The 114,633-nt window shown below is 32.4% G+C and overlaps 10 protein-coding genes across 14 annotated transcripts in view; 4 read left to right on the top strand and 6 right to left on the bottom strand.

The window, feature by feature from the left end:
• Positions 1–6,099, top strand: part of LOC123893763 (protein NRT1/ PTR FAMILY 5.4-like) — an 8,171-nt gene extending 2,072 nt beyond the window's left edge. Inside the window, exons 3-5 of the mRNA XM_045943561.1 lie at positions 264–506; positions 4,041–4,345; positions 5,031–6,099. Coding sequence (XP_045799517.1) covers positions 264–506; positions 4,041–4,345; positions 5,031–5,910 — 1,428 coding nt within the window. The 3' untranslated portion in view covers positions 5,911–6,099. The remainder of the gene's footprint in view (positions 1–263; positions 507–4,040; positions 4,346–5,030) is intronic.
• Positions 6,100–20,129: 14,030 nt separating this feature from the next.
• On the bottom strand, positions 20,130–22,717 carry LOC123893764. The gene is made up of 2 exons (XM_045943562.1): positions 21,634–22,717; positions 20,130–21,140 (listed from the first exon to the last, which is right to left on the bottom strand). Exons 1-2 carry the CDS (start codon positions 22,559–22,561, stop codon positions 20,380–20,382), a joined length of 1,689 nt encoding a protein of 562 aa, XP_045799518.1. The 5' UTR covers positions 22,562–22,717; the 3' UTR covers positions 20,130–20,379.
• A 10,181-nt stretch (positions 22,718–32,898) lies between these two features.
• On the bottom strand, positions 32,899–34,449 carry LOC123893765 (cellulose synthase-like protein B4). Its single transcript, XM_045943563.1, has 2 exons — positions 34,144–34,449; positions 32,899–33,349 (listed from the first exon to the last, which is right to left on the bottom strand). Exons 1-2 carry the CDS (start codon positions 34,398–34,400, stop codon positions 32,914–32,916), a joined length of 693 nt encoding a protein of 230 aa, XP_045799519.1. The 5' UTR covers positions 34,401–34,449; the 3' UTR covers positions 32,899–32,913.
• A 15,516-nt stretch (positions 34,450–49,965) lies between these two features.
• LOC123893768 (two-component response regulator ORR9-like) lies at positions 49,966–51,905 on the top strand. Its single transcript, XM_045943565.1, has 5 exons — positions 49,966–50,343; positions 50,659–50,735; positions 50,831–50,908; positions 51,351–51,421; positions 51,578–51,905. Exons 1-5 carry the CDS (start codon positions 50,241–50,243, stop codon positions 51,702–51,704), a joined length of 456 nt encoding a protein of 151 aa, XP_045799521.1. The 5' UTR covers positions 49,966–50,240; the 3' UTR covers positions 51,705–51,905.
• Positions 51,906–52,032: 127 nt separating this feature from the next.
• Positions 52,033–61,612, bottom strand: LOC123893766 (putative disease resistance RPP13-like protein 1). The gene is made up of 3 exons (XM_045943564.1): positions 52,780–61,612; positions 52,565–52,643; positions 52,033–52,419 (listed from the first exon to the last, which is right to left on the bottom strand). The coding sequence occupies exon 1, from the start codon at positions 61,515–61,517 to the stop codon at positions 57,783–57,785; it is 3,735 nt and encodes a 1,244-aa protein (XP_045799520.1). The 5' UTR covers positions 61,518–61,612; the 3' UTR covers positions 52,033–52,419; positions 52,565–52,643; positions 52,780–57,782.
• On the bottom strand, positions 52,837–55,161 carry LOC123896001 (putative disease resistance protein At3g14460). The gene has a single exon (XM_045946461.1). It carries the CDS (start codon positions 55,159–55,161, stop codon positions 52,837–52,839), a length of 2,325 nt encoding a protein of 774 aa, XP_045802417.1.
• LOC123896002 (putative disease resistance RPP13-like protein 1) lies at positions 55,311–56,552 on the bottom strand. Its single transcript, XM_045946462.1, has one exon. The coding sequence runs from the start codon at positions 56,550–56,552 to the stop codon at positions 55,311–55,313; it is 1,242 nt and encodes a 413-aa protein (XP_045802418.1).
• A 3,867-nt stretch (positions 61,613–65,479) lies between the features above and the next one.
• Positions 65,480–80,297, bottom strand: LOC123893769 (flowering time control protein FY). Of its 2 annotated transcripts, none has more exons than XM_045943566.1 (18): positions 79,855–80,297; positions 78,384–78,475; positions 78,212–78,280; positions 77,661–77,765; positions 75,703–75,798; positions 75,536–75,618; positions 75,337–75,408; positions 75,156–75,253; positions 74,725–74,784; positions 74,576–74,636; positions 74,413–74,500; positions 72,617–72,680; positions 71,055–71,133; positions 69,885–69,974; positions 68,448–68,533; positions 67,238–67,731; positions 66,430–66,657; positions 65,480–65,785 (listed from the first exon to the last, which is right to left on the bottom strand). In XM_045943566.1, exons 1-18 carry the CDS (start codon positions 80,129–80,131, stop codon positions 65,717–65,719), a joined length of 2,211 nt encoding a protein of 736 aa, XP_045799522.1. In that variant the 5' UTR covers positions 80,132–80,297; the 3' UTR covers positions 65,480–65,716. The 2 variants fall into 2 exon arrangements, with proteins under 2 accessions (XP_045799522.1, XP_045799523.1); XM_045943567.1 differs by lacking the exon at positions 79,855–80,297 and adding an exon at positions 78,988–79,330.
• Positions 80,298–88,419: 8,122 nt separating this feature from the next.
• Positions 88,420–90,980, top strand: LOC123893770 (12-oxophytodienoate reductase 1-like). Of its 4 annotated transcripts, none has more exons than XR_006803542.1 (5): positions 88,420–89,055; positions 89,183–89,283; positions 89,776–89,920; positions 90,430–90,579; positions 90,767–90,980. XR_006803542.1 is itself a non-coding variant. In XM_045943568.1 (5 exons), exons 1-4 carry the CDS (start codon positions 89,017–89,019, stop codon positions 90,445–90,447), a joined length of 300 nt encoding a protein of 99 aa, XP_045799524.1. In that variant the 5' UTR covers positions 88,420–89,016; the 3' UTR covers positions 90,448–90,579; positions 90,767–90,980. The 4 variants fall into 4 exon arrangements, 2 of the variants coding, with proteins under 2 accessions (XP_045799524.1, XP_045799526.1); XR_006803543.1 differs by having other exon boundaries at positions 89,183–89,230; XM_045943568.1 differs by having other exon boundaries at positions 89,183–89,280.
• Positions 90,981–94,382: 3,402 nt separating this feature from the next.
• On the top strand, positions 94,383–95,984 carry LOC123896003 (GATA zinc finger domain-containing protein 7-like). The gene has a single exon (XM_045946463.1). The coding sequence runs from the start codon at positions 94,383–94,385 to the stop codon at positions 95,982–95,984; it is 1,602 nt and encodes a 533-aa protein (XP_045802419.1).
• The last annotated feature ends 18,649 nt before the right edge of the window (positions 95,985–114,633 follow it).

Consider the following 114,633-nt stretch of genomic DNA (forward strand, 5'->3'; position numbering starts at 1 on the left):
GTGAATCATTTCTTTATTTCTTGTGAGTACTTTTCACACACACAAAACAATTGAAGCATCTCAATTCACACATGATTCCAATATTCCATTTCACTGTGTATTATTTGTCGTCATTATAACATAAACCCATGCATTATTCCAATTTATTATTCATGTAATACAAAACATTACTTTTTTTTTGGTCAAGATACAAAACATTACTTTAACTTATGGTTGATGAATAAGAATCTAACATACGTTCTCATGTCACATTAAAAAAACAGGGCATGGTTTTCTTGACACTTTCAGTGTCAGCACTTAGACATAAAACACTTTTCTTCATTGCACTTTATGTGCTTTCCATTGGTGAAGGAGGCCACAAACCTTGTGTTCAAACTTTCGCCGCCGATCAATTTGACGATGATACGCCGGAAGAGAAGGATGCTAAGGGTTCATTTTTCAATTGGTGGTACTTAGGCGTTGTTGCTGGTTCAACTGCTGCTGTGTTTATTCCAGTATATCTTCAGGTAATTACTATAATTGAATTTCCTAGACCAAAAAAAAAAATACTAATTGAATTTCTATTATTAAGCATCTAATTTATTTTTAATTAGTATATTCATATTTAATTTTTGTTAGCTTAGGAGATAATGAATTTTAAATTAATAAATAGTAAATATAGTATTAAAAAGTAATTTAAAAAAAAAATGAGATTATTTCAACACAGTGAATATATTTTTTTTGTTGTCTTAGATATTAGATAAAGTGGTAATCCACTGAAATTAAACTCACATAATTGTGAGATCCCGGGTTCGAACCCGAGTCAAGACGTCGGGCCTAACAATTTTGGCATTTTTTGCCAGTTAAGCTAGGAGTTATGAGACAACACAGTGAAAAATTTAATTTCTTTGAAATTGTAGATTATTTTAGATATCAGATTATAATTTTAAGGATTTAATTTATATAAATCGTTAGTATAAATATTTCTTTTACATTTTCAATCAATTATAATCATTTGATTATTAAAAATTAATTGGTTTTAATCAAGTCCAACGACTTGATTAAAGTAACCTCGAGCAAAAGAAAATCCAATTGGATGTTAATTACTCTATCCGTTTCAAATTACTTGTCGTTTTAGAAAAAAAATATTTGTTTCAAATTACTTGTTGTTTTGATAATTTAAGATTATATTTTGTCTATTATACCCTCATGTAAATTCCAAATATTTAAGAGTAGTTGTTGAAACCGTAATAGATTTAATATATATTTGGAAAACTAAAGTTTTTTTTGGTACATAACATATTAATTTTTTTTTGTACATAACATATTAAATTTATTGGAAAGAGAAAATGTGTGAAAAAAAAAGAAATTTATTGGTGAATTAAAATAAGGGTATAATAGGAAAATAAGGTGCAAAAATACATTTTCTTAATTTCTTATTTTTTTTTTCTAAAACGACAAGTAATTTGAAACGAAGGGAGTAACATAAATATTGGTTAAAATAAAAGTTCAATGTAGACATAAATATTGGTGAAATAAGAGAAGGGGGAACTTGGTGAAATAAGAGAAGGGAGAAACACATGTGATCAATGTTTTAAAACCCGGACCGGTGATCGACCCGGTCAAAGTATTGGGTCACTGGGTCACTGTCGGACCGGTGGGTCACTGGTCGGACCGCATAACTACTAACCCGGTATATAAAAAAACTTTGTCTATCATAACTATAAAATTTAATAAAAGTTGTTTTATAAAAAAATTAATAAAAATTAATATATTAAAAAAACACAGTAACAAAAGAAATGAAATTAATATATTTTATCAATATATATATGTATATATATTATATGTGTCGTAAAAAAAAATATGTGAGATGAAATTCTTAAAAAAAGAAAGGGAAAAAAAAAAGATTTAGGTGGTACAAATATCATAATCATGTTTTTTAAATATACTATTAAATATATATCATTGTTATGCTTTCTAATCATATAAGTTGGTTTGGCCTAGTGGTAAGGTGAACATGCCTATGTACATAGCATGTTGTGTGTTTGAATCCCATCAGGGAAATTTTGAAATTTTTTATGAGATTTTCATTCTACTCTAAAACCGGTTCGGTTCAGTAACGGCTAGACCGGTTTACCGGTTGAACCACAGAACCGGCCGGTTCTATCCGGTTTTTATGATTTGTTTGCAGAACCGGTTCTGCATATTGATCAGCCCGCTAATACCACCGGTTCCCGGCCGGACCGGCCGGTCCGGTTTTTAAAACTATGCATGTGATGCAGAACTTAGTAAGAGAAGGGAGAACTTGGGGAAAGAAGAAATAATAGAGCTGCGTGCGTTTTTCTCTTTCTCAGCATGATTTTTTTTTTTTTTTTTAATATTGGAAAAGTTATTAGCGGTTAAAGCCGCCTTTAATTATAGATCAGAATTTTACTGGCGGCTTAGACTGCCGTTAAATTCAATGTTTTTACTTGTTTTAGGGAGATGTAGTTATTGGCGGTTTGGGCCGCCAACAATTTTTTTTGAGGGTTTTTTTTCACTTACTGGGGACTTAAACCGCTAGTAAGTTATTGAGGGCCAAAACCGTCAATAAATGATATTTGGATCCGTTGGTAAATTGAAGTATTCTTGTAGTGCAGCTTGGTAGAAATCATAAGAAGCTAAAAACAATATATAAAATCCAAGAGCGTTTAAATGAAATAACACGTGTCTCTTCTAACTTACCTTAGGTTCTGGATTCGATTTTTAATTCGGACATCGGTATTTTTAAAACTTTTTTGAAGAGTTGAAAATATCCAATTTACGCCAAAATTTAAAAGCAATAATATATAAAAAATGTTGTATCACGCAAAAACAATTAGTAGTAGTGTTAGGCATAGTGAAATATGATACTTATCTTACAAGGATATTTTAGAGATCACATGTATTTCTTTTTCTAGTGAAATCAATTTCACCAAAATGGGAACATATTCCTAGTAGATCTGTCTTTTCAAAGTGTACACCATCTAATGGGAAACATTAAGTGAATGGAATTGTTCACAAAAGGTAAGAGAAGTGGAGGTTGATTTTCAAATATCATAATACAATTATACAGAAGGATAAAAATAAATATAAATTTGGTTTTATTATGGTATAGAATCTTATATTCTTATCATCTAATAATACATTAGGCATTGCTGTTTTATTTTGGGTCCCTATGTTTTCCCCCTCTTATTTGGCTGTCCTCTTCCTATTTTTATTTTTTTAAAATTTACATTGAGATTGCATTATTTATTAACGTGACATTTAACTCTCATCGACATTGTATATATCGTCAAAGTATACCAAAAATTTGGAATTCAAATTAGAAATTTCATTTGCTTTCACATATACGAGTTGATTTTTGGCGTTTTTAGTATTTAATTTTAAAGAAAAATCACAATGTCTATGAGAGATTGCTAAGTATGGCTCATAGACAGAGAAGGTGGGCGCGAGTTTAGGAATATATACACTAACATTAAAAATGCTAATTTCTTCAAGTAATAATACAAAAGTACAACAACTTTGTAGTCGCACACGTTGACACATTTTACAGATTGTGTAAACAAACAACCACATTCACTGTTTGTGGTTTTTATTTTTCTATTAATCTTTTGTTATTGGCTATTGTTCTAACAAAGTTGGATGTCACGTTTATAAATGATGATTCTCAGAGTAAAATTAGAGAAAAATAGGGAAAAAGACTACGAAATGAAAAAAAAAAAAAACATAAGAAGGCTAAATCTTTCAAAATATAGTGGGGCCAAAATCGGACTGCCACAATACTCAGGAGCCAAAAATACAATTAAGCATAGCGATTATATAATGCTAAGGAATAACTTCTAACAAAGAAGTGTATCTTAAAAATAAAGAGTAGCATTTTTGTTTTACAAAACTTTGTATTCCTTCATGGTATAACCAAAACATCACACATACACATATATGATTCTAATTCTATTTTTGACCAAATATATTATGATTCTAATTCTAATAAATGATTGTACTAACAATGCATATTTGAATATATGTGGAAAAAAAAATAGGACAATGTTGGGTGGGGAGTGGGGTTAGGAGTATTGGCAGGAGTGTTGGCAATGGCATTGGGACTTTTCTTATTGGGAATCAAAAGGTACAGAAAAGAAGGCCCTACAGGTAGCCCATTTACAAGACTGGCCCAAGTTTTTGTTGCTGCATTTTCCAAGTGGCGCGTGCAAGACACGCTCCTTCATAGTAACAATTTTTGCTATAGTGAAGAAGACAAAGTTGAGCCTCACCATCATCATCATCATCATCATCATCTTCATGTTCAACCTAAATATCACACTTTGCTACATACTCGTCAATATAGGTGGGTAACACTTTCTAATTTGAATTTTATTATTCTTTGTTGATATATTTTTTTCATGTGAGTCACTGTCTATGTGTACTTTTATTTGCTGATGTGATATGTGAGACACTATACATGTTGATTTGGTCAAAATCAGTGAGGATCAATCTTTTGTAAAATGGGCTATAGTTAGGGGTCAAAAGTGTTATTATGAAAGTTAAGGGGATAAAATTGCAACTTTATAAAAATTAGTGGGTCAAAAGTGTAATTTAACCTTAAATTTGTTATACTTTTAGAAATTGATATTGAGGACTCGTAGTCTAATGCTCTCCCTCTAGTTAAGGAGTAAGAATTCACATTTAGGATGATGTGGTCCGTTCGATCTTAAAAGTTAGATTTTATTTTATAATTTAAAATACCGGCAATAATTCTGGACGGTCCGATTAAATGTCGGACGTCAATAATTTTAGGTTCAACTTGTTATACATAGAAAAAGAAGAAGAAAAGTCATGCGTTAATTAATTTGTTACTATAGGCCAATGGGGTGGGTCATTGTTGGAATTGATACCAACAATATACTATTGTGGATTTAGATTTTTTGTTTCCCCTAATATTCATGGTTGATATTTTCTAGTTTTTACAACCATATACTTAAATAAAAATCTTGTGACAAAATAAATAGGATTATATGACTATTTTCCAACAGATTTTTGGACAAAGCAGCAATAATAGATGAAGTTGATGTCTCAAACAAAGCAAGAAATCCATGGAGATTATGTTCAGTGACTCAAGTTGAAGAAGTGAAGTTAGTTCTTCGCTTAATTCCTATTTGGCTAAGTTGTTTAATGTTCACTGTTGTCCAAGCTCAAGGACACACATATTTCACTAAGCAAGGTGGCACACTAATCCATACCATAGGACCAAAATTTCAATTCCCTCCGGCGTCACTTCAAGGGTTAGTCGGAGTCACGATCCTTTTTGTCGTTCCAATATACGACCGAGTTTTCGTGCCACTCGCTAGAAAATTCACAGGACACCCGAATGGGATAACCGTGTTGCAAAGAATCGGGGTTGGTTTATTTTTGTCAATACTCACAATGGTTGTTTCGGCTATCGTAGAAACCAAAAGGGTTAATGTTGCTAAAAATCACGGTCTAATAGACGATCCAAGTGCAATACTACCGATGTATATTTGGTGGTTACTTCCTCAATATATGATCACCGGCGTTTCTGACGCATTTACTATCGTTGGACTACAAGAATTGTTCTACGATCAAATGCCGGAGGGGTTGAGAAGTTTGGGAGCCGCGGCGTATATAAGTATAGTAGGAGTTGGAAGCTTTGTCAGTAACATTATAATAGTTATTGTTGAGGCCATTAGTTCAAAAGCTGGTGAGAAATGGTTGGGAGATAATATCAATAGGGCACACCTTGATGATTATTTTTGGGTTATGGCTGTGTTAAGTGCTGTTAATTTAGGTGTTTATGTGTGGCTTGCAAAGTGTTATGAGTATAAAAAGGTTGATGTGGATGAAAGAAGTAACCAAGAGGGTTCTAGCTTCAATAGATATCGTTCTGGAGTGTAACACAAGGCAAGAAAAAACTATTGTCATAGCTTATTCTACTACAATTTCCAAATTAGTATATAGTTCTAGATGTGTTGTATAAGAACAATAAATTTATAAGCTAGTTACATATTCGTGTTATTTCTTTCTTTTTTCTGTTAAGAAAATGATTGTTTTTGTATTTCTGATTTCAAAAAGTTTTGCGCAAAACTCACAAACTGATTAAGAAGAGAGGTAATGCGGGTTCAAACTCGCATCTCAGTATTCAAATGTTCCCGCAGCGTTTAACTATCTAAGCTGCACTTACAAATGACTACGAAAATGTTGTTACTTAAGAAGTTTTGGTTTCAAATTAGAGCATAGTCACATGATTCGCTGCAATGTGTGTTAACCGCGTACCAATTCGCGAGTACCGGGTCGCGGTACTTTTACGAATCTGTTCATGCAAATTCGCGAGAACCAAAGTAAAGTACCGACAATATGTATACCCTCACATATCGAATACTTTGAGGGGTTGCGTACCGTGTATTAGACCCTGTGCCACATACCGAAATGAATTGCAAACCAAGTAACTATGAATTAGAGTAAATATATTAGTCATCGACAAAATATACAAAGACCTATGTGGTCCGTAAGAAATAGAAATTTATTGGTCCTTAAGAATCAACTGTAATGTCTCTAAAACTTATTCTAAAAAGGACTGATTTGACAAAAATTCTAGATTCTTTAAGGATAAAATTGGTATTAACAAAGACAACATATGTGAATGTGAGAACCTCTGCAAATCAAATACGGCTACCAAAAACTAGGTTACTCCATGTTGTATGCTCAACATCAAGAAAAGAACCCTATTCATTTGTTGGAATTGTCACTATCAAAGTTTTGTTCCATTCCAAAACTTTCTGCAACAATGTTATCATAAAGTTGGTAGCATTTCCAGAATGATCTCTAAACTTTACTGTCACACAAGAATTAGAGTCTCTAAAATTATGCAGCCAATGCATAGAATTGAAATCCTAGTTAGAACAATAAATTCTTCGGACCACATCACGTATACGACCGCAATATTGCAGTTGATGCAGTGATTGCAATAACAAAATTCACATCGCAACACTGCAATGATCGCAATGCAGCATACAGTGGATGCAAGGCCACAACCGACCACAACAGACTATATAGTGGTCACAATAATGTGTTTCTATCATTACCTATCGAGAGGGGGCTGGAACCACTTGATGTCAAAATTGATCCCCGAACCAGATTAGGCAATCCAGTAGGCCGAATACTGGTGGTGAAAACCAGAAGAAAAAAAAATCACAACATTGCAATGAACTCAAATTCACAATACAGTAGATGCAACGGTTATATCAGGCCACAACCGACCACAACGGACTATATAGTGGTCACATAAATTTTGTTTCTAACTTTTTATCTACAGGGTATTTTAAAGGATTTGCGATATTTAGAATCAATAGCCATAATTCTAGACGATTGTATATATACATGTTCAAGCGAGAAACATTGAACATGAAAAAAGGAGAAAGCAAAGCATAACAATAGCATGGTAAAATATGATGCATAATGCATTCATTCAACAAGAAATTAACTAAAGATGTCCCAAAAAGGTAACAAAATATTTGACCATATATTATATACATCCAAACAAAACATTAGTGCATCCATCAATTCCCCTAAGCTTCAAAACAAAACATTAATGCATCCTTCAATCCCTCCCTAAGGTTCAAAACAAAACATTTTCTGACCAGCTAAAAGCATTGATTTCTTCTTGTCTAAGTTTCCTCATCTTCCTCTTCATCAACAATCATTCCATCCATCTTTCTCAAGAAAAAAACAATCATTCCATCCCTAACAACTTTATACTTATCAACCTTAGAAACATCAACATTAGGAGCTATAATACGAATCTGAGAAATTGCATTTTCGAAACCATCCCTATACTGTTCAGCGAAACCTCGTTGATAGTCAACAACATCATCCTCCAATTTTTTCTTTAGTTGAGTCCAACCATGAGACTCAGCTTTGTACTTTGCAGCCAAATCATTCTTCTCTTTTTTCAACTTGGAATAAGCATTGGCCAACTTCTCTTTTTCAGCAGCTAACTCTTTCTCTAAGTTAGCTACTTTATTCTTTAAAGTTTCGATGCTAACATCCTTTTTAATAATCGCGGACTCAAGATGTCGCACCATTGCAGTAGTCCTTAGATTATGACTAGTTAGTGCCTTGCAAATACCAATATCTCCAGTTCTAGCAAATTTAGCTTCGTCAGCACGGCGCAATATATGCTCGTCTACAATCTCAGATCGATCATTGGACAAATTCCATAAGGAGTCCTTGGGACCTTCATTAAATTCCCTTAGATGTTTCGCCCACAAGGTCAGATTGGTAGGAGCCTTAGAAGTGGGAGCAAAGGCAATAGAAACAGTTTGAAGTGGAATAGCCGCAGGTATGTTCTTGTTACATAACTCTTTGACAACATTAGCAGTCACATGGCTAATGCCCTCTTTCTTGGATGACTCTAGGAGCTCCTCCATCTTCTTCTTCGACATTTTTGGTGCCATGCTACCTATTAAAACAAAGTAGAACTTGTGAGTAAGATGAAGTGATTAATTAAAGTGGTCGATATATAACTTATATTAAAATTGTGAATCACCATAGAAGCTACCACACAAGAATGAATCATTATTTCGATTCTCCAAATTGTAAGGGATCAACCAATTTAGTTTAATTTCAGAGACTAAATTATGACCAAAGCAGCCGACGGTTCCAAACCGTATAGTAAATAAGTACTCGTTCGAATGCACGAACGAAAGCCCAACTGTTAGGATGAAGCTGAGTCGGAGAAACATTCAACCAGTTCAATACCTAGCACTCGAATCTCGATAAGGGAAGTTTCATTCCTAGTCTTGTAAAAAAAGTTTCATAGAAATAACAAAAGTCTAAACTTTCATTTTTTTTCTTTGCTAAAACAAACACGTTCTGAATCCACACAGAAATCAAACAGAACATGTTTTTCTGTTGCTGTTTCTCCAACAAGTTTGTTCTTCAAATGTTCTATGGATTTTGCCGAAAAATATTCAGATTTGTATTTGAATACCTCAGTTAGGTTTTAAATTGCGGACCGCATCACCTGATGCGGCCGCAATATTGCCGATGCGGTAGGCACTGCAACCGCATCGGACCGCAATTGCGGTGTGAACTCAAATCACACGTGATGCCGCAACGCAACCGCAACGCAACAGCATTTCACCGCAACACAACGGAGTTTTGACTGCAACGGCCGCAACGGTTCAATCCAATATTCCTTTTCGTAAAAATTCAGAGAATCTCACCTTTATTTTTTCCTCTATGTCCTTTCATTTTAGAGTTTCTGTCTTCTTATGTCTCGATGACTTAAAAATGAATTAAAATTTATATAGAATTATAAGTAAAAGATATATAAGGAATTACAATAATTATAGTATTTTTTCTATGTTTGTGCGGATAAAAAATTATTTCACGCCGCAACGGCCGCAATTGCATCGCAGTGTCCGCATTAGCCGCAATCGCAATACCTGCAACCGCAACCGCATCCCCGCTCAGGTTTCATTCATTGATACTCAGTTTCACCATGCAAAACTTGTTCTGTTTTGTTACGAAGATAAAATTTTGCTACAGAGCCAAAACCCAAATCATAGATAGAATTTTTACACTCAGTGGAAAGATTAATGCAAATGGAGTTTTCAGTTTTCACTATCAGACAACATAACCACTTCTTCATCAGTCATTGTATTTTTTTCGTTGTCCATTACAGAAATAACTCTAAGATTAAGATTGATTATAAAGTGAAGATAAAAGTGAATGGTAAATTGTGCATAACTGCATATGAAGGAAGGTTAAGAGATATGAACTTACAGGAAGGAGAAGTGAAGCAAGTTTTGAAAGCAGCAAGCAAGGAAGAGAGAGAGAGAGAGAGAGAGAGAGAGAGAGTATGAAATGACAATATGAAGAGACTGATATGAAAAAGTGAAAGATATTGCTATGAACTAAAGATGATGTCATTAAACTGTGGCGTGAAGATTAGATGATTATAGAAATGTGAGATGAATTCAAAATGCAATTTATGATTGCTAAGAATTTCACCAAGTGGTTTTTGTAATTAATTTAGATCCGACTCCTAATTTTAAGATGGATTTTGTTTGGCTAGCTTATAACTTATAGCTGATGATTGATAGTTTATAGCTGATGGTTGATAATCTAATTGAAATGTTTGCTAAAATTAGCGGGTCAATTAACTGATAGATGTAAAATGACATAAAATAACGTCTTTAATTCTATAAAATTTATATCAAATTAATAATATTTAAGATACTTTAGAATTTTAATAATTTAATTAAGTATTTTAAATTTATTAATTTAATAAATATATCTTTCATATGTTATTATTAAATTAATTTTTATATGCTTTTTATCAAAAAAAAAAAAAATTTATATGCTGAGTTTTGAATTAAGTTTATATACTTTATAAAAAATATTCAGTTTATATACTTTATAAAAAATAAAAATAAGCTACCTATAAATTGATTAAAATAGAAAATAAGCGTTAGTCCCATGAACTTAGCTCAGTTGGCAGGAACATCGTACTATATGTGCAGGAGCTGGGGTTCGAACCCCGGACACTCCACTATTTTACCATTAAGGTGGATTTTCTAGTCATTAGACTACTTGACAAAAAAAAGCACTAGATTTTTCATCATCTCAATATTATATGGATAAGATAACAAGGTTAAATTATATTAAGCTACTTATTATAGGTGTGAATCGTGATATAGCAGCAACCAATATATTTACCTATTTTATTTTAAATTATAATGATGATAAATTATAAAGGATAAATGTAGAATTTCGTTAAAATAAGGGTAAAATTGGAAGAAAAATGATAAGCTATAAGCTTATAAGCTACTTGAAATAAAATTTGAAAAATAAGTTATAAGTCAGTAAAATAAGTTAGAAGCTCGTGATGAAAAGACTGTTAGGGTTCGTTTGGCTCAGCTTTTTTTAGAGCTTATGTAATTTTTATATATTATTATAAGTTTGTCAAGGTAGTTTATGATAAAATAGCTTATAAAATTATAATTTTCACTAGTGTGAACTTATAAAATAATATAAAACCTAATTTATAAAATAAGTTATAAGTCAGTAAAATAAGTTAGAAGCTCATGATGAAAAGACTGTTAGGGTTCGTTTGGCTCAGCTTTTTTTAGAGCTTATGTAATTTTTATATATTATTATAAGTTTGTCAAGGTAGTTTATGATAAAATAGCTTATAAAATTATAATTTTCACTAGTGTGAACTTATAAAATAATATAAAACCTAATTTATATTGCATAAGCTGTTTGCATAAGCTCTACAAAAGCTGGGCCAAACGAGCCCTTACCAAATAGGTCTTTTAGCTTATAAGCTATAAGACATAAGCCATAAGTCAGTTTTTTTAGTCTTGCCAAAAAGACCCATGGTATTAGAGCCTCTCATCGATTCGCTAGGTCGTCTACTATCAGGTTTCTGATCGGACTATCAACCATTTATATCCGCGCAGTAAGCCCAACAGTGTCGGACACAAAGCTAATTTTATAGGGTTGAGTTAAGTCCAAGTCTCAATTATAAGAATGAGATTGAACCAAATTACTTCGGTGATGATGTTTGTTCATAGAAGATTTTGGTATGGCGAAGATAAGTTCACAATGTGACGACATACGATGGAGAATCCCTTATAACTGCCTCCGCAGAGTATGACATGGAGCGCGGGGAGTCATTGAGATCAATCTAACGATCCAAGAATGCTTGCGGAACAAATTTGTTGTGGCAAGAGTATGCAAGTATCCCTTGTGCTGCAGAAATAACACTTAGTCCTCCGTAGGGAGCGACGACGTAATGGATTGGACATTCAATAGATGGGCTGTTAATATGGGCTTTGGCCTTGTCCGATCCGTAAGGAATCCATTTTTTTTTTTAGAATTTCTTTTGGCGCCCCTGTGCTTCTCCCGTCCCCAGCTGGCCTACTCGTTTTAAATTTTATCATCCTGCTACTTAAGTAACTTACGCTATAAAAATATTGGTGAAATTTTAAAAATGTTGTCTGCTACTTAAGTAGCGGACCGGTCGATGGTCAGATCTTATGTCTTAGTCAAAGGCCTGCCAAATTGTCAATTTTTTATTGGCCGCTTGTGCGGTCATGTCATAGCTCTAGCCAATGGGGAGCCTTAAAAAATTCTATAAAACCCTGCCCCTCTTCTCTTTTCTTCACTTCCCCGGCTAAATGGTTTGTCGTTGACTACTCATACTGTAACACCCCGAACTAACTACCCTTAAAAGACGTGATCTTAAAAACTTTTTAAAGATAAGTAGCCGGAGCGCTACTGAAAAACATTTTCAAAACGATCGTGCACATGACACGAAACGTCGCAGCGGAAAACATAACATAAAGGATTTTCAAAGCAATGAACAAAATAGTTCAAAAGATAATTCATCTACATAAAACATAAGTTAAGATGTTCGCATCGATATACGAAGGAATACAAACGATCCCCGACTCGATGTTACAAAATACCAGAGCACTAATATACATCACAACCAAACTAACTTAACAAAACTATACAAAGGTAGCCTACACTAGCTCCTCACCAAAAGTGCTCCACACCAAAACGATCTACAGCTAAAGCTCGATCGAAACCTCGACCTGAATACCTGAACCCCCAAAGGTCCAGCACATAACAATTAGGTAGAGAGTTAGTAAACATAATCACATACATACGAATATAGAAACGCACCTATATTCAACCTATCACGTAATACTAACTCACACACATGCCTCGATAAGCAATACACCAGATAACACATACTCACAAATACACAACCAGATAGTTTCACGTCGTTTCGGACAACACAAAGAACTCACATAACACATAACACATAATTGCACATTTACTCAAATGCGACTAATGCCAAGCATTCAATGTCATGCCAACCTAGACACGACTAATGCATGTGGTACCATCTTCTTTATCAAGGAACTTACCATTGATATTCTTCTTTATTGGACAAGTCCAATATCCTTCTTTATCAGACAAGTCTGATATCCCTAAGTAATGCATGAATTTATGAATGTCATGCATTTACCAAACATATGATAATCACTTAGCACGAAGCTACTTCTCATTACATGGATAACATAATCCATTAAACTTCTTTATCAGACAAACTGATATTCTTCTTTATCGGACAACCCGATATACAAAAATACATATACTTCTTTGACATTTTATATAAATGCCATCACACAACACAATTATTAAACATATAATAATTCCAAACCAAAACGAAACCAAATACATGGATACACACACTTTACAAACATTAACAAAAATTGCTGTCACAGAGCTGTTCGCTAAGCGAAGACGTAGCGAACCCGTAGCGAACTTATTCGCTAAGCGAAGCTCAGTTCGCTGTAGCGAACTACATCAGAGGATTACAGGTACATGGCGAACAGGTAGCGAACTTGTAGCGAACATGTTCGCTGTAGCGAACAGGTAGCGAACCACACCAGAAAATATCTGTTCTTGAGTTTCTAAGGCGGTTTAACATTGAATCCACTCAAAAATCCATCTAGACATGTTATAAATTCTTATAAACAGCTAATTCAAGCATATATGGTATCAAGGAACATTAATCATCCCTTCCAAACATCCAAATACATCAAACAATCAAAATCATGTCAATTTCTTGCAAAATAAGCAAAGTTGCATAAACATGCAAAACCATCATCAAACATATACATATTCCCTCCTAGATGTTCATTAAGCATACTAAGATGAAAAGACATGTTTATGATAAAGAAACTTCACCCAAACCCCAAAGAAATTGGATGAGAGAGTTTAGGAATGGAGGCTAGACACCTCCCCTCTCTTGGATCACCCAAGCTTATGCTTAACCACTCTCACCTTGAATTGAATGATGATTCTTGGCCTCTAAATCTCTTCTCCTTGCTCGTGTTCTTCTTCTTGCTCTCCTAGGGTTTGCTCTTGGCTCTAAGCTTACAAACTCTAACTTCTCATGAAAAATGAATTGTGATACTATTCCTTAGTTTGACTTGGTACTTATACCACTCTCTATTGTCATGAACCAAGCCCAATGGCTTAGGCCCATTAAGCCCTATCACACGCCCCAAGCCCACTAACACGACAAAGGTTTCGCTCACAAACTTATGTTCGCGATAAATAATTATAGGTCGCGTAAATAAATATTTAACACTAACCCAAAATATAAGCAAATATATAAAATATCGATTTACTAAAAATCGGGTCGTTACAACTCTACCCCCCTTAAAAGAATTTCGCCCTCGAAATTACCTAAGAGATAAAGCGGAGAACGAACCCTCAACGCGGCATCTTCGGTTTCTTGCATACCGGACTCTTGTGACCTTCCTCGCCACAATTGAAACAAAACACTTTCACCCGACAAGCATCGGCCTTGTGCCCAAACCGTCCACAACTGAAACACTTGTCGCTTTTCCTCGGGCAATCATATGACATATGACCCCGCTCTCCACATTTGTAACAACTTCCACTTCCTTGCTTCTTCTTTCCACTTCCATTGCCCTTGTTCTCATACGGCTTACCACGATCCAAACCTTTTCCTTTCCTATCATTCAGAGCCTTATAGTAGTTGGTCTTAGCTTTGCTATCTTCATCACAAATCCTTGCCTTGGTCATAAGGGTCGGAAAATCCCTGATTTCAGAAAATCCAATCAAAAGCTTGATATCCGGACGAAGTCCACTCTCAAACTTGACACACTTATCCTCTTCGGCTTCCACCGTGTTGTAGTGTGGACTAAACACACACAAAGCTTCAAACTTAGCCGTATACTCGGCGACTGATAAATTTCCTTGCTTGAGCTCCATGAACTCGATCACTTTCTTATTCTTCACATCAGCCGGAAAGTACTTCCTTAAAAATTCCCTTTTGAAAGTTTCCCAAACGATAGCAACACCGTCCACTCCTATCCTGAGTCTCACATTCCTCCACCAAACGATTGCCTCCTCTCTAAGGGCATAAGTTCCCAAAGTAGTCTTGTTCTCCTCAGAACAACCCATTGCTTCAAAGATGATCTCAACCTCATCTAACCACTTGATAGCTCCCTCCGGGTTATAGCCTCCGGTAAACAGAGTTGGTTTATGCGACATAAACCTTTCCAATCTTTTCTCACTATCCCTTCCCGGGTCATTATCCCTTACCACCAATGTAGTCAAAGCAGCCAAAGCTTGTGCAATCTGAGCGTTGGTCCTAGCAGCAGCCATGATTCCTGAACGAATCACAACTCGACGTTAGAATGTATTAACAGTGTACCCAACACATGCTTCATACAAGAGAAAGAAAATCCTAATGGCTCACATGAACCGACCTGCTCTGATACCACTATTGTAACACCCCGAACTAACTACCCTTAAAAGACGTGATCTTAAAAACTTTTTAAAGATAAGTAGCCGGAGCGCTACTGAAAAACATTTTCAAAACGATCGTGCACATGACACGAAACGTCGCAGCGGAAAACATAACATAAAGGATTTTCAAAGCAATGAACAAAATAGTTCAAAAGATAATTCATCTACATAAAACATAAGTTAAGATGTTCGCATCGATATACGAAGGAATACAAACGATCCCCGACTCGATGTTACAAAATACCAGAGCACTAATATACATCACAACCAAACTAACTTAACAAAACTATACAAAGGTAGCCTACACTAGCTCCTCACCAAAAGTGCTCCACACCAAAACGATCTACAGCTAAAGCTCGATCGAAACCTCGACCTGAATACCTGAACCCCCAAAGGTCCAGCACATAACAATTAGGTAGAGAGTTAGTAAACATAATCACATACATACGAATATAGAAACGCACCTATATTCAACCTATCACGTAATACTAACTCACACACATGCCTCGATAAGCAATACACCAGATAACACATACTCACAAATACACAACCAGATAGTTTCACGTCGTTTCGGACAACACAAAGAACTCACATAACACATAACACATAATTGCACATTTACTCAAATGCGACTAATGCCAAGCATTCAATGTCATGCCAACCTAGACACGACTAATGCATGTGGTACCATCTTCTTTATCAAGGAACTTACCATTGATATTCTTCTTTATTGGACAAGTCCAATATCCTTCTTTATCAGACAAGTCTGATATCCCTAAGTAATGCATGAATTTATGAATGTCATGCATTTACCAAACATATGATAATCACTTAGCACGAAGCTACTTCTCATTACATGGATAACATAATCCATTAAACTTCTTTATCAGACAAACTGATATTCTTCTTTATCGGACAACCCGATATACAAAAATACATATACTTCTTTGACATTTTATATAAATGCCATCACACAACACAATTATTAAACATATAATAATTCCAAACCAAAACGAAACCAAATACATGGATACACACACTTTACAAACATTAACAAAAATTGCTGTCACAGAGCTGTTCGCTAAGCGAAGACGTAGCGAACCCGTAGCGAACTTATTCGCTAAGCGAAGCTCAGTTCGCTGTAGCGAACTACATCAGAGGATTACAGGTACATGGCGAACAGGTAGCGAACTTGTAGTGAACATGTTCGCTGTAGCGAACAGGTAGCGAACCACACCAGAAAATATCTGTTCTTGAGTTTCTAAGGCGGTTTAACATTGAATCCACTCAAAAATCCATCTAGACATGTTATAAATTCTTATAAACAGCTAATTCAAGCATATATGGTATCAAGGAACATTAATCATCCCTTCCAAACATCCAAATACATCAAACAATCAAAATCATGTCAATTTCTTGCAAAATAAGCAAAGTTGCATAAACATGCAAAACCATCATCAAACATATACATATTCCCTCCTAGATGTTCATTAAGCATACTAAGATGAAAAGACATGTTTATGATAAAGAAACTTCACCCAAACCCCAAAGAAATTGGATGAGAGAGTTTAGGAATGGAGGCTAGACACCTCCCCTCTCTTGGATCACCCAAGCTTATGCTTAACCACTCTCACCTTGAATTGAATGATGATTCTTGGCCTCTAAATCTCTTCTCCTTGCTCGTGTTCTTCTTCTTGCTCTCCTAGGGTTTGCTCTTGGCTCTAAGCTTACAAACTCTAACTTCTCATGAAAAATGAATTGTGATACTATTCCTTAGTTTGACTTGGTACTTATACCACTCTCTATTGTCATGAACCAAGCCCAATGGCTTAGGCCCATTAAGCCCTATCACACGCCCCAAGCCCACTAACACGACAAAGGTTTCGCTCACAAACTTATGTTCGCGATAAATAATTATAGGTCGCGTAAATAAATATTTAACACTAACCCAAAATATAAGCAAATATATAAAATATCGATTTACTAAAAATCGGGTCGTTACACATACTGTTCTCACCGGTGTTGTTTAGTCATCATCGTCGGAAACAATATTGTAACCGATGAGGTACATTTGTTGCCAAATTGAGAACATTATGACTAATCGAAACAAGTTCTACCAAGCTAAAAACTAGAGCTTGCCAAGTGAGACTTTTCCGTACACAAATGAGATTGTTTTATGCTGTCAAACTGGTAGGTGGAAGTAGCTAAGTGGCTGTGTGTAGGACCAAAAATAAAACCTATAGAGAATGCTGAGAGGGACTCTGATAAACGTTGGCAGGTGGAACATTCCCATCTTTTATGTATAATGTGTAATGTTTAATTTCTCTCGGAAGAAGATTACATTCATTCCCAAATTTATTTCAATGTATTTTTTATTTTTTTTATTTTGAGCTGCCTTTCGTGTTATCATTTTCGTATCCTATCACAGACTGGTCCGCTACTTAAGTAGAGGACGACACCATAACAAAAATAAAAAAACGCAAGTTGTTACGATAAAGAAATATTCGATAAAAGCAACCACATATTACATTGGTAATGAAGACCGTAAATGCATAAATTTAACAAGAAGACTAAAGATAAGATAAATTAACTACTTCAACTTCATTCTATTCAGGTTCAACCAACCAATTCGCGTTTCATCGAAGGTGCTCGGACGGATCAAGCTTGAACATATAGCTTGAACGAATCTAACCAACATAGCGTCTAGCTCAATTGGTCCCTTTTATACTGAGACAAAATAGAGACCATTGTTCTCACATCGTTGTCGTTTTGAATTTTCATGTTAGTGAACAAGACGGTTCCGTATGAGCAGACTGATAGATGGCAATACTCGACATCGGTCACCCTTCTCGCATCGCCGAAGTGGAGACGGCCGTTGATTTGGCTCAGCTAGTGCTTCAGATCAGTCAGTGTAACATCAATGTGGATCCTGAAAAGATTCGATTTTCTGTGGTTGTAGTAGCCTGCAGCTAGGCAGGCGTTCTTTTGCAGTTCGAAAATCTCCATTTTATGAGTTATGAATAAATGAAAAATGAAACAAAACATCCACTATTTATATAGATACTGGTGCATTTTGGACCACTGAATCCTGTACTAATTTAGTACGCTACGTAAGTAGCGGAGTTTTGCACATGTTGTAGTTCATTACTTAAGTAGCGGACCTGAATGGTGGTCAATTTTTTGGGTCTTTGGTAACAATTAATGGATGGTCACAACGGCTATTACTTTGATTCAACCAATGAAATTAAAAAAAAATCTATAAAGTGTTTTTTTTCCTCGTTATTTCCGGCATAAACCTCTGCATAGTCCGTCGTCGGTTAGTTATAACGTTCTCATCTATGTTCTTTGGAATATAAAATCAAATATTAAATACATATTTTGATATTGGTAATGCATACATTTGATATGATATCTGAGGGAATCAAAATCCTCTTAATTGTTTTCTTCATTTTTGTCGTTACTAAAGTTTTGAAAATATAAATATAACAATGTGATATTTGGTTGACTTACCCAAAAATTTAATATATAGTATTATAAAACTCCGCAAAACTATAGTAATAGAGAGAAAAATGAAGAGAAAAAATGAGAGGAATATCCTATGGAAACATGGCAAATTTTTAACTCCCCATTGCATAGAAATTAGGTAGAGTGACAAGTTGACACCAATCATAACAATCTATTTTTCATCCATTATTTATCTCATAAAAATATGTAGTTTATAATACTAGTATGTTAAAATAGTATAATTGCATAAACACCCACTAAATTTTAGGACACTTGTCTGAGTCTTCCAATACTTATCGAACGAGTGTCATATAAGTGTCAGACACCGACATATGTCCGACACCGCGACACGCTTAGTCCTAGAGGCGTCCGTGCTTCACCTACTTCTTATTTTTATGATATAAGCAAAAAAGAAACAATCATACAAAAATCAAACAGGCCACAAGATTATTAAGCCAATCTAAGAACATGACCCTGGTTTAGTCACCCCTTTGCCAACAAACCAAAGTCAAGACAATGACTTAACTTTATTAAAAACCTCTCTGCATCAAAAATGCTTTCCCTTCAAATACAACTGCTAGCCACAAAACCCAAACCAACTGAAAGACAAAGCAAATGCTTCAATCTCCTCCATGATTTCCTTTGAAGATACCTCGAACCTAATAAAATGATCCACACAACTATCCTCAATGACATAAAAGCATAAGATGATCAACTTTCATCAGTTTGACAACAGAAAACACAAGATTTTCCCGAGTAAATATCAATAACACATCTCAATTTTAAAATATCCACCGTTACAATTCTCCTCTGAAGCATCCTCCAATCAAAGACCAAATTTTTTTTGTCGGCGCAACAAACTTCCAGAGCAGTTTTAGCGCCTTTTGAAGGTCTCTCGACACTTGATCCTGCAAACAACGATTCAAAAGAATACTATAACCAGATTTAACAGTGCGCCCTAACACTGGATTATCTTTCGACGCCCATTTGTCTTTAACATCAACCGATGGAGCAACCGAGGCCAAAACATAGTTTAACTCGAGAATAGTCATAAAATCATTCTTTTTGTTTATGAATAAGTAATCAGAGGGAGTACTTCAAAAGTGAAACACTACTATATAGTGGTCACATTAAATTGTGTTTCTAATATCACAACGGACTAAGCAGAATCAACAGCCATAATTCAAGACAACTGTATATACACATGTTGATTAAGTGAGAAACATTGAACAAGAAAAGAGGAGAAATCAAAGCATAACAATTGCAAGGTAAAATGATGCATTCATTCAACAAGAAATTAACTAAAGATGTCCGAAAAAAGTAACAAAATATTTGACCATATTATACATCCAAACAAAGCATTAGTGCATCCATCAATCCCTCCCTAAGCTTCAAAACAAAACATTAATGCATCTTTCAATAGTTTAATCCCTCCGTAAGCTTCAAAACAAAACATTTTCCAACCTACTAAAAGCATTGATTTTTTCTTGTCTAAGTTTCCTCATCTTCCTCTTCATCAACAATCATCCCATCCCTAACAACTTTATACTTATCAACCTTAGAAACATCAACATTAGGAGCTATAATACGAATCTGAGAAATGGCATTTTCGAAACCATCCCTATACTGTTCAGCAAAACCTCGTTGATAGTCAACAACATCATCCTCCAATTTTTTCTTCAGTTGAGTCCAACCATGAGACTCAGCTTTGTACTTTGCAGCCAAATCATTCTTCTCTTTTTTCAACTTTGAATAAGCAGTGGCCAACTTCTCTTTTTCAGCAGCTAACTCTTTCTCTAAGTTAGCTACTTTATTCTTTAAAGTCTCGATGCTAACATCCTTTTTAATAATCGCAGACTCAAGATGTCGCACCATTGCAATAGTCCTTAGATTATGACTAGTTAGTGCTTTGCAAATACCAATATCTCCAGCTCTAGCAAATTTGGCTTCGTCAGCACGGCGTATTATATGCTCGTCTACAATCTCAGATCGATCAATGGACAAATTCCATAAGGAGTCCTCGGGACCTTCATTAAACTCCCTTAGATGTTTCGCCCACAAGGTCGGATTGGTAGGAGCCTTAGAAGTGGAAGCAAAGGCAACAGAAACAGTTTGAAGTGGGATAGCCTCAGGTATGTTCTTATTACATAACTCTTTGACAACATTAGCAGTCACATGGCTAATGCCCTCTTTCTTGGATGATTCTAGGAGCTCCTCCATCTGTTTTTTGGACATTTTTGGTGCCATGCTACCTATTAAGACAAAGTACGTAGTACTTGTGAGTAAGATGAAGTGATTAATCAAATCGTTCGATATATAACTTATCTTAAAATAGTCAATCACCATTTTGATTTTCCATTCAGAATGTTAGTCCAATCAAGAAAAAAAACTACTGAATTGACTGAAATTCTTTAGTTTTACTTTTAGGGACTAAATTGCCACTACTTCAAAATTTACGAGAGTAAATTATTCTATTCTTTATCAAAACATGCATCATCAATAAAAAATTTTAGTACTTGCGAGTAAAATGAATCAACTAATCAAAGCATTCAACATAGAAGTTACCATAAAAGAATGAATCATCATTTTGATTCTCAAATATTGTAAGGGATCAACCAATTTAGTCTCTAAATCGAACAATATCAGTCCATTCCGAACTGAGAGTCTTTAATTTCAGAGACTAAATTTTCACTACTATTTCACAAATTTCATAGACTAAATTATTCGACTTAAAAACTAACTTACTTAAGTAAGCATCCATAGCATTAGGATCATTTTGAGCAGCCAATATTTTAACCGTGCTTAACATAGGTAACATCTTCAAAAATTGAACGATACAAAACTCACGACGAGGAAGCCTAGTTTCATCAACCTCTTTAATAGGTTGAGGATCATGAGACCAATACAAAGGAAACAATGGCTTACCATCCTCACTATTCAATAGAAAACAAGGTTCCCCCGGAACAGCCCAAATTTTAAAGAACCTAGTTTTAAATCCCTTATAAGATTGATCAAAGCTCTCCAACAATTTTCGACCCGGAATACCACTTACCGAAACCCACCCAACTTGTTTTCCAATCCTCAACTGAAAAAAACAGAAAAACAAAGCAGCAGACGGTTCTAAATCGTAGTAAATAAGTACACGTTCGAATGCACGAACGAAAGCCCAACTATTAGGATGAAGCTGAGACGGAGATACATTCAACCAGTTCAATACCTCGCACTCGAATCTCGATAAAGGAAGTTTCATTCCTAGTCTTGTAAAAAATGTTTCATAGAAATAACAAAAGTCTAAACTTTCATTTTTTTCTTTGCTAAAACAAACACGTTCTGAATCCACACAGAAATCAAACAGAACATGTTTTTCTGTTGCTGTTTCTCCAACAAGTTTGTTCTTCAAATGTTCTATGGATTTTGCCGAACAATATTCAGATTTGTATTTGAATACCTCAGGTTTCACCCATTGATACTCAGTTTCACCATGCAAAACTTGTTCTATTTTGTTACGAAGATAAAACTTGGCTACAGAGCCAAAACCCAAATCATAGATAGAATTTTTAGACTCAGTGGAGAGATTAATGCAAATGGAGTTTTCACTATCAGACAACATAACCACTTCTTCAGTATCTTCTTCTTCTTCTTCCTCAGTCACTATATATTTTTCTTTGTCCATGGTTTTACAGAAATAACTCTAAGATTAAAGATAGATTACAAAGTGAAAATAAAAGTGAATGGTAAATTGTGCATAACTGCATATGAAGGAAGGTGAAAAGATATGAACTTACGGGAATGAGAAGTGAAGCAAGTTTTGAAAGCAGCACGGAAGAGAGAGTGAGTGAGTGTATGAAATGACAATTTGAAGAGACTGATATGAAAAAGTGAAAAATATTGCTATGAACTAAAGATGATGTCATGAAGCTGTGGCGTGATGATTATAATTTATATGGTTCTAGAAATGTGAGATAAATTCAAAATACAACCATCAGGATTCAGGATCCTTGGCTTAGAATTAGAGTTACAATTTACTATTGAGTCTATGGGACTTCTTTAACACATCCCCTCAAGCTCAACACTATTGAGCTTGGTGAGTGGATATAAACGGTGGGTGGCCCGATTCCGGAAACCTGATAACAGGTGGCCCAACGGATCCTGGAGAGGCTCTGATACCATCTTAGAATTGAGTATTAGGCCTAACTAATCCTTACAAAACCGGCTTGTAAGGTGAATATTGCCTCTACTATATAAACACTTATTCAGGTCATCTCGCAACCGATGCGGGACTTCTTTAACAACTTGACATTTTTTTTTATTTAAAAAATACGTCCAATCCAACTTTTTTATGTGTTAAGTGTCGATAACTCGATAATTGGATTTTCTGCTGCAATTACAGCTTTCAGCCGTTCGATTAAATTAACGGTTGAGATCATTTTACTGTATGATTTGACTGTGTAATCTTGACCATCCGATCTCAATTCAACGGTTGATATGGATTACCGCGTGGAACTGTGTGGAATCACTACTGTAGGCAATCATGATCCGTTAACTAGGGGGTTTGGATTTAACACAACTATTTTAAGGATTTGGATCATCTCCAATTTTCTCTCATGTTTTCTTAAATCAAGGGTTGATTTTCTCCCATTTTTATTTTTTGTAATTTATCAACCCTTAGATTAAGAAAAAGCAGAGAAAACACGATTTGGATACTCAGCTCCTGCTGCATCATCCTAGCTCTGTAATTAATCTATGACGCTGAGTCCATATTAATACAAACAGTTCCGCCGCATGTAGTTTTAATTTTCTAAAATATTAAAGTTTCTGACTTTAAATTTAAACCGTCTGATCTCAATCAAATAACCCTGATTTTGCTGACTGCATGCAGTCATGGTCTTTGAATGCACTCGATCTGCATCCGTTATTAAGCCATTAGAGCATCATTATCAGTCATATTGAGACTGTGTCTACTGCAGAAGATTAGGCGACGCAACTGCAGTACCTGATGCTTCTAATATTGATTTTCAAGATTTCTTATGTAGAAGATTTCATGTTCGTGATAAGCAAATTCATCGTCACCTTCAACAAAACTTGGTAGAACATATATGGGAACGTTTTGGGCCTGAAAATAACCATAATTGAAAATTATTTTAAATCTATATTTTTCATGTATTTTGTGCTAGTAATTTATTTTAAAGTTTATGAATTTGTTTTAATGTATTTCCTTATAAATTATTAGTATTATGTATTGTGTTATTTAATATATTTTAATATATTTTTAATTTACTTGGATTCATTTTAAATATATCCCCATCTTCTTTTTAATGTATTTTTATATATTATTTGAATTATTTTGATTAAATGATACATTATTCAAATATTAACGTAAAATATAAATATGAGATATAATGGGGTCATGTGAGACCCATTTTAGAGTTTTTAGTGAGTTGTATGAATATTTAGAAAATGTAGTTGGGTTGTTTATATAATTAGGAAATGTGAAATAATATAAAAGAATAAGTGGGATCTATTTAAAGAATGAATATTGAGTTCTTGGATAATGATGCTCTTAGATTCATAAAAACAAAAAAAAAAACTGATAAACTGATAGTGGGTGGCAACTGGTAAGACAACAATGAAGTTAGGAACAACAACATTGTCTTTGAGAAAACAAGGTAAGATCCCGATAGCATTGTTACCTTGTTTTCCATATTTGCCAGAGATAGAATCAACATCAACACAATAGCATCAAATAAATCTCAATATTTAATCTAATAATCTATACAAATTGAAGAGAACAAAAAATCCAATGTTACATAATCCCAAACAACACGATCAATCGCAAAATACGAAGAGGGGAACAATAAAATCATCACCATAAACCCAAAAATCATGTAACGATAAACATGGCCTTCTCCGTTTATATAAAACAAAATATGACTACTTGTATAGTAATTGTTCGATAAAAAATGTGGCCAATATTTTTTTACTGCGTAGTAGTTACTGGCTTACAACAGTAGATCCAGGTCTATTAGCTCGTGTACAGAGAAAGAGATCTATTGATCTGAAATTTGGTCAGAAACTATGAACAACAGACACTAACACGAATACAGGCATATCATCACAGCTAATATAAAAAAAGGACACCGACACATCTATATGATTATAAAATATCTAAATTGAAAATCAAAATGTATATATGTGAATCTAAGTTTAGTAAGTTATATTGTATTTTATCTTTATTTATCCGTCTATTATTGAAAATTATCAATATTTTTGTTTCGACACATCTTTAACCATTGTGAATATGTCTCATATGGTAACAATCTTATAACTTATAAGTTAAAAGATCTATTTGAGAACATTTTTTCATCATGATCTTATAACTTATTTTACTAGCATATATCTTATTTTCTAGACGCTATTTCAAATAGTTTTTGAGCTTATAAATTATAATTTTTTCTTCCATTTTTACCCTTATTATTTTAAATAGACCCCACTTTTATCATTTATGAATTATTTAAATTTAAATAGAATAATTATATTTTAAATGCTTACAATACAAATCATCACATTCTATCCAAAAAAAATTAATGAGAGTAAATTACACTATTCTCTCTTGAAAGATGCTTAAATTACATTTTAGGTTAAAATATACATTCGTCTCCACTCTTATACAAAATATATTAGAAAAAATCAAGGTTGTTAAAACCGGACCGGATCGGACCGGTCAGACCGTGAACAGGACACCAATCCGGTCCGGTTAAGCATGAAAACCGGGGAGCACACGAACCAGCAAAAAACCGGGAGAACCGGCGCCGAACCGGAAAAAACTAGTGAACCAGCGGCCGGGTCGGGCGTTTGGACGGTTCTGCTTTTTTTAAATAAATTTTTTTTTTTGGAAGAGATTAAGAAGTTAAAACTTAAAACCTATTAGTTTTCTGGTTCATTTTCAACTATGCAGCAAGGATATATGTAGATTAAGATGGTGAAATATCCATTTTGTTGAATCTTCATGTTGAAATTTTAAGATCTAGATTGAATTAGAAACAAAATTGCATAACTAATACTAAGATTGGAAGAAAGAAAAAAAAAAGGGAAATTCATTTTGATGTTTATGTTTTCTTAGAATCCTTAGGCAAGAGAATAAAGGAAGAAAGAAATAAGATAAAAAAAATGGAGAAGAAGAAGAGACTCTGAAAGAGATAATTTGAAGATGAAAAATTTAGGGGAGGTGGCTGCTGGCTTCTTGTCATCATTTGCTTACCATTGATAGTTATTTAGGGTTTAAAAGATGGATTGAGCTTTATAAAAAGAGAAGCCCATGATAAATTTTTTTTTACTCAACCCATGATAACATTTTCTTTATTCTAAAATACTAGAATATTATCTCTTATTTTTAATTATTAACTCTTAATATAAAAATACTTCATGAACATTTTCTTTTTAACATTTATGTGTTGATAACTTATTATAGTGTAATAAAATATATTTTACCTTTTTTTTTTGACAACTTATTTTACCTTTTAAATGTGTGAAACTATTGACTAATTATTTATATATTTTTATTTATATATTAATTAAAATATATTTTTAATTATAAACGGTCCGACCCGGTTTAAACCTGGTCCGACCAATTGAACCTTGAACCGATGAGCTCACCGGTTCGATGACCGGTCCGGTTCTGATTACCTTGGAAAAAATTACACTCTCCTCCTTTGAAAGAACTTTAATTTCATTGCCCTCTCCCTTAAATTATAAAACCTACATTTCCCTTTTTATTTTTTGAACCAAACAAACATAATGCATTTCATTAATTATCAAAAGTTCAATACATGAAGGAATAATCTCATATCTATGGAAACTAGTCCAAAAAAAATTTCAAACACATTTCCCTATTTTAATAAAGGCTTAATTGCATATTTGGTCCATTAGATTTAAAAAGTTTCAAGTTAGTCATTTTGGTCAAATTTTTGTTTATATCGTCTACGGGACTAATAGATTAATGAGGGTGCCATGCTATGAAACTCAGATACGTGACACTATACCGAGACAACAATATGGGAAAATTTTCAAAATTCTCGATTACGATACAACCAATATACATTATTTAAAAATTAAATTTAAAATATATATATATATATATATATATATATATATATATATATATATATATATATATATATATATATATATATATATATATGCACAATATATAAACATAACTAAAATCGATAATGATAAAAAATTAACATTCAAATTACTCAAAATGAGCAAACAAGTGACAAATACATTCCTTCAAAAAAAAAAAAGTGACAAATACATATCTTAAGTTAAGTACTACCCAAAAAGAACAATTAGTACTATCACAAAAAAAATATCAGTACTACCCAAAAAAGACATAGTTTGTTATTCACAAGGAACATCATATTCTAACATTCACTACTTAGAAAAAACACGAATAATATCAGTCTCCTCTCCTCCGTTTCCTTTACAAGGGCGGAGCTGCACATGGGTTGGGCTAGGCAGGGCCATGGCCCGCCCTCAAATTTCAAATTTTTTCATGGGGTATCCTATTTAGCGGCGGTTTTGATAATAGGTACGGCGTTTTCAAACCTCCGCTAAACTTTCTGTGTATTTTACTAAAACTCGCCACTACTCTTTCGTTTGCAGGGGTTATAAAGCTCCTGTTTTCCAAACCCTCGTAAACGTGTTCTGCTGTTTTTTTTTTCCTATTCGTAATAATTCAAATGTCCTTTTAAAATTACTTTTTTAAGCATCCCTTCTAATACGTTCTATTATTTAATAATGTATTAATGTTTTAAAATGTGATATTTATTTTGTCAAAGCATTCAAATATTATTATTTTTTCAGAAAAAAGTACTTAAATTTTTTATTTAAAATAGAGTTTTAGTATATAAAAATTCATATTTACTCTATCTTTTGTTAAAAAATTATAAGGTTTTTTGAGAGAGATTCATATAATATTACAATCATAAATACAAGAACTAATTAAAAAGTATGAAGTTTACACATGAATTTACTTTAAAATAGGACAAATGTCGTTATGAAAAACATTTGGAAAGACCAAAACTTGCTGAAATTTTTTAAAGAGATTAAAATTGAAATATAGTATATATTAACACATGTTTAGTAAAAAATTAAAAATATTAACACATGTATTTCAAATATTTATAGTTCAAATATCAAATGTGATAAGCGTATTAGAGAAGTATCCGACACGTATCGGTTATACGATACTTCGCCATTTTTAGAGTATCGTTGCTTCATAGGTGCCATGTGAAAGTTTTATTAGACGAAATTAACTCAAAATTTAATGGAAAGTTAGACAAATTTAACTCAAAGTTTATAGAAAAGTACAACTATGTTGAAATCAAAACTTAAGGGACAATTTCAAAACTTTTTAAAAGTAAAGGATGAAATTAAAACCTAAAATAAACGTAAAACATCAAATATGCAATTAAACCTTTAATAAAACTTCATTTTAATATACTAAAAATTCTAATTCAAATATTATTATTATTATTATCATTTACAATCATCATTACATATAATGTTATATAAATTACGAAACTAGCTATATAAAATAAAATACAAATTTCAAATAAAATTACTAAACTCGATTAAAAATTTATTATATATTAAATTTATGTTCTAAAATAATAAAAATTTTAAAGAAAGAAAATTTTATTTCTTCAATGATGACTTAAAGTTTTCTGACATAAAATAGTGTAATCAATATATATAATCTATATATATAATTCCTAGATAGTTCTCCTAACCCTAATCCAATTAAACCAATCAAATTGTTTCATTTAGCCATGTCATCCATTTAAATCCAATTAAATTACTATACAATGCCACATCATTTCTACTTATATTATTATTATTATTATTATTATTATATAAGATAACCCACTTCACTCATTGCGATGAGAACCCCATCTTAATCACTATGATCGCAAGTCTTACTAATATCCAACTTGAGAGCTATACTTCACCCATTATTCCCCAAGTTTTGGATTTCATTAAATGTAAAATCTTAATCACAGTCATAGCATTATTAAGTAGAATTAAAAATAAAACGTGCCCTATGAGCTTAACTTAATGTTTTCTTTTCGGGCCCCCCGTGTTTCTTTTATACTCCCAAATATTCCAATTTTGCCCTTGATAAAAACTTCGGTTCGCAGAAACCGAATTTTTTATAGTACAAATTCAGAGTAAAATTCGGTTTTTATAAACCGAAATTTGTTTTCAAGGCAAAAAAAAACTTCGGTTTCTATAAACTGAAGTTTTTTGCAAGGGCAAAATTGGAAATTTATGGGATATAAAAGAAACACGGGGGGCCCGAAGAGAAAACATCGCTTAACTTAGCTGGTAGAGACATCGCATTATTGGCATTATATATGCATGAGCCGATGTTGGAACCCCAGACACTCTACTTATTCACTTTTAAGGTGAAATTTATAGTCACTAAGCTACTTGACCAAATAAATAAATAAATAAATAAATGTACATTGATATTTTTTTTGGTGCCTATAAAAGTTATTGAAAAATAGAAAATAAAATATATTCATAATAAATGTGAAAACAATAAAAATATTTAATTATTTAATTTATTGAAATAAGTTGTGATAAAATTAAATTATACATAAATTTTTATACTTAAATAATATAACAAAAAAATAAATTAATCTTAAAATGCTGTGATAAATTTGGGGGAAAATGTCCAAGTAGCGTATATAGTTTGTTGAAACTTGAAAGATATTTATGATAGATAGAAAGAATAAGATATCTTTTTTAATAAATGTAGAAGATAATCAATAACAAATATTTGTTGATATTTATACTAAAATAACTTTGAGAATAAAAAATATGATTCGGTTGGTTGATTTTATCTCTATAATCTAGGAATTAAATTGTAGATTAGGCTTGTTGAATTGTTGGTTTTTATCTCTATGATGAACATAAGCAATTATATATTTAAGATCAATTCAAAAAGATAACTTTTAAAAAGATAAGTAAAATACTTTAAAATGATAAATATGAAGGAAAAAAAGATAACCGAGGAAAAGATAACCTAGCAAGATTGGGTAAGTAAAATATAATATTAGAATTCCTAAAATATATATATATATATATATATATATATATATATATATATATATATATATATATATATATATATATATATATATATATATATATATATATATATATATATATATATATATATATATATATATATATAGGGGAGGGATCAAATTACACCGGTGTAATATTTGAGTAATGTTACACCGCTCAATAACGCTTTAACGAATACAAATTTTACAAAATTCACCGTTGGATTGAAAGCTTATATCGTATAGATCATCTATGTTGAATTGTATAAAAATCTAAAATTGTTTGATATGTTATTGAGATAGATCAAGATTAACGGTATTCAATAAAAACACATAAACCATTAATCTTCATCGGTCTCAATAACATATCAAACGATTTTAGATTTTTGTAAAATTCAACATGGATGATCTATATGATATAAGCTTTCAATCCAACGGTGGATTTTATAAAATTTGTATTCGTTATAGCGTTATTGAGCGGTGTAACATTACTCAAATGTTACACCGGTGTAATTTGATCCCTCCCCATATATATATATATATATATATATATATATATATATATATATATATATATATATATATATATATATATATATACTAGTCCCACACCCGTGCGATACACGGGTATTATGCGGTATTTTATATTGTAATGTTGAAAAATCATCCGTATAAATTGAAACAATAAGTATTATGAAAAGGACAAAACTTATCTACAGTTCCTTACCTCCTGTTTTTACTGTTCCCTAATCATAACACGACACCTGCTTTTTTTCTTTATTTTAATAATAAATAAATTACACCACTGTTTAAATGCGTTAGTTTTTCTGTTATGTTTCACACCGCCTTTGCAAATTAACACGACACACCATAAGAAGACAATTGCTATGGCATGGAGGACAACCTCCTGAGGCATAACAGATTGAAGAAAATATGAAACTATCCATAGGGAAAAATCCAAACTTGTTTTGGAATGTTATTATAGAAATATAGAATATAGAATGAAACAAAATTGTTATCCTTGATCAACCTCTGTTTCTTATCCTCCCTTATTTTATATAAGGTTTGTTCTTGTTGAGTTTACACACCCTCACAACACATGCTTTCCTTTCTTCCTGCGTGATACAGCCTGCACAATAGTTTTGTGAAATCCAATGCAAGGTGAGCACCGACATGACCATTGGAAAGATGAAGTAAGCATTGACCAGAGAAGGGGATTTGGAAAGGTAATTTTGTAACACTTTTGATGGATTGGAAACGATAAAAAAACGTGGGTGACGGCTGCGATGTGGTGCTGGTTGGAAAACGGATTGTGCGTGATAACAGGGGAAACGTCAAAAAATTTACGCCGTTAAGTTTATTAAGATGATGTGGATGAAGTAGTACATGTGTCATGTTTTGATTAGAAAACAGTAAAAACAGGAGGTAAGGAACTTTATATAAGTTTTCTCCTTATGAAAATTATAATAATAACATCAACAACAACAAAATAATAATAATAAAAAAAGTGATGTAAATATAAGATAGATATTAAATATGTGTTTATACATTTCGAAAAGATTACAATAGATCTTATTGCATCTACCAAAATAAGTTGGTAATCCATAAATTGTCATGTCGCTATGAAAACGATTTGTGGTCATACTCATACATTGTGCATTTGATTCTTAATTGGACATTATAATTCAATATATAGTATAAAAGATTAATTAGTGCGTATAATTTAGTAAAACCTATTATTATTAGTTGAGTGGGTGTATAATGAAAAGTCATAGGTATATAAATGTATGCATATGAAAAAGTGTATAGAGATGACAATGATGTAAGTAGAAGTGATGTGACATTATTGGGTGGTTTAATTAGATATAAGTGACTGGCGTGGATTAGAGTTAGATTAGTGGTTGCACAACTATCTAGGAATTATATATATATATATATAGATAGATGTTTATACATTTAAAAAACTTATTTATACATCACATTTGAAGTTACTTTGGTATCTTCTTCATTAACATTGATTAACAATATCTTTAACTCATTCCTTAAAATAACTATGGAAATGATAACATATAATTGACCATGGAAAATAATCGATGTTGAAAGATAAGTTTTTATTTATATTATAAATCTCATTGGAGGATTCTGAGTTAGATAAACTACTTCATTATCTCTTACCAAAAAACTACTGTATTATCGAATTTGACATTTATATTAATTTGAAACTTATTGGAGCAAAGATAAACCAACTTAACTCATACTCAAATACCTCTTCAAAAAAACTCATACTCAAATATCGAATATGATAAAAATCATACAGGGCATAACAACCATTAGTCAAATTTATTTTACTAATTTTGTTTATAATTTTGTTTATCAAATGGATAAATTGGTCAATAATTTGGAATTCTTGATATGAACTGCACACACATATCAATCGTATAGATCGATGAACGATAATTTATAATTTTTATGGTGCACTATAAAGAAAAGAAGAAATGACTTAGAAATATTTTATTGGAAATTGGAGTCATACAAGTATGAATCTCATTTTATTTTTTTGGTCAAGTAGACTAGTGACTAGAAATTCCACCCCTAAAGATGGATAAGTGGAATGATCGGAGTTCGAACCCCAATCCCCTGCATATTTAATGCAATGTCCCTACTAATTGAGCTAAGCTCACGGGACTGAATTTCATGTTCTATTTCTACTTCAAAAGTATATTTATTTATTTATAGAGAAATTCATGTCACTTGATGAAGGAAAACAATCATTGAAAATTTTTCTGTCATGTTAATCCGAAACAATATTTACGATTCACTCATATTGACAAAAGGTTGCAAAATTAAACTAAGAAACACTTTTATTTTAAATTTAAATAACCATTACATTTTAAGTATATTTTAGAAATTCACCGACAAAATTGAAATTCTGGTGACTCTTCTCTGAAAAAATTGAAATGAGTGTTCTGAAAATCAAAATTAGCATAATTAATAGTACCTTCATTCTTAACCAATCTTGATAAAATTCTGGTGACTCTTCTCTGTTGCTAACAAGATTCTCATCAGAGAAATACCTAAAAGGTGCTCTAATTTGCACATTGTATTTCTTACAAAAAGGTACCCAAACCTTGGCAAATTTAGAGGCTTCAACAATGGCATAAAATGTGAGAGGGGAACAACCATCATCAGAAACATAGCAAGCTAATTTATTAACTGGATAATCAAGTGCCAACAGAGACAACACTGTGTTCACAGTGATGATTGGTGGTTCAAGAACAGGATCTGCTGTTGTCACAAACAAATCCAATGGTGGAAGCTCGTCTTCCCTATTAATGAAAAAAATGGTTAAATATGTTTTTATTAGGAATTTTTTAAGTTTAGTCTTTAATTTTTGTAGTATGTTTAACCTCTACACAAATTCTCTACCTGCAATTTTTAGTCTGGCTGAAATTTTCTACGCAATGTTTGAATATATTTCATAGACATGTTTATCACTTTATAAAATGTTTATTTACTCTGTCAAAAAAAAAAAATATTTACTAAAATTTAGAATTTTTAAACTTGGAATAAATTAAGCTATGACTTTTTTGAAAATAAAAAATTCAAGATAAAAGTAACGACATTATCAACAAAAACAAATGATAAAAATAACATCGGACATAGAAACCAATTATTGAAAAATGATAAAAATAACATCGTACATATCTATTAAAAAATAATACTACTATTCAGTAATTATGAGTTTTTTAAAGATGATAATCTATTTTGTGTTTGTTTATCATAATGAATTATTTTTTCAAGAAAAAAAAAACAGTTATCACTTATCAAGAATAATTTTCTAAAAAAGCTATTAAAAACAATTTTTAATTTTTCTCGGATTGTCATTTTTAAAAATGCAATAGATTAATAAAAACAATTAAAAGAGATTTAAAAAATAATATTTTGTCCGAAATGTCCAGTTCAAATGTAAATGTCGATATTTTCAAATTGAACATTTTGACTGAGTTTCAACCAGAACCTCATAATTGTGTGCGTATTTCAGTGATGTTTGTCATTTTGTTGGTAGAAATTTTTTTATAAAAAACTTTAACATACAGTAATCGAAGGCATAACAATATACCTGAGCAAGAGACGGTCTAGGTGGGTTATGGTATATGCTGGATTCCATTTGAGGTTCATGGTGAGAATCCAAGTGAAGGTAAACCATGACTCACAAAACAGAGCAACAAAACAGGGGAATGTATAAATGTTGCTATAGAAAATACGGTAACCAAGAAGCAAGATAAGGAAGAGCAAAGTGATTGAATCCACCACTCTTGAAAATGTATACTTTACCAAAATTTTGTCATAGAGAGGGAGAGGATTTTGATTGGTCATGTTGAACTAAAATAGAGCAAACAGGGGAATGAGTGTGTCTCTTTATTATGACCAATGTGCTTTTGTGCTATGTTTTATGGGAAACGGATAACCTGTGGTAACGCAGTTACAGTATCAGCCGGCTGATTATAATGAACGGTTTAGATTATTTTGATGCATGCGATTGTAAACTATCTGATGTGAAATCAATGGATGAGAATAATTACCGTGTTCTTTTATCACATCAACAAATCATGGTCATGTTTTATGCGGTTGAAACTAAGCCATACATTTATAATAAGAAAAAACTTGAATTCCAATATAGATTCTCATAAAATAACTTAATTACTATTTGAGTAAACTAGACCCTTACCCGTGCGATGCACGGATGTGATGCGATTGTTTTTATTTTACAATTGCATAAAACTGAAACATTAAATATTTTCAAAATAATAATAAAATAGAGAATCCGATATTCAAAAGATTTACTTTCTAAGGAGAAGAGACGTGGCATTGTAAGTGACCTGATGTGGTTAAATGAAAAAATATTATTGGTTTAAGGATTATGGTTTACTTTACATGGGTAACAGAATAACTATCTAAAATATATATATATATATATATATATATATATATATATATATATATATATATATATATATATATATATATATATATATATATATATATATATATATATATATATATATATAGGAGTAATAGGATATATCTCCGCACAACATATAAATCTATTTCAAAACACACAAAGGATCGGATGAAAAGAGATGTGGCAAAATCTAAGTCACACAATTGACATATAAATAGTGACAGAATTAGAAAAACTCAAATAAAACAAATAAAATTAAAGGGTACATACCTTTTAAAAATATTCCAAAGGGATATGTGTGAAGAGCATCAACCTCACAGTTCAGTTCTTTTGAGTAAGAGATGATGACCCAAAGCCTAAAATCAAAAATTATAAAAATAAGAATATCATTAAAAAAAAATGAACAAATAAAAAAGTAAAGTAAACGAAAGTAAAACAACTATTACATAATTCAATTAAAAATAAGGTATATATTATTTAATTTGTATCATAATAGAATATGAATACACATATACAGTAGCACTTAACTAAACCTATAAATGATGTGCAACACAAAAGTTGAATGTATGATGTGCAACAAACAAAAAATGTCAAATTCTCTTAATTTTATTTGTTATGCAAAAAAGTTAATTTTTGCAAAAAATAAAATAACTACAACAAATCATGGTTTTAGAAAATAACATAAGTATTTATACCCGATGTACAAAATATGAAGAGGCAAGATAATGGAAAGAGAAATTGCACATATAAGACATGAAAAAATCTATTCTCACATTCAACCGAAAAAATAAATGGTAATCTTTTTAAGCACATGATTGAGCATCAGGGGACGAAAATATTTGTTTCTAACATTCGTAATGGTTAGTTAGGAAAATATGAATGATACAAATTAAAACAATTGTAACCTATATATTAAAATATTGGTAGAAGACTCCAATGGATGAAAATTGAATGGTGACTTAAGAGATGAAAAATATATTACCGGGAGTTACAAAGTTAATTAATGTGTATTTTTATATTCTTTTTTTTTTTGATAATAATGTATTTTTATATTCTCCTTATTATAATATAGTATGCAAAAGTTATTATATTCGCCAAAAAAATTAAAGGCTAAGTAAAAGCTTGAGTGAGTGTATATTAAAAAGTCATAAGTATATAAATGTAGAATATGAAAAGTATAGAGATGACAATAATAATAATAATAATAATAATAATAATAATAATAATAATAATAATAATAATATAAGTAGAAATGATGTGGCATTGTATAGTAATTTAATTGGATTTAAATGGATGACATGGCTAAATGAAACAATTTGATTGGTTTAATTGGATTAGGGTTAGGAGAACTATCTAGGAATTATATATAATAATAATAATAATAATAATAATATAAGTAGAAATGATGTGGCATTGTATAGTAATTTAATTGGATTTAAATGGATGACATGGCTAAATGAAACAATTTGATTGGTTTAATTGGATTAGGGTTAGGAGAACTATCTAGGAATTATATATTATATATTATATATATAGATAATTCCTAGATAGTTCTCCTAACCCTAATCCAATTAAACCAATCAAATTGTTTCATTTAGCCATGTCATCCATTTAAATCCAATTAAATTACTATACAATGCCACATCATTTCTACTTATATTATTATTATTATTATTATTATTATTATTATTATTATTATTATTATTATTATTATTGTCATCTCTATACTTTTCATATTCTACATTTATATACTTATGACTTTTTAATATACACTCACTCAAGCTTTTACTTAGCCTTTAATTTTTTTGGCGAATATAATAACTTTTGCATACTATATTATAATAAGGAGAATATAAAAATACATTATTATCAAAAAAAAAAAGAATATAAAAATACACATTAATTAACTTTGTAACTCCCGGTAATATATTTTTCATCTCTTAAGTCACCATTCAATTTTCATCCATTGGAGTCTTCTACCAATATTTTAATATATAGGTTACAATTGTTTTAATTTGTATCATTCATATTTTCCTAACTAACCATTACGAATGTTAGAAACAAATATTTTCGTCCCCTGATGCTCAATCATGTGCTTAAAAAGATTACCATTTATTTTTTCGGTTGAATGTGAGAATAGATTTTTTCATGTCTTATATGTGCAATTTCTCTTTCCATTATCTTGCCTCTTCATATTTTGTACATCGGGTATAAATACTTATGTTATTTTCTAAAACCATGATTTGTTGTAGTTATTTTATTTTTTGCAAAAATTAACTTTTTTGCATAACAAATAAAATTAAGAGAATTTGACATTTTTTGTTTGTTGCACATCATACATTCAACTTTTGTGTTGCACATCATTTATAGGTTTAGTTAAGTGCTACTGTATATGTGTATTCATATTCTATTATGATACAAATTAAATAATATATACCTTATTTTTAATTGAATTATGTAATAGTTGTTTTACTTTCGTTTACTTTACTTTTTTATTTGTTCATTTTTTTTTAATGATATTCTTATTTTTATAATTTTTGATTTTAGGCTTTGGGTCATCATCTCTTACTCAAAAGAACTGAACTGTGAGGTTGATGCTCTTCACACATATCCCTTTGGAATATTTTTAAAAGGTATGTACCCTTTAATTTTATTTGTTTTATTTGAGTTTTTCTAATTCTGTCACTATTTATATGTCAATTGTGTGACTTAGATTTTGCCACATCTCTTTTCATCCGATCCTTTGTGTGTTTTGAAATAGATTTATATGTTGTGCGGAGATATATCCTATTACTCCTATATATATATATATATATATATATATATATATATATATATATATATATATATATATATATATATTTTAGATAGTTATTCTGTTACCCATGTAAAGTAAACCATAATCCTTAAACCAATAATATTTTTTCATTTAACCACATCAGGTCACTTACAATGCCACGTCTCTTCTCCTTAGAAAGTAAATCTTTTGAATATCGGATTCTCTATTTTATTATTATTTTGAAAATATTTAATGTTTCAGTTTTATGCAATTGTAAAATAAAAACAATCGCATCACATCCGTGCATCGCACGGGTAAGGGTCTAGTTTACTCAAATAGTAATTAAGTTTTTTTAATTTTTTTTTTTTTAAAAAGAAGCCGTGGATCAAACCCAAAACCTCATGCATTCCGCCCAAACCCCTCACCATTAAACTATATCTAATGACTTAAAAAATAATTATGTTTTATATGCTTAGAATACTATCTTAAATATTAATTTGATGAATTCTTTTTATTATAAATTAAGAATACTTTTTTTATATTTGATGACAGTCAATTATATGATGTTTTTAATAGTAGGGTAGTTTTAATAGCAATTGAAGACCAAAAGCAAGCAAATACTTGGAAAAATGAAGTTATTTGGCCCAGAAGCAAGAAAAGTGAAAAAAACATCAAAAAATGGCAAAAACGTCAAAAACAACGCGAGTCATCGTGCCCACGATGAGAAGCAGTGTGACACGATGAAAGGCGGTGAAGAAAAACAGAAAATCTTGAGTAAATCTTAATCGTGCCACGATATGATCCATCGTGGCCACGATGGGACGATTTTGAACGTCATCGTGGCTATGATGCATACGATGGGTGCACAGAAAAAGCTCAAATTCAGCTGAAAAACTATAAATAGAGCCCTCCTCATTCACAATTATTCATTAAGAAATATTGAGAGCTATTCAATATTCACTCTCGAGATAGGAGAACTCTAAGGAGGAGGCAATGAGGGCCAAGGAACTTCAAGGCCAATAAGGTTCTTTTCTTTTATTGTCTTTGTAATTTATTTTTTCTAGGTTAGGTCGAGTAGATGAACACCCATATGAATGTTTGAGACATGTAATTATGGTTCGAGAAAGTTTATATTCGATTGTTATTGAGTTATTTTCTATAATTGTCTTGTTTTAATTCTTCATTCTTAATATTGATCACATTATGAACCTAGAGGAAATTAACTGATCCCATGACAACAGAATTAATAGGCCGGACTAAAAAGACAATTCTTTGTACCAACTATGAGACCATTAAATTCGGTATATGAGGTAGGGGCAGGATTAAGAATCACACGTAGTTAAATTATGCAATGAATAAGTTAACCAAGCGGACGGAGAAGACTTGTTAAATACTGAACTTCTAAAGGTTAGGACGTACTCTACGAGGCTGAACTCATTAAATGTAATGATATGAGATAACGAAGGTTAAACCTATCGAAGCATTGATTAGTCCTAAGTCATGTTGCAATAGAAATAAGAATAGTAACACTATGCTTATTTTAATGGAAATTAATCCGGTAGACTATAACTAGTAATGAAGAAAAGTATAATGTCATTTACCAAGCAGGAGTAAGGGAGGGATTCGAAACACTTAACCACCCCGTGTGGCCACACACACACCCATTTTATCATTATTGCTCTTTGCTTTCTTGTCCTTTACTTTATTGTTATTTACTTTTAAACCAAACCCTTTCAAACGAACAAAGTGAATGCAAATCACTTTTACTTTCTAAATTCTTAAGCGAAACTATTAATTTTAGCACAATCCTTGCGAAGAACGATAACTTATCACTTTATTACTTGGTTGCGATTTTGTGTACTTATAGAGCCACCATCAATATTATTTCACATTTTCAATTTCGCTGAGTATATGTACTAAGGCTGTAAAATAGTTTCACGCAATCATCCAAAAAGATGGCAACAAGTTATCATGTCATACAACTAATTTCAAAATGACTCTATGATTTTGCAGTATAAGATATGCATCAAATATCAATGTAATTTCAAAGGGGAATTGTGAATGCTGATTCCCAATTATGTAGTCTTTGGTTGTGGTTTCCCTTATCTCATCTTTTCTTTTTATGTGAGAGCTCTTAAGGTGTGGTGTGGTGTGGTGTGATGAACTAGTTGAGAATACAAGGTGTTTCGCAACAATGCTCTCCCTCATACTCTTGCCTTTAGTGGTCTACAAGTTCGTTTCTTGAAGATTAAAAAAATCTTTAAAATAATTTGGTTAACTCCAATTTGGAGTATATATATAGAAATGATTGAGTATATATATAATCAGAAAACTTTTGAAGTGGATCATGTGATTTGTATAACATCCAACTTCAGGTGTGGTGGTGGTTTAAAGTAAAATTTAAGGTATTTGATTGTAGTTTTTATATGTGGTATTTGAACACTAGTTTGTTTAAGGGCTATATGATATGCTTATCTTTTGACACAGTGGTTTTGTTTGATGTTTTTTTCTCTCATTGTATTTTGACTTTACTTAACACCTCTTATTGTGCAGAGTTAGCATTCTCTCAATTTCTTATTCTTTTCATTTTCATCCATTATTATGTAGTTTTGGAAGTATAAATACAAAAATATGACATTAAATAAGTCCAAATATTTTTTGTACACCTCAAAATATTTAAAAACTTTGTTAATAAAAAAAATTAAAATTAAAGAATAAGAAATGAAAAGGATGCCAACTCCATTGTCCACATGTTGTGCTAATGTAGAGTGTTATTTTTTATTTTATTAATATAATTGGTTCCTTCTAAAAATAGGAGTACTATCAAATTCACGTACACGTGTACCATCTAACATCCAACGATTTAAATTGAATTTGCATGTATAACGAGGACTACTACAATACTATAAATTAAGGACACAAAAATGGATCAGTTACAAATTTTTTGTCACTTTGTCGGTGTGCCCATCACTCCAAAATAAAAAAAAAAATTGTTATATAATAAGCACCCAATTCTACACACATTCTCATCTCATCTCACATTATTCTTCTTTCTATTGCTGTTTTTTTTTTCCTTTCTATTGCAGCTTGAGGAACTTCTTCTCTTTGGTTCATGTGATGTTGCAATTGTGATCCGTATTAGTGTATCATTCATTTCACACCTCAATATTCATTAATTCTACTTTGATAATTTGGAGCATAAATGTTTTTTCAGAGGGTCATTATATATACTATACTGGATTATTTTTGTCTTTTTACTTTTGCAATATTTTTGCTTATTTTCTTGTTTGAATATATAAGAAAATATCATATGATATCTTCACCATTGACATTCTTTCTATATCATTTATATATTTGATGTATTAATATATAGGTCTATACATTAATTTTTAATTTAAAAAATCTTAAATTTATACCGTTTTTTCTCTTTCTTTTTATTTGTTTAGTTGAGAAGTTTATACTCCCTCTAATTTTAAATATAAGTAAAAAAATTATATTTATGCAAGGAAATGTAATGAAAAATATATAAGCAAAAAATTACTTTCTAAATTTATTGAATATGAATATAGTTTATAATATGGATCAGATTTATTATTACTCTATAAATTTGAAATCAGAGGGAGTACATTTTTTTTTTCTTTTTAATTTTTTAGTGTATATATGGAAGAGACATATATTTTGAAAGAATTTAATTTTTATGTCACTTTAGAAGCGGTTATTATAAATTAAATTTCTATAGTAAACAAATGAAAATTATTATTATTATTTTTTTTTACATAAAATGAAAATTGTAGTTTAATGGCCTCTATGTGCAACTTTGTATACCCCATAATTAATTAAATTGGAAATATTTGAGCTGGGATTTTTTGATACACTAGCACGGATCACTGTTGTGGACCACATCAAAAATAATTGCAGCGTATACATTGAAATTGTGGACATTGGTGAGTTTACGTTAATTAGAAATAATATTTTGATGGCAGATGGTGGTCCACCGTAACCGTTAATCTTGATAGGTCTCAATAACATATCAAATAATTTTTAATTTTTCTAAAAAAATTTATGGATGATTTATCAGATATAAACTTTCATTCCAACAGTGAATTTTGTGAAATTCGTATTCGTTATAACGTTATTTTGTGAAATTCGGCGATTCGTTATAACGTTATTTTGTGAAATTTGTATTCGTTATAACGTTATTTTGTGAAATTCGTATTCGTTATAATTTCTGGAGGAGTGAATCTTTGGAGAGATACTATCTTTACAAGATACGACCCGTTATCTCCTTCCCCCCATCTTTCTGATGGGGTGTCTATAAAGGTTAGTAATGGACGCATGATTTCCTTCTGGTTTTATCTTTGGGCGGGGGAAACCCTTCTAAAGAATTAGTTTAAAAGGCTTTTTCAAGTTTCGGCCCAAAATTCTAGTACAGTGAGGAAGATGAGTAAATAGGCCGAAGGCCAATGAGTTTGAGATTTAAGGTGGAGAAGATATCTTTTTGTCTGGGAGTTTCACCTCTTGGACAGTCTCCTTGGTATTCTGAATGGTTATTACATCTCCGGTACAGAGTATACTTGATGTTGGAGGCATGACCAAAGTGGTTTCTTCTCAGTTAAGTTGGCTTATTTGGTTCTCCGTCAATCCATAGTTGACAAGGTGTTAATCTCTGAAGAGGAAACATGTCTGCTTCCAAAAGTGTGGAAAGCTTGGGCCCTATTTATAGTGGCATTGTTGTCTTGACAGCTTCTTCGGGATATGTTGTTGACTCGTAATAATCTCTGGCGGCAGAGTGTTATTTCGGATGCAGGTGTCTCTATGTGTGCTCTTTGCAGTTTAGCGTATGTGTCAGCTGATCAATTGTTTGTATCTTGTACCCAAATTTCATCTGTTTGTTGAATATAGTGTCTATTTTTTTTTTATAATTATATTGTTACGTGAACCTGTATTTCTACTCATATAATAATATGTGTGTCTACTTTTTTTTTTTATCACTATGCGAACCTATATTTGTCAATGGAAATTTGAAAGGGGTAAAGGGGAAAGTGAAAAATCTCAAGAGAGTATTATACTTAAAGGCGGAGATAATAATAATTTTTGTGGGGACTTATATATATATATATAATAATAATAATTTGTACACATAAATTATTTATTTTTAGGATTAAAATATTGATCTCCTGAAAACATTTGACTGTCGTGTTTCTAGTAAATTATGGTTGTATATGATAGTTTTGGTTAGACATCGGTTGTGCATTGTCACAGAAAACAAGTTAAGAATACAATATCCATTTGATTTAGGTGACTTACACATGGTCTATTTGGAAACACCATAATCATGTAGTTTTTGGTTAAATATGATTTGGTACCTATAGATTTTCAGAATTTTCATTTTAGTTTTTGAAGTTTCTCCCGTCAAGATTTTTAGTCCCTATTTTTCATTCAACTCGTGCATATCATTCGAAATTTTAAATGTTATTCCCTCGTGTTTAGTACATTATATGAATCTCTCTTACAAAAGTTTAAATTTTTTTAACAAGAGATGAATTAAATATGAATTTTTTAATTTTTTGCACATAAAAATTCATAAATAATTCATCTTATGTTAAAAAAATCTAAATTTTTATCGGAGATGTTCTTATAATATTATAAACATGAATATAAAAAATCATTCAAAAATATGAAAGTATACAATAGTTTGATTAAAAGTATGGACTAAAAACCTTGACGGAAAAAACTTCAGCGACTAAAAAGTGTGAAAAAAATTTTCAGGGACTAAAACGAAAATTCTGGAAAACTATAGGGACAAAAAACGTATTTAACCATTTTTTTTGTCAAGTAGCCTAGTAGCTAGAGTCTCGCACATTTAATGTGGAGAAATGTGGAATCCGGGGTTCGAACCCCCGACCACTCCAATAATGTCCCTGGTAGCTACCATTTGAGCTACAGCTACGGTGGTGAGCCTTGGGGCAGATGGTTCGGGGAGCATGTTGTGAAGAGGGTTGGGGATGTGTTAGATACTTTCTTCTGGACAGATCCCTGAGTGGATGAGTCTCCTTTGTGTGAGCGGTTTTGGGCGTCTATTTGATTTGGCTGAGACCAAACGTTGTACGGTGGCTGAGATGTTCTCGTTAGGGTGGGGGTGGAAGGGGAGGCTTGGGTGTGGCGGAGACAGTTGAGGGTGTGGGAGGAGGAGATGCAGGGAGAGTCTTAGTCGTTACTTTCAAACATTTCCCTGCAGGCACATTCTTCAGACAAGTGGCAGTGGCAGCCAGACCCTGATACAGGTTACACTGTCCGGGGAGCCTACCAGCTCTTGACGGCTCATGTTTCGGTTACTCTGGATGTTGTGGAGAATCTCATTTGGCACACTCAGGTACCTTTGAAGGTCTCCATCTTTGCGTGATGCTTATTGCGTGACAGGTTTCCCACAAAAGCAAATATGTCACTCGTGGCATAGTTTCTACAGCAGCTCCTTATTGTGTTATTGGATGTGGGGAGGTCGAGACGTCCCGTCACTTGTTCATCTCTTGCATTACCTTTGGCTCTCTTTGGACGCTAGTTCGCTCGTGAATTGACATTCCTTTAGTGGGTTCCACTTCTATACGGGATCACTTTGTTCAGTTCACATATTAAGCAGGTAGTTCTCGAGCGCGCCGATCGTTTTTGTAGCTCATTTGGCTTGTTTGCACTTGGGTAGTGTGGACGGAAAGAAATCACAGATTGTTTAGAGGCTCAACAAGTACTCCTCATCAAATGCTGGACAAGATCAAACTGTTTTCCTATAGGTGGTTGACGACGATTGTTACTTTAGTCTCAAACTACCATAGTTGGTGGTCTAGTCCTTTGCTATGTTTGGGCCTTGTATGATTGTTTGTATTTCTTTCGGTGACTATTTGTAAACTTTGATAGTCTATCTTGGCACATCATGTGCTGAGACGGCTGTTTTATTTGTTAATATATATATATATATATATATATATATATATATATATATATATATATATATATATATATATATATATATAGGGGGCTGCTAATTTAGACCCAGTTGGGTCTAAATTAGCAAGGTGCACCTTTTGAGTTGGACAAAAATACCCATTTTTTAATTTTTTGGAAGAATAGAGCAACAGGGGCATTTCTGTAATTTTACGCAACAGTACACGCACCCCCCACTTCTTTTTCCCCCCCCAGGACACGTGGCAGCGTGTTAGTGGCCAGAAGCAGCGCGCGTGCATCACACGCACCGACAGCCGCGCGTGGTAGTTGCTTGATGACGCGGAGAGAGAAATTCCTGAAAAAGGCAGGCCACGTGTCATGATCTGATTGGCTGCGTTAATTTTTTTCCATTTTATACTTTAAACTCGATTATTTCGTCGTAAATTAATTTTTTATTTTTTAATTTTTATACCAAAATTCATAATTTTTTTTTCTCTACAAATAGAGACTTGGTTTGTTTGATTTGGACACCGAAAAAAAAACGCAATTTTTCACTACTTTAAACTCGATTATTTCGTCGTAAATTAATTTTTTATTTTTTATTTTTTATACCAAAATTCATAATTTTTTTTTCTCTACAAATAGAGACTTGGTTCGTTTGATTTGGACACAGAAAAAAAAAACCCAATTTTTCACTACCTTAATCTCATCAAATAACTAATAATCAACTTACTGAAACCATTTTACCAGCAAAATGGTTTCAGTTTACAACTCTCTGAAACCATTCTACCAGATAAATGGTTTCAGAAGCAAACACAATTAATAAATTACTCACTGAAACCATTCTACCAGTAAAATGGTTTCAGAATACAACTATGTGCAATCATTCTACAAGCTAAATGTTTTCAGAAGCAAATAACTAATAATCAACTTACTGAAACCATTTTACCAGGAAAACGGTTTCAGATTACAACTCTCTGAAACCATTCTACCAGATAAATGGTTTCAGAAGCAAACACAATTAATAAATTACTCACTGAAACCATTCTACCAGTAAAATGGTTTCAGAATACAACTATGTGCAACCATTCTACAAGCTAAATGGTTTCAGAAGCAAATAACTAATAATCAACTTACTGAAACCATTCTACCAGCAAAATGGTTTCAGATTACAACTCTCTGAAACCATTCTACCAGATAAATGGTTTCAGAAGCAAACACAATTAATAAATTACTCACTGAAACCATTCTACCAGTAAAATGGTTTCAGAATACAACTATGTGCAACCATTCTACAAGCTAAATGGTTTCAGAAGCAAATAACTAGTAATCAACTTACTGAAACCATTCTACCAGCAAAATGGTTTCAGATTACAACTCTCTGAAACCATTCTACCATATAAATGGTTTCAGAAGGATTTCGGTGTCCAAATCAAACGAACCAAGTCTCTATTTGTAGGAAAAAAAAAATTATGAATTTTGGTATAAAAAATAAAAAATAAAAAATTAATTTACGACGAAATAATCGAGTTTAAAGTAGTGAAAAATTGCGTTTTTTTTTCGGTGTCCAAATCAAACGAACCAAGTCTCTATTTGTAGAGAAAAAAAAATTATGAATTTTGGTATAAAAAATAAAAAATTAATTTACGACGAAATAATCGAGTTTAAAGTAGTGAAAAATTGCGTTTTTTTTTCGGTGTCCAAATCAAACGTACCAAGTCTCTATTTGTAGAGAAAAAAAAATTATGAATTTTGGTATAAAAAATAAAAAATAAAAAATTAATTTACGACGAAATAATCGAGTTTAAAGTATAAAATGAAAAAAATCACGCAGACCCATTCATATGCTGACACGTGGCTGCCTTTTTCAAAAGCAAAATTTTCTCTCTCCAGCATATAATCTAGTGTGGCGCAGACAAGATGATCTGATAGATCAGGATGATCTGGGCTGTCTGATTGATCAGACAGTCTTAATGAGATCACATCTTGGCTGTCTGATGGAAATCAACGGTCTGTAACCATGGTCCTTCCGTACGCGCGCGACACTGGATCCACGTCTATTAATTGTTTAAGAAGGTGGGGCGCGTGGTGTTATTTTTTTTTTTATGTAAAATTACAGAAATGCCCCTGTTGCTCTATTCTTTCAAAAATTAAAAGAATGGGTATTTTGGTCCAACTCAAAAGGTGCACCTTGCTAACTTAGACCTAACTAGGGTCTAAGTTAGAAAACCCCATATATATATATCATTTTGGCTTAAAAGACTTTTGTTATTATTCAATCTTAGTATTTTTTGTGCTTTGATTGAGTTGTATTAATATACATTCATTTTGACCTCTTAAAGAAAAATTATAATTGCTTGGCCACGGGACTAAGCATAATTCAAATTCAAAAAACCAATAATCTTGTACAGCATATTTAATTGTAACTAAGTTTCGTCAATTTTAGTTAAAGTTCTAGCTCAAAGTAACCACTAAAACAATATATGAAAAAAAAGTATTACTACAAAAAATGAAACAAAGAAAGAAATTATATTCACTACAAATATGACAATTTAAAAAAAGGAAAAAGAATAAATATTTAAATATGCATATTTGGTGGGAAGGTGTAGTGAAATCCTAAATTTGACCCAATCATGCATCTTAGGTCATTTAATCAAAGATTGGACAACTATTTAAGATGAAAAAAAATCAAATATATATAAAGTTGAAATTTGAATCGTCCGAACTTAATCGGATAATCTGAGATACATGTTCGTCGCAGATTAAGGATTCTTTAACAATAATAAAAAATCAAAAACAGGAAGTTAAGGATTTCTTAACAATAATAATAATAAAAAATCAAAATCTGATTTGATCAAAATTATCTTCATGTCAAAGGTCAAACGTGTAAATAAAATACAAGAATGGCTAAGTGCAAAGCACTAAGCAAGTCATGCACATGCATGAATGTAAATGAGATTTTTTGTGTCTTAAAAAAAAAATACCCTTTAGTCCTAATGAAAAGACAAATAAGGTGAAAAGAGAATCCTATATAATATATAGGTCACCTAATATAAAAAAAAAAATTTGTCAAATATATTAAAAAAATAATACCAAACCTATATTAAAAAAATGGTCAAATATATTAAAATAATAATAACACACCTATTATCAAAAGGGTCAAATATATTAAAATCTTTTATATTATAAGCTTGTATACACAAGCAAACCTTAAACCCTAATTTGTTTTCTCTGTTTTCCCTCCATTTTATCATGCAATTTTTATTAAAAAATAATACAATTTTATCTCAACTATGATTCGAACCCGCAACCCTTCGGTGCAAGGCAATATTTACAACCACTATGGCAAGTATACCAATTGTGATTAAAATTATGTGCAATAATTGATAAGCACCATCAATTTTAAAAGTATATCATATCAAAATTATTGTTGACTATATTATTCATCACGAAATATTTTTATGTCTTTCGTGATCAATGATTTTTTTCTACCGGATCATAAATTTAGAGAATAATTATCATGTGAGATTTGGAAAGTTAGTATCACGTGTGATTTATAAAGTTATATATATATTCTCATACTATAACACCTTCAACAATATTGAAATATATGGAAAAAAAGCATCTTTCACATTTCAATGTCTCATGTAATGCTTATATCACTTTTTAAATTATTTATTATGCAATTTATTAAATTGTAGTTTTTTTAAATTGGAAAAAGAATTTTGTCAAAAAAAATAATAATGGAAAAAGAATTGATATTTTTTATAAATACCCTTTATTTTTACGTTAATGTATCCAAACATAAATCAATTTTGTTTAACTCACTTTTAACCAAAATCAAATCTATCAAACTCAATTCTGCTAAATCAATTATTTTGGCAATACAACCAAACACAATCATAGTCATGTCACTAATCACATTCATTAATTTGATTTTAACATTGAAGATTTAATATTAACCGATGATCAATTGATACAATATGCACTAGCAGATATTGAGATGATGTTGCGTAGTTGTGTGAAGAGTTTAAAAGATTATCCTCCAATGCCTAGAGCAGACACATCATTAGTTCCTGATATACAAAATAGTTTAATACACGACGAATTGAATTATAACAAACAATCATTAGCTGAGGAACATGTTAGATTGATGTCAACTATGACTTCAGAACAACGTAAAGTATATGACACAATCATGACAAAAGTTAACGAAAACAAACCTGTTGTGTTTTTTCTTTATGATTATGGCGGTAGAGGGAAGACATTTATCTGGAGGGCCGTGTCAGCCGCATTACGCTCAAAAGGTGAGATAGTTTTAACAGTTGTCTCAAGTGGGATCGCTACATTGCTTATACCAGGCGGTAGAACAACACATTCGAGGTTTTGTATTCCTCTAAATGTTGACGAGTTTTCAACATGTACCATAGTTCCTAAAAGCTCTTTGGCGCTATTAATACAAAAAGCAAAGCTCATTATATGTGATAAAGCGCCAATGATGCACAAACACTATTTCGAAGCTGTTGATCGAACTTTAAAAGATATTCTCAAGTCTGTTGATAAAAAAAAATAAACATATTCCCTTCGGTGGAAAAGTTGTTGTTTTTGACAGAGATTTTAGACAAATTCTACCAGTAATACCCAAAGGTACAAGGCGAGAAGTTATTCATGCTACTATTAATTCTTCGGTTCTTTGAAATTTTTGTGAAGTTTTAACATTGAGTAAAAACATGAGGCTTCTCGGTGGTGCTTCGAGTGCAGACGTTGAACAAAGAAGATTATTTTCTGAAAGGGTTTTGGGTGTTGGCGGTGGAGAAATTGGAGATGACAACGACGATGATTTAGAACTTGACATTCCATCAGATTTATTGATTCCAAATTCTGGTGAAGAAAAAACATATTTGAGTTATGATACTCCATTCACATGGTCAGTTGTATGTTGCAATTCAAGAGTTACTTATAGAAAAGGATTAAAAATATTGATCATCGATGACGACGGTGAAGATACGACTAAGACTTCAAATGTGGTCTATAAGGAAGTCTTCCATAATATAACATAATTTTCTTTGTATGAATATTTATTCAAAATTATTGTTGAACTATCGTTTAATGTTACTCAACTTTTTTTATATACCTTACATTATTGGAATTATCATATCTTATTTAATCATTATATATCTTACAGGTAATCAGACCCGTACACCGCACGGGTCGATGTTCTAGTATTAGAATAACAATAATTAACATGTCTAATTTAAAAATTTGGTAAAACAACACCACCTTCTTTGCTTATTCTTCAATTCAAAAATCAACTTTGAAGATCCTTCAGATTCTGTATGAAATCTGTAGGATACTGCTTTCCAAACTGTCAAATATCATATCAAGATTATGTATCTTTTTTATCATTATAGCCTCTCATTTAAAATGTCACATTTTGATTTTGATTCATTACAATTATACTCCTCTTACTTTATAATCTCTTATTTCGTTCATCATTTTATCTCATTTCATTGTCTTGAAAAATATAATCTTTCAAGAAATGGGTATGGCTAAAGATAATCAATTCCATGTTTTGGCTGTTGATGATAGTATCATTGATAGAATGTTGATTGAGAGACTCCTCAAAACTTCTTCTTTTCAAGGTAATTTTCTTTCTTTTATTTTTTAATTAAGATTTATTTTTTACATTGTAATGAGAGTAAATATATGTGAGCATGTTAGTGTAGTCGGTATAGGTGTTGGCGGAGCGTACTTCTGATACTTTTGTATTTTGTTTTGAACTTTGTCTTGTTCTTAATGCGTTTTATATATATATATATATATATACTAGCTATTCAAAAAAAAAAAAAGAAGAGTGTAGTCAATATAATATTTTGTTGAAGGTATAAATTTTTTATTACAAAGATTGATTCATGATGATGATTTTTTATTTTTGTTATATTATAATGAAATTGCAGTTACAGCAGTGGATTCTGCTACTAAGGCTTTGAAATTTCTTGGTTTGGTTGAGGATGTTGCTTCAGAAATTCATCAGGTTTATTTTCTTATAAATTACATAATAATTATATGGATTAAAACTTTTATATTGGATAATTTTGTGTTAATATTTTGATTCAATTATGTATGCAGGATGTAGATGTAAATCTGATCATAACAGATTATTGTATGCCAGGGATGACTGGCTATGATCTGCTCAGAAAAGTCAAGGTAGGTTTTCTTGGTACAATTTTTTACAAGAATTTTTTAAATTGCTTTTGTTATTATTTTTTTTATTAGTCTATTTTCGATTTCATTAAATTTTGCCACAATTTTGTGCTACTTTTTGAAATTTGAATGCATAAAAAATATTTGGTGAAGTTATTTTGGTTTTCTATTTAGGAAACAATTTGAAAAATAGGATCTTATTTCTTAAATACATGTGATTTGAATTTTTAAACAGGACATTTAAAAAATAAAAAAAAAAAGAGAATCACCTATGATTATTGATATTTGGGATATTTCCAAAACTTTCATATGACTAAACTCAAACCAAAATTGTTCATCCTTTTCAAAAAATAAAATCATTCATAGACATCATCATCTTTCTCTATAGATTTGTATATTCTCTAATTAGATATTAAAACTAATAATAAAATTCATTGATGTTCAGGAATCCAAATCTTTCAAAGACATACCGGTCGTGATAATGTCCTCGGAGAATGTTCCATCTAGAATAAACAGGTGAGAAAATTGTCTTTATAGTTGCGAGCAGAAGATATCATGAAAATGACTATAACTTCATTTTAAATTAATTATTTTAAAAGTGCAAAGCCTCGCATATTATGAACTATATTTCGAATTTGACTTGACCTAATTACTTGTTTGTAATTGTATTAGATGTTTGGAAGAGGGAGCTGAAGAATTCTTTCTGAAACCAGTTCAACAATCGGATGTAAACAAGTTGAAGCCTCATTTGCTGAAATCAAGAGTTAAGGAAGAGCAAGAACAACCTATTAATAACTAAAGCAAGGATATGGAAGAAACTCATTCACCAATCACTAGATAAAACTAGCTAGGCCAAAATTTAATTAGCATTTAAATTTGATAAAACATAGGTAGTGCCTAGAACATGGAAAAAGGGATAAGCATTAGAAGTTCCTAATGTAGATAGCTTAGAAAGAATCTCATTCGATTTCGATGGATTATTAACAACTCATTTTGACAATGTTTTACTTTCGTTGAGCCTTGTCTTTTAATCTTTGTTTTTAAGACGTACACAAATTCATAACGTAGATAAATACAATATGCAAATTTTGAATTTTCAAATGTTATGTACAATGGTGAATTGAATTCACGAATGTGTGCACGAATTTAATTCATATAATGTTTGTCATTTTGTAAAGAGGAGTGTTATATAGTGCGAAGACTTGTCTTGTGAAGTGATCACCAAAATGTGAAACTTTCTATAGTAATGCAGAACTTTTTGGTATACCAGAAGACTAGGATAACCTTATTCATGGCATCTACTCTGCATCTCATGGTGCATTCAAGAACTTTAAAAGACTTTCGATATGAATTTGGTCACTTTTAAATCAAAGTCGCAAGCTCATGACTCTCTATACTTCCATGGCCAGAACATATTAGCTTCACCACTATAATTTGGTTACTACAATTGCAGTTGCAGATGCTTAACTTTAAGAACGTTACATTGGATAATGAATTATCTCCTACAAAACAATCTGAAAATGCTGTATTAACACAGTATTTTATTAACAACAATTTTAATTTTGAGACTATTAATTATCAAACCATACAGTCAAATAATTAAATGCGAATAATGGACAGCGAAAAAAAGAAGTCAAGATAATATGAAGCATTGTTTACCTTGAGGAAATTGAATAAACCTCACACATGCATCTTTTAAATCTATCAAAAGCAATGTCTTCTGGTCGCGCTGCTACCACTGCATAAGAAAACTTAGATGTATTGTTGTGAGAAAAAGAGGGTACAAATTCAAGTAAACACTATGCTAATCTAAAGTATACTATGATGATGAATTTGAAATTCAAAGATACTATGTATGTGCCTAGAGTAGGTACCTGGATAAAAACCGGGCAATATGAGAATTGGGGCATGCTTCGTTTAGAAGTAGAAGATCAAGTTATTATGTCGCCATCGATCATCACACTTTGAATGTGAGAAATCTTCGCCCAATCTTCACCTTCAGGTTTCTTACATCGTTGTTTGAGTGACCGGCAATGCCTAATTTCTAGAGTTGAAATGGATTTAGGTAGACCCTCCACTGGTAAGCATTGGAGAATGGGGCAGTCAGCAAGATGCACTTCTTCAAGAGAGGAGAGGTGGCTTATACCTTTGTTGTTAAGTTTTTTAAGATTCGGAAAACCATAGATATACAATGAAGTAAGAGAGAGGGGAAGCAACCCTTGATCAGGAAAAGACTCGACATCCACATTTTCAATGTACAGACTTTTTAGAGAAGTGTTGATTCCCAAAGCCCATTTCAATGAGGCAATAAGAAATTTGGAGCATCCGATGAGACGCATGCGTTTTAGGCTCAATGGCAAACCTCCATTAGAAAATGACTCCAGTTGTGGACAGTTTGTTATAGTAAGGTCAGTAAGAGATGGAAATAGAGTATGCATGAATTCGGGCAATGATTTTAAAGTCTCCAATTTGCAAAGATCAAAATGCTTAAGACAAGGTGCAGAGAATCCTCCCTTGGGAAATGATACAAATTTAGGACACTCCGTAATTGTCAATCGTGTAAGGCTATGGTCATGCTCAAGCTCATGTGAAATCATTTCAAGATTACTACAGTTTCGCAATTTGAGCGACTGTAGTTTTGGGAAGAAATCCAGCTGAAGGGTATGTAGAGAGTCACAACTACTAGAGATAGACAAAAATATAAGGAAATTGTTGGAACAATCTAGGGGAATGTTCATAGTTGGGCAATCCTCAATTACCAATGATTCAAGAGAGGTGTGTGATAAGGTGTGCCCAACCCATTCAAGCAATGATCCTTCCATGCATCTTCCACCAATCTTGAGAATTCTCAGAGTATATGGGTGATAATCAAATTGAAGTTTTCCACAATTATTTAGATGTAATTGATGAATGGATGGAGCCAATAAAACAGAAGCCAATAGCTGTTTGCAATTAGAAATTTCAAGCGTCCTTAAACGAGGAAGTTGCTCAGGCAAACACTCTTTTAGATTTGGACAATTTTTTATAGAGAGCTCTTGGAGACACGGAAAAGCACCGGTCACGATATTACAATCCCATTCTTCCCATCGCTTCATATTCTCAAATATTATGGTTTGCAAGGATGCAAATGGAATAATTGGCGAAGAAGACTTACTCTTATTCCCATAAAAATCACTACCAATCACCACTATCCCAGATAGCCCTATAATCCGCAGCTCCTTGAGAGATGGCAAAATTCCAAGTGGAGGTAATAAAACACAATTTTCACAATTACTCAACTTTAAGGACACCACATTGAACAATGAATTATCTCCAAACCAATCTGGAAACCGTGTACCACCATAGCTTCGTATTGACAACTCCTTCAAGTGATTGGAAGGTTGCAGCTTCTCAAGCACTTCTCTTTCTTTCTCTGAATCGTCACTGTTTGCATTCCATTCTAACTCTAGCTTCAGAAGGTGCACTTTATTTTTCAAATTTGCTGCCAATGCATCAGCAGGATTGATAATGTTTTGCACCTTTGAAATTGATAGCGCGCCATGAAGATTGAGTTCTCCTAGTTGTTGTATATTGGCCTCACAACCTTTGTCCACATAAAACGAACTCAGTACTTGAAGATTCTTTAGTTTTCCCACATCCATCGGCATATTTCTCACTTTAGTTCCACTAAAATCAAGATAGCGCAACTTAGTGAGTTTATATAAATTCAAGGGTAACTCTTCCAAATACCGACAATTCTTTAACTTCAGTATTTGTAAGTTATAGAGAGAACACACTGAATCAGGTAGCGTTGTTATGTAAGTACCAGAAAGGTCTAAATAACGTAGATGCTTGAGATTTCCTATGGTGCCAGGCAACTCATTCTCAAAAGAACAACCAGACAATGACAAGACACGACAAAACTTAAACTTTGAGAACAACTCGTGCATTAATATGCTAGACATCCAACTATTCCATGTAATACCATATGGTGTCATGCTTAATGGTAGGAATGTTCGTAATCTACTAGCATTATGCAAGGTCTCAAATATTTTGGAAGCTTTACGTGGATTTCTTAAAAATGAAATATGGCGAGTCATTTTCAATACATTATGTGATTCCTCATCTTTGAATGTGAAGCAAAACTCCCTGCTTACATATTTTGCCAAATCATTGAGAACATCATGCATGACAAAATGTATTTTATGTTCCCTTGATTGCTGGAAAAATGACCTGGAATATAGATCATTGAAGTATTGTTCACCAACTTCTTCCATACTTATATTCTGTCGAGGGCATTGCAGAAAATTCTCACTCATCCATAATAAAATTAAGTGCTCCTTTTGAAACACATAATTTTTAGGGAATAAAGCACAATAAGCAAAACATCTCTTCAAATGAGAAGGAAGGTGATAATAACTCAATATTAAAGCGGGGATGATGTTGCTCTCCTCTTCTGGTAAGTCCCATATCTCACTACCCAATATACTTCCCATTCCACCAAAGATGGTTTTGTGTATAAGAGACTTCCCATTGTTTTCAAGGATAGAGGCAATCCGTGACACTTCTTAAGTATCCTTTTAGCAATATCCTTAAAGTCAGGATTCATCTGAGGATTTTCATCTAGGAAGGCATGTTTGCAAAACAACTTCCAACAATGTTCTTCTTCTAATTCCTTTAGCCGGTGTATTTTAGTTGACCGTGTGGTTGAGGCAACTTTTAGACTTCTGGTAGTAACAAGAATTTTGCTTCCCGGAGCCCCATAATTAAAAGGAGTCTGCAAAGCTTCCCATTGGTCACGTTTTTCGTTCCAAAGGTCATCCAAAACAAGAAGAAATCTTTTCCCAGACAGTGTTTCCTTCAGCTTTACTTGAAGCAAATCTAGGACTTTGGTATTATTTCTTGTTCCAGTGATTGCCTCAACAATTACTCTTGTTATCGCTAAAACATCAAATTCTTCTGAAACACAGACCCAAGCTTTGATATCGAATGTATCCTCCATCTTTGGATCATTGTATAGATGTTGAGCAAGTGTAGTCTTACCTATCCCTCCCATGCCAACAATAGAAACTATTGAAAGCTGATGATTAACATTATCAGCATCAGATATCAGCCAATCACAGATAACCTCCTTGTCAACATCTCTACCATAAATAACCGAGTCAACCGGCAAAGATGTTGATGGCAGTTTTTTATACACTTGGTTACAACTAGTACTAGCCTCTTTTAGACCTAGTATATCCTTTTTGCTTGCAAGATATTCTAGGTTTTCAATGACTTCTTGCATCTTTGATTCAATTTCCTTGTCAAATGAATTGGAAGAAGCGGTGAAAAAGTTCCATACCTTTCCAGTATTGGACTCAGGTTCAGCTTCCAAGTTGCATCTGAAATCTTCAATGTCAATTTCATCTAACAGATCTTCTGCTTCAAACACAGCATCTTTGACAGCATCAAGCCATGCTTTCACGTGTCGATTTCTGATCTGCTTTAATTCTGCATCATCGACCACAACATTGATGGACAGAAGCGTGATGTTGAGTTTCTTCAAAATCTTTTCATCGAGTTTTTTTCTTCGAAAGTAGGACCCGATTTCAACAGAAGCCAATTTTTCAAATGTGACTTGAAGGAAAGCAGAAAGAAGAGCACCGCCAACAAGTTCAACCGCCATGGCACAAAATGAAAGGGAGACCAAAAAGAAATCAAAGAAAGAATAGCAAATGCAAAGTGAAGTTTACTCAATGAATAGAGAATGGGTCCTATAGGCTAGTATGTTATTGAAAGAGCATGAATTCAACAAGGATTTCTGGAATCAATATAATTTATGCAAGTGGATTAACATAATCGATAGTTTAATCAAATGTAGTTTTTGGTCAATGAATGAGGTTATTGACTTAATTTAATAATCAATAAATAAATCAAACGAATGCTTCCAAGCAAATTAACTCAACTTGCATTTCCTTGTTTTGTTTACTCATTTGTCAATAATAAAGTGACAGCACATTTGATGTTCCGTTTTGATCTTGAAACATCATTTCCCATTATAATATACAAGACAGAAGAAATATTGCATAAACATATCATTATCATTACCATAATATTTTGTTACACTTAACTTCAATTTCTAACTTAATTGGCAAATTAGCAAAATTGTTAGGCCGGATATACATGGTGTCGCAAGTTTGAATTCAGAATCTTCCATTTTTGTGAGTTTTTTGTGGTATTCAACATTCTGCCGGAAATAAAAACATTTGTGTCGCATTGTTTTCACTTGCATCAGGAGCACTAAAGCACCCATCTTGCATCCTCCCTTGATAATGGCCTCATTATGCATATCAGTGTACAAATTTTATAACATTGAAGCCGGAAACTTCACATGGATATACTCAAACAACTTAAGAGGTTCATAAGAGTATGCTTTAGAACATTGGCCAACCAAAGCTTACAAGAGACATGGAAACAAATTCAACCTTGATCATTGGAAGTTAAATAGCTAACTAGATAGAGGAACACTTCAAATTAGTGTTGTCAAATAGCTGCTGTATTAGAGCAACATTACTATAATGTAGTGGAATTTGAACCAATCATTATTGTTCGGTGTGATACGTTATCTATTATAAATTGTTGTCAAATAAAGGCTACCGCCGCGCTATAACATTGTGGCAGCGAAATTTGAACAAAACACTATTCTACACGGTAAACACTTGACAACACTGCTTCAAATAAAAACAACCATAGTATAGGGATGACTGTATAAATCAATATTTCAAAAGATCCAAAATAAGCTTTCAATTTAAAACATGTATATGTGAGTATCGGAGTATGTGTGTTCCAGTGTAGGTACCTCATCATATGGCAGAGAATAGGCGCACTGGTGATTGCCTCATTTAGAATATGAACTTCAAGTTATTATGTCACTGTCAATTATTATGCATTGAATGTCACAAATCTTCTCCCAATCTTTTCCATTTGGTTTCCGAAACCGGTGTTTGAGCAAGGGACAATTTCCCCAAATCTGCAGAGTTGAAATGGACTTTGGCAGACCTTCCTCTGGTAAGCATTCGAGTAACGGGCAGCTAGAAAGATACAATCTTGTAAGAGAAGAGAGATGGCAGAGACCAAAGTGATTGAGTTTTTTAAGATTCGGACACCAAGTGATGGATAGAGAACTAAGAGAATGTGGAAGCAACCCTTGATCAGGAAAAAACTCCACGTCCACTTCTCCAATATACAAAGTAAATAGAGAGGTAGCTGCTGCCAATGCGCATTTCATTGATGCCAAAAGTTTGGAACAATTGCGAAGATACAACTGTTTTAAATTTGATGGCAAACCTCCGTCAGATAACAACTCGAGTTGCGGACAATCTTTCACAATTAGAAAATGCATAGATGGAAGGAGAATGTGCATGCATTCAGGCAATGATTTCAAGTTCTCTAATTTAAAAAATTGGCAATGTACAAGTTCAGGTGCATTGAATCCTCCTCTTGGAAATGACACAAATTTAGGACAATTGGAAATTTGCAAAAGTTTGAGATTGTGAGTTTTCTCTTGTGAAATCATCTCAAGATTATTACAGTCTCTAAATTGAAGCTCCTTGAGTTTTGGGAACAAATCAAGAGGAAATGTAGTTAGAGAGTCGCAACTACTCCAGATGAACAATCCTACAAGGAAATTGTAGCAACAATATATCGGAATATTCATATTCGGGCAACCAACAATTTTCATTCTTTCAAGAGAAATATTGGATATGATAGCCTCAATCCTGTCAAGTAGTGATGCTTCCATGCAGGATCCACCAATCTTGAGAATTTTCAAAGTAGATGGGTGATAATCAAATTGCAGATTTCCACAATCATTTAGATGTAATTCATGAATGAATGGCGTCCTAGGAACAGACGCAACAAGCTGTTGACAATGAGAAATTTCTAGCATCGTTAAACTAAGAAGTTTCTCTGGCAAATAGTCTCTTAGATTTGGACAATATTTTATAGAAAGGTTTCGAAGATATGGAAAAGCATTTTCCGCGGTTTTGCATTCCCATTCTTCCCATTCCGGCATATCCTCAAATTGCAAAGTTTCCAAAGATGGAAATGGAACAGTTGAAGAGTTACTTCCATAAAACTCGGTGCCAATAACCACCAAACCATAGAGCCCTATAATGCATAGTTTCTTGAGAGAAGGTAAAATTCCAAGTGGAGGCAACACGAGACATTTTTCACAGTTACTCAACTTCAAGGACACTAGATTAGACAGTGAATTATCTCCAAACCAATCTGGAAATCTTGTTCCACCATAACTCCTGATTGACAACTCCTTCAAGTGTTTTGAAGGTTGTAGGTTCTCGAGCACTTCTCTTACTTGCTGTGAGTTTTCGTTGTTTGCATTCCATTCTAACTCTAGCTTCACAAGGTGGATTTTATCTTTCAAGTTTGATGCCGATGCATCAAAGGGATTAACAGCATTCTGCAACTCTGAAATTGATAGTGATCCGTGAAGATTGAGTTCACCTAACTGTTGAATATTGGTGTCACAGTCGCTACTTTTTCCTACACAGAATGAATTCAACACTTGAAGGTTCTTCAATTTTCCAAAATGAATTGGCATATTCCTCACACCGGTTCCACTAAAATCAAGATAACACAAATTAGTGAGTTTATGAAAATTCAAAGGCAGCTCCTTCAAAAATCGGCAATTCTTCAACTTCAGTATTTGCAGGTTAAAGAGAAAACATATTGAATCAGGTAGCTTTTTTATGTTGGTAACAGAAAGGTCAAGGTAACGAAGATGTTTAAGATTTCCTACAGTGTTGGGAACCTCAATCATATTGTAATAACCAGACAATGATAAAATGCGTAAACGCTTAAACTTGGGGAGCAAGTCATGCAGCAAAGGGCCAGACATCCAGAATTCATTAAGAAAAGATGGTACTTTGTGGTTCCTGGTAAATGGTAGAAATGTACGCAATCTTTCAGCTTGACATACGGCCTCAAACCTTTTGGAAGATTCATATCTATATCTCAAAAACGAAAACTGACGAGTAACTTTTGATACATTTTGTGCTTCGTCAACTTCCAACCTGAAACAAAAATCCCCACATACATATTTTGCCATATCATTGAGAAGATCATGCATGACAAAACACATTTTGTCTTCGGTTGATTGTTGAAAAAATGACCTCGATAGCAGATCATCAAAGTATTGTTCACCAACTTCTAACATACTCTTACTCTGTTGAGGTTGAGGACATTGTAGAAAATTTTCAGCCATCCATATTAAGATTAATTGTTCCTTTTCAAACACATAATCTTTTGGGAACAGAGAACAAGAAGCAAAACATCTCTTCAAATGAGAAGGAAGGTGGTCATAGCTGAGTCTTAAAGCCGGGACAATATTGCTAACCTCTTCAGGTAAGTCCCATATCTCACTTGACAAAATATTTTTCCATTCCACCAAAGACGATTTTGTGTATAAGAGACTTCCAATTGTTTTCAAGGATAGAGGCAATCCTTTACATTTTCCAATTATATTTTTAACAATCTCCATCAACTCGGGATTCGATTGAGGATTTTCATCTTGGAATGCATGTCTTGAAAACAATTGCAAGCAATGTTCTTCTCGTAATTGTTCCAGATGATGAATTCTAGTTGACCTTGTGGTTGACGCAACTTTCAAATTCCTTGTAGTGACGACAATTTTGCTTCCTCGAGCTCCGCAATTAAAAGCAGTTTCCAAAGCTTCCCATTGATCACGTTTTTCATTCCAGATATCATCCAAAACAAGAAGAAATCGTTTTCCTGTCAATTTTTCTTTCAACCTTTCTTGAACCATATTTAGATCTCTACTATCATCAATTGATCCATTGATACCCTCAAGAATAGCTCTAGTTATCTTGAAAACATCGAAGTCGTCTGAAATACAGACCCATGCTTTGACATCAAATTCATCCTCCATCTTCGAATCATTATATAAGTGTTGAGCAAGCAAGGTCTTACCCATCCCACCCATACCGACAATTGAAACTACGGAGAAGTGCTTTTCATTGTCATTTCGAGATTTCAACCAATTAAATATAATTTCTTTATCAACATCTCTACCATATAAAACAGTTTCACCAAGCAAAGAAGTTGTCGGCAATTTTCGTGACACTTGACTACCAAATCCAACACCAAAACCACTACTAATACTAGCTTCTTTCAAACCTAGTATATCCTTTTTGCTAGAAAGATATTCTAAATTTTCAAGTACTTCTTGCATCTTTGATTCAATTTCTTTGCCAAATGAATTTGTAGAAGCATTGAAGAAGTTCCATACCTTGTTAGGACTGGATTGAGATTCAGCTTCGAGTTTCAATTGAGAAACTTGAATGTCAATTTCATCTAACAGATCTTCTGCCTCAAAAACAGCATCTTTGACAGAATCGAGCCATGCTTTCATGTGTTGATTTCTGATCTGCTTTTTTTCTGCATCGTCAATCACAGCGTTGATGGAGAGAAGCGTGATGTTGAGTTTCTTCAGTAGCTTATCATTGAATTTTCTTCCTTGAAAGTATTCCACAACTTCAGCAGAAGCTAGCCTGTCAAATGCAACCTGAAGAGATGCTGAAAGAAGAGCACTACCAACAAATTCAACTGCCATGGCACAAAACCAGTTAATACTATTTGCAAATATGGAAATCAGTTTATGAAAGTGATCCAATGTTCACAAGACTAGTTAAAATTAATTACTTGCAATTTTCTAAATGATGACTTTATGTCATGGTTAGTAATTCATGAGTATTGGGCCTAACTCATCCTCACAAAACAGGCTTGTAAGGTGAGGATTGCCTCTAGTATATAAACACTTAGTCAGACCATCTCTCAACCGATGTGGGACTCTTAACACACCATTTCACGCCCAACACTATTGGGCTTGGTGCGTGAATATAAATGGTGGGTGGCCCGATAGCGGAAACCTGATAACAGGCGGCCCAGCAGATCGTGGAGAGGCTCTGATACCATCTTAGAAATAAGTATTGGGCCTAACTCATCCTCACAAAACCGGCTTGTAAGGTGAGGATTGACTCTAGTATATAAACACTTAGTCAGACCATCTCTCAACTGATGTGAGACTCTTAACACACCGCTTCACGCCCAGCACCATTGGGCTTGGCGCGTGGATATAAACGGTGGGTGGCCCGATAGGGGAAACCTGATAACAGGTGGCCCAGCAGATCGTGGAGAGGCTCTGATATCATCTTAGAAATGAGTATTGGGCATAATTCATCCTCACAAAACCGGCTTGTAAGGTGAGGATTGCCTCTAATATATAAACACTTAGTTAGGCAATCTCTCAACGATGTGGGACTCTTAACAGTAATTAATAAATATCATTATCATTAGTCTGAAATGGTGTGTAAAGTCATGAGTGGCAATGAATGATGTGTTCCTGGAAAATTCATGGTGGCCATTATTTCATGCTGGGTTCTAAAATTTAGTAATAGTGCACTGTAGAATTACTCCATACGGTCACTATTATAAGCAAAAATCGTCCACTTTTCAAATTCATTGAATTACTAATGTATTTGTTCTATAATATATACCAGATACATCACTTAATTTGATGAATCTGAAAAGTGATTTTTTTTTTATAATAATGACCGAAGAGAGTATTAATGAAAAAATTATTAATTTGTTGAAATATTGAAAAAGTGTGTTGTGGAGTTTGAAACTTTGGTGCAAAGTGTGGACCCATTTACTTACCTTTCATGCAAGTGAAGTTTCCTTGCCCTCTACTCAGCTTTTAGGACCCATATGATATGATGGTTTTGAAGAACCACCCATTGACCTTTGTAAAAAAGTTTCTTTCTGCTACATGCACCAACAGCCAACATGCAATAGTTACTCCAATGGTGGGAGACTTGCACATTAGGCAGGCCACAGGTGCCCTGTTCTCTTCTTGCTAACAATCTTAATTACAATTTTAGGAATTTCAGATATTTCTTCTAGAGTTCCTATGTATTATTTAATATCAAATTCTTTTTTTAATTATATTTTACTAAATTTCAATTTTATATATTTTAAATGAATGAATTAGTAATTTATTTTCTTATCTTATCATATAATGTCTCTTGTTATATGCATCTATCATGCATCCAGGGACGGATCCATGTAGGGGCTGAATGTGGCTATAGCCACACCAGAATTATTGGATAAATACGAATAACTACTAATATTATCACAAAGATGTTTTTGGCTAAGTGGTCAAGTAGTGCCCCATTTACTTTAGGGACCTGAGTTCAAGTCCTATGGGTTGTTTTTTGGCTTTTAATTTTTTTTTTTTTACAAGGAAATTGCTTTGTTGCTAGTTAACTACAAAGAATCAAGAATAAGTTGTGGTAATTTCTTTTTATAAAGGAGTGATCAATATATATATTATATACATATTAGAGAAATTAAATTATACCGGTAACATTTTAATGAGTATAAAATTTAAAGAAATTTATCGTTAAATTTAAAATTCGTATCATCTAGATGATTCATGTAAAATTCTATAGAAATTTAAAATCATTTGATATGTTATTGAAATTCACCAACAATAAAGGTTTATACGCTTTTATTGAACACTAATAATTTTAATTGATCTCAATAACATATAAAATTTTATTCTTTTACTTTTCTCTCAACTCTACAACTACAAATATGATTTCTTTGTTCGTTATTTTGTTATTTTTTTATGTGTTTTCTAGAGATAAAACTACTTCTTCAGCTAATCTGCAAGCGTGATTTTGTTGTTAACTATAAAGCTCGTGAACGTAATTTTTTTAGCCACACCAATATATCAGGTCTGGATCCGTCCCTGCATGCATCGGAACCCTTAGACTAAATTTTGATCAAATAAATACTAATATATATTAATAAAATTGGGTGGTTGAGATTAACCTAAAGTCAAATACTAACATGCAATTCTTATAACTCAATGGATGGTTTTCTAATCAAACCAAATATTATTTTACTGTTTTATTTTTCTGTAACCATATTACAGGCTTCAATTCGAACCAGTTCTCCAATATTATTGGACCCATTTATTTCTTATAAGTACTGAATTGTTCGTAAAATTTAAACAAACCAAAAAATGATTTCGTATCGAACTCAAACTAAGTTTCGAGTAGAACCAACATTTATTGAATCGAGTCGAGCTCATAAGAGTTCGACTCGACTCATTTTCAATCCTATTAAAAATTTATACAAAATATAATACTACTATAAATAATATACATGGTTAGATGTAAAATTGTTGTTTTTATTTAATTTTATCCCTGTAATAACATTCATCTCTCATTTAATTTTACATTGGAATCTGATGACATGGCAAGTTTATTATTATTATTACTACTAGTATTATTTAATTTTTTAATTAAAATTAGGCTTAATTGCATATTTGGTCTCTTATCTTTATTTTAGATTTTAAGTTGGTCTCTTATCTTTTAAAAGTTTCAAGTTGGTCCCTTATCTTTTCTGTTGGTTTCATGTTGGTCCCTCCCATCAAATTTTTCAATATTACCGTTAAATTTAGACACGTGGCAAACAAAAATCACACTTGGAAAGATGACACGTGTCCAAATTTAACGGTAATTGTGAAAAATTTGACGGGAGGGACCAACTTGAAACTTGCAGAAAAGATAAGGAAACTAACTTGAAACTTTTATAAGATAAGTGATCAACTTAAAACCTAAAATAAACATAAGAGGCTAAAAGTGTAATTAATCCTTAAAATTAAAATAGATGGAAAACTTAAATCTAGTATCGAAAATTTATAATCCATTGAACAATATCTTCGTTCCACATTGCTTTCAAACTCACTCCCATCTTAGTTTCTATGTGAGAGGGAAATAGCAAGTTAGTTTAAAAATAAAATCAAACATCTCAAAGCAACACAAAGCCAACAGTAGTAACAAACTCAAGGAAAAAATAGGAAAAAAAAAAGTAAAAGAAGAAGTAAGTGAATAAAAGATAGGGTGGAGATTTTTATTATTGTAATTCTCCTTTTTTTTACATCTACTACCTTTTTTTTTTAATTCTCTACCTTAATAAAAGGGAGTAGGCCAGCCTAACATAAAGAGGAAGAATCGTACTACCCATTCTTAAAAATAGTTTTCTAAAACAAATTTAAAATTCTCTTTATTTTGTTCTTTGGATCGGGTGTGAATTTTTTTTCGTATAGATTACTTTATTTTATTTTTTTAATAGCCAAAATCAATTATTAATTGTTAATATTAAAAAATTTCTCCTTCATCAGAATCCAGGACCTTTTACACCTGAACTCCTTAAACCCTTAACTCAAATAAGTTGAATTACCCACCCTACTTTAGATTACTTTCTATTATTGCTTGAATTGAATGGTTTAGTTTGATTGTCATTGATTTTGTTCCACACGCCCTTATTCTTAGTGTGATTTGAATTAGAATTCCCAAAACATAACACGTCATGAAATTTTTATAACTTTTACGGACCAATTTGAAAGAGAAAAACTATGTAACTGTTTGAATCTTAATATATATAAATAAAGTTATAGGACGGGTGAAGCAATTTTGCCTATCTTTTTTTTTTTGCAAAAGCAGATACAGAATCAAACAATCGAACTTAACTTAAACAATGGAAGTATGTCTTGATCGCTATAAACCTGAACTAAAGTATGAAACCTCTTACATTCAAAGGGAAAAAATAAAAATAATTAGAATCACAAGAAAGTTTCCCATGACAAAAAATTCCAACGCAGATTAAAACTTAAAAAATGTATATAAAGGGACCAAACGAGCTTAAATGGCAACTACAAACAAAGAAAGCAATTTCTTTATTTTATTGAGGCATTTGAGAGTGTGGTCCGCCTGGTTGTGCGTTCGGAGGCATCCCGGGTTGATTTCCAGACTGCAGTATATGTAAACAAAGAATCAGTTCCCTTCAAAATTGGACCTTCAACTTCCAACAACAAATCAATTAATCATGAAACGATAAATATCATGTAATATAATGGAGTCTACATATAACATATATCACAAATTAGGTCAGCATAGTAAACATTTTTTGATATAGTAGTATAATACAATAGTAACACTCAGGAAACTACCCCCTCCGTCCCACAAGCAGTCTCACAATAAGTGGGCCGTTTGTGTAAATAATTTGTCCCAAAATGAATGACCCATTTCAATTTTCAATGCAATATTAATTACTTTTTTCCAATTCTAACCTCTAATTATTACTCCTTGCATCACTCCCAGTTCAAATATTCCACTTCGCATTTATTGTAATAAACCCACCAATACTTGACAAGGGTACTTTTGTAAAAATATTATTGTCTCTCTTTCATTTATACACTTTTCTTAATTTGTGTGAAATGATCAAATGGGTCACTCATTGTGGGATGGATGGAGTATATGAAAGTAAACTCAGACCCCTTCAACAGTAAGGAAATGAGACAAATGGTAAAAGAAGAGGATCAAAATCAAAATAAGTTTCAACTTACAAGCAACTGAACTTACTAGCATGTTGTGAAAAGCAACATATTATCTTACCTGGTAAGGATTATACCCTTGCATCATGGGCATTTGTCCACCTTGTGGTCGGTTAAATGGAGCACCTTGAGGATAACTGGTATTTGGTGGCCCTTGCATGTTGTTTGGAAAACCTCCCAGAGGTGGTCCAACACTTGTAGGCAAGGATCCTGAATGCATTTGATTCATGCCCCCATAATGACCTTGTGGCATTGGAGGACCCATCTGATTCATTGAACCTTGCATCCCCTGGAGGACAAAAGGTTAATTGGTTCGGTTAAATGTGCATTTCGTAATTAGAGATACCTTATCAACCAAGCATTTCATACACAGGCCATATAATTATTTGATTAGCAAGCATTAATGCATTATACAGAGACCCTCTGAACAAATTAAGCAAAAACTTACTAAATTCATTACATGATGGTGTGAAAGAGATGGCTGACATTTTTCAATTGTGTAAAGAGTATGTAACTGTTCAATATGCAAGATATAACACTCACCTTATATTTTAAAGAAAACATAATGAGATGCAAAAATAAGGAGAAATTAAAGCATCTTAATTTTAACAGTGGCTAAGCACATGGATATTCTCTAACTTCCTTCCAAAAGATTTCCAGTTACATTTATCAGATACTGTCGAAATATGCATTATATCATGCTAATCTTGCAAGAATAGATCAACCAAAACACCCAACATCTAGACCCAAGCAAACCGCCACAAATACAATACTAAAAAAATCTAACACTTGAGGTAGGAACTGCCTCCAGATAATTTTACGATGGAAGTAAATATAAAAATCAGAATAAAAGATCTTTGTACACATACCATAGGTCCTGGGATTGACATTGGATGAGATGTAGGCGCTGGTAAAGATCCTGGCATTCCAAGTGGCATTTGGGGGGGAGGGCGGGGTAAATGTTGGTGAGGGAGCATAGGAGAATGGGAAGGGTGCTGTAGCTGTGGCATATTTGGAGGCATAGGCAAAGAACCCATCTGTTGTGGTAGTGACTGGTGTTGATGTTGTGGAATCTGCTGTGGATTCTGTTGGAATGGTTGTTGTTGGTTGGGGTTAAGAAGAGAGGGATGTGGACCTGGGGGAAGAGGAGGAGCACCCATTGCACCAGGATGGGGCTGTTTCTGCTCCCCTTGAGGCCCATCAAGCGAAGGAATAGATAAGGGCATTGCAACTCCAACACCTGGAATGGTACCCTCATTTCGAGTCAGGCCAGGGGGGGCAAATGGTCCTGGAGTTGTCGGGCCTTCAGGCATTGCAAAATTACCACCCACACGACCAGCAACAGGATTTTGCTCCGGATATCCTGAGTGATGAAAATATTCAAAAAATGTCAAATAATTTGTTAATTGCTTTTGGTTATAGGCAATGTTTCTAACTAAAGAACTACCATCCAAACTCTGTTCAGCATACAATGAAGGATTTTTAAATATTATAAACTATAGCCCAAGTTTAAAGAATAATTAAATACTGAAAGAGAGCACTTATATGGATATGCATTATCCATATTGGAGTATAGTATTGAGTAGCAACGATACATACATACTAGTACTACTAGTCTAATACATACTTCTGTAAACAGAATGAACGGTTGGGAGTTAGCTTAACTGCTACATAATGTAAAGTGAATGTACAGCTGGTAGTTATCTTTTTTTTTATGCAAACTGGTAGTCATCTTAACTTTTAGGGAGTTGTAACTAATTGTATCAGATCTATAGGTTCTGTTGATTAAGCACTCGCCTATATATATTTCGTGTTGTATTCTTCTTACATTTAGATAATCAGACACCTTAAGATTCAGTTCAATATCTCTATCTCTATATCTCTCTCTCATTCTCTTTCTACCATAAAAGGCTAATAATCCAAAAAATGTTGAACAAGAATAGCAACCTGAGATTACTAACTATAAAGTTCAATAATTAGATGACAACAATTGACAGCAGAAGATTTAGATTTTAAACTAAAGACGGAAAGGAGCATACTGCATAGTGCACCATTTCCCTTGATGAGAATAAAACATACCTTGCATGCCATTGTTATATCTATCACGGGCACTGTCGCCAGGCCTGTTTCTAGACCAAAACTTTGTTGTATGATCACTGCTACCACTGCATGAGAAAATATTAATGTCAAGACATGTAACTTGAAGTTGGTTATCACTTTCTTCATATATCTACAGATAAATTAACTAGGTTACAGAGGTTATCAAATCATCAATTGCCAAACTAACTTTTGCAAATCATCAATCGGAAGATTCAAAGACACAATTAAAACTAGATTGAAATGTACCATATAAATATGTATAGTGCTCAATGTATTAATTTTGAACTAGGAATTGACAAATTAAGCACAGGTCTCAGAAAACAAAATCACAAGTTACGCATCATTTCATAACTGAGAAAAATTGACTGTGAAGCATCATTTCATAACTGGACAGAGCTGGTTTTTGGTGTGTCCTGTATCAGCCACTGATGGAAACCACAGAAAACAGAATATATGAAACAGTAGAAATGGAATTTAGTTGCATGGTATGTGAGTACAATGGATGTGGTAACAGAAAGAAAGAGATAACCAGAGTTCTATGAACCCCTACCAGAGCTAAGCTCCTAATCCAGAGAGAACTTCTCTCCTGACAAACTCATAATAACTTCCATAATGCCTTACTCATCTCTCTACCTTTGCTTTTATAACAGAAGGTTGCCTAAAATTCAGGGAGAGCTATCTAACTCATAATCCCTTACTAACTTTTATTCTAACAGCTTCTATAACCTTCTAGAAACTGCGTGTGAATGATTTGAGCTCAATCATTGGGTCATCACAAGTACCAGACCCTATAGTATTCTATCAGACACCGGAGTGTCAGGCACCCCATTTGGGTGTCCAATTAAAAAAATTGCTCTGACACAGGTGGTTCACCATTCTAGTGGGAAGGCACCAATAAATGATAGTGTTCAAATTTTATAGTTTTTATGCAATGGTTTGCAGATCATTCTAGATATTTATAATTTTTATATCAACGTTATTTTTATTGGCTGGATTTTGCTCTAACTTTGATCAAACTTGAGACTTGCACCAATAAATAACTTCATGTAGGAAATGAAATTTATCATTCCCACGTTGAATTATGTGAGATTATGTACGCAATAATGTAAATCAAATTTCAAATAATTGTGGACTTTCAGTTTTTGATTTGCATGAAATCTCAAAATAATATAAACAAATGAATTTAATAATTGAATAGAGTGATTTAGTAGCATTTCTTCCATTTCTTTTCATTTAAGTTTATTTCACTGTCAATTTCTTTGATAACAATTGGTAAAAAGTAAAGAGAGATAAACTACACAATAAACAATTAACAGAAACCTAAAAACATTGAGCAAACAAAGCTAAGAAGGGCGGAGAGAGGAAACAAGCAAGCATAGGATAGGACTATGCACTGAGCAGCAAAATTTTGTTCACCTGCACAGAAGGTATCCAATAGGATGCCATGCAAGATCCCACACATTATTATCATGAGCTTTACAAATTTCAATTTGTGGAGTATCATGCCTGCAAAATACATAAAAAAAGTAATGATCACAAAAAACAACACATACAAAATAAGATAAATAAATGTGAAGAAAAATCATTTAAGCAAGTCCAATGAGAAAACTAAGAATATCTATTTAATATCTTGGCAATAATGCTGACTGAAAAGGGGATGAGCTGTTTTTGTGTAAACCTACACTACCTTTGGAAGCATTCTCTCATCATACATACAGGCAAAAGGACAATCAAAATTAAACTCACTGGTGCTGAATATAAAGAAAGTTTATCTTCAGGAAATAAAAAGCTGAAAATTTTCATATCATCCCAATTACCTTAAATTCAGAAGAGATTATTAAAGGTGGAAAGAAACATTGTTTAATTCATTGGCAGAGTTACAGATAGTTTGTCCCAATTTGTTTAGGGATAAATATAAATTTTAAAGTTTGTAATGATGTGTTCATTCTCAATGTATTTTTGGATTAAGATTGAGTTTAACTAACTCCAAAATTTAAGACAATGTCACAAAAGGAAAAGAAAGTATTTGATTTCTAAAACATTTTGTATTTTCGGTTTTAATTACAAAAAATGTCACTTTGTTTTCATTGTGTTTCTTGCTTTCAAAGTTTTGCGCAGGAAACATTGAAAATGATAATTAGTAGTTTAACTATTTTCTTGAAAACAGAGTGGGGTTGTTTTCGCTATTTCCTGTACAAAACTTTGATAACAAGAAACAAAGTGAGCTAGGAAACTGAAAACACAACATGAAGACCAAATCCAAACAGTCCCCAAGAGTTTCTTTGAATTGACAAAATATTATCTGTTTTTGCTTTGTATTCAATAGAAATAATAAGAAAAATCGCCTTATTTATTGTAATCTTGGTTTCAATTTTCAAATAAGTATTGGATATGGTGAAAATAGAAATTTTTTATTTTCATCATTTCAAATATAATTCATTTTTTTTTTTAAACATTCAAATATAATTCTTTGAAAGCAGAAAAAAGTGAAAACAAGGTGGCAATTTTATTTATGATCAGAGAAGAAAATTCCAAACTACGAAGCGAAAAGGAAGACTGCAATGCAAAGTGAGGAAACAAATTTACCCGACAAGCCAATGGAAGATGGAACCATCATAACTCCCACTGACAAAGTACTCTTCATGGAATGGATGCCAAGCCAAAGCTAACAAGAGAGTCAAGAATAAGTCATAAAATTCATAATCCACTAATACTTGCAGAAGGATTGGAGAAAATGGCAATTTGCCCTAAAAAACTAGCAATGTTACACTACCAAATAGCACAACAAACATATTGGAGTGAACCACCAATCAGTCCCTGAAATTGTAGGGTCATTAGCAGTTAATGAATTAGAAATTAATGAAACTTCGAAATGATCACTGAATATAAATATCTTCATTCTTCAATCATATCAGTTCTATTGGATCGGTCAACTTAACCTCTGAAATTGCTCGGCATGGACTAATATGATTGAGAACTTCCGAATTCATTGATCATTTTGAAATTTTGTAAATTTCAAGGACTAAGTTGACATCAACCTACATTTTTGGGGACTAAATTAGTGATTCAATCATTAACTATGTTCAGAGTTTTTACATGCATGCATGCAGAATATGGCCTTCTGCTAGTGCCATAGAGAATATCACACGAACTACCATAACAAACTTCACCATTTGCCTACTTAGAAATAGTGTGGCCAATACACATCACTCTGCTGAACAACCAATACATTAAAAGAAAACAAGAGAATTATTGTAATGTAACTAATTAATATGTAATAAATACAGAGAACTAATATTCCAAATTATAAGGGCTACAACACAATAAAAAGTGGCCACGACACAAGTACTCAAATAACAAATTACAACATGATCAAGACTACATTTTGACACCACTTAACAATTTTTAGATCAGGACCTAATAAAAATGCTTTTTTTATAGCAATTTGATGAAATTTAATAACTCACGTGTGTTTGGATTTCACCGAGTCCACGGTGTCACCGCGTGGTAGCTTTGAAGCTACGTATCAATGCATAAACGGGACAAGCGGTACATGTTTACTCAACGCGGTACCAAATACACAGTAAATCGATGATAGTTATAACTTGCTAGGAAATTAATCACACCAAAAAAAAAATAGGTACTACAATTAAGATGAACCTAGCCTTAAATTGAAAATCACACTTCCCACATCAATAGGAACCCCAATTCATAGAACTGCAGGTTGAATTGAAGCTTCCAGCAACTAAAAGCAATCAAACTAATCAACTCCTTCAAATCAGAACTAAGCCTAGCTTCAAGTAAATTGTAAGCCGGACATCATTCAGACTCCATTTCAGTTTTACTAGATCATGCTCGTAGCATTTCGTCACCAAGTAATAAAGCAGAAATCCAGATTTACGAACCTAATCTCGGCTAAATACATCAGATATTTTCAAAAATTCAGGATTATGCGCTCCTGTTACAGTGGAATTTTTCTCATCCAGGTAAAAAAAGACATCAAACGAGATATACAGAATCGCAGTCAGATTTTTTTTCTGATGAGCTTATATATCTTATCAGCAGTTATCATATACTATTAATTACAAGATATACTAATACCAAGGAACTGTACTATTCCTATTCAAAGAAGAAAAGAGTTCACTTACTAGTAACATCCTTCCGGTGTCCACGGAATGATTCGAGCTCCTTCATTGCCCTAATGTCATAAAGCTGCAAATCCATAGTATTTATGACAAATTAGTAACTCTGGGAGAGAGAAATGCATAATAAATCCAAATGAAAGTAACAAACAGGATTAAGTAAAAGAACAAAGTGGAGGAAAGAGGTATTGACAAAAAAACTGCAAGGGCAATAATAAAATGAAAGGACAGCAGTACAAAAAAGATACAGTGAGATTAATTGGTAGGAAAATCCAACCTCAATCAAATCTCTAAAAGGTCAGATAATCATCGAAAATAAAAAGCCAGACACAAATGTCAAAGAAAGAGGCGGGAAGTGAGAGTGAAGAATAAACTGAATGCGGCAATATAGAAAGTTGACAGTAAGATTAACTAGTAGATAAAAGTCAACTCAAATCCCTAAAAGCTTAGGCCCCGTTCGTGGTTGTTTTCTGTTTTGACATTTTCAAAAACCAAAACCAGTTTTTGTTGAGTTCTAAAATTTTCAAAAACCAAAATCAGATTTTGTTTTGAATTTTGAATTTCAGTTAGAGACAACATTTTGAATCTCTTCATCTAAATCATCCGCCAAGCTTCTAATAATGTCATCCATCACAACTATCCTACAAATTAATATTCTTTATCACTGATTCATAACTCAAATAATTTTGAAAATTTTGTTTACAATGTTTCTTGAAATTAAAAGAGATTACAAAATTGCACTAGCATGACAAAGCCAGAGACAGAGATTACAATGCTTCACAGACCCAAAAACAAACAACCAAATTACACAGCCACACACCCCACCCAAACTCCAAACTAGAACACTAGACCCCAAAGCCACTCCATCGATCAAGGTAAACTACCCAAGCCAAATCCAAAGAAATCAATACAAACTCAACTAACAACAGCACTGCAACAAGACTTAATCTCAGAAAAAGACAACCTGCGGCAGCATATCATCAAAACACCCCTACCACCTTTCAACATTAAGCACCAGTTACCTTACCACAACTAAACCGAACCATAACCGCAAACAGAACAACTCCTTATTATGCGCAATATTGGAAAATGAAAAAACAGAGACAAAATCAAAGTCTTATTTACCAAAATCAGAAACTTATTATACCCAGAATCATTGAATCGCAAACAATGTAAAAGAGGAACAAGGAAGAAAGGAACCTCACACGCAGAATAGGGAAGGACAGCAGCGGTGACGGTGACGGCGCCGGAGACAGCCGCCGGCAGCAGCAATTCAGGTACGGTGATGAACCATGGGGTAGGGATGAAGGAAGGTGGAAGGGGGAGACAAGACAACGATGGAAGAACAAATAGAGGATGAAGGCACGCGAAAAAAATGTAAAAGAGGAACAAGGAAGAAAGGAACCTCACACAGAATAGGGAAGGACAGCAGCGGCGGTGTCGGCCAGCAGCGGTACTTTAGGTACGGTGCTGAACCATGGGGTAGGGATGAAGGAAGTTGGAAGGGGGAGACAACGATGGAAGAAAACATAGAGGATGAAGGCACGCATAAAAAATGAAAACCAATAAAAAACCTATTTTTGTGGATTTTGATTTTAGGTATAAACTGTTTCCAAATGAATGGAAAACCAAATAAAACTCAATTTTACCCGAACAGGTTTTGTTTTTGAAAATGATTTTCAAAACCAAAAACCGACAACCACCCCAAACGGGACCTTAGATAATCATCCAAAATATAGAAGACAGATGCAAATGTCTACTGAGGATCTATCAATTAGTACCATGATGAGATAGTTACCAACCTTTATTATTTGATCTTTAGAAGCCGTTAACACCCAGTTTCCATTTTGATTCCATTTCACACAAAGCACAGTGTTTTTGTGTCCATGACTGCATGATACGAATATATGAATATATAAACAGAGAAATTACACAACAGACATCAGCGTTTAAGTCAATACTCACAACGAGCAAAGCTCTTTCCCGCTTTTAGCATCCCAAAGTTTCACAAGATTATCTTTTCCACCTATATCGCAAAAATATCATTGCATATTATTTCACATTATTCAATCTCAGAATCGCAGAAAATTTCATTAAACAAATATTTAAAACACCTGATACTAAGAGAGATTTTGTTGGATGCCAGTCAACACTCTTCACATCCCAACCATGGCCTGGCTGAGTTCAAATGCCACAACAATAACTCTAAGGTTAGTTCATAAAAACGGGGAATATAAAATATAAACAATATATAGATTCAAGGACTTCAAAAAATAATTTTTTGAACTAATTTTACAAGAAATTTGCATAGTCGTATTAAATTGATGGACTTCAAAATAAAAGTAAAAGTATGATATTCAGGAGGAATGATCATGGAAAATAGAAAGAAGTAAAACTTTTGAACAAAAATCTAACAATTTACAAGAGACAAGTAATAATAATAAGCTGAACAAATAAGAGACAGGAACCCCATCCTCCCATCTGGTCTATCCAGATTAGAGACAGAAAACCCATTAACGTATTTGGTCCATTCAAAGCACATTACCGGTTAATGAACACTCTTCTTGACAGCGTGCAAAATCCCAAACTTTAACTGTGGTATCATCAGAACACGAACAGAACTTCAAATCTGTCCTACAGAAACTGTTTATGAAAGAGTTACAGCACTTTTCCACTACAAGATGCTATAAAAAATAGTAAACAATATTTAAAAATAAAAAATCTACCTTAAGTCACGGACTGATTCTTTATGAGCAGATTTGTTGGCTTTAACATTATTCATGTTGTTCTGCCAATACCTAGAAAGTTGACCCACAAATATAAATACTTCTAATTAGATATGTGCCTTTAAACATAAAATCTACTTAAATATATGCAATATGAAGCCTATAAGAAAGCACACAGCATATTAAATTAAATATTTACTTTATTGCACCCCCATCATCCCCAGAGACCATCCAATTGTCATTGTGACTCCAGACCATGGATCTGATTGCTTGATCATGAGCCTGCGTGTTTCAAATCCCAACATTAACTTCTTATATTCCTAAGCTACTGATGACAACATCAAGGCAATCATTTAAGTTATGTACCTGAAGTATCATTTCAAAATTAAAAGACTGTCCATTCCAAAGTGTAAATTCCCCGGTCTGTGAGCCGGTAATAAGACGCCGACCTGTGGGAGTCCACTTTTTTGAAATATAAAAGGTGGAATAGCATCACAAAGTCAGTCAAATGCAACTCAGTGGCACATTAAATTAATTAAGAATAAATAACTACCATCTTTCTAAACTAACTCCAAGACACTATAGAAACACATGATCATGTAACTCAATATAATACACCATATAAAATTTTGTACAAAGATCTTAAAAAACATGATACAATAAAACAACACAACCATATGTTCAATAATAAATTGTATAAATCTGTCAAATAATTTGCTAAATGAAGCAGGCAGGTTGCATGATGCGTTATTGGATTGGATTAGTTATACGAAGGCGCCCAACAAAGCCCTAATGATCAACTTATGCAGGCAGATCCCTAAATGTAGGGGAGAGATTAACGTTCAAACAGAAAATGGTTAGGAAAGGTGGTTAGAGAAGAGAAAGAGTGAGAACAAATTTGTTAACACGTTCAGAGGGAAAGGAGGGTTATGTGTGTTTTAATTTAAGTTTTGGCTTATAGCTTGGGGATTGTGGCCAAAGATATTACCTTAACTGGTAGCATTTGCTCCTACTTTCTGTATTCCTTTTAACTTCTTATCAATAAGAAAGACTCCCTTTGTTAGATAGGAGTTGTTTCTGTCATTGCAATTTGCAACTTGGAATAATAGTCTAAGGATGAAGGGTTTTGGAAGGGAGGGAAGGGCTTACTTTTCTCTTTTAAATTACGGACACTATAAAATGTATTTTAAAATCAATTAAGTGTGATTGAAGTATTATATGATCATTTATCATGTTCTTTGAAAAAAAAACTAAGTATCAAATATATTTTAAAATATAGATGTAACCCTCCCAAAGAGACTGCCCCGAACCATCCAATTTTATAGGTAAACAATTTTTATAAAACACAGTCCAAGAATTGAACTGAAAGGAAAAATGTCGGTGGTAACTATTTGAATACAACAGGACTCGCATTTAATACATAATTGAAGTTTTACTAACCAAGAGACATCAATCAAACAAAATCCATGTTACTCAATCCTAGAATCATGAACGCACAAGTAATTGTATTCTCGGTTTGGTTCAGGAAATTTCTGAAGACCGTCCCTGTGAACTAATCTCCATAGACAAATTATTTCTAATGATGTACAAGGGAATGCATTTGACAGTTGGCACCAAAAACTTGCATGCATACCAGTTGTTCACAACATGGAATTATAGACTAGACTAGTACATTTGGTTTTCAAAATGCCATGTAAACTGGTTAGCAAATATGCCTCACACTCTCACCAAAATTACCAGATAATATATTGAGTAAATGTGTCATTCTCTAAAACCACTAGAATTGCGTGAAATAACTCAAATCTCAACACTCAAAATGAAAAGTTCAACTTGCCTGAAAAGATAATACCAAATTAAGGAAAATTTCCATAACAAATGCATTTATGGGGAGCATGGTTCAAATAAATCTAAGTTAGGATTTAGGAAACAAGTTAACTGGATATCTATTTTTTTTCAGACATGCAAAACAATCAGCAACAGATTTAGTGTAGGTATACACAGCTAAAACAATGTAAGTACTACTACGTCTACAAAAACAACCAAGCCTTATCCCACTAAGTGGGACCGGTTACATGGATTAAACGCCGCCATAATGTTATATCATATCCCTATCCAACTCATTAATGTACACACGACTCTATAAATTTATTTCCCAAGCATAATGAGATCAAATCAAACACAGAACAGCATCTGTTTAGAAGTGTTTGATTAGATCCAAAAAAAAAACACAACTGGCATATCTGTAAAAATGTAACTAATTATCAGCAAGCAAAATATATGTCAACCACATGTTCGCAACATTTGAATATAACATTATAACTTACAAGAACACGGTTAATAGGACATCGATTTTTATTTAGAGATGTATGAACAAATTTAGCAGTAAAGCTTGTGGATGGATTGTCTGAATAGCCAGCTGCTGGCAACATCTGCACCAAAAATAGCATAAGGTTATAACATAAGTAAAGAAAAATATCAAAAAATTACCTAGTTGTGTTACTGGAATTGAGGAAAATAGCATTTTCATATTTATTCTTAAAGACACAATATAAAAGCATTCATGTGTCAGTTACCTAAATGCTTGAACTTTTGGGACAGTTAGTTCTTAATATGGCATTGGAGCCTCATTGACTAGTGGTCTACTGTTCAACCATTTCTAACCCCATTGTTTTAAAAAGTTAAATTTCAATGAAAGGTTGGTGGTGGATCAATGCACGGGACACTTCCATGAGAGAACGTGTTGAGAACGTGTTAAAATATATAATATAAAAACCATTTGTGTGAACTCATCTTGACATGACATTTAAGGTTTTTGATAGTTGTTTCATTACACTAAATAAATAGAAAGCAAAACACAAAAGAGAAGCTCACTCACATCAATCGCCGCTGCCGGCGTAGGTTGCAGTACTGTCCTATCTCTTGAATCACGCTGCGACATGCGAATCTGAAGGAAGATTCAGATTAGCCATGAATTTCCAAGGGGGAATACACGCGGATGGAGATTTCCAACTTAACTGTGATTCAATTATTAAAGCAGTAATCATTACCTGCATATAGCGCACAACTGTGCTCGTATAATCAACTGCCTTCCGTTGAGTGAGCTTTCTCATTCTTTTTGCACCATGGATATCATTATGAACTGTAAGTAAAACCATTCGCTATTTAATTAAAATAGTCACAATATCCCAAACTATAAAAGTTCAACAAATTTAGCTAAGCTTATAGAAAATGAGGAACATATATTAATATTAATGCTTTGAACTAAAAGTGAGGGCAGAGACATTTTTCTAACATATCAAGATCTATCTCATACATTCGGTAGAAGTTAATTTTGTTCTGAATAAATAAAATAATAATTATTGAGGGGGGAAAAGTAGCAAAATCAAATATGGCTTATCCTCCGAAAGAGAGGAAACAAATATGTATTCAAAAGCAAAAGTTCAACAAAGTAGCCTGTCATGTCCATTGAACTCAATGCCTACGGAAAAAAATACTCATAAGCAAAGGACTGTACAAAAACACATTACTATTTTAAGCAAGGAAAATAAGGTTGCAAAGCATGACTCCTACTAAACCACGTGCATTAAATTATGGCAAAAATTCGACAAACTACATGTACGGCGGGTTTTAGGGAGCTTAAAAAGTTAAAACCTGTCACTCTTTGAGGTCATCTTCAACCATCTAAGGCACGCTTATACTATCGTTTTCTTAGCATGTGCTACTCCAATTTTTTCCCTAACACCTGTCCGTTCCTTATCTTATCTTTCCCTAGAATAATCCACCTCTGCATTCTCATCACAGCAATACTTATCCTTTTGCTCTCGTCACTAATCCACTGCCAAACAGTTCACTCCCACCATAGAGCATCGCCATTCATATATCCTGTCCAGAATAATTTTCCTTTGTTTTGATAAATAACTTGTTATCACAAATTACACCTAAAGCATTTTCCTAGTTCAATCACCCAAATTGAATTCTACACATAATAACACCCCCTTAATCACCCCCATTATTTTGTAAGTTATATACATCATACCTAAACATCCAACTTGTGGGACAGCACTACCCAAAGCAAAGCTCACCTCTACAATACTCCTGACTCAAATCTTACTAAAATCGTATCCCATCTACTCGATCCGTCTTACTAAGTCTACCAATTAACTGAAAACCATTTAATCGCAAACTTTCTGTCCTCAAATCAAGTTCATAACAAATTCAATACTTCACTCCACTCATCAAATAGGACAAAGTCATCCAAAAAAATCAAGACACTACTCTCGGATGTATACTATGAAGTATGTGCAATACTAAATCAATCAAATATTTATTTTAAATTAATAAATAAATAATAAAAAATTACAAACATATACACACGAGAGCAATGTATAAGCAATTACAAAAAACAACCATACGAACTAAAAATCGATACAGAAACAAACAAGTATATATGTTCTTATATTCAATTCAATTTCATTCACTTGACAATAATAAAAATAACAATCAAAATCAAAATCGAACCATCGTAATGAGGAGGAGGACCAGGGGGACCACCAGGTCCAGGATGGTGAAACTCAGGGGCGAGGTTAGTGGACGAAGCAGAAGGCTGTCGCATCATAGGCGGAGGCTGCTGAGGCATCGGCGGCGGAGGTCCACGGTGGAATTCGGGACCTGGCTGTTGTTGCTGATGGTGAAAATGTTGCTGCTGTTGTTGCTGTTGCTGTTGCTGTTGTTGTTGTTGATGTTGCTGTTGAAACTGGTGCTGGTGCTGAGGGTTATGAGGGTCATTGTACATCATTGTAAGGAACTATGGTGTGAGAAGAATGGAGATTTGGAATTGCAGAGAAAAGTGAGGAAAACCCTAAACCCCAAATTCTGGTCGGGACTGAGGCAGAACGATGAAAGCGGAGCGGGAAGAAAAGAGGGACAGAGAAAAAAAAATTAACTGCAAACGACGGCGTTTTATCAAATTTTGCTTGTTTTTGTCTTGTATAATATTTTTTTACTATTAACTCTCTCATTCCTTTGGTAAAATATAAAATCTCTAATCTTTTAATTAAAAAAAAATCTTGAATAAAAGACATTGGGTTTAATTGGCTAATAGATTCAGTTCGATTCCTAATGAAAATGATTATTAATTTTATTTTAATTATTTCACGGTCGAATTTTGATTATCGAGACCTCCTTCCACTAAGAGTTGGAGAGCTGATGCCAAAAAAAACATCTCATTTCAAATGACTCATAATTTGAAATTCTAAAGTATGACTATATCCAAAAAAAATAATCTAACAAATAATTGAATTCAGATTTATTTATTTTTTAAAGCAATTGAATTTGGATTTTATCTAATAATTTGTCTTATAGTTGGTCAAATTACTTGGTATTTTTTGTAAAATATGTTTTGCGAAAATTTATTTTATATATTTAAAACTATATTATATAATCTTTTAAGAATAGTAAATTAGTTATTATATTAGTAATATATTATTTAGAAGATTATACACTTCCTCCTAATAAAATGAATCTCAAGTATCACTAAGTAGGGTCGAATCCTCCGCCCAGCATGCCCGGGTACGTGCTCGGGCTCAGCCCAATCCAGGTTTAACATTATTCCGGGCTTTGCCACTGCCAATAAGTAATACCTATCCAAAGCCACTTCAGGCCATCTTGGTATATCTCAAAAAGCTTCCTCGCTTTCTTGAACGAAAGGTTCTTGTGTCTTAGCCACCTTCCTCAAGACGTGAAATAAATGAAAAAACAGAATAGCAATAAGACAATTATCTACATATTTGCACTAAAACTGAAACTTGTATATGAGCCTAAGCAGTGGGTGCAATTGTGCAGGTATTGTTGCATCTATAGACCTTATGCAAGTATACAGCAAACAGCTAACCAAACATTGTATGGCCTGTTTGGTGCGCCATATATAGAGACGGACATAAGTTATGGTGCATAAGCCTTGCTTATGCACACCATGCATAAATAACTTAGATTGCTTAGCGCGCCCCCCAGTTTGCTTAATGCACCCCCCATATTGCTTAGCGCAGCCCCCAGATTGCTTAGCGCCCCCCATTTTGCTTAGCGCACCCCCCAAATCGCTAAGCGCGCCCCCACCCCCAACATAAATAACACACAAAACCATTCCACAAGCAGAATGGTTTTGGATTACAACCCTCTAAAACCATTCGACGGTAAAAATGGTTTTGACATTATAAGTACATTTAATGTGAAACCATTCCACAACAAAAATGGTTTTGAGGGGCGCGCGAGAAAATTTGGGTGGTGCGTGGAGAAAAAATTGGGGGCGCGCGAGAAAATCTGGGGTGCGCTAAGTATAGGGGGGCGCTAAGCAATTTGGGGGGTGCGTTAAGCAATTTTCATTATTTATGCATGGTGCATCAGGAAAAAACTTATGCATCATAACCACTCTCAGAGACAGGATATGATACAACATTTTTAGCCTAGTTAAATTTCTTGTTTGGTGCAGCAACAGAAAAAGATAAACTAAACCGATACTAATCTTATCATTCACCCTTTGTTATTTTATTCCTTATTTTAGGCTAGGTTAGCAACTTGATAACATAAGAATATCACGTATATGTTTTCTATTATTCAAAGACCCTTCTTCGACTCTCTGTAACGGCTTCAAGTGACCATTTTTGTGTTTTCTATTTTTGCAATTTCACTTCATATTCCCTTCCATTTCTCCTAATCTCTTATGGACCTGTTTTTATCCCTATTTTTTTTTAATGGATATCATGTCTAGTACTACAAATCGGTGCTTTGATTCTAATTTTTCTAACACGTGTACTACTCCCTCCGTCCCAAAAAGAATGACCCATTTTGAATATATGCACTATTCATATATATTGTTTTGACCATATTTTTCTACTAATAAATAAAAATAAATATTAACATATAAGATGTTGTTAGATTCGTCTCGATGAGTATTTTCAAAATATCAATTTTTTATAATTTTTACTATTATACAATTAAAGATATTAGTCGCCAAAGTTATGCATTGGCATGCGTGTTTCGGTCAACTGGATCATTCTTTTTGGGACGGAGGGAGTATAATAATGAAAGACCCAACGTGCCTTTCTATATAAAAAAAAGTGCTATAAAGAGGATGGAGCGGAAACAATGTGCTATGAAGAGGACAGTGGCGATCTGGCAGAAACAACGAAACTCATTTTGTGTTTTATTTTCTATTCAATTGTAGCATATTATTTTGTTTTCTTGACAATAAACCATGATTTGAATTATGAACCCATTTTTATTCTTCGTATATAATAAAAAATGCTTAATTGCATATTTTGTCTCTTATGTTTATTTTAGGTTTTAATTTGGTCTCTTATGTTTAAAGAGTTTTAAGTTGGTCCTTTTCGTCAATTTTTTGTTTAAATCATCAACTTATCTAATGAATTTGCGTACGTAGGCCACTTAGGAGAGTACTATGTGGAAATTTTAGAAGAAAATAACTCAAAATTTAACAAAATGTTTGAAAAAATTAACTCAAAATTTAACGAAAATAACAAACTTATGTTAAGATCAATAACATAAGGGACCAAAATGAAACCTAAAATAAACATAAGGGACTAAATATGCAATTAAGCCAATAAAAAATTGTTGTTTGTTTAGTTTTATATTTTTGTCAATGATTTAATTATATGAAATTATTTCATTACTTATTGTATTGTTTTTTTATGTCAAATAAAAATATAAAAATTGTGTCAAAGACAAAAAAATTAAAATATTCAGAAAATTGAAAAATTTCTATATATTTTTCACAAAGATAATTTTGTTATTTAAATATAATATATATATATATATATATATATATATATATATATATATATATATATATATATATATATTTTTAATATCGATATCATGTGTAAACCAAACACATGAAATGATAAAATAATAATGATATCATATTTTTTATCATTTATCCGCCAAACACGTGATAGTATAAGTGATTATCTTATCATGTTCTTATTCAATTTCTTATCATATCCCGACTTTATCATATCAAGCACACCAATCAAGCCCTTAGGGTTTTTAAAGTTATAAGAAAGTTTAACAAGAGTTTCGAAATCAAAGTTGGAAGTGTCTTATGTTGCATTCAACTTTACCCGTTTGTGCATGGTAGACTTGGCCATGTTTGTAATTGATATGTGGTGTCATGACATTTGTGAGCAAAGTTAAATCTTGAGGTGTATCTTGACAACGTAAGAATATGAAATGGCAAATAAGTCGTTCTTATGTCTAGGTTGGCTTAATTCATTTCACTTCAGTTTAATCATGTTTGTTTCCTACTATGACCCTAACTTATGTCTAAGTCATTAGGTAAGAGTCATTGTTCATCCTTTAGTTAACTATATTAGTTCTCAAAATTCATTTATTACTAGATGTCTAATAATAATAAACTCGTGTTCCAATCTAGCTAAGTTGGTTAATCCTAGATTCAAACATATATCATGAAATCATAAGAACTAAAAATGCATAAACCACACAATCATATTACATGAATAACATTAGACTATTATTAACTTCATATCATTCCAACAATAAGAGTTTTAGCTCATAATGAGTTTGACATAACATACAACCAAGATTTATACATTAAATTTGTTAAGAAATATAAACCTAAGAAGCATAATGTTAAAGTACAAAAGTAAGTATTTGTATTATCGTATCCACATGAACTAGTGAGCTATCAATGCCATTCAACAATTAATATGATCTTAAGTTAAGGGTTTCAAAGATGTTTGTTTGCTAAAATTAAGAGAATAAAATAGCCGTAAAGGTTAAGTAAATTGACAGAGAGATTGAATTGCTGGGATTAGACTTAATTGACTCATTCGTACATATTTCTTTGATCATTTATATAGGTTTTAGCCATTTATCAATATTATCATATGTTGCTCATCATACGTTTCTGTCCCTTGGAAAGCGTAGGAAAAGGGCAAAGAAAGAAAAACACATCGAGAAGGACAAAGAAAAGAGGTTAAACGCTCTCAAAGCCTCATCCTTTAATTCCAAGAGTAGAGAGCACAAAGATAGTAGTTCAAGTGAGCAAGATATGGATGATGAATTTGTTCGAAGATATAGCAAGTACATCAAGCGAAATGGTGTGAAGTATTCAGACAAAAACCTCATCAACTTCTGAAACAAAACCAATAATAAGGGTAAAGAAGAAAGATACAAGGAAAATAAGCCTAAGGGTGCGTTTGATTTGCAAAAGTATAGTTACTGGACAGAACAATACAGAATAAGTGACTGAGTTACAGGACAACTTTTTGTACTGTACTCTGTTTAATGATTAATGCAAGGACAATCAATTTTGTATTGTACCTTGTTTGATATATTAAGCACCAGACAAAATAATACAAAATTTACTGTAATGCCCTTTTTTATGTAAAGGATTGATTTTACATTGTATAAAGCCACAAAACAAAATTTTGAAGATATAAAAATATTTTATTTATTATTTCAATAAAATAACAATTATTTAAACAATTAGATTATAAAAAAAATAAATTCCATTCTCTTAGTCCAACGCTTATGTTACTTGAAATTTGGCAGCTTTATGATTACAACCCCTTGATTCACACAATTTATTTGAGAATTGGGAATACATATATGTCGTAAATTTTTATTATTTTGGTTGGAAAAAACCATAAAAATTGACTCTGATGGATATGGCTCTTCTCTAATCTGTATAAAATCGTTGCTTTGTGTTTCCAGAAATACATGAACCGTTCAATTCTCTGACCAATTTGGAAGAAGTTTGGGTAGGACTGTAGGAGATGAATTGAATATGAAAAGCCATCATGAATAGCGCGTGTGAGCGATTCGTGAATTTCACGAGAAATATTAAAAGAAAAGGAATCCAAAAACTTACATGATAAAGATGAGAGATGATTTACAAAAATTGCAGCGTGAGTAAACTGTAAAATAGTGAACTAACAGGTTTGCAAAATAAGCTAAGAAAAAATCTAGGGATAAAACTGTATTTTTCATTTATTTGTCCGCTGGACAAAAAGTTGTCCCCCATTGTAGTGGGTAACAAAAAAGTGGATAGTTGTCCTATCCTCCGTGTCATTTTTTGTGCTGTCCTTTTTTTCTTTTTTAAATCAAACGTTGGACAACTACTTTTGTTTTGTCTTGTTCCTTATTTTTTACAAATCAAACGCACCCTAAGGATCTTTACTTTGTGTGGAAAGTCGGGTCACTACAAGTCGGATTGTCCAAACCTCAAGAACAAGGGTAATATAAAGGAAAATCTTCTCAGCTCACAATTCCATTTCTGGTTTGAGTAGAAGAGTTTAATTACATTGCTTGGGGTAGCTCAAGTGAATCATATAATGCTGAAAGCTCAAGTCAATAGGAGGAAGAAGTAGCAAATATTTGCTACATGGTCAAATATCACCACAAAAAGAAGGTAAACACCTTTGAGTCAAACTTTTTTAGTTAACCTTCTTATGAAGATCTTCAAAACGCTTTTGAAAGACTACATGGTGAAGCAATTGATGCTTTTAAGAACTTGGCTCCCAAAAGGAAATTAATATCCTATTTGAAGGTCTTAGAAACTAAACATCAACTAGAAAAATAAACCAAAAAAATAAATAAATAAATATCAACTAGAAACATTAAAGTTATCCATGGTAGATAAACCAAAAGAGATTGTTGAAGATATTAAACCTTCATTGTTTGGACGTGAAACTTGTCACATTTGGCAAGGAGAGGCGAGAACCCTCCAAGCCAAATTAGACACGGTATTACAACCGAAAGTTACTTTTGTGATTGATCCTAAAAAAAATTACAAGCCTTTAAATAGGCCGTATAAGAAATATAACTTTGTCGAAAAGATAGATCACAAAAATAACAATCTAAGAGAAATATAAAAGCCAAAACAAATGAATTATGAGCTGTCAATACAACCCTCTATGTTAAGAGTTATTTAGATCATTTTGTAGATCAACTAAATTTGTCTTGATTACAACTTTGATTGATAAATGATTTTCATTGTATATCCTCTCTCAAAAAGTTAGAAATCCTAAGACCATGACTTTGTAACCTGCCCGGTAGTAGCAACAACTTGTTAAGCAAACAAGGAAGTTCAGTTCTCCTTGGGAGGCAAGGAAAGTCTCTTGTGAGGCGGGAAGTCCTAAGTTAGAGGGCAATAGAAAAATATAAAATAAAAGAAAAGTAAAGAAAATTTCGAATAAAATTGCTAGAACTTTGGAATAGATATATAATTACAAGAGTGAAATATTATTTTTACTTTAGCCCGCGGTCTTATTTATAGCCTAGAAGATTATCAATTTTGCTTCATTCATTAGCCCCTAAAGCATTATTATAGCATAATTAAATACATTAAAACATGAAATCAAGAGACGAAAATCGATTTGTTTTGTCAAAACATTTAAAACTGTAAGTGCTTAAAAAAAAAAATATATATATATATATATATATATATATATATATATATATATATATATATATGGGTCAGGATCAAATGACGCCAACTAGTTTGACACCAAGTGTTACACCTCTTAACAACGTTTTAACCGATATAAATTTTATAAAATTCACGGTTGGATTGAAAGTTTATATCATATAGATCATTTATGTAAAACTTAAGACAAATCCAAAATCATTTGATATGTTATTGACATACATCAAAATTAACGGTTTGCCTTTTTTTATACGCCGTTAATCTCATCGCACCACCATCCATCTCGGCTACATGGGGACCGGTTGTGGAGCAAGAGGCGGCGCAGTGTAACGTGGAGGCCGAAAGCAGTGGGGTTGCAGATGGTGCAGTGGCTATAGAGGTGGAGTACGGACACTAGTACAAATATGACATATTACACATCATGTTTACATCTGACGAGCATATGTCAGATGTAAAACGCTATATGGAGTAGTCTTTTCATCTGGCTTCAATGTCCACAGATGTGAAAAATAAATAGACAAGACTTTTTACATCTGGCTTCAATGTACCAGAAGCATAACTAAACGCGGTGGCAATCTTGTAATTATGGAAACAATATATAAGTCAATTAAGAGTAAAAAAAATAAATAAAAAAAAGACGTATTCGTTCAACTCAGAGTGAACCCGCTGCTCTCACGATGAACCCTAAACTATCTAACGCTAAATTCAACTTCTCTCTCACTCGATTCAATCGTTCATCACGATCTCAAATTCCCTCTCATCTCTCACAATTGAACTCGTCCTCTCTCTCTCTCACTCGAAATTGAACCATCTCTCACGATGAAACCCTAATATTCTCAGGCGAAATTGAACAATCTCTCACTCGAACCTGGCCTCTCTCTCTCTCACACTCGTTCTCTCGAACTCCTCATCTCAGATTCGCCAAAACTTCATCGCCTTCTTCAGGTTCTCAAGATTCGTTCAAGCTTCAGGTTCAACATTCACTAAACTTGTGTTTTTTGACATGATTAGTGTTTGAGTTAATTTGATTTTGGATTAAAATTTGAATGAGAAGTTATTTTGTAGTTTGTGCTAATTAGGATTTTGATTTTGTAGTTTGACCTAATTAGGATTTTGTTGTTTTAGGTTATTTAATGGACTTGTTGATATTTTTCTATTTTCTTAGTTGTTTTGATTTTGGAGTTGAAATTGTGGTTGTGTTGTTTTAGCATGCTTAGTGTTTGAGTTAATTTGATTTTGGATTAATGAGTTTTAGGTTTTATAATCCTTTCATTCTTATTCAGATGAAATTGATGATGGATTCTATTATGAAATTTTCACAAATTACACTCAACAACTTGTTTATGTTTTTAATTTTTATTTCATTTAAAGTTTGTGATTTTTTTCAGGTTCATGTTTATAATGTACCAATTTACTTGTTCAAATGTCAATTTTAAGTTTGTGATTTTTATCTTCCATTATCATGTAGTCCATTTGTTACAACTATTTACATTTACTTGTTAAAATTTTATTATTCTATAACAGGACTCCATGGTATGGGTGGAAGCTTTGTTACCATTCGAAAATGGGGACCTTCTCAGCACCATTCACCAGGTTGGAATGGTTGAGAAAACTGTAAGTAAATACCCCTGTCCATCTATCAATTGCTACCTGTTGATCATAGTCTGGCATATTATACATTGTTTAGTATATTGTGCTTTCCTCCTCGTTATGTTTTTAATTTTTATTTCATTTAAAGTTTGTGATTTTCTATTATGTACCATTTAAAGTTTGCCATCAGGCCTATGAGTACTTTGCATACTTAGCTTGTTTATTCAATGCATAAGTTGTTTTGATCAATTTATGTTTGAATTATTGTTTTGTTTTATCATATAGCATTATAGTAAGTGAAGATGATGTTCATTCCATCTGTGTCAAGGCATAATATTATCCATGTCTGCATGTAGTTGAAGTTATGCAGTTTGCTAGAGTAATCTTATTATCGATCTTGTGTTGGGTGGTTTGTTCTTCAATACACTATATGCAGGCTATTTTCTCTTTTCATTCTTTAGCTTCGAAGAATAATGCAATTTTGGGTTTCATTGTTTTTCACTCTGTGATCAATTTTGCAGAACAAAGATTGGCCTTTTGGATTTCTTGTTTTTCTTCTATTGACTATTTTTTATTTTGATTGTTGATGATCATCATGGAGAATTATTCAAGAAGTGGTGGTGTTCATGATTTTACTATGGCTTCAAGAAAAGCTGAAGAAACAAGTAAGTTTTAAATTTTCATTTTACTCCCAATTCATTCTTTTTTTTTTATTATAATGTTACAATGTTAATTTGAATTTCTAAACCCTGAATGATATGATGATCATGTGGATTTGTGGGTCTCGTGCAGGTTGATGACACCCTCGACTTATTCAACGAACTTCAGTTGCAACATCAGGTGGTAGCTACAAAGACTAAGACGCTTCATGATGCATGTGATAGACTGATGTGGTTTTGCTATCTATCCTCTTAATCTCAGTTGTCTTTTTCTTGTTTTTCTTTTGTTTTGTCTGGAATGATTGTGAAATTTACTATGGCATGTGGGTAATGGTTGCCCTTTGAATGTACTCTCTTGTTACTTTAATAATTGGCCAAATTATGTATATGTAGAACTAGTAAATTAAATTAGAAAACTGGTTACTGCATTTCCGTTTATGCATAGTTGCAAATATGAGTATAATAGAGTTACATGTAGGAGTTTTGAATATAGAGAATCAAAATCCATCTACTCTCTCTTACTCGAAATTATAATAAATGCACGGAGTGCAATTGAATTCAACTACAAAGAATCTTGATACCATGCCCATGTCGCGTAAAGGAATGACACATTGAAATCAAACTAGCTCATACATATCTCAGTTGCTTAATTCATTTGAACTCACTCACCATTTGAACTCACTCACCATGTTTTTTTGCTTAATTTACTCAGTTGCTTCATTGCAGAGTTGTTTTAGCACCCTTGACAAGAAATAGATCCTACGGCAAAGTTCCTCAATCTCATGCTATCCTCTATTACTCTCAGAGAGCAGCTTGTTCTAATGGCGGTCTTCTCATAACCGAAGCTACCGGTGTCTCTGATACTGCAAGGGTGAGTAAATAATACTATTTGGTAGTATTGTAGTATCACCCAGTTTTCTCATAAGTGGGTACAACTCACTCATAGCAATAAATCTCAACCAAATGTTCTTTCTCATACTTAGTCAATTTAGAATTACACGAGGTTCCTATTGCCTATGTTGTACGATCACCCAATAGTTCACTAACTGAGGAAGATATTAAAAAGTTCATTGCTAATCAGGTAAGATAATGGACAAGCTTGGTCTCTGACCATTAATGAAATTATGAGATCTTCAACCGAAGATATAATGAGATTTATATTTTTAATATTATATGAATGTAGAATTTAAGTGATTTAAAGTGATGATGCCTGAATGTAGAATTTAAGTGGTTCAAAGTATAAATGATTCAAAGTGATGATCTTGAAGCCAGATCTTTTTAGCATAAGGTCTTTTTAGCATAACACTAGTCTTGTTTGCATCTAAAATGTGCACTTTTTGTTCATTCTTTTCATAGTATAAACTAATTCTGCACTTGTAGATCTTGAAGGCATGTTAAATATGAAGATTCAAGATTTGGAGATTGTAGAGGAACGTAGAATCAAAAGAGCGGACAAACATGGAATTGCTAAATATGAAGATTTGAAGATTGTTATTTCATCCGAAAACGTTGTTGTTCAAGTCACTTGATGTATGCATTCTTACTTTTTCTACTAGTGTCCTTTTTCCATTCTTACTTGCATTTTGTTCGATTTTAGATTATGTGGTATGATACTACCTGAATGTATTTTAATTTATATATACGAATTAGTTGATCATGTATACGTAATGGATTTTAGTCATGTATATATAAGTAAATATATATTTACATATTGTAGGTGTTCGATGATCCGACATCATTAACAGAGGAGGAGCTCTATGAATTGCGAAACAGTTGGGCAATTTGTTTTCTTGACCTATATAATCCTTAGGTAGATTATGATGTTGCCGATGAGGCTTAGGAGCTAGCTAGGTTAATTTGTGTGATGTTACAATGGATTCATATTAATTATGATGTTTTGAATTGTAATGACATTTGATATTTTGCTTGAATGTTGAATTGTATGACATTTGGTATTTTGGATGAATGTTGAATTTTAATGACATTTGATTATATTATGTAAGGGTATTTTGGTTGAATGTTGAATTGTAATGCTATTTTGGTTTTTTTTAATTACAAATTAGGATTTAAAATATAAAAAAAAAAAAAAACGCAGGATTTTGAAAAAAAAAAAATTAAATAGTTACTATTTCACATCTGGTGACTTGGTCAGATGTAAAAGGTCCAATTTAATTAAAAAAAAAAATTGGTCAGCTAAAACATGAGAACAGAGGTAAAAGGGGATACTTTTACATCTGGCGAATGTCAGATGTAAAAAGCGTAAACTTACTACTTCTTGTACGTCTACCTCTGACTGGGGTCAGATGTAAAATGGGGTTTTGGCCAGATGTAAAAAGTGTTTTCTGTACTAGTGGGAGGCTGTGTTGAGCCGCAATGCGTGTTTCAGAGAGAGAGGAGGATGGGTTGCGCTAGGGTTTTGTCAAATTAAAATATTGTATTTATAAACAGAAAGTTTATAAATGAGAGGAGGGGGTTTCGTCAAAAGAATAAATAAATGTCACTATGGTTTGCATCAGGACAAAATATAATTAGTTCGCTTCTATCCATTCATAGTCTCATACTAATTTCATTACCATTACCATGAAATTGAATTTTTAGAAAATTAAATATTACCTTTCAAAAAAAATTAAATATTAACACATTTAATCAAAATAAATAAAATATTAAGAAATGAATTAAAAATATTCTTTAAACATAGACAGTGATATCCTTCATTTTTCTCTATAAATTAAAGTTTTCTTTGGTGTCATTTCATGTTTTTCATTGTTTTAAAAAAATTGAGTGAGAGAGAAATCATCAGTGGGATTGAGCTAGCAGTGCTGAAGTCCTAATCAATTTTTGGTGTCCAACATCCATCAACTTTTGGTATGTGAATATATATATATATGTATTTTTTTATGTTAATCTTGTTTTTTTTTTTTGTTGTTAATCTTGTTTATATGTTATTGTGTTTTGTTAATTAATCACCTTATTGTTTTTATGAATTTATTTTTGTGTGTGATTTTATTGTTCTATAATTTGGGATTTTTTTTTTGTAATCTTTTTTTTTTTGGGCTACTGAAATTAAACTCACATAATTGTGAGATCTCGGGTTCGAATCCGGGTCACGACGATCGGTCTAACAATTTCGGTATTTTTTATCAGTTGAACTATAACTTATGCAACTACAATTTTTTTTTAATAAACTTTTATGGGACTACAATTTGTGATTTTATCTTGTGAAAATATAGATTTAATATTTTTATTTATTTTATTTACATAATTATATTATATGTTCAAAGTTTTATGCATACATACTCTTATATTTATATAGATCTATTATATGAATATGTTCCATCTCTAAAATACTATTTAAAATTTCATGCACATCCACATGTATAACACAACAATGAGAAACCTATATATGAATGTGATGGGATGACAAAAATACCCATATCCGCTGATAGTTTAATGGATATCTGCGGGTAAGATAAATAGATATTTCAACTATACGTTATTTGATCGATACACATGCAGATTTAATGATATATGTATCCGCGGTTATCCATACCCGTTAGTAAAATATGAAAATTATATAAATATCCTTAGTTATTAAATCTAAAAAAACTTTTTAAATTCATTAGATCACTTTGTGATGAATTATTTTGATAAGAAATGAAATGTATAGATTTTTTTTAAGAGAAATGTATGTATATTATTATGTTTTGGTAAAAAAAAGAAAAATGAATGTGTTGCCTTTTGTTGTTAAATTAACTTGTATGAATATTATTAGTTAATTTTTTTTTTGTTTCTTTAAAAGAAGATGAACAAATTTCAAGTAATTAAAAAAAAAATTACAAAAATTATAATTTTGTTAAAAAAATATCATACATGAATATCTGTATATACCCATAGGTACCTCAAAATCCGTGAATTAATCGCGTACAGATATGAAGCAGATATGAATATGATATTTATCCAACGAGACGAACATGAATATCATATTATCCGCCCCATGGATATCTATTTATATCCCCATGTGCAAACATCCTTAAGTCTTTTGAAATAGGGGTTTAAACTTATTTGACTATTATTTATTTTTTAATTATTTTATATAATGTATAAATTATTCTTTTGCTCTTTGTTATTTGTTTTTTGTTTTTTCTCTTTTGTAACCCAAAAAAAAATTATTCCTTTTTATATAAAGGGTGTGTTTGGTAAGTCCAATAAGTTAGCTTATAGCTTATTGGACTAACTTATAACCTTCTTTGAAAAAAATAAAAGTGTTGGGTAAAAAGTTTTTCTCACGAGCTTATAGCTTTTTTTGAGATGTTATTTCAAGTAGCGCTTGAGCTTATAGCTTATAGGTTTTTACAGTTTTTTCCATTTTTAACCTTTAATTTAATTTTATTATTTTTTATAAAATAAAAAACTACCCACTAAAACAAAAACTACCCACTGCATATAAATGTCATTTTATGTCTTTTTATATTTATCAATCATTTAAAAAACTAATTTTACCAAACATTTTAATTTCAATCAGCTAGCTTTTCAGCTATAACCTAGCTTTTCAGCTATCAGCTAACTTATAGCTTAATTTTATCGAACAAAGCAAAAAAGTATAAGTTATTTTGACTTCAAAAGGCAATTCTTCTACAAAAAAAAATAAAAAATTAAGTCAAAAGAAACATAATGTAATGTTTCATTGTAAGCGCTCTTTGCGCCATAAGGTCTTCCCTCCCTTAGATTGGGGCACTATCTTCTCACCCTAAATTTTATTTACCAAAAACCAAAAAAAATCTAATATTTTTAATTTGAATTTTTAAAAAGCTATTTTGATAGTATCATCTCAATGATTGGAAGATAGACAAACAAATGAATTTGATGTTTTTAGTGGTGGATTTTACGATGAGGTCACCTTTTTTTTACAATGGAGCAAATGATTGAACCTAGAACCTCATGCATGATTTTCAAACTTCTCACGACTAGACCAAACCTAATGACTTAAATCACCTTCTTAAGTGGTCTTCTATCAATTGACACTTAAAATTATCATAAATTTTAACAAAATTTTACAGTACTTTTCAGAAGTAAGAGTCTATGATTGTCCTTGTCTTTATGTATATGGTAGTGACCAAATTGGTATTGGTTTCATGAGATACTTTTTTTATTTTATTTTATTTATTTATTGAAAACATGTTTGTGGCCTAAATATGTTTAATCTTCAACATAAATACAATATTCACACATCCAATCAATGATCACTTTATTTATTTTTTAATTATTATTGGTGTTTATGTATTAATGTTATATATCGTTGTGGTTTGTGGCACACGCAAAAGTCAGACAACAAGATGGGTCATCAATACCGTTTAAGAAACTGGCAGAATGAAGAAAACAACCCGGTTCGTGATGCTAGAGCTCTAAGATATTTGTTGGCTACTAATTCTATAGATAATACTTCTTTTGTTGGTACCAATAATCGCAGTACCGTAGGAGGATCGGGAACCACCACAGTTCAATCAATTCATGAACTTATCAATCTTCGCCAACTTCGTGAAAACACCAACACTTCCACATTTACTGATCATGGTAATGGTGGTGATTATCGCTATCCTGCTCCTATTATATTACCAACAACTACTATTACCAATTATAATGACAATCGTGCTTCTTCTTCTTCTTTCCTGCCTGCAAGACCTGTTGGATCAACTTTGACCACCATCAATAGAGGTAACAACAACATGTCGTCATTATTAGGTTTATCATCCATGTTATATCCAAATATTGGAGGACAATCTGTAGGACTTGCTGGTTTACATAATAACAACAATCGAAGTGGAAGAGCTGCAGAAAACAGTAGCAATAATAGTAATCGTATTTTCAATAATGGTAGAATTAACAATAATGTTGCTACAACTGCTGCTGGCCCTACTAGGAACGACGACCTTGGGCGCTCTTTATCCTCTAAGAGAAGTAGATCACCTAGTCAGTTCTTGAGAGGAGAAAGTTCTAGTCAAGGTTCACAAGCTGCTGGAACCTCTAGCAGAAGAAGGATAATTCCTCATGTTTGTCCTCATCAAGCCAATCACAACATTGCTTCTTCAACTTCATCAACATTGCAGAGGAACTATAGTGGTAATAATGTCATTTCTAATATGTTAAACCAAAACATGATGAATCAAGCTACTGCTGCAGGTGCAGAACCAAGTAGTACTAGCACTACTCGGTCTCGCATTAATAGTCTTCTAGAAAGTCGTGGTCAAGCAGGTTTTTTTGGTGATTTACCATATCAGTCTAATTCTACTAATGAGCCGATTGATATTAATCACTTTTTGTTCTCACCTCAACAAGACCGTTCTTCGAATAACTTCATCAATAGAAGATATGATCCTCCAGCTGAATCCACACCGTCTTTCTATACCTCTGCATCTATAAGAGGATCGCTGGAAACAACTCAAGTTGCCACATCTTTCTATACCTCTGCATCATCTTTTCGAAGCACGGGTTGGGGACAAAATCATAGTAAAAACAACTTTTTTGATAGTTTTCAACGCGTAATTGTTGATGTATTTGATCATAGCGTAATAAGTATTCAAGAATATGCAATGATATTGCCAAGTGGCCATGTGTATCGATTTCAAGCTCCAACTCTTGTTCATGTGCGGCCTAGTAGTTCTGTACCACCACAACGACCACTGCCGATTTCTACTCCTTCATCAGGAAATTACCGGCTAAACCCTCCTCCACCTCCTCCTGGACCGGGGTTTAGTACTACTTTAGAAGCTAATCGGTATGTGCAGACCAATTCAAGATTGATAAGATCAGAGAATCGAGTTCGTCTTGGCAGTCATAACCACATTTATGTTTCAACTTTTCCTGAACTTATGGCGGAGAGGAACATGCCCAGGGATGAGGTATACACTTTCTTAAATACTTGTGAATATTTTTATTGAGTATTAGTCTAAAATAATTTATACCATTAATTTTCAAATATTCTGAATTTATTTCCCATGATTCTTAGTCAAAATTAATAAGTGATAGCATTTAATCTGTAGTTATAACTTATATAGTGTTTTTTTTTTGTGTTAGTAAACATTCACTTTCAAATTAAAACTAAAACCAAAGATACAATAGAGTTACACATGTATCAAACAATTCATATCCATGTCTTAGGTTACTTAGGTTGTCTTGTTTAACTCAAATTCTAAGATAAGTTACTTAGCTTGTTATGGATTGGATACTACTTTGTAACAATCTATTGTTACTTTCTAAAATCATGTGAAAATTTAACGTACAATGAATTGAAAATGATGATAAGTGTATGTATGTGTACTCATATTTCTATAATTAATCTATCCTACAAATCTATATATCTTAGTAATTGATATGTTTATTAATTTAACATTCATGAGTCAAACATGGCTTTAATATTTGGGTTTATAATGTAACAGCATAGCTCCACGCAACAACTTCGCAATGAGGTAAATAAATCTTCATTCAAATTATGTTATTTCTTACAATCTTTTTTTTCATTTTCTAATACATTTACCAAGTTATTTTAAACATACATATTTCTCTTGTATTTATTTAAAGTCTTTTATTAGTTGTTGGCAACAGACAAAATATTATCTAGGATGGAAAATTCACATCACTTTTTTTTGGTTTACAAATTCACATCACTTTGCTTTCATGTATTTTGCAAATATATGTCACACATGACTTGTTAATACGAACAACATAATTGTCCTAAATCAGTTGGCGGCTCACTCTAGAAGGGTCAATGTGGGACTGACGGAGAAAGAGATCCTCATGTTCATTCAACAAGAAACGTTTCAAACAAGTTTTGAAGAGACCAACCTACATAATCAAACCTGCGTCATATGTCAGGTGAGGCCAACTACATGTTTCATCGTTAATAATTTAATATAGTGTAACCAACACATGAACTTTCATGATTTAGCATAACAAAATTAACTTTCTGGACAAAAATTTAAAAATAAATTATCTCTTATTATGTTGCTATTTTTTTATTTTACAATACAAACATTAGAATGTTCATGATTCATAATCTACCCGTCATTTTTTTAATATTAATTAGGAAGACTATGCGGATGGGGAGCGAATAGGAAGAATAAGGTGTATGCATACATATCACCTGTTGGAGTAAGCCCTAAAAGTCAATCTGTTTTGATAGAATCTTCTTTTGTATCATGACTTTGATTTATATATTTAATATATATAAAAAGGCATTTCTTTATTATGTTTGTTTCAAACTAATAAAGTCCATAGAATAACTAGTCTAATTAATGGAACATTAAGTGTGACTTAATAGTGAGACTCCATTAAACATAAGGACACTATTCTTAAAGTATCCGTAGTCAAGTTTTACTGTGATGTGGGATAACAGTAAAACATAGAGACTATTATGTGAGTAGATTGATGACCTCATCTCACGTGTCATGGATATGAGATATCAAGTCTTCACATAGATATAAATATTAGGAGTAATATTTATATTGGATTGACCCACCATGAGAATACTACATAGTGTGTTATGAAAAGTGTCATAAGTTATTCTCATAGTGATAATGGTGTATACCACCCTTCGACCTGAAACCACTATGGACCCTAGATGTGGAGTAGAGTACTTAGTTGCCGTTCAAACATTGTCCGTAATAGGATGACTATAAAGTCGGTTGATGGGTACTCCACAAATCATGCTGAGAGACATGAGTGACCTAGATGGAATTTGCCCCTCATGCATAACAGGAGTAATATCTACGGGCCTCTTGATGGAATATGACTGATAAAATGCGTGGCCACGCCGAACTAAGTCAATATGAGATATTGAGCTTATTCGTTACTCAGTATATTCTGGGATCAAGAAATAAGATATTGAACCATACAAGGATGACACGATCTATGCCTTGTGTTCAATATAGATATAAGGGCAAAGGGGTAATTATACACACGATCGTTATCATGGAAAGGTTTCGTCAGATCACATGACATTCTCGTCACTTGGGTAGCAGTGATGTGTTGCTAGATACCGCTCACTGTCTATAATATTAAATATGTGATTTAATATTATTGCCAACGTTACGAGAACCTATAGGGTCACACACAAAGGACAGATAGATGAGAGAAATAAATAAGTAAGACTTATTTATAAAATAATAAGTAGGACTTATTAGTAATTAAATAATTAAGTATGACTTATTATTTAATTAGAGAAGCGCGGCACACCGTAAAGTATGGTGCACTTAAGTAAAATACAGCACACTGTAAGGTACGGTGGATACTCAAATAAGTCTATAAAAAGAATACACTTATGTGCTGAATTTTAACCTAAGAGTTAGTCCTAAAATTTAGAAACCTAGCCGCCTCTCTCTAAACCCCGTTCTCTCTGAATCTCTGGTGGAATTGGCTAGCACCGGTCATCGGAGAAGTTCTGTTCGTGTGGACTGAGTAGATGCATCGCTACTTTGCTTTGCTCGTGATCAGAAATAGTTTCTACTTCAAAGGTTCTGCACTTCAAGAGGTAAACACATAAACTTGTGGTTTTGTGTTCGTTGATTTGTGATTAATGGTTTAATCAAGATCCGTTCATCGGGATTGTTCCGCTAAGAGGATTAATTTTTTTGAAAAACCCCTCTTAAATCCCTTCAGTGGTATCAGAGCATCGGTTTCGATTAAATCATTACGTTCAAATCGTTTTAATGTATAATGATGATTATATGATGATATATTCATGTTTATATGCATCCGTATGGTTAAGCTTTATTTTGATAAAACATGATGACTCGAATATGATTCGTAATTAATTATGTATATCATCGTTTGAATTATAGTAATTCTGAAAGTTTGTTTTTCAAGAGATTCGTTCTTTCAAAATCGTATGAGTTTTGATTTTAGTGAAGAAAAAAAAAAAAGGAGCAATCAGTTATATATATATATATAAATATTTGATATAACAGTAAGCAATTTTGTGTATATGTTTAAGTTTGAGATGCTTTCGATCTGTATTTCAAAAGTCAGATTAAAATACTCATGATATATTTTCAATTGTCTTTGGAAACAATGAACTTTAAGTGTTATTAGTTTGTTGAGATAAATTAGAGAACTTCCAAAATTGATCCGAAATATATGGTTAAGAAAATCATGTGAGCAATTAGTATGTTACGTTACGTATTCAGATTTGTTCTATGAATGTGATTCAACAAATTGGCATGAAATTCATTGCAACGTGATTGGCTAATATGATTGGCTAATTAGTCTTCATAAGAATTATTTTATTTTACTTTGAAATTGTTTCAAAAATTACTAAGACCATCTTTAGAAATTGTTTAAAATATAATAATATTTTGGTAAATATTTGATTCAAAAGAGTTTTGATTAAATTACCATATTTGATAATTGGAGAATTGTCAAAAGATTTGATTCAAAAGAATTTGAATAATTTTAGCATAATTTGTTTTGATTTTGAATCAAAATATTTGATTGTTAATCAAAAGATTTAATTGTGAATTAAAAGGATTTGAATCAAATTGAATTGATTTGGTAACTTAAAAGCGATACTGAATCAACAAAATGTTCGATTCTGTTTTTAAATTAATTATTTGAATTAATTCTATATATTCAAATTTTGAGATTAATAATAATAGTGTAATACTATAATTGATTATTTTTATTTTTTTAATTGATTAAATTTTAATCAATTAATTCTTAGAGGTATATAGTTATGGCCTTAGCGTGTTTGGCGTTTATTTTATTTGGTTTAAATACGACCTGCGTGTCGTGGTTTATTATTTTATAAATACGGCCTGCGTGTCGTGACAGTTTACTTACTTTATTTATTTTAAATAATTGTAATTGCTCGTGATGACGGGAGACAAAGCCAAACGAAGGATGTCGACGGAGTAACTTGAAAAGTTTGCTCGAGGGTCAAAGAATTGTAATAAATTAGTTTATTTAATTCTTTCATTTTAGGAGGCCATAACTATACTACCTTAGTTTATTTTATGTATGTGATGCATGAGATGAATGTTTTAATTATATATGTTTTGAATATTTTATATAATTGTTAAACATATATTTACATGCGTGTCATGTAAATTGAAACGCGTGTATGAGATACACATGTCGGTGAGATCAAATTTAATTAAAAATCCTTCGAGTACTCATAAAGACTAATATTGAAGATGTAGGTTTTGCCAACGCAAGGTGCATTTTCTATACTAGTAAGATGTGTCTATATTAAGTTTTATGCTTTCCAAAGAATAGCACCCTTCAAGATCAATATCGATTAATGTAGGTTTTGCCAACGTAAAGTGCATTGTCAATATTGATAAGTTGCGGTGAGATAACCAGTTTATCCGATTGCTATTTATTGGGTTTAACTTAACTAAAGAAAATATAATATGATTATATGACTTTAGAAGCAAATGTTGGGTCATTCCATATGATGAATTAGAATAAGTGTTATTCACCCAACGGAAAGGATATGAGAGTTGTATGAGATACAATTGGAAACAGTTTCCTACCTAAATAACTACGTTTTGTGTAATCAGCCCAACGCTGACTTAAAACAAAGTGAAATATGGATCTCATTCCCACTAGAAAATCTTCCAACGGAATTTTCCGAATCAAATGTTGAGGGTCATTTGGTTTGAGTAAAATAGTGGGAGCATATTTAATTAAAGACCTAGTTAAATATGTTTTAATCATGATACAAATATTCTTATTTTCGTAATTAGATATATTTGGCATATAATTTATATTTTACTGTAAAAGGTCCTTATGAAGGACATAAAGTTCAGAAAAGAGTTTCTGAATTGGTACAAATATGAGAAAAACTGCTAATAGTTTTGAAAGAGTCAAAATGAAAGAAAGAAGTAAGACTTCTTCATACATTTTGTTATAGAAAGTTAAATTATTCACTTTTGCATCTTAGGTATATGATACCAAATGAAAATTTCATATTTGTTGAAATATGAAGTTGTTTAAAGAAGTGAAAATTTGACCATAGATAAAGTCAACCTACGTTTAGAATAAAATAGTTTTATTGATCGTAGAAGTTGAGTTTGACATGGAACCAAATAATTGTTATTATGTTTCATTTAATAATAGAAACATTGGACCTAAACCTTGTATTGACAAGAAAAAGGACTGCTTGTTTGAATAATAGACAAGTGTTGTTTCATTATCCAAATAATGTTTTCTATTCTATTGTTCTAATTGAGTAATGGAATTGAGTTCCATCAACTTGATAACCTTATCTATAACAATGATGAATAAGGATCAAATAAGATTTGAACCTTGTAAATTAGTGGCAATTAATATTGTTTAGTACTAATAAGTGAGACACACATTTCTAGATTCCATAGATAGGAATTTTGGACTCATTTGATTTATATCATTTGAAGGATGTAAGTTCCACTTTTGAAAATAGTTCAGTATGTCAATTATCAACTAAGACAAAGTGACATTTTATCTATTTGAAATATATACATATGAGATGTATATGAACCACTAAACTAATTATTTGCTAGATATAATTTTATTTCTTTTACTTCATTTACATTACTAATTAGCTTAGTAGATGTGAATATGTGTGGTTGACACAAAGTATGATTCTTTGAATTTGTTCAAAGAATTTATGAATGAAGTAAATGAATAATTTTGAAAAGTATTAAGACCATACGAACAAGTCGTAATGGTAAATACTTAGATAAGGAGTATAGTAACAACTATTTATATTACATCATGTTCGACATGATTACAAATAAGATAGTTCGTTTATATCTCCAGCGACTCTTTCGAAAAATTATTTTAATTAGAGTTATTCTTTACCCACAAAAGTTCCAATAAAAGAAATCATAAAGACACCATATTTGATATGGAGGTAAAAGTACCTAGTTTGACTTTATGGTAGTTTGGGATTGTACGGTTTATAAGATAAACATAATTCCAACTTGGATTAATGTGTATTTGTGGAGGGATCCTAAAGAAACTTAGAAATACTAATTCTACAACACTCTCTAGGACAAAAGTTGTTTTGTTACTAGAATTAAAATATTCCTTTAGAAGGAATGTGTCTCTAGAAGAGATAGTGGGAGTGATGTAGAACTTGAGTAAATTCGAGTACCACAAAACACATGTTTTTGAGAATGGAACATGAATTGGTTCAACAAGAGTTGTTGTTGGATCACCAGTTCGAGTAGCACAAGACCTATATAAGTCGGATATGTCATATCACACAGTTGAGAGTCACAGTTTTACCATGACTCGACAAGGTGATATATGATGCTCATGGAAGATGAGAATGTGACTTATAAAGAGTCCATGTACACAAAACATATATGGATATTGTTTTGTCATCCAATTGTGTAAGACTTATAGGATAAATATGAGTCTTGTTGTAAAGATTCACATGGATGGTATTGTGAATACCTTTATGGTGTGATTGAATATGAAAGGTTTCACACAAATCATGATGCAATTATGATGAAACCTTTATTTCAATCATAGTGCTTAAACTCATTTGATTCCACTTGCAATTATTGTATGTTTTACTACGAGTTCTGGCAGATGGACAACGAGGTTACATTCCTTAATTGGAATGACCTTACATATGTATTTGACATATGGACGGGGTTTCGTTAATCTAAAGGATGCTAGAAAAATATATAAATTACAAAATTCATTTATGAATTTGTTCAAATTTCTCAAAGTTGAATTATCAGTTTTATTGATCAAGTTTTATGAAAACTAAGATTAATAAAGGAACTCTTGTGCACACAAGAAAGTCAGTGGGAGTATTTAAATTAATCTGGTATTGTATGTGGATGACATACTGATCATCAAGACAATTTTCATACACTACACATGTAAGACATGATTAGGTAATTGTTTCTTGATGAAATACTTAGGCGAGACTTCCTAAAAGTTAGGAATCAAGATCTATAGAGATAGATTATTGACATATCTCAACCTTAGCCTATGTACAAATTTGATGAAGTGTACAGACACCTCATGTGCTTAATTTTATTGAAATTATTGCACACGTCACATGATGTATTTTTTGTCTCAAAGACAATATCCAACCTCATTGGATGAGAAAGGGATGCATGAGAAGTAACCAAATGCTTTGGCAATTGGGTTGATCATGTATATCATGATATGTACTAGACCAGATGTACTATATGCTATTAGCATAAACAATATGTACCAAATTATTTCTAGTGATTGTCATTAGATCACCATCAAGAATATCCATGGATATCTTAAAAGGATTAAGGATGGCTTCTTGATTGGATCTGAAAATGATCATTGTAAATGAGTTACAATGATACTGATTGTCCAAAACCGAAGAACAGTATACCCAGATTGTAGTCTGGAATAAACTTTATGCTCGGATGTCAAATCTATAAGCTTACAAGCTTCAGAAGATTGATATATCTATTACAAAGGTCAAATATATGATTTGAATCGTTTGTCTCATAAGATGAGGCAGAAAATTGTTTTCCTTACGTTGCAGATTCCCTTGACCTCATTAAAGATGGTAATGGTTTAAACTTGCAAGCAACGGAAAACCAGATCTCACCAACGATTCAAATACAAGTTTTGACACTTTATTTCTTTTGATAGAAGATCAAAAGTGTAAATTGGAAGATGTATCGGGTACCAACATAGGAAAGAGTTCCTTATCCAATAATAGAAAATCTTGCATAGAAGATGCTTGATGATCACGCTAGTCCAATAGATGTTGAGTTAATATCTGATTGGCTTTAGTGTTAGTGGGAGATTGTTGGAGTAAGCCCTAAAAGTCAATCTGTTTTGATAGAATCTTCTTTTGTATCATGACTTTGATTTATATATTTAATATATATAAAAAGGCATTTCTTTATTATGTTTGTTTCAAACTAATAAAGTCCATAGAATAACTAGTCTAATTAATGGAACATTAAGTGTGACTTAATAGTGAGACTCCATTAAACATAAGGACACTATTCTTAAAGTATCCGTAGTCAAGTTTTACTGTGATGTGGGATAACAGTAAAACATAGAGACTATTATGTGAGTAGACTGATGACCTCATCTCACGTGTCATGGATATGAGATATCAAGTCTTCACATAGATATAAATATTAGGAGTAATATTTATATTGGATTGACCCACCATGAGAATACTACATAGTGTGTTATGAAAAGTGTCATAAGTTATTCTCATAGTGATAATGGTGTATACCACCCTTCGACCTGAAACCACTATGGACCCTAGATGTGGAGTAGAGTACTTAGTTGCCGTTCAAACATTGTCCGTAATAGGATGACTATAAAGTCGGTTGATGGGTACTCCACAAATCATGCTGAGAGACATGAGTGACCTAGATGGAATTTGCCCCTCATGCATAACAGGAGTAATATCTACGGGCCTCTTGATGGAATATGACAGATAAAATGCGTGGCCACGCCGAACTAAGTCAATATGAGATATTGAGCTTATTCGTTACTCAGTATATTCTGGGATCAAGAAATAAGATATTGAACCATACAAGGATGACACGATCTATGCCTTGTGTTCAATATAGATATAAGGGCAAAGGGGTAATTATACACACGATCGTTATCATGGAAAGGTTTCGTCAGATCACATGACATTCTCGTCACTTGGGTAGCAGTGATGTGTTGCTAGATACCGCTCACTGCCTATAATATTAAATATGTGATTTAATATTATTGTCAACGTTACGAGAACCTATAGGGTCACACACAAAGGACAGATAGATGAGAGAAATAAATAAGTAAGACTTATTTATAAAATAATAAGTAGGACTTATTAGTAATTAAATAATTAAGTATGACTTATTATTTAATTAGAGAAGCGCGGCACACCGTAAAGTATGGTGCACTTAAGTAAAATACAGCACACTGTAAGGTACGGTGGATACTCAAATAAGTCTATAAAAAGAATACACTTATGTGCTGAATTTTAACCTAAGAGTTAGTCCTAAAATTTAGAAACCTAGCCGCCTCTCTCTAAACCCCGTTCTCTCTGAATCTCTGGTGGAATTGGCTAGCACCGGTCATCGGAGAAGTTCTGTTCGTGTGGACTGAGTAGATGCATCGCTACTTTGCTTTGCTCGTGATCAGAAATAGTTTCTACTTCAAAGGTTCTGCACTTCAAGAGGTAAACACATAAACTTGTGGTTTTGTGTTCGTTGATTTGTGATTAATGGTTTAATCAAGATCCGTTCATCGGGATTGTTCCGCTAAGAGGATTAATTTTTTTGAAAAACCCCTCTTAAATCCCTTCATCACCTTGACTGTATAAAGCAATGGTTGATGCAGAAGAATGTATGCCCAATATGTCAGCACACAGCTCTGGAAATTGGTCATGAAGATGAGGATGAAAGTTAAGGATAATGATGCATCAAGACTTTCTTTTGTTTTGAGTATTGATCTAATCTATTTGGCTGATGTTCTATTTGAACCTATTATACATTTTTTTTCTTTCAATTATTGAAGGATTTTCATATGATGTCATTTGGTTTACATGATAAAAAGTCATTCCAAACATTGTTTATTTTACTGTTCTATTTGAATTGAGTTGAATGATGTGTGAGTTAAAGAAAGTCACTTAGACAATAATATTGCTCTTATCTTTTTTATATGCTAATTAAGTTAGTTGTTGATAAATCAAAATTTAATGTACTTTTTAGTAGTATTTTTTTGGATTATTTTAGAGTAATTACATAAATTACTAACTTATGTTTGCTATTTATTGTGTAGAATTAAAATAATAATAATATAAAAATATATTGATATTATTTGTTATATATATATTGAACGTTGGACACCGACACACTTTTGATTATAAGTGTTTGTGTTATATGTGTTGATTGCCCATACTGCTTGGTAGGTAGGATGAATGAACGACTATTGTGTTTTTGAGGAGAAATTCCTCTCGGTGGTAGATTGGTTGTGGGTAATTCTCTTATTACTACTGATATAGTTCGCTACCTAACATGTAAACAAAAGGTTAGAAGGGGGATCTCTAAAGTTGGATATCAATATCGATACAATAGTTTGTACAATCACGTGTTTGTGATAATCTTGAAAGAATCATTTTTTTTTTGGTTTTACCACTGAATTGAGTTTGGTGAACTCTTATGTGTGTTTGTTTGGTTAAATATACATTGTTGGTTACCAATGCAGAGGTTGGTCCTGGGCTAAACCAGTTTTGGAGAAAGTATCTTATGTATGTGCATGTTTGGTTCTGGAAGAACGTATTTTTTCTGATAAATCATTAAATCACTATTATTATGGAAGAAAGTATCCTATGTACATGTATGTTTGGTTCTACAATGATAATAACCGTTTTTGAGTACTTGATTATGAAAATTTGATTTTGACTAGAATTTAGTTGAATTAAAATTATTTATGTTTCGATATATTAATGGAACAATGAGTTGAACAATAAATTTCAATGTAAAAATCACATTTAGACTTAAAAGCTACAAATCCTAGCCTTTTGAGTCTAAATATGGAGACAAAATCAATTCTATATAAGAGAAATCAACCATATCAAAATTAATTTTACATCTCAAAATCAATTCTAATCGCTTGAAATGTGAAACCAAACATAGTTGTGTGATTCTAAGGGTTTGTTGGCTTTGAATTGACAGGTTTGAGGAATGATTGATGTTGTATTGTACATGAAATTCTGACACGCTAGTAACCGACGTGGTGTATGATGTTTCAAAACCAGAATACGAACATGACGTTGAGACTAATGTTCCAACATCATACCAACACAAAACATAATGAACAAATTAAACATAAATGACAGGAAAGTAAATGACACAGGATATTGTTAACTTAGTTCGATACAACATTACCTACTCTAGGGGCTACCAAGCTAGGAAGGAAATCCACTATAATAGTGTTTGTTCTAAGCCTTCAGCAAACTCACAGTTTACGACTTATCACCTAACCACTAGTCGTGTGCTAACTTCTACCTATGAACTCCTAGATATGAGATCCATCTCACATCCTCTCAATGACACACCCTGTGATTACAATCAAACACAATAAGGATGAAGACACACTTCAAACACAAACCAACTGCGTACTTCAAAGCTTAGGAGTAATTCACAATAATACAGCTCAATAACACAGTCCTAAACTTGCATAAATGTGATACAAGAAAACTCACAATTAACAGAGAACACAATAAAACCCTAATGACATAATTTCTCAATGACGACTTTAGTAACCAACTTAGGTTTTAGGTCTTCCTTTAAATAGTTTGAGCTAGCACGAGCTTGATCAACAAGTTGGGCTTCAAAACACAGTTGATCTATGGAATGTCCAGCTAAGAAATATCAGAACAAAATATATAGTTTTCTAAAATGTTTGAACATATTTAGGGAATAAACAAGGCACTGGCCGCCTTCTTTAGGTTCCGACAAAACCGTGTCTTGGCGCACAAGTAAATGAACGTGGATTCCATATATAAACATAACGCACAATTATTCCTTCAAATATACAAGAAATGTTATCTTCTTAAACTAATAAATTATCTATTATTAAATTTGTTTGATCTTATTTTTTTTGACAAAAATTTGTTTGATCTTTTACTTATATAAAAATATGAATTTCGTATTCAATAAAATTCGTATTCAGTAAAATAAAATTAATTCCCCTTTTAAAATAGAATTTAATTGTTGTGCACTGTCAGTGTAAATTTTTTACACATGCATCCAATGATGTGTTGCCACATCATTTAATAAATGTGACACGTCGTATGTTTTTGAACACAATACATGATATATATATATATATATATATGGGGGCTGCTAATTTAGACCCAGTTGGGTCTAAATTAGCAAGGTGCACCTTTTGAGTTGGACAAAAATACCCATTTTTTAATTTTTTGGAAGAATAGAGCAACAGGGGCATTTCTGTAATTTTCTGCAATTTTACACGCGCCCCCCACTTCTTTTTCCCCCCCCAGGACACGTGTCACGTAATTATAGGACAAAATTCAGGCGCGTGCACCACACGCGCCGACAGGCGCGCGTGGGTGGAAGGATGGGAGGAGAGAGAAACTTTGCTTTTGAAAAAGGCAGCCACGTGTCACGCTATTATTGGGTCTGCGTGATTTTTTTCATTTTATACTTTAAACTCGATTATTTCGTCGTAAATTAATTTTTTATTTTTTAATTTTTATACCAAAATTCATAATTTTTTTTTCTCTACAAATAGAGACTTGGTTTGTTTGATTTGGACACCGAAAAAAAAACGCAATTTTTCACTACTTTAAACTCGATTATTTCGTCGTAAATTAATTTTTTATTTTTTATTTTTTATACCAAAATTCATAATTTTTTTTCTCTACAAATAGAGACTTGGTTCGTTTGATTTGGACACAGAAAAAAAAAACCCAATTTTTCACTACCTTAATCTCATCAAATAACTAATAATCAACTTACTGAAACCATTTTACCAGCAAAATGGTTTCAGATTACAACTCTCTGAAACCATTCTACCAGATAAATGGTTTCAGAAGCAAACACAATTAATAAATTACTCACTGAAACCATTCTACCAGTAAAATGGTTTCAGAATACAATTATGTGCAACCATTCTACAAGCTAAATGGTTTCAGAAGCAAATAACTAATAATCAACTTACTGAAACCATTCTACCAGCAAAATGGTTTCAGATTACAACTCTCTGAAACCATTGTACCAGATAAATGGTTTCAGAAGCAAACACAATTAATAAATTACTCACTGAAACCATTCTACCAGTAAAATGGTTTCAGAATACAACTATGTGCAACCATTCTACAAGCTAAATGGTTTCAGAAGCAAATAACTAATAATCAACTTACTGAAACCATTTTACCAGCAAAATGGTTTCAGATTACAACTCTCTGAAACCATTCTACCAGATAAATGGTTTCAGAAGCAAACACAATTAATAAATTACTCACTGAAACCATTCTACCAGTAAAATGGTTTCAGAATACAACTATGTGCAACCATTCTACAAGCTAAATGGTTTCAGAAGCAAATAACTAGTAATCAACTTACTGAAACCATTCTACCAGCAAAATGGTTTCAGATTACAACTCTCTGAAACCATTCTACCATATAAATGGTTTCAGAAGGATTTCGGTGTCCAAATCAAACGAACCAAGTCTCTATTTGTAGGGAAAAAAAAATTATGAATTTTGGTATAAAAAATAAAAAATAAAAAATTAATTTACGACGAAATAATCGAGTTTAAAGTAGTGAAAAATTGCGTTTTTTTTTCGGTGTCCAAATCAAACAAACCAAGTCTCTATTTGTAGAGAAAAAAAAATTATGAATTTTGGTATAAAAAATAAAAAATAAAAAATTAATTTACGACGAAATAATCGAGTTTAAAGTATAAAATGAAAAAAATCACGCAGACCCATTCATATGCTGACACGTGGTTGCCTTTTTCAAAAGCAAAATTTTCTCTCTCCAGCTTATAATCTAGTGTGGCGCAGACAGGATGATCTGGGCTGTCTGATTGATCAGACAGTCTTAATGAGATCACATCTTGGCTGTCTGATGGAAATCAACGGTCTGTAACCATGGTCCTTCCGTACGCGCGCGACACTGGATCCACGTCTATTAATTGTTTAAGAAGGTTGGGCGCGTGATGTTATTTTTTTTTTTATGTAAAATTACAGAAATGCCCCTGTTGCTCTATTCTTTCAAAAATTAAAAGATAGGGGTTTTCTAACTTAGACCCTAGTTTGGTCTAAGTTAGCAAGGTGCACCTTTTCAATTGGACCAAAATACCCATTCTTTTAATTTTTGAAAGAATAGAGCAACAGGGGCATTTCTGTAATTTTACATAAAAAAAAACATAACAACACGCGCCCCACCTTCTTAAACAATTAATAGACGTGGATCCAGTGTCGCGCGCGTAAGGAAGGACCATGGTTACAGACCGTTGATTTCCATCAGACAGCCAAGATGTGATCTCATTAAGACTGTCTGATCAATCAGACAGCCCAGATCATCCTGATCTATCAGATCATCCTGTCTGCGCCACACTAGATTATAAGCTGGAGAGAGAAAATTTTGCTTTTGAAAAGGCAGCCACGTGTCAGCATATGAATGGGTCTGCGTGATTTTTTCCATTTTATACTTTAAACTCGATTATTTCATCGTAAATTAATTTTTTATTTTTTATACCAAAATTCATAATTTTTTTTTCTCTACAAATAGAGACTTGGTTCGTTTGATTTGGACACCGAAAAAAAAACGCAATTTTTCACTACTTTAAACTCGATTATATCGTCGTAAATTAATTTTTTATTTTTTATTTTTTATACCAAAATTCATAATATTTTTTTTCCTACAAATAGAGACTTGGTTCGTTTGATTTGGACACCAAAAAAAAACGCAATTTTTCACTACCTTAATCTCATTTTATTGTTTACTAAATACGTTACTTGTGTGTTGTAAACTCAACCAACTCACTGAAACCATTATACCAGGAAAATAGTAGATAATATTCTGGAACTTTTGGTATATTTTATGAAATTTTTGGAGACCTGAAACTATTTTTAGTTAATTAAATGAGATAAAACGGTAATTAAAAACTAATGTTTGCTTCTGAAACCATTTAATTGGTAGAATGGTTGCACATAGTTGTATTCTGAAACCATTTTACTGGTAGAATGGTTTCAATGGGTAATTTATTAATTGTGTTTGCTTCTGAAACCATTTATCTGGTACAATGGTTTCAGAGAGTTGTAATCTGAAACCATTTTGCTGGTAGAATGGTTTCAGTAAGTTGATTATTAGTTATTTGCTTCTGAAACCATTTAGCTTGTAGAATGGTTGCACATAGTTGTATTCTGAAACCATTTTACTGGTAGAATGGTTTCAGTGAGTAATTTATTAATTGTGTTTGCTTCTGAAACCATTTATCTGGTACAATGGTTTCAGAGAGTTGTAATCTGAAACCATTTTGCTGGTAGAATGGTTTCAGTAAGTTGATTATTAGTTATTTGCTTCTGAAACCATTTACCTTGTAGAATGGTTGCACATAGTTGTATTCTGAAACCATTTTACTGGTAGAATGGTTTCAGTGAGTAATTTATTAATTGTGTTTGCTTCTGAAACCATTTATCTGGTAGAATGGTTTCAGAGAGTTGTAATCTGAAACCATTTTGCTGGTAAAATGGTTTCAGTAAGTTGATTATTAGTTATTTGCTTCTGAAACCATTTAGCTTGTAGAATGGTTTCAGAGATTTGTACTCCGAAACCATTTTTCTGGTAGAATGGTTTCAGTGAGTTGATGTAAGGTAGTGAAAAATGAGATTAAGGTAGTGAAAAATTGGGTTTTTTTTTCTGTGTCCAAATCAAACGAACCAAGTCTCTATTTGTAGAGAAAAAAAAATTATGAATTTTGGTATAAAAAATAAAAAATTAATTTACGACGAAATAATCGAGTTTAAAGTAGTGAAAAATTGCGTTTTTTTTTCGGTGTCCAAATCAAACGAACCAAGTCTCTATTTGTAGAGAAAAAAAAATTATGAATTTTGGTATAAAAAATAAAAAATAAAAAATTAATTTACGACGAAATAATCGAGTTTAAAGTATAAAATGGAAAAAAAATTAACGCAGCCAATCATATCATGACACGTGGCCTGCTTTTTCAGAATTTTCTCTCTCCGCGTCATCCAGCAAGCAAGACGCGCGTTTGTCGGCGCGTGTGATGCACGCGCGCTGATTTTGTGCAATCACACGCTGCCACGTGTCCTGGGGGGGAAAAAGAAGTGGGGGGCGCGTGTACTGATGCGTAAAATTATAGAAATGCCCCTGTTGCTCTATTCTTCCAAAAAATTAAAAAATGGGTATTTTTGTCCAACTCAAAAGGTGCACCTTGCTAACTTAGACCCAACTGGATCTAAGTTAGCAGCCCCCATATATATATATATATATTGGTATATTATTGGACGCATGTGTAAAATAACTTTACACTAACAATGTATATAAATTAAATTTTGTAAAGTATATTAATAGAGTTAAATTTAATAAAACTATAGATAAATTATAATAGCATTAATAATAATCCTATTATTATAAAATAAAAATACATAATAGTTAAAGTGTTAAATCATTATATTTAGAATTTTAGAAATACATCATCTAGAAAACAAGATCATGTGGCTGTGGACCTATGGATGTGGAGACAAGATAAAAAAGAAAAAGCTTAATAATGGCTTATGAAAACGAAAGAAAAAAAAAAGACTAATTGGGCTTTTTTTTATTCACAACAAAAAGAAGAATAGGACCAAAATAGTTTCTCCCTATCTCACCCTACAATCAATAGACTTGAGAGACTTGAACATTCAAAAAGAGGATTCCTCTTCGCCTTTAAATCGATCATAATCTTTTTATGTTTTTTCAATTTATAGGGAATACATATTTTTTTATAGTGTAAATTTTATTATGCAATTGGTACAAATTTTCTGAGGATATATTTTTGATAGTATTTTTCTAGTATGAGCACCCAAGAGGGCCGAAGAGCAACCAATTTTATTATTATTTTTTATTTAAAAAAACTCTAAAAGGTCCAATTTATACCCATATTCATAATCCGAAAAAAGAGATCCAAACCAGACATGACAATTGACAAGTGACAACATAATCCATATTCATTGGTATCCACCCAAACTCATTCAGACTTTGATATTGATAAGAAAATTTCGAATTGATTGAATTTGAGTTTTCTCCAATTTAAAAAGATAGAGACTGTGTTGGTAATGAAGGCACTAATACTTTCCTTGAATATGTCCCTCAGCCCACCATATTAAAATTATATTTTTATCTGTCTTAACTTTGAAACTCTTAAATAAACTCTCAAATCACAAGTATTGTATTTATTGTTTTTGAAAAGGCAGTATTGTATTTATTGTTATTTTTAAGATTAGTCATAAACAAACTATTTCCTCAATTTTTTATTTAAAAAAATCATATTGTTGAAATCGCAAAGTGTTGGGCTTTTTACTTTTGTTTTAAATAAAAAAAATACAAAAGTGCAGTACAAGTTCATACAAGATGATATGGGATGGGACGGGAATACCTGAACTCGATTGGAGCATAGTATGAAGTTATATCTTTCATCTCCTGTCGAAGATTAGAACGAATATGACAATACCTAAATATTTTAGAGTTCGTGGACGGGGAGGGAAAAAATTATCTCAACCTAGTTGCCATGCTAATCCAAACTAAAAATTATGTTGGTTTAGAATAATTGTTAAGAAACAAAATTTAACTATTTAAACTAAAAAAAAATATCATATGCTGTTTTCGTAATTTTGTTGAAGTTTTAACAAAAAACTTTTATATATTTTTTAGAATTATTTTAACTATTCCTTTTCTCAAAAGGGAGAGGAAAAGCTAACTGAAAATAAATTTGATCGTTAAATGCTTGTTCAAAAAATATTTTTTTTGCCATGAGAAAGGGGACTAAGCCCAAAAGAAAAGAGATTACAATGCAACACTATGGGGAGTAGTAACTCTCAAGCTATCAGCAAAACATAACTGGTCTACTCCGACAGGAGGGTCATCAAATAAAATGCATCCAATTGATTGACACCCTATCGAAGCCAATACATGATCGTTAAATTTTTGATCCGTCAAAAGGGAGAGAAAAAGCTAACTATTCTTTAAAGATAATTTTATCTATTAAATTTTTTTAATGTTGAATTCAATCCTGACAAAAAATATTATCAAAATTAGCGGGCCGCGCTTGTTTGTGTCTAACTTATGTTAGAAAAAAATTTGTCTTATGTTATGATGAGTTTGTTAATAAAAGAGTTTTGCTACTAAAAAAAGATGTGCCTTATATTTTGGTGATTTTGTTAATAAGATATTTTTGTTGCTACTAAAAAAAATCAAGGGTAATGTTGGTATTATGAAAAGTCCACACCAAAACTCGTGTATCATATTTATATATAGAAATAGAATAGATTAAAATATTCATTAATGTATGCTTTTTGTTTTTGCTTAATTATACTTTTAATCTCTTATCTTTATTTTAGGCTATGTTTTGATTGATGGTACATAACGGAATGGAGCGGAATGGAATAAGATGGAATGGAGCGGAGCGGGATGGAATGGAGCATAAAATGTATTCCATTGTTTGGACATTTTGTATTCCATCCCATACACCCCAAATTGGAGGGGAAAAAAAATAAGAGAAAATGATGGAATGGGATGGAATCCATACCATCACATACCACTCCATTCCATTCATTTTTAAAGAATCCAAACATTGGAACTTCACTTCATACCACCACATACCACTCCATTCCATCTCATACCACCAATCCAAACAAAGCCTTAGGTTTCAAGTTAATCCCTTATCTTTTCTGCAGGTTTAAAGTTGGTCCCTCCCGTCAAATTTTTCACTATTACCATTAAATTTGGACACGTGTCATCTTTCCAAGTGTGGTTTCCGTTTGCTACGTGGAATTTTTCACTATTACCGTCAAATTTTTTTGGCTTAATTTTTCATTTAATTTTTTGATGTAAT

Source organism: Trifolium pratense, linkage group LG7 (genome assembly GCF_020283565.1).
Source record: "Trifolium pratense cultivar HEN17-A07 linkage group LG7, ARS_RC_1.1, whole genome shotgun sequence".
Lineage (NCBI taxonomy): Eukaryota > Viridiplantae > Streptophyta > Magnoliopsida > Fabales > Fabaceae > Trifolium > Trifolium pratense.

What these genes read in the sequence shown, in the direction of transcription:
- LOC123893764 (XM_045943562.1), bottom strand. Translation starts at nt 22,561, where the DNA reads ATGGACAAAGAAAAATATATAGTGACTGAGGAAGAAGAAGAAGAAGAT. An exon ending in TGCTATGGATGCTTACTTAA is followed by an intron (nt 21,141 to 21,633) that starts GTAAGTTAGTTT and finishes TTGTCTTAATAG; the next exon opens with GTAGCATGGCACCAAAAATG.
- LOC123893765 (XM_045943563.1), bottom strand. Translation starts at nt 34,400, where the DNA reads ATGACCAATCAAAATCCTCTCCCTCTCTATGACAAAATTTTGGTAAAG. An exon ending in CTAGACCGTCTCTTGCTCAG is followed by an intron (nt 33,350 to 34,143) that starts GTATATTGTTAT and finishes TTTCATTAATAG; the next exon opens with GGAAGACGAGCTTCCACCAT.
- LOC123893768 (XM_045943565.1), top strand. Translation starts at nt 50,241, where the DNA reads ATGGGTATGGCTAAAGATAATCAATTCCATGTTTTGGCTGTTGATGAT. An exon ending in TTGCTTCAGAAATTCATCAG is followed by an intron (nt 50,736 to 50,830) that starts GTTTATTTTCTT and finishes TTATGTATGCAG; the next exon opens with GATGTAGATGTAAATCTGAT. An exon ending in ATCTGCTCAGAAAAGTCAAG is followed by an intron (nt 50,909 to 51,350) that starts GTAGGTTTTCTT and finishes ATTGATGTTCAG; the next exon opens with GAATCCAAATCTTTCAAAGA.
- LOC123896001 (XM_045946461.1), bottom strand. Translation starts at nt 55,161, where the DNA reads ATGGAAGAAGTTGGTGAACAATACTTCAATGATCTATATTCCAGGTCA.
- LOC123896002 (XM_045946462.1), bottom strand. Translation starts at nt 56,552, where the DNA reads ATGGCGGTTGAACTTGTTGGCGGTGCTCTTCTTTCTGCTTTCCTTCAA.
- LOC123893766 (XM_045943564.1), bottom strand. Translation starts at nt 61,517, where the DNA reads ATGGCAGTTGAATTTGTTGGTAGTGCTCTTCTTTCAGCATCTCTTCAG.
- LOC123893769 (XM_045943566.1), bottom strand. Translation starts at nt 80,131, where the DNA reads ATGATGTACAATGACCCTCATAACCCTCAGCACCAGCACCAGTTTCAA. An exon ending in GAATCAGTCCGTGACTTAAG is followed by an intron (nt 75,254 to 75,336) that starts GTAGATTTTTTA and finishes TTTCATAAACAG; the next exon opens with TTTCTGTAGGACAGATTTGA. An exon ending in AAAATCTCTCTTAGTATCAG is followed by an intron (nt 74,637 to 74,724) that starts GTGTTTTAAATA and finishes TTTGCGATATAG; the next exon opens with GTGGAAAAGATAATCTTGTG.
- LOC123893770 (XM_045943568.1), top strand. Translation starts at nt 89,017, where the DNA reads ATGATTTTACTATGGCTTCAAGAAAAGCTGAAGAAACAA. An exon ending in AAGAAAAGCTGAAGAAACAA is followed by an intron (nt 89,056 to 89,182) that starts GTAAGTTTTAAA and finishes GGTCTCGTGCAG; the next exon opens with GTTGATGACACCCTCGACTT. An exon ending in GATGCATGTGATAGACTGAT is followed by an intron (nt 89,281 to 89,775) that starts GTGGTTTTGCTA and finishes GCTTCATTGCAG; the next exon opens with AGTTGTTTTAGCACCCTTGA.
- LOC123896003 (XM_045946463.1), top strand. Translation starts at nt 94,383, where the DNA reads ATGGGTCATCAATACCGTTTAAGAAACTGGCAGAATGAAGAAAACAAC.